The sequence below is a fragment of the Loxodonta africana genome, chromosome 4 (genome assembly GCF_030014295.1).
Source record: "Loxodonta africana isolate mLoxAfr1 chromosome 4, mLoxAfr1.hap2, whole genome shotgun sequence".
In the NCBI taxonomy this organism is placed as follows: Eukaryota; Metazoa; Chordata; class Mammalia; order Proboscidea; family Elephantidae; genus Loxodonta; species Loxodonta africana.
This window is the reverse complement of record NC_087345.1, coordinates 106,895,519-107,039,697: the sequence shown is the minus strand read 5'-3', so window position 1 is coordinate 107,039,697 and position 144,179 is coordinate 106,895,519. Positions and strand designations below refer to the sequence as shown.

Sequence of the window (144,179 nt, the reverse complement as noted above, 5' to 3'; positions counted from 1 at the left end):
CAGAATGCTCAATTCTGTACAAGCAGCACTGTCTCCTTGCAGTTAACCTGTTCAGGAAATCAGATCACAATCAGAGGTTCAGTTCTTAATTTACATAGAAATTTCACTATGACAGGAAGGAGAAATACTGTACTCAAAGACCTTATGACACAAATATCTCCACAGGCTGAGCTACCTGGGAAGCCAAAAAACAATCAGGATAAAGGGGGCCAGATAATCAAATATTTGTTGGTATCAGGCTGAAACAGAGAAGGTTTGTTAAGGGAACTGGATAGTTAAGGTCTGTGCTTTAAGCCTCCTCTTTACAGCAAGAACATCAAAGCAAAGTTGTAAGCCTTATCTTTTATCATGTTTACCAAACTGACCTCTCTGTAAGTGGGTTAATCTAGCCCAGGGCTCCACACACTTTTTCTGTAAAGGGCTAGATAGTAAATATTTTCAACTTTATGGGCCACCTGATCTCTCTCACAACTACTCAACTCTACTATTGAAGTAAAAAGCAGCCAGTGAGCATGGCTATGATAAAACTATTTATGGACAGTGACATTTAAATTTCACAGGTTATTAATTTTTTCTAATTTATTTTCAATCATTTAAAAATGTAAAGCCATTTTTAGCTTGTGTTTCATATAAAAACAGGCTGAAGGCCATATTTTGCTCTGAAGTTTGCCAGCTACTGATCTATTCAATAAAAAAGAAAGCATGCTAGAAGGGGTGGCCTAGTATGGATAAAGAGATGAGGGAGTTGCCAAAGGCATTTCCTAAATCATACCTAAGGGAAATGCTTGGGAATCCCTTTACTGTCTGAGTAATCCCATTATAAAAAAACAAACAAAAACTCAGTTGACCTCGTGTGTGTGTCAGAGTAGAACTATGCTCCATAGAATTTTCAATGGCTGCTTTTTTTTCCCTTGAGGTGCCTCTGGGTGGACTCAACCTCTAACCTTTCAGTTAGCAGCCAGTCTTTTTAAGCATTTGTACCACCCAAACCAGGAAAAAAAAAAAAAAAAACCCCATTGCCGTCGAGTCAATTCTGATTCATAGTGACCCTACAGGACAGAGTAGAACTGCCCCACAGGGTTCCCAAGTAGTGCCTAGTGGATTTGAACTAGCCAATCTTTTGGTTAGCAGCTGTAGCATTTAACCACTACACCACCAGGGACTCCTAACCCAATTCTAAAAACCAAAACCAAACCAGTTGCAGTTCAGTTGATTCCAACTCATGGCACATGTGTTTCAGTTTCAGTTTCAGAGAACTGTTCTCCTCAGGGTTTTCATTGCTCTGACCTTTTGGAAGCTGCTCACTAGGCCTTTTTTTCCAAGGCGACTCTGTGTGGGTTTGAACCACCAACTTTTTGGTTAGTACTCCAGGGTTTAACTATTTTCACCACCCCCAAAACCAAACCTGTTGCTGTTGAGTTGATTCCCACTCATAGCGACCCTGTGGGACAGAATAGAGCTGCCCCATAGAGTTTCCAAGGAGCAACTGATAGATTTGAACTTCTGACCTTTTGATTAGTAGCCATAACACTTAACCACTAGACCACTAGGGTTTCCTTTCGTCACCCAAGTTCAAATCCATCAGTTGCTCCTTGGAAACTCTATGGGGCAGTTCAGTTCAGTTCACCACCCAGAGACTCTAAATCCCGTTATCAAGCTAAAGCTTTCACTGTTATGGGCCTTCCTCTGATTAGTGTCTCTCATCAGGTTTGCCACAGCAGCCAGCTCATTCTCCAAACTTTTGGCTTCAGCATCCTTCAGTATACAACATTGGTCATCTTCCCTCTGACTTGACACAATGCTACTACACAACTACTCTGCAAATAAGAGCTAGGTCAAATCAACGTTTATTGAACACCTGCTGGACAAACAAGGAAGAGTAAGACCACAACCATCCCTGCCTTTAAAGAATTCCTTCCCAGTCTCAGCAGGAGAAGAATTTTCTCCATATATCAAGTAAGTGCTTGCTTATTAGCTTTATTAAGGATAAATACTGAACGACACAGGAAGCATCAAAAGATGATAGAAGGAGAGGAAGAAGATGGTACACAGAGTTACTGTACCAAAAAGAATTGGTCAACATCCAAACATTTCAGGAGGTAGCATATGACCAAGAACCGACAGTATTAAAGGAAGAAGTTCAAGCTACACTGAAGGCATTGGTGAAAAACAAGTCTCCAGAAATTGTCAGAATACCAAGTGAGATGTTTCAACAAACAGAAGCAAAAATGCTGGAAGCATTCACTTTTCCACACCAAGAAATTTGGAAGATAGCTACCTGGCCAACTGACTGGAAGAGACCCATATTTGTGCCCATTCCAAAAAAAGGCGATCCAACAGAATGTGGAAATTATCAAACGATATCATATGCAAGTAAAATTTTGCCGAAGGTAATTCAAAAACTGTTGCAGCAGTACATCAACAGGGAACTGCCAAAAATTCAAGCCAGATTCTGAAGAGGACGTGAAACGAGGGATATCGTTGCTGATACCAGATGAATCCTGGCTGAAAGCAAAGAATACCAGAAAGATATTTGCCTGTGTTTTACTGACTATGCAAAGATATTCCACTGTGTGGATCATAACAAATTATAGATAATATTGCAAAGAATGGGAATTCTGGAACACTTAATTGTGCTCATCAGAAATCTCTATATAGACCAAGAGGCAGTCATTCAAACAGAACAAAGCTACTGAGTAGCTTAAAGTCAGGAAAGGTGTGTGTCAGGCTTATATCTTTTCATCATGCTTATTCAATCTGTATACTGAGCAAATAATCTGAGAAATCGGACTATATAAAAAAGAACTCAACATCAAGATTGGAGGAAGCCTGGTTAACAACCTGCAATATGTAGATGACACACCTTGCTTGCTAAAATTGAAGAGGACTTGATGCACTTACTGATGAAGATCAAAGACCACAGACTTCAATTTGGATTACACTTCAACATAAAGAAAACAAAAATCCTCACAACTGGACCAAGAAACAACCAACGATAAACAGAGAAAAGATTGAAGTTGTCAAGGACTTCATTTTACTTGGATTTACAGCCAACACCCATGGAAGCAGCAGTCAAGAAATCAAATGACGTATTGTATTGGGCAAATCTGCTGCAAAAGACCTCTTTAAAGTGGTAAAAAGCAAGGATGTCACTTTGAGGACAAAGGTGCACCTGACCCAAGCCATGATATTTCCAATCGCCTTATATTCATGTGAAAAACTGGACAAGGAGTAAGGAAGACTGAAAAAAAAATTGATGCCTTTCAATTCCAGTATTGAATATTAAGTAAACCATGTACTGCCAGAGGAACAAATAAATCTATCTTGGAAGAAGAAGCCAGAATGCTCCATACAAGCGAGTATAACAAGACTTTGTTTCATGCACTTTAGACATATTATCAGTAGGGACCAGTCCCTGGAGAAGGATATCATGCTTGGTAAAGGAGAGGGTCAGCAAAAAAGAAGAAGACCCTCAATGAAATGGACTGACACAGTGGCTGCAACAATGGGCTGAAATATAGCAATGATTGTGAGGATGGTGCAAGACCAAACAGTATCTGTTTTCTGTTGTACATATGAAACCGACTCAACAGCACCGAACAATAACAAGTAATGAGCCTCTCCAAATGTTATAAAAACCAAAAACCTCGTACGGTTGCTATGAGTCGGGATCTACTTGGGTTTGTCACCTCAAACAAAATAGTCTTTGCTATAAAAAAAAAAAAAATTTTTTTATAGATAATGTTAAATTTCAATAAAAGTTTTTTAGAAGCTATCTTTATTTCGCATACACTGTCCTTTTTTTGGTTTATTTTTATTATTATTTGTGCTGTATAGGATTTTAATCTTAGAGATTAGGAGAGAGAAACTCGGGTTTGTTGTAGGGGAAAAAACATCTCCAAGTTTAGTAAAGCAAAAAGAAAATTCTATTCGGCATGTATCCAAAAGGACAAAAGTTGAGAAGTGGACAAAGCATGTTGCCAGAGCTAAGTCTGCCTGAGTTCAAGGAAATATTACAGAGTAAGCAAGAATGGGAAAATGGACAAGCATGCTGCCATAGCCATGTCTGCCCAAGTCCAAGGAAGGTTACAGAGTCATCAGTATATATTACCATTACAAACAGGCGAAACCATAGAAAGCTTCACCTTTTCACAGATTGGCTAGAAACTGCCATCCTACATTTTGAATTGTCTTTTTTAACAATCATTGGTACAGGTTTCAGTAACGACAGTCAGGAGAGTCTTCACGGGTCCAGCAAATTTCTATTCGCTAAATGTTAATAGGAAAAGATAAGAGTGGAAAGTCTTTTGTGTTCTGGTTTATGTGAAAGTTTCCCTAAAAGACATTTTCTGAGATTATTCTATCTATTGTCTTTATACCTCAGGGTCCGGTTGATGTGTCTTTGTGAATCCTTGTGAGTCCAGCTCCAGCTGGGTCACATTCTCTATGCTCAAGGACAGGGAATAATCCCAATATTATTTCCTAAATCAGGTTCAACATGCATAAACTCATTTAGTTTATTGCAAGGTAGTCATGGCAAGGTATGCAAGTAAGATCTCACAACATTCACTTAGAACTGGAGAATCAGAACTAATAATTACAATAACAATGTTGTTCAATGGTTAGAGTCCAAATCTTTAGACTTCAGGCTTTTACCTTACACAGATAATCTCGGGAGGAAGGTTCAACCACAGCTAGAGCTTGGTGGAGGTCCCTCACAGCTAAGGATAGAAGTTGGGAGCTGCGGGGCAATGCTTCAGCCTCTGCTTCTGGCAGGGTTTCCTCTTCCGAGAGTGTCAGAGGCAAGAGGATAACACTTTCTCTCTGCCTTCTCATGGCGAGTGAGCAGAAATTCAGGGTTTACAGTGTATGTGAAATTCTGACCTTGGCTTCGCACTACAGGGGCCATTTGATAGCAAAGACTAGTATATTACATCTTTTCTTCAAAGTTAGAGATTAGGGAGATTGTTTAGACTTCTATCTCAAGGCTAGTTTACAAAGATTACCTCTGTTATGTTTTCTTTTATCATAGCTTACCCGGGTCAAAGTGAATTTAAAGGTTGTTTAAATTCTTTACATGCTTCTATGTCTAAGTTCAGAAATTTTCTAAATAATTTTCTAGTGATTTATAGGGTTCTAATAACTTACAGTTAAGGTTTAGAGAGCCCCACTGGAACAGGCTGCCCAGCCATGTCCTAAACAAGACCTGCGCCATTTTCTTCTCTTCTTGCCTCTAAATATAATCTTACTGCTCTGTTCCTTTTTCCTTGTTAAATTTTTACTAATGACTAATGTCCTTTTCAGACTGTAGAAAACAAATGATATGATCTAAGTCTAAGAAAGTCTTATGATCAGTGACAGACATGGCACCAGTCACCCCCTGGGCAGGTGAGATAATACCTTGGGACCATGATCACCGAAACCACCCCAGGAGAGAACAACATTCCACAAGTTCCTAAAACCCATGATTTTGCCCTATAAAGCTTTCAGCCAGTCTCCAATCTGGGGAAGACAGGCTTTGGAGGCGATCATTCACCTCTGTCTCCTGTGTGCTGATATGCAATAAAGCTCTAGCTACTCACCCCACCCCTGTCTCAAGAATTGGCTGTTTGCGGCAGGCAGCTCTAACTCTCGAAATTATGGTAAAACCACAAAGGTAGACATATTTCTAAGTTTATATTAAGGACCCCTGGTAGTGTACTGGAAACCCTGGTGGCGTAGTGGTTAAGTGCTATGGCTGCTAACCAAAAGGTCGGCAGTTCAAATCTCCAGGCGCTCCTTGGAAACTATGGGGCAGTTCTACCCTGTCCTATCGGGTCGCTATGAGTCAGAATTGACTCTACTGCAGTGGGTTGGGTGGTGTACTGGAAATCCTGGTGGCGTAGTGGTTAAGAGCTCGGCTACTAATCAAAAGGTCAGCAGTTCTAATCCACCAGAAGCTCCTTGGAAACCCTATGGGGCAGTTCTACTGTGTCTTATAGGCTCATTAGATGGCAACGTTTTTTATTTAATGGGTGGTGTGCTGGTTAAGCACTTGACTGCTAATCGAAAGATTGGCTGTTTGAACCCACCAGCCACTCTGAGGGAGAAAGATGTGTCGGTTGGCTTCCAAGAAGAGTACGGCCTTGGAAACCCTATGGCGCAATTCTACTCTGTCCTACAGGGTTGCTATGAGTTGGAATTCACTTGCCAGGCAATGGGTTTTGTTTTTGGTTTAAGTTCGTATTATGAGTACTTATGTATATGTATTTTGAAAGCATAATAGTGACTTATGCCTTATGTGATTTGAGAACATTATAGAAACATACAGAACAATTTGCATTGCATTATATAATGCCCTCTGGATGTAACTCAGTTAGGTGGTTAACAGAATATTTTACATTAACCTATAAGTTTTATTAACCTGATGCTCATTCTAAATTTTCATACTCATACTCTTGGACCACCACTTGTATATGAACATTTATTTCATTGGTTGCTTTAATGTTCTTTGTGTTTGTTGGTGGGTTATTTTGCATAAGCTGTCTTAATTATGAGTTCCTAGGGTAGGACCCTCGTGGTACAGTGGTTAAGTGTTTTGGCTGCTAACCAAAAGGTCAGCAGTTTGATTCCACTAGCTGTTCCTTGGAAACCTTACAGGGTCACTGTGCATTGGAATTGACTCAACAGCAACAGGCTTTAGGTATAGTAGAGTAACTGGGGTCATTCTATTTTATTTTTAATCAACTTTTTTTTGTGTGTGTGTGCTTCAAGTGAAAGTTTACAAACGAAGTCAGTCTCTCATACAAAACCTTACATACACCTTGCTATATACTCCTAGTTGCTCTCCCCCTAATGAGACAGCACACTCCTTCTCTCCAACCTGTATTTTTGTGTCCATTCAGCCAGCTTCTGTCCCCCTCAGCCTTCACATCTTCTCTCCAGACAGGAGCTGCAACATAGTCTCATGTGTCCACTTCATCAAGGAGCTCACTTCTCACCAGTATCACTTTTGGTCTTATAGTCCAGTCCAATCCTATCTGTAGAGTTGGTTTTGGGAATGGTTCCTGTCTTGGGCTAACAGGAGGTCTGGGGACCATGACCTCTGGGGTACTTCTAGTCTCAGTCAGACCGTTAAGTCTGGTCTTATGAGAATTTGAGATCTGTATCCCACAGCTGTCCTGCTGCATCAGGGATTCTCTTTTGTGTTCCCTGTCATGGCAGTCATTGGTTGTAGCCGGGCACCGTCTAGTTCTTCTGGTCTCGGGCTGATGTAATCTCTGATTTATGTGGCCCTTTCTGACTCTTGGGCTCATACTTACCTGTGTCTTTGGTGTTCTGCATTCTCTTTTGCTCCGTGTGGGTTGAGGCCAATTGTTGCTTCTTAGATGGCCAGGTGCTAGCGTTTAAGACCCCAGATGCCACTGTCCAAACTGGGATGCAGAATGTTTTCTTAATAGATTTTGTTATGCCAATTGACCTAGATGTCCCCTGAAACCATGGTCTCCAAACCCCCGCCCCTGCTACGCTGGCCTTCAGTGCATTCGGTTTATTCAGGAAACTTCTTTGCTTTTGGTTTAGTCCAGTTGTGTTAAGCAACTATTGTTGAATAATAATCTTCTGATCACCACCACCACCACCCAATGCCATCGAGTCGATTCTGACTCATAGCGACCCTATAGGCCAGAGTAGAACTGCCCCCATAGAGTTTCCAAGGAGCGCCTGGCAGATTTTGAACTGCCAACCCTTTGGTTAGCACCTGTAGCACTTAACCACTACACCACCAGGGTTTCCTAATCTTGTGATAGTGAGTTTTAATAAATTGATTTGGGGGTCGTGGGTGATGGGAGATGGGTATTCTACTCAGCTTCTGTTTTGGGAATGGCAGGGCAGTACCTCTGAGCTGAATAGTGGTGAATGATTTAGCTGGAACAAAGGGTGAAGGTGAAGGACCATGGATGCCTGGTGACAAGTTTGATTTCATTTTATGTCCATAATTTGATTTTATTCTGCTTCAGAAATAGGATCAAATAAAAAGTGACATTTGAAAATCTTCCTGTTTCTCTAAGAGGCCCCAAATAAGTAAAGCATTACTGAAGAAGAAGAACAAAGTAAGAGGCCTCACACTACCTGATTTTAGAACCTACTATACCACCATGGTAGTCAAAACAGCCTGGTACTGGTACAACAACAGATACATAGACCAATGGAACAGAATTGAGACTCCAGACGTAAAATTATCCACCTATGAGCAGCTGATATTTGACAAAGGCCCAAAGTCTGTCAAACAGGGAAAAGATAGCCTCTTTAACAAATGGTGCTGGAATAACTGGATATCCATTTGCAAAAAAAATGAAACAAGACCCATGCCTCACACCATGCACAAAAACTAACTCAAAATGGATTAAAGACCTATATATAAATTCTAAAACAGTAAAGATCATGGAAGAAAAAATAGGGACAATGCTAGGAGCCCTGATACATGGCATAAATAGAATACAAAACATAACTAACAATGCACAAACACCAGAAGAGAAATTAGATAACTGGAGCTCCTACAAATAAAAACTTATGCTCATCAAAAGGCTTCTCTGAAAGAGTAGAAAGACAACCTACAGACTGGAAAAAAAATTTTGGCTATGACATATCTATTTAGAGTCTAATCTCTAAAACCTATAAGATACTACAAAACATCAACCACAAAAAGACAAATAATCCAATTTAAAAATGGACAAAGACTATGACCAGACACTTCACCAAAGAAGACATTGAGGTGGCTAACAGATACAAGAGGAAATGCTCACTATCATTAGCCATTACAGAAATGCAAATCAGAACTACAATAAGAGGCCATCTCACCCCAACAAGGCTAGCATTAATCCAAAAAGCACAAAATAATAAATGTTGGAGAGGTTATGGAGACACTGGAACACTTATACACTGCTGGTGGGAATGTTAAATAGTACAACCGCGTTGGAAGACGATTTGGCACTTCCTGAAAAAGCTAGAAATGAAGTACCATATATTCCACTCTTTGGAATATATCCTAGAGAAATAAGAGCCATCACACAAGTAGATATATGCACACCCATGTTCATTGCAGCACTGTTCACAATAGCAAAAAGATGGAAACAACCTAGGTGCCCATGAATGGATGAATGGATACTCAAATTATGATACAGTCACACAATGGAATACCATGCAACAGTAAAGAACAAGGTGAATCCTCAAAGCATCTGATAACATGGATAAATTTGGGAGGCATTATGCTGAGTGAAATTAGTCAGTCGCAAAAGGACAGATATTATATGAGACCACTATTATAAGAATTCGAGAAAAGGTTTAAACACAAGAAAACATTCTTTGATGGTTACGAGGGTGGGGAGGGAGGGAGAAGGGAATTCACTGACTAGGTAGCAGACAAGAATTGTCTTAGGTGAAGGGAAGGACAACACACAATACAGGGGAAGTCAGCACAACTGGACTAAACCCAAAACTAAGAAGTTTTCTGAACACATCCAAACACTTTGAGGGACAGATTAGCAGGGGCAGAGTACTGGGAACCACGGTTTTAGGGTATACGTAGGTCAATTGGCATAACAAAGTTTATTAAGAAAATGTTCTACATCCCACTTTGGGGAGTGGTGTCTGGGGTCTTAAAAGCCAGTGAACAGCCATCTAAGATGCATCAGTTTGTCCCAACCCACCTGGATCAAAGGAGAATGAAGAACACCAAAGACACAGGAAAATGTTAGCTCAAGAGACAAAAAGGACCACATAAACCAGAGATTTCATCAGCCTGAGACCAGAAGAACTAGATGGTGCCAGGCTACCACCAATGACCACCCTTACAGGGAACACAACAGAGAGTCCCTAATGGAGCAGGAGAAAAGTGGGGTGCAGAACTCAAATTCTGGTAAAAAGACCAGACTTAATAGTCTGACTGAGGCTGGAGGATCCCCAGAAGACATGGCCGATGGACTCTCTGCTAACCCAGAACTAAAACCATTCCTGAAGCCAACTCTTCAGACAAAGATTGGACTGGCCTATAACACATAAAACTACACCCGTGAAGAGTGTGCTTCGTAGTTCAGGTAGGTACATGAGACTAAATGGGCAGCTCTTGTCCAAAGGTGAGATGAGAAGGAAGAAAGGGATAGGAGCTGGTTGAATAGAAATGGGAAATTTGGAATGGAAAGGAGGAGCGTGTTGTCTCATTGTAGGGATAGCAACTAGGGTCGCATGACAATGCGTGTATAAATTTTTGTATGGGAAACTAACTTGAGCTGTATATAAACTTTCACCTAAAGCATAATAAAAAAGAAAGCCTTTCATTTTCCTACCAGATTCAAATTTAGCCCCTGACATCAAATTGATCCCATTTTGGAAACTTCACACTGTTCCTTCTTTTTGGGAAGTACACTATTTCTTCTAAGGAAAAGCACTGTCTATCCTTTACAAATGATATTCCAAAGTAAGTAAATTCCTTAGGCATCCCAAACTGTCCAAACAGACTGGAATTCAGCTAGGTCTCCCCTAAACAGAATTAGAGAGTCACCTCTGCCCTAGTCTACCTTGGAGGTTTGAGGAAGGCTTCTAAGAAGAATTAAATTTAAATGAGCCTTAAAGGATTGGTACAAAAAAAAAAAAAAAAAAAGGATTGGTACAAGAACATGAGAAAAGTGCTCTGGAAGGGTATCAGTTATCTGGGAGGTTGGCTAGTTTATGAAGAGCCTTGTATATGGTGCTATAGAGTTTCAACTCTTTTCTACCCATTAGCAATGGAGAGTACTTTAAAAGTTTAAAGCAGAGTTTGCACAATCAGATCTGTAGTTTAAAACATAGAGTAGGGAAATCACAAGAATGTAGCAAGGAGGATAGATTTAGGGGAGGTAGACAGAGTCAAGCAGGGCTGGGGCAAAGTATGGCAGAGACTCAGAAAGCTCTCAGTAACTCTCAGTGGTGATGAAATATTGTCAGTAGATGATAAATTTTAACACTTATTCATTCTTCTTAAAAAATAACTGCTAATTGAGTATGCATTTATTAAATTTGTCCTAGACTATACCTGTTGTCTTGTCTCCTACCTTTACTCTCAAAGGTGCCTTGGTTTAGATGATAATTTATAAAGTCGCCCTATTATTAAGGCAACCTCTGCATTGAACAACAATAATTAATGATTTTGCAGTTTAACACTTCATCCTAACTCTTCTTCTCATTGTCAGCAAGATTTTAAACAAAAACCAAACCATTGAGTTGATTCTGACTCATAACAACCCTATGGGTTTCCAAGGCTGTGACCTTTACAGAAGCCGACTATCACATCTTTTCTCTCTCGGAGCGGCTGGTGGGTTCCAACCAGCAACCTTTCGGTTAGCAGCCAAATGTTTAACCACTGTACCACCAGGGCTCCTTCCAAAATGACTTTTCCTCCCGTTATTATTTCATTTGCGAAACATACGTATATATCACATCTTCAGTAGGCTCTTGTTCTTTTGAGGATCTGTGTTGTCAAAACTCTTCCCTACATTAACACCTAAGCCAAGATTTTTTTAAACTTTGATTGAAACCCACAGTTAAGAGTTCAATTTTATATCACTACCTAATACATACATAGGGACACATATACAATTGAAACAAAAGTTTCACAAAACAATAACTACACTTACTACTTGCAATGGACTCCGGTATTTCATTTTCTACTCTTTTCTATTATGTTCTTGTTCACTCCATTCTACTTCATTTTTTTAAAGTTCTGGTCAAAATCCACTATATTGGTTTCATGATTTCCTCAGTGAGTTGCAATTCACAGATAACCACTCCAACAGGTTAATCTATCATTGGATACAAAATAAACACTTCTATCACCCCCAAAATATTCATTAGCTCCCTTTGCAGTCAGTTTCTTCTGCGGACCCTCTGACCTCTGGCAACCATGGATCTGCTTTTTATCACTATATAGTTTGACTTTTCTAGAATTTAATAATTATATGATATGTTCTTTTGTGTCTGGCTTCTTCTATTTAACATAATGCTTTTGAGATTCATGCATGTTGTTATGTGTATTCATAGTTCCTTTTTATTGGTGAGTAATATTCCATTGTGTGGATGAACCACAATTTATAGTGCACAAACTATACATTCTTCGGTTGATTGTTTCCAGTTTTTATATTATGAACAATACTACAATGAACAACTGAGTATAAGTCCTTGTGTGGTCATGTTTTCATTTCTTTTGTGTAAGTATGTAGGAATTGAATTGCTGGTTCATGTGGAAAGTTTATGTTTAACTTAAGAAATTACCAAGTTGTTTTTTAAACTGTTTTCAAATTATCTGTACCATTTTGCATTCTTGCCAGCAATGTATGAGAGTTCCAAATGCTTCACATTCTCACCAATACTTGTTATTGTTATCCTTTTAAATTCCATTCATTCTAGTCAGTGTGAAGTATCGCTTCATTGCAGTTTAAGTTTGATTCATTGCAATGGCTAAACAATGTTTAGTATCATTTCATGTACTTCTTTGCAATACATATAGCTTCTTTGGTAAAGCTGACAAAACAGATTTCTCTTGGGCAGCACAAATTTTTGTCTTATTTAATTGAACAATTCTATTTATTTGGCATTAATAATTCAGTGGACTGGAAATTGTATAGAGTCTTCTCATGGGATCTTAGTAAGGTGGGACAGTTGAAGTACACATAATGGACATGGAAAAAGAGTCCCTAACACCTGAACTCAATAAATCCCCTTGGGAAGATTAGATGACTGAGAACTCAGGTGGTAAAAAAAAAAAAAAAAATTTTTTTTTTTTTTTTTGTGGTAGCTTTATTTAAATGGCTACTTCTGAAATTGGCAGATGAAAGTAACCATAATTAGTGACCTTACTGCAGCTTGGTCCCTAACGGTGCATAAATCCCAAGCTATGCCTAGGATGTCCTAAGAGTAATGAAATTCACAAGATGTTTTCCTTTCCCGCAAAGATTTTGTGCATGCCATATTAAGTTAAAAGGCATCATAGCCTACATCTGCACTTCTCATTATGTGAGATAATAAATTTCCTCATTATGGTGAAAGAAAGGAAAGGAAGGAAGAAAAAGCAAGTAGTCTAGAAATGAAGTCATATTCAGTGACCTAAGGTGTGTCACAGGAGGAGGCAGAGAGTCTGAGTATCCTCGATGAAAGGCCTCTGCCATTTATGGGTTAATTGTATAATTCGGTGATTTTGGAATACAAAGATATTTGGAAGCCATTTGATTTAACCCTCTGACTTTTTTTTTTTTAATTTTATTGTGCTTTACGTGAAAGTTTACATTGCCAATTAGTTTCTTATTCAAAATTTATATACAGATTGTTTTGTGACATTGATTGCAATCCCCACACTGTGTCAGCACTCTCTCCCTTTCCGCGCTGGGTTCCCTGTGTCCATTCATCCTGTTTCCTGTCCGTTCCTGCCTTCTCGTCTTGCCTTTGGGCAGGGGTTGAGCATTTAGTCTCATATACTTGATTGAACTAAGAAGTGCATTCCTCACATGTATTAGACCATTTGTTTTACAAGCCTATCTAATCTTTGGCTGAAAAGTGGGCTTTGGGAGTAACTTGAATTGTAAGTTAGCAGGGTATTTGGGAGCCATAGTCTTGGGGGTCACTCTAGCCTCTGGCAGACCAGTAACTCTGGTCATTTTTTTGTGAATTTGAATTTTGCTCTACATTTATTTCCTACTCTGTCCGAGATCCTTTATTGTGATCCCTGTCAGAGCAGTGGTGGTAGCCAGACACCATGTAGTTCCTCTAGGCTCAGGCTAGTGGAGGTTCATGTGGTCCATTAATCCTTTGGACTAATATTTTCTTGTGTGTGTCTTTGGTTTTCTTCATTCTCCTTTGCTCTGAACATAATGGGACCAATAGATATATTTTAGATGTCTGCTTGAAAGCTTCTTAAGACCCCAAACTCTACTCACCAAAGTAGGACATAGAACATTTTCTTTATGAACTGTATTATGTCAATTGACCTACATGTCCCCCGCCCTCAGCCCCAGTTAGTTGGTCCCTCAAGGTATTTGAATGTATCTAGGAAGCTGCTATGACTTTGCCTTGGCCAAGTTGTGCTGTCTTCCCCTATGTTATGTGTTGGCTTTTTCTTCACCAAAGTTGACACTGTCTGCTATCTAGTTAATGAGTTTCCCTCCTCATCCATCTCCTCTCTCATACTCATCAAAGTTTGTGTTTTTCTGTGTGTGAATCTTTTCTTGGGTTTTTGTAGTAGTGGTCTCATACAATATTTGTCCTTTTGTAATTGACTTATTTCACTCAGCATAATGCCTCCAAGATTGTAAAATGTTTTGTGGATTCATCATTATTCTTTATTGTTGCATTGTGTGTATGTACCATAATTTGTTTATCCATTCTTCTATTGATGGGCACTTAAATTGTTTCCATCTTTTTGCTATTGTGAACAGTGCTGCAATGAACACGGAGATGCATATGTCTATTCATGTGACAGCTCTTTTTTCTCTCCTAGGATATACTTCGATATACTCCTACAGCCGCTTTTGAATGATCTTATCAAAATTTTCCTTGTGTGTGATATTAATGATATTGTTCTGTAATTTCCACATTCAGTTGGATCACCGTTCTTGGGAATAGGCATAAATATGGATCTCTTCCAGTCAGTTGGCCAGGAAGCTGTCTTCCATATTTCTTGGCATAGAAAAGTGAGCACCTCCAGTGCTGCATTTGTTTGTTGAAACATCTCAATTGATATTCCATCAATTCCTGGAGCCTTGTTTTTCGCCAATGCCTTCAGAGCAGCTTGGAATTCTTCGTTCAGTACCATCAGTTCCTGATCATATGCCACCTCTTGAAATGGTTGAATATCAACTAATTCTTTTTGGTATAATGACTCTGTGTATTCCTTCCATCTTCTTTTGATGCTTCCTGCGTCATTTAATATTTTCCCCATAGAATCCTTCACTATTGCAACTCTAGGCTTGAATTTTTTCTTCAGTTCTTTCAACTTGAGAAACGCCAAGCGTGTTCTTCCCTTTTGGTTTTCCATCTCCAGCTCTTTGCACATGTCATTATAATACTTTACTTTGTCTTCTCGAGAGGCCCTTTGAAATCTTCTGTTCAGTTCTTTTACTTCATGAATTCTTCCTTTTGCTTTAGCTGCTCGATGCTCAAGAGCAAGTTTCAGAGTCTCCTCTGACATCCGTCTTGGTCTTTTCTTTCTTTCCTGTCTTTTCAGTGACCTCTTGCTTTCTTCATGGATGATGTCCTTGATGTCATTCCACAACTCATCTGGTCTTCAGTCACTAGTGTTCAATGAGTCAAATCTGTTCTTCAGATGGTCTCTAAATTCAGGTGGCATATACTCAAGGTCATATTTTGGCCCTCATGGACTTACTCGGATTTTCTTCAGTTTCAGCTTGAACTTCCATATGAGCAGTTGATGGTCTGTTCCATAGTTGGCCCCTGGCGTTGTTGTGACTGATGATATTGAGCTTTTCCATCACCTCCTTCCACAAATGTGGTCAATTTGATTTCTGTATGTTCCATCTGGCGAGGTCCATGTGTATAGTTGCAGTTTATGTTGGTGAAAGAAGGTATTTGCAATGAAGAAGTTGTTGGTCTTGCAAAATTCTATCATTCGATCTCTGGCATTGTTTCTATCACCAAAGCCATATTTTCCAACTACTGATCTTTCATCTTTGTTTCCAACTCTTGCATTCCAATCACCGGTAATTACCAATGCAACTTGATTGCATGTGTGATCAATTTCAGACTGCAGAAGCTGATAAAAATCTTCTATTTCTTCATCTTTGGCCCTAGTGGTTGGTGCGTAAATTTGAATAATAGTCGTATTAACTGGTCTTCCTTGTAGGCGTATGGATATTACCCTATCACTGACAGCGTTGTACTTCAGGATAGATCTTGAAAGGTTCTTTTCGACAATGAATGCAACACCGTTCCCCTTCGAGTTGTCATTCCCAGCATAGTAGACTATGTGATTGTCAGATTCAAAATGGCCAATAACAGTCCATTTCAGCTCACTAATGCCTAGGATATCAATGTTTATGCGTTCCATTTCATTTTTAACAGTTTCCAATTTTTCTAGATTCATACTTCGTACATTCCAGGTTCTGATTATTAATGGATGTTTGCAGCTGTTTCTTCTCATTTTGAGTCGTGCCACATCAGCAAATGAAAGTCCCAAAAGCTTGACTCCATCCACATCATTAAGGTCAACTCTACTTTGAGCAGGCAGCTCTTGCCCAGTCATCTTTTGAGTGCCTTCCAACCTGGGGGGCTCATCTTCCAGCACTATATCAGACAATGTCCTGCTGCTATTCATAAGGTTTTCACTGGCTAATGCTTTTCAGAAGTAGACTGCCAGGTCCTTCCTCCTAGTCTGTCTTAGTCTGGAAGCTCAGCTGAAACCTGTCCTCCATGGGCGACGCTGCTGGTATCTGAATACCAGTGGCATAGCTTCCAGCAACACACAAGCCCCCACAGTACGACAAACTGACAGACAGTATATCGACAGGGAACTGCCAGGAATTCAGACTGGTTTCAGAAGAGGGCGTGGAACCAGAGATATTATTGCTGATGTCAGATGGATCCTGGCTGAAAGCAGAGAATACCAGAAGGATGTTCACCTGTGTTTTATTGACTATGCAAAAGCATTCGACTGTGTGGATCCTAACAAACTATGGATAACACTGCAAAGAATGGGAATTCCAGAACACGTAATTGTGCTCATGAGGAACCTTTACATGGATCAAGAGGCAGTTGTTCAGACAGAACAAGGGGATACTGATTCGTTTAAAGTCAGGAAGGGTGTGTGTCAGGGTTGTATTCTTTCACCATACCTATTTAATCTGTATGCTGAACAAATAATCCGAGAAGCTGGACTATATGAAGAAGAACGGGGCATCAGGATTGGAGGAAGACTCATTAACAACCTGCATTATGCAGATGACACAACCTTGCTTGCTGAAAGTGAAGAGGACCTGAAGCACTTACTAATGAAGATCAAAGACCACAGCCTTCAGTATGGATTACACCTCAACATAAAGAAGACAAAAACTCTCACAACTGGACTAATGAGCAACATCATGATAAACAGAGAAAAAATTGAAGTTGTCAAGGATTTCATTTTACTTGGATCCACAATCAATAGCCATGGAAGCAGCAGTCAAGAAATCAAAAGACACGTTGCATTGGGTAAATCTGCTGCAAAGGATCTCTTCAAAGTGTCGAGCAAAGATGTCACCCTGAAGACTAAGGTGCGCCTGAACCAAGCCATGATATTTTCAATCACATCATATGCATGTGAAAGTTGGACAATGAATAAGGAAGATCGAAGAAGAGTTGACGCTTTTGAATTGTGGTGTTGGTGAAGAATATTGAATATACCATGGACTGCCCAAAGAACGAACAAATCTGTCTTGCAAGACATGTGGCCAGAATGCTCCTTAGAGGCAAGGATGGCGAAACTGCGTCTTATATACTTTGGACATGTTATCAGGAGGGATCAGTCCCTGGAGAAGGACATCATGCTTGGCAGAGTACAGGGTCAGCGGAAAAGAGGAAGACCTTCAACCAGGTGGATTGACGTGGTGGCTGCAACAATGAGCTCAAACATAACAACGGTCGTGCGGATGGCGTGGGACTGGGCAGTGTTTCGTTCTGTTGTGCATAGGGTCGCTATGAGTCGGAACCGACTCGATGGCACCTAACAACAAAACAACAAAGGATATCCTTCTAGGCGGGGGTTGCAGGGTCATATTAAGGAGGTGTCATATCATTTTCCATAGTGGTTATATCATTTTACATTCCCACAAGCAGTGTGTAAGAGTTCCAATCTGGTGTTTGTGCTTTGTTAGTTATGGTTTGTACTATATACTGTATTTACGCCATGTGTTAGGTCCCCTAGCATTGTCCCTATTTTTTCTTCCATGATTTTTATCATTTTAGGTTTTATATTTAGGTCTTTGATACATGTCGAGTTAGTTTTTGTGTGTGGTATAAGGTATGGGTTATGTTTTATGTTTTTGCAGATGGATATCCAGTTATGCCAGCACCATTTGCTAAAGAGTCTGTCTTTTCCCCATTTAATGGACTTTGGGTCTTTGTCAACTATCAGCTGCTCATAGGTGGATGAATTTATGTCTGGATTCTCAATTCTGTTCCGGTGGTCTATGTGTCTGTTGTTGTACTAGTACCAGGCTGTATATCTGAGACCAAATGGTGTGAGGTTTCCTACTTTGTTCTTCTTCAATAATGCTTCCTTAATCCAGGGTCTCTTTCCTTTCCATATAAAGTTGGTGATTAGTTTCACCATATCGTTAAAGAATGCTGTTGGAATTTGAATTGGGATTGCGTTGTATCAGTAGATCACTGGGTAGTATTGACATTTTCACGTTGTTGAGCCTTCCTATCCACAAGCAAGTATGTTTTTCCAATTATGTAGGTCTCTTTTGGTTTCTTTCAGTAGCGTTTTGTAGTTTTTTTTTTTGGTATAGGTCTTTTGTGTCCCTGGTTAGTTTATTCTTAAGTATTTTATCTTTTGGGGGCTATTGTAAATGGCATTGTTTTCCTGATTTCTTTTTCAAGTTTCTCTTTGTTGGTGTATAGGAATCCAACTTATTTTTGTATGTTAATCTTATATCTTGCTACTTTGCTGAAAACTTCTAATAGTTCGAGTAGCTTTCTTGTGGATTCTTTGGTGTTTTCTATGTACAGGATCATATCATCTGCGAATAGGGATAGTTTTACCTCTTCCTTACCAATTTGGACGCACTTTATTTCTTTTTCTTGCCTTATTTCTCTAGCTAGGACTTCCAACACAATGTTGAGTAAGAGTGGTGATAAACGGCTTCCTTGTCTGGTTCCCATTTGTTAAAATAGTTTGGGGGCAGAGCCTCACCTCTTCTAACTTCACAAGGAGGAAGAAGAATCAAGATCAACAGCCCAAGGCTGATTCCTATGAGGTGGGGGGTTAGACATGCTTCCTCTCTCTGCCATCTTTATTATTCTGATACCAACAGTCCCTCCCATGGCACCCTCTACTGAGTTCGATAATTCACTGCAATGGCCACACATAACTCACAGACCATACTCACAGTTATAGGATTTATTTGGGAAGTAACAGTCAGAATTCAGGCTCAGGAACACTCAGGATACAGTTCTTCCATCAGGATAGCCTCGTCACACCTGTACTTGCAGGCATGCCATCCCCTGATCCTAGGCCTCTCCCCAAAAGCACTCGGCTTTCTCTTTCCATGGGCTGGGAATCCCACCATGCCATCTCTTGCTGCTGGGTCTCTGCTACTGGGTCTCACCTGCCACCACTTCTCATCATCTTGAAGGTTATAGTTTGTTCTCTGCCTTGGTCTCCTGCTTCTAGGAACTTCTCAACTGGATCCCGGGTACAAAGGATACTCTGTCTGCTCCTGGCTGTTCTTCCCTCGTCGTGGTAGGATCCTCCTCTTTGCTCTGTAATTGTCTCTCTTTTAAGCAAAACTGACCAATCCCCTTGGTATGCCACAGTTACCCTATCACACAGCCCCACTCAATCACCTGGGTGAGAGTTATAAGACCATGGCTAGAAAGGCTACACACAAAATCGCATCACACCATTCTCAAGGGGAGTGCTTTCAGTCTCTCTACATTGAGAATAATGTTGGTTGTTTGTTTTGTATAAATGCCCTTTATTGTGTTGAGGAATTTCCCTTCTGTTCCTATTTTGCTGAGAGGTTTTATCAGGAATGGGTGTCGGACTTTGTCAAATGCCTTTTCTGCATAGATAGAGATAATCATGTGATTTTTTTTTATTTATGTGGTGGATTATGTTGATAGATTTTCTAATGTTGAGCATTCTTTGCATACCTTGTATGAATCCCAGTTGGTCATGGTGTATTATTTTTTCGATATGCTGTTGAATTCTATCGCTTAGGATTTTGTTGAGAATTTTTACATCTAAATTCATGAGGGATACAACCCCCTGACTTTTTAAAGAAAAAAAAAAATACTTACAAAGATTAAATTACTTGCTTAAGTAAGTTAGAACCAGACCTAGAACCATAATTCAGGTCTTCTGATTCATAAACATATACATAATATGCCTAATTATATACACCAACTGCTGCCCCTCTAGTCACATAGTTCAATAGTCAAGGGGTAAGACAGCACATACTTCAACAGCTAAACAAAAGAGTTTAGCTGCATCTTAATGATTCTGAATAAGAGATCTCTCTGAATGAATTCCTGAGGATACAATTCATATTTCCCTGGAGTTCTAAAGTCAATTTTTCAATTCTTTAGGCACCTCACATGATTGGGGTTTGGTAGGCACTAGGAAAAAGGTAAATATATCCTTTACTTCCTACCTCTTGCAATATAATAAATGGATAAGGCAAACAAAATTTTTAAGAAAAGATGGATTTATCTTGGCTAAGCATAAAGACTTTTCTTGTTAGGACATACCATTCATTTATAGCTGTCAAAAAAAAAAAACAGACAAGAGATTGATTTTACTCAGGCTATTGCAATTTTTTTTTTTTTTTTTTTTTTGCAATAGGGGTCCCTGAGTGATACAAACGGTTAATGGCACTTGGCTGCTAACTGAGAGGTTGGAGGTTCAAGTCCATTCAGTGGCTCCTTGGAAAAAAAATAGACTGGCAATCTACTTCTGAAAAATCAGCCATTGAAAATCCTATGGAGCACAGTTCTATTCTGATACACACGGGGTCACCATGAGTCAGAATCAGTTTGGTACAATGGATGTCTGGTTTGTTACGATAGGAAGAACACCCCAGATCCAAAGGTCAAAGTGTCTCTGCAGGGTGGTTTTGCCTTAGACTTTTACAGGGAGGGGTAAACGAGTTGCAGTTGGGGCTCTTCTGCAAACAGAGGAAGTCTCAGCTGAACAGAAATGCTTTTCTCTGTGGCTAGCTAGTTTCAAACAATGGGAAGTTGGCTAGGGACAAAGCAGTTTCAGGCAAAGGGGAAGGGTCTGCATCTGCTTTGTAAGCAGGTTCAGGCAAAAGAGGAAGGTTCTGTGTTTGGCCTTATCACAGTCTTCTTCCAGCGAACAATTTTTGAATCATTCATTATTTCCTGATGGATCCCACAAGCAACCAAATCCTCCATTGCCTTGTCCCAGGTTTGATAAAAAGCCCTCAGTTACAAAAAATAATTGACAGAAAATAGAACAATTTGTTGTTAATGCTTTAAAACCTTTATTTATGAATGTGTTTGCAGATGATAAGGTTGTGTACCAAGAACTCTCAGAATGGACAGACTTCAGTAAGGTATCCAGGTATAAGATAAACACAGAAATTAGTAGAATGATACAGTATCCAGCAAGAATAACTCAGAAAACATAACGGAAAAATCTTTTTTACAACAGTAAGGAAAGCCATAGACTATCCAGGAAGAAAATTATAAGACCGCATAAAAGACATAAAAGAACACCTGGATAAGTGGACATACCATGTTCCTGGATGTGAGAACTTAACATTTAAAACATGGAAATTCTCCTCCAATTGCTCTAAGCATTCTGTGCAATACAAAGCAAGTCTCAATAGAATTTATACACACACACGTACTATAGCTGGAGAGATAGATGGAGAGATAGATACCACAAACTGATTTTATAATTATCAAACAAAAAAACCCAAACCTGTTGCCATTGAGTCAATTCCGACTCATAGCGACCCTATAGGACAGAGTAGAACTGCCCCATAGAGTTACCAAGGAGCACCTGGTGTATTCAAACTGACAACATTTTGGTTAGCAGCTGTAGCACTTAACCACTATGCCACCAGGGTTTCTAGGAATGGATTATTCTACAAGTAGAGTTGTGACAACTGGGTACCCGCTGGAAAGTGATAGTTGACTTGCTATTGCTTACCTTGCACCAAAATTAATTCCAGGTGGATCAAAAAAGGAAACTTAAAATCATAATGAAAACAAGGGAAAATATAGACACATACCTCTGCCCCCTTCCTAAATGTGCTAAAGCCTTCAACAGGCATTACATAAAACAGGAATTCCAATGGCAAATAAACGTGTAAAACAGCTAACCCTAATATTAAACAGTAAAACCACATTAAGTTTTCTCTGTATACCCACCAGAATGGCTGAGATTACAAAGGCTGATAAAACAGAGTATCGGTTAGAAAGCGCACAACAGGAACCTTCACGTCCTGCTATTGGGAGTAAAAATTGATACAACTTCTTTGAAAAGGAGTTTGACATTGAACATACCAAAACCCATTGCTGTCGAGTTGATTATGATTCACTGAGACCCTATAGGACAGAGTAGAACTGCCCCACAGGGTTGCCAAAGCTGTAATCTTTACAGAAGCAGGCTACCACATCTTTCTCCTTGGTAGTGGCTGGTAGATTCAAACTGCCAATATTTTGATTAGCAGCCAAGTGCTTAACAACTGCAACATCAGGGCTACTATTGAACATTCCAAATGACTCCAAGATTCCACTCATAGGAATATGCCATAGAGGAATTCATCACATGTGCACCACAATACATTTGAGAATGTTCATATCAGCTTCATAAAAGCCAAAAGGTGTGAACAACCCAAATATCCATCCATAGCATGTCTATGGAGCCCTGGTCTATGGAATGATACCCAAGAAACTAGAAATAATAGTTGCTTCTGGAGAAGGGAACTGGAAAGCTGAGGGACAGAATTGGGGGAGTGATCTGTTAATCTTTTATCTTTTTGACTCTGTCTGCATTCTATCAATTCAAAATAATACAATTTATTAATAAGAAAGAACATCTGGAAGATTAGACTCACATAAATAACTTATTTTGAATAGAGGAATAGACTTTGGGGACTTGTCCCACGTGTCAAAACATAAAACCATTAAAACATTGCCATATTAAAATAGTTATACACAACTTGGCCACTGAAAGAGATTAAGGTCCAGAAATAGAATCAAGTATACTTAAATGAACCTAAAGGTTCATTTCAAATCAGTGGAGAAAGGTGTATTTACTGTTGTTGCTAGGTGCCATTGAGTCATTTCTGACTCATAGCTACCCTACGTACAACAGAATGAAACACTGCCTGGTTCCGCACCATCCTCACAACCATTGCTACGTTTGAGCCCATTGTTGCAGCCACTGTGTCAATCCATCTTGTTGAGTGTCTTCTTTTTCGCTGACCCTTACTAACTGGTGTTTTATCTGTTTCAAAAGCAAACAAACAAAAAAGATCATTACATCATATCGAATAAAAATTATTTTTGAGGGGTTGTTGTAGTTAGCTACTGTTGAGTCAGTTCCGATTCATAGTGAACCCTGGCTGAGACAGACTAGGAAGAAGGACCTGGCATTCTAGTTCTGAAAAAATTGGTCATTGAAAACCTTATGAATAGCAACCTTCCTGATACGGTGCAAGAAGATGAGCCTCTGAGGTTGGAAGGAACTCAAAATATAACTGGGGAAGAGCTGCCTCCTCAAAGCAAAGTCGATCTCAATGACGTGAATGGAGTAAAGATTTCAGGACCTTCATTTGCTGATGTGGCACGACTCCAAATGAGAAGGAACAGCTGCAAACACCCATTAATAATAGGAACGTGGGATGTACAAAGTATGAATCTAGGAAAATTGGAAGTTGTCAAAAATTAAATGGAACACGTAGACATTGATATTCTAGGAATTAGTGAGCTGAAATGGACTGGTATTGGCCATTTTGAATTGGACAATCATATGGTCTACTATGCCAGGGATGACAAATAGAAGAAGAATGGCGTCACATTCATTGTCAAAAGCACATTTCAAGATCTATCCTGAAATACCACACTGTCAGTGATAGGATAATAGCCATTCAACTATAAGGAAGACCGGTTAATATAACTATTATTCAAATTTATGCACCAAGCGCTAAGGTCAAAGATGAAGAAATTGAACACTTTTACCAATTTCTGCAGTCTGAAATTGATCAAACATGCAATCAAGATGCATTCATAATTATTGTTGATTGGAACGGGAAAGTTGGAAACAAAGAAGAAGGATTGGTAGTTGGAAAATATGGCCTTGGTGATAGAAATGACACCAGAGACAGCATGATAGAATTTTGAAAGACAAATGACTTATTCATTGCAAATACTTTTTTTCAACAATGTGAGTGGCGACTATCCACATGGACCTCACTGGATGGACTACATAGGAATCAAATTGAATACATCTGTGGAAAGAGGGGAAACCCTGGTGGCATAGTGGTTAAGTGCTTCGGCTGCTAACCAAGTGGTCGGCAGTTCAAATCCGCCAGGCACTCCTTAGAAACTCTATCGGGCACTTCTACTCTGTCCTATGAGGTTGCTATGAGTCAGAATCCACTCAACAGCAGCGGGTTTGGTTTGGTGGAAAGAGGTGATAGAGAAGCTCAAAAAAGCCAGGGGCTGACTGCAGAACAGACCATCAATTGCACATATACAGGTTGAAGTTGAAGCTGAAGAAAATTAAAACAAGTCCACGAGAGTCAAAGTATGACCATGAGTATATTCTACCTGATTTAGAGACCATCTCAAGATTAGATTTGATGCACTGAACACTAATGACTGAAGGCCAGATGAGTTGTGGGATGACAAGGACATCATACATGAAGAAAGTCAAAATTCATTAAAAAGACAGGAAAGAAAGAAAAGACCAAAATGGATGCCAGAAGAGACTCTGAAACTTACTCTCGAACATGGAGTAGCTAAAGTAAATGGAAAAAATGATGAAGTAAAAGAGCTGAACAGAAGATTTCAAAGGGTGGCTTGAGAATACTATTATAATGAAATATGCAAAGACCTGGAGTTAGAGAACCAAAAGGGGAGAACAGGCTCAGTATTTCTCAAGCTGAAAGAACTGAAGAAAAAAATTGAAGACTCAAGTTGAAATACTGAAATATATTTTTGAGGAGGGGAGACTTAAAAATCTAAACAAAGGAATAAACTTATTAGAAAAGAATTTACGAAAGTACCTTTATAATTTTGAGGTGAGAAGACATATGTGTGTATATGTATAAATATATACAATATATATATATTTCATATGTATACACATGAAAACTTATTCCAAACTCGGAAAGAGGCAAACTGATGATTGCTTGATTTTTTTATATCATGCCAGAGTACTTACTAATAAGCCCCAGTTCCTCTACTGTCAGGCTCTTGGGGAATGTCACTATATACTTGACAACAATCCGTATCTGATAAAGGTACAGAATGACTACAGGTCTATAAGGTTAGAAGCTAACCTATAAACTTAAACTTATAACCATAGAGAAGTTAACCCTAAATGTAATAGGGCTTTACTGTCCTGATGAAAGATAACCAGTTTTATAGATAATTTAATAATTTCATTTGGCATTTTTTTCCCAACTGACTGTATAAGTAAATCTCTGTTCCTTAAATGCTTCTAAAACCAGTTATTTTCTTGTCTGCTTGTTCCCTCATAAGTCGATAAAACCTTTATATGTACAAATTCACACAAGAATTTTCCCTTTTAATATAATTGCATATTCACAGACAAGGCTCTGGAAGGAATATGCACAGAAGAAAAAGGGACACTGGTTACTTCTGGAAATGGAAGTGGGAATCTGAATTTTTACATTTATGCCTTACTTTTAAAAAAGCTGTCATTGAAAAATGTTAATATGCCTAAGTAAAAATGAAGAAAACAGAATTTGTCTCCATGAACTCTGTATTCACCACTAGAGAAATGGTTTAGCAAACTATGGTGCCACTTCTGCTTGGAAAAATATTCTTTCTTTAAAATTATGGTTATAAAGATTATATTATAATATGTAAAACTTTTTTTTTTAAAGAAAACATACTATTCATAGAAAAGAAGTCATGAGAGGATAAATGCCAATGTAGTAATGACTGCTATCTCTGTGTATAATGCTATTAATAATATTGCATTTTTTTCAGTATTCTCTTTGTCTAATGAGCGTGTACGGTTTTTATAATGAGGAAAATATTAGTTAAAAACAAGACACCAGCATGTTGTGGCATGCCCTGGCTCTTTTTTTTGTGATGCAATAGGTTGGCCTCTTGTGACTTTTACTAAATGTTGTCATTTTTGTTCCCTCCCACACTTAAGAATTTTACCTCACACATCATGAATATTTGACTGTTGCCTTTTTTAAGGAGGGCAAGCTAACGTTTTAAACTGTAATTGAATTACAGTGTAGATCTCTTGCAAGTTTTGATTAAGAAGACATAACATTTCTATATTGTGCTGTTAATCAAAGGAACTTTTTCACATGGTTTATTAATTTGGGAAACACTCCTTTATAGCCTAAACAAAAATCAATAAAATCAAAACACAGATGGGGTAAAAATTCATCTTTATAAAAATACTGTGCAGACATAAAAAGACCAGACTTAGTGGTCTGAGACTTGGCCCCTGGACTTTCTGCTAACCTAGAACTCAAACCATTCCTGAAGCCAATTCTTCAGACAAAAATTAGAGTAGACTATACGACATAAAATGATACTCCTGAAGGGTGTGCTTCTTAGTACAAGAAGATACATGAGACTAAACGTGCAGCTCCTGTCCAAAGCAAGATGAGAAGGCAGAAAGGGATAGGAGCTGGCTGAATGGACATGGGAAATCTGGGGTGGAAAGGGGGAGTGTGTGGTCACATTATAGGGATAGCAACTAGGGTCACATAACAATGTGTGTATAAATTTTTGTATGAGCTGTAAGCTTTCATCTAAAGCACAATTAAAAAAAAAAGAAAAATACCGTGCAGAGTTTTTGGTCCTTGGGGAGTTAAAAGACATTATGAAGGCACATTGTCCTGCAAGACATGCGTGTTTAGGAACGAGCGACAGAGGAAAGGGAAGAGGACCTGGGGAAGGTAGTAGAGGAAGAGGAGGAACAGAACAACAGTGCCCTGGGGGATTTTATTATAAGAATAAATAAAGAAATGCTTAGGTTTATCATGTATAAACTCATTTAATTTTTTGCAAGTTAGTCATGGCAAGAAGGCACACAAGTAATTCATTTAGCACTTGAGAGTCAGAATTAATAATTATAATATTAGTTCAATGGTTAGAGTCCAACTCTTTAGACTTTGGGCTTTACCTTTAACAAATGGTCTTAAGAAGACTTGACCACCCCTAGAACTCAGAAGAGGTCCCTCATAGCTGGGGATCCAAGGTCAGTTGTGGTGGACAATATCTTAGCAAGTTCCCAGTCTTTAGAGTAAGAGTTAGAGAGATGTTTTGCCACTCTAAATTTATAGTTTTAATTATTGAAAATTATGGGAATTATTTTAGGACATAGTTATGTCTCAGGGACAAGTTGATCAATTAGAAATTATAGGCATTGTTTAGTGACATTTATATTCCAAGGCCAATTTACAGAGATTTGATTAATGTTACGTTTCATTATCACAGAGTACAGATGCATAGCCCAATTTAGGGAAGTTGTTTATGACATGCTTCACATAGTTTCATTTTCTAAAGACTTGTAAGTTTTTAATGACTTAGAGTTAATGGCTAGAGAGCATCATATATATATATGTATACACATACATATATATATATATGTTTTATTTGAACTCTTTGATTCTAAAGTGTCAGGTAAATGGTTTATCTTATTTGAATCTCAAGCTCCCTAGAGTGGCCACTGAAGTTCTAAAGTGTCTAAAGTTAAATTCTAAATCTATAGTTCTAAAGATTCTGCTAGAGCTTCAAATGTTTAATGCTATTTGTCCCATAATTTTGAGCCCACATTCATGTGATCATTAAGGTTGCGTGTCAACTTGGTTGGTCCATGATTCTAAGTGGTTTGGCAGTATGATGTAGTTTGGCAGTCATATGGTGATGTGGAAGCCCTGGTAGCATAGTAGTTAAGAGCTTGGCTGATGTCCAAAAGGTCGGTAGTTTGAATCCCCCAGCCACCCCATGGAAGCCCTATGAGGCAATTCTACTCTGTCCTATAAGGTCGCTATGAGTCAAAATCAACTCAGTGGAAATGGCTTATATATATATATAAAATGATGTCATCACCTCCACAATGGGATCTGCTATGAGTAGCCAATCACTTAAAAGGGAGCTTCCTTGGGGGCGTGGCCTACATCAACATAAGTGAACTTTCTGGCAAGGAATGTGGGCTTTTGCTTTCTCTAGATTCTGCAGCTAGCTCCTGTTCTTCTGATCTCCAGTTCTTGGGAGTTGAGCTAGCAGCTCACCTGCCATCTTACCTGCCAATCTTGGGATTCATTGGTCTTTGCAGCCTGTGAGCAAGTACTGCTGTCTGAACTGCCGATCTTGGGTTTGCCAGCTCCTGCGGCTATGTGAATCAGGCAAAGCCTCTAGCCTAATCCATGGACTTGGGATGGTCCAGTCTCTACAACCACATGAGCCACGTCCTTGATATAAATCTATCTCTATATATATATTTATACGCTTTATTGGTTTTACTTCTTTAGAGAACCCAGCTTAAGACAATTCAAATGGAAAGAATAACGAGAAACAAGGAGACCTGAGAATTTCTTAAGACAACAAGCCCATCTCATCTATGAAAATCCTGAATAGTGAAAACAAATCAAGAGGCTTATATCAAAGATGTACTCCAAGAAGCTTATAACAAAGACAATAAAGAGAAGAATAAAGGTTTAGGTGACACATCAACTCATGAAGTGGGTTAGGAACAGGGTTTGCTCAGCAGGCCAGTCTGTGCAAATCTAGGGAACATGTCAAGGGGCCTCAAGCACATTCTGTTCTCTTTGATGTGGTCCAGGCTGAGCAGCCAAGTCTGGTCCTGATTCAAGTCAAAGCACCACAATTTTAGACAAAAATGAACCACAACACTGTTAGCATAAATCTTTACTGGACAATGCCAGGTATGAGAAGCCTCGAAGTGAAAAAATGGCATCTTAGCAGGAGGAGTCAGCTGAAGTTTGGCTAATATTGGGAATAGGTTGTCCAAGATGGGTCATTAGGAAAGGGAGGAATTGTTCTTATGGATTGGCAGCCATTGTTTGGTTAAGAAGTGTGGGGACCCAGTAGGTAGGTTACCCATAGGGGTCACATGCAAGAAAGGGTGAGGAGCAACAGCTGAGGGGGATAAGGACATGAAAAGGCTACTGTGGAAAATTCTTGGTCCTTCAGTGTCTCTCAGAGCCCTAATGGCACAGTGGGTAAGTGTTCAGCAGCTAACTAAAAGGTCAAGAGTTCAAACCCACCAGCTACTCCCTGGAAACCCTACGGGTACTTCTACTGTGTCCTATAGGGTCTATTAGGCTAGAGGTTCAAATTCAGGGCATCAGCTCCAGGGGAAGGCTTTCTCTGTTGGCTCTGGAGAAAGGTCCTTCTCATCAGTCTTCCCTTTGATTACAAGCTTCTCTGCACAGAACCCCAGGTCCAAAGGACATGCTCTGCTCCTGGCACTGCTTCCTTAGAGGTATAACATCCCCAACTTTCCGCTCACTTCTCGTTCCTTTTACATCTTGTAAGATAAAAGGTGGTGTAGGCCATAACTCAAGGAAACTCCCTTTACATTGGATTAGGGATGTGACTTGAGCAAGAGTGTTACATTCTACCCTAATCCTCTTTAACATAATCTAATCTTGCCTCATTAACCACAGGCAGAGATTAGGATTTATAACACATAGGAAAATTTTTTTTTTTTTAGGAAAATTATATCAATCACAAAATGGAGGACAACCATACAGTACTGGGAATCATGGCCCAACCAAGTTGACACATATTTTGAGGGGACACAATTCAATCCATGACTGTCATTAATGTGCAAAATAGTCAGATAGTATGTTTTTTACTTGTGGTAAATGCAGAATGTCAGATAACGAGATACAGACCTATCTCGTTTTATAGAGCTTCACAGATATTGTGTTTTTTACAAATTGAAGGTTTGTGGTAACTCTGTGTCAAGCAAGTCTATCAGTGCCATTTTTCCAACAGCATGTGGACACTTCGTGTCCTTGTGTCACATTTTCGTAATTCTCGAATATTTCGTACTTTTTCATTATTATTATATCTGTAATGGTGATCTGTGATCAGTGATCTTTAATGTTATTATTGTAATTGTTTTGAGCCACAATGAACCTTGCCCATATAAAACAGCAAACTTAATCAATAAATGTTGTATGTGTTCTGACTTCTCCACTGACCTGCCATTCACCCATCTCTCTCCCTCTCCTCAGGCTTCCCTATTCCCTGATGATGAAAATATTGAAATTAAGCCAATTAATAACCCTACAATGGCTTCTGAGTGTTCCAGTGAAGGGAAGAGCCTCACCTCTCTCACTTTAAATCAGAAAAAAACATTTCTTTCAAAATATTACTGCTTATTGAAAATGCACCTGGACACCCAAGAGCTCTGATGGATATGTACAAAGAGATTTATATTGTTTTCATGCCAGCTAACACAACATCCCTTCTGCAGCCCATAGATCAAGGACTAATTTCAACTTTCAAGTCTTATTATTTAAGAAATACATTTTGTAAGGTTATAGCTGCCATAGATAGTGATGGATCTGGAAAAAATAAATTTAAAAACTTCTAGAGAGGATTCACCATTATAAATGCCATTAAGAACATTCGTGAATAATTGGAAGAGGTCAAAATATCAACATTAACAGCAGTTTGGCAGAAGTTGACACCAACCCTCATGGATGACTTTGAGGGGTTCAAGACTTCAGTGGAGGAAGTAACTGCAGATGTGGTGGAAATAGCAAGAGAACTAAAATTAGAAGTAGAGCCTGAAGATGTGACTGAATTGCTTCAATCTCATGGTAAACTTTCATGGATGAGGAATTGATTCTTATGAATGAGCAAAAAAGGTGTTTTCTTGAGATGGAATCTACTCCTGGTGAAGATGCTGAGAACATTGTTGAAATGACAACAAAGGACTTAGAATATAACATAAACTTAGCTGATAAAACAGCGGTAGGATTTGAGAGGATTGACTCCAATTCTGGAAGAAGTTCTACTGTGGGTAAAATGCTATCAAACAGCATCGCATGCTACAGAAAAATCTTCGTAAAAGGAAGAGTCAATCCATGTGGCAAATTTCGTTGTTGTCTTATTTTAAGAAATTGCCACAACTACCCCAACCTTCAGCAACCATTGCCCTGATTAGTCAGCAGACATCAATATCAAGGCAAGACCCTCCACCAGAAAAAGATTACTACTTGCTGAAGTCTCAGATGATGGTTAGCATTTTTTAGCAATAAGATATTCTTTAATTAAGATACGTACATTGATTTTTTTAGATGTAATGCTATTGCACACTTAATAGACTACATAATAGTGTAAACATAACTTTTATATGCACTGGGAAGCCAAAAAATTCGTGTGACTTGCTTTATTGCCATATTTGCTTTTTCAGTGGTCTGGAACCAAACCAGCAATGTCTCCAAGTTATGCCAGTAGTTGATATGTGAGAAGTAGGTGTATAGTGAGTCTTGAAACCAGACAATGAAAGTCTTTCAACTTTGTTATTCTTTAAGAATTATTTTGCTATTTTTGGCCCTTTGCATTTCCATATAAATTTTAGAATTAGCTTGTGAAGTTCCACAAAAAATGCTTGCTGGATATTGAGATGGAATTGAGTTGAATCTAGATCAATTTGGGAAGAAGTGCCATCTATCTCAGGAAAAGACAACTTTCAGTGCAGTCAATTAGAGGCAAAATATGCTGATCATTCTATCTAATTTGCAACTGGATTTCTAGATAAACAGCTATTTTTTTGAGAAAAGCATTTTTCCTTGGTGGTCAAAACCAGGATGTGAAACCATATGTCCCCAGTGGTCTTAATCAAGTGAGCATATGCACCCGTCAAAATACACATACTCAGAGTGCTATTGCCAACAAAATATTTTTGCAAGATAGAAAAGAAAATACATGTGTGTCTTGTGACCATGATCTAAGTATCCTGTGAAACTATCTGTAATCACTAATTATACTATTAACAATCAGTAGCAAATCAGTGTGATTATTACAGTATTCATTGATTTTCATGTAATTGCCCTCCCTATGGTTTGGTTCCTCTTTTTACCATATAAGAATGTTTGTATAATGAAACTGCTCCAGGACTACCTGGTTCCATTTTCAATAGGCTACATAGTTCCCCACTGCAACTGTTTTAAACCCTTAATAAAACTCTGTTTTAACTTGAAACAGCATTGAAGTTTTTCTTTACAAGACCTTAACAATATTGAATTTTCCAACGCCTGAACAAGGTATATGTCTCCATTTATAAAGAGCTTATTTTATTTCTCTCAGAAGAACTTTGTAGTTTTCACTATAGAGATCTTGCACGTATTTTGATAGAATTATTCCTAGGTATTATACTACTACTATTTTATGTTTGACCTATTGTAAATGGTATTATTTTTAAATTTTTATTTTCCAATTGTTTGTTGCTAACATTTAGAAATACAACTGATTTTTGTATATTGACCTTGTCCATATAGTCTTTAAATTATTCTGTCTTGGGTATCTAATTACTCCCCTCTAGTCAAATCCAAAGGGTATTTTCCAGTTTACTTTTACTTGACTTTTAGCAAAACTGCACACTTTTTAGCCTTAAGAATTGTTCTCTTTCCTTGCCTTCTCTGATACCAGCCTTTCCTTATTCTTTTCCCTCTCTGAATGTTCTTTCTGTCTCCATAAGGCTTATTATCCTCTGTCAAACAAACAGGTGAACTGAACAATGTTAAAATAGGCAAGGATGGTCTTTAAAGGATTATAGTAAGTTAGGGGAAAGGAGGAAATAGACACCACAATGGTGATGGGGGAAATGGGTCAGAGCTCCATCTCCACTGAGACAAGGAACTGAGAGCTTTTTAAAAGGAAGTTAGGTGGACTGACCACTGGGATGGTTGAGTGATTTACTAAGGCTGTGGTTAAGACTATTTTGATTAGAATGTTTTCTTTTCTTATGATAAAGTGACATGGATCCTGGAGGTGGGGGTGGAGATGAAGGTTAGGCTGAATGAAAAGCCTATTCTAAAATTATTTAAACAGCATATCATTAAGTCCATCTTGGTCAGTTGTTTACAGTAAGCCTTCTCCAGAACACACCAAAGAATGAGAGATTTCTTTAACAAAGGGCTTGGGTAAAATTCAACTTTGTTATCTCCTACTTTGCCATTAAACATTGGAGGTTTTCAAGATTTGATCCTGGATCTCTTCTCTCATTCTATACTTTGCATAAGCTATTCCTTTCACATCTAGAGATTTAACCAACTTTAAAAAGATAGAAATTCCCTTCTCTTTCAGTAATAGTCTAGCTGGTCCAAGGCTGATGGAATGCTTTTCTTCATAAATCGTCCATTATCTAGTTTCCTTCAGTTTTGTTCCTTAAACATTCCCTTAGGCAAAGGCTATAACTTGGAGTCCACTGTATTAGTTTTCTTATTGTCATAACAAATTACCACTAATTTAGCTGCTTAAACAACACTTACTTATTATCTTACAGTTATGTGGGTCAGAAGTCTGGGCACAGTGTAGCCTAGCAGGTCTCTCTGCTTAGGATCTCACAAAGATTGAAATCAAGGGGTTGGCAGGATTGTGTTCCTTTCTGGAGACTATAGGAAAGAGTTCACTGTCAAACTCACTTGTGTTGTTGGCAGAATGTACTTCCTTCTTATGCTTTCCACGTGGTCCCCTCTGTCTTCAAGTCAGCAAAGGCATGTAGAGCCTTTCTCATGTTTGAATCTCTCTGACTTCCCCTCTCTCCTGAATGTCTCTGACACTTCTCCTGTCTTCCTCCTCTGCTTTTAAAGGGTCATGTGATTATACCCACTCCTCACTCATCAACCTGGTTAGGTTCCAAAGACCAGGTCATTATGTCAAAATCAGTGTTACGTGAAAATAGTGAATAATTATATCAGATCACAAAATAGGATGACTACATGATTACATAACTTCTAGATTACATCATTACATACCTGCCAAACCACTGAGAATCATGGCCCAGCCAAGTTGACACATAAGCCTAACCATCATAGGCAGCATTACTGTCTCGCCTCACAACTCAACATTCATTACTACCAGGTGTATGTCATTAATGTGCAAGATATTAAGATAGTAGATTTTTTACTATTGTGGTGAATACAAAATGTTGGATAACAAGATAGTTGATAAGTGAGGAGTAAGTGTACGTTGGGCCCATCTGCTGTATAACCTAGGATTATCTCTCTATTTTAAGGTCATCTGATTAGTAACCTTAATTACATATTCAGAGTTCCTCTTGCATATAATAACATAATCAGAGGGGTAACAGCAGGGGGCAGAATTCATGGGGGCCAAAATTATGCCCATCACATCCATAGATAGTTAGGAGTGCCATGAATTTGGAGGGCAAAACAATGATCTCTATAACTAAAATGTACCAAACCAAAAAAACCTGATGCTGTCGAATCGATTCCAACTCATAACAACTCTATATAACAGAGTAGAATTGCCCCATAGGGTTTCCAAGGAAAGGTTAGTGGGTTTGAACTGCTGACCTTTTGGTTAACAGCCAAGCTCTTAACCGAGCAAATTTCCTTTGATTATGAAAGTTGGCAACAAAACTACAGTAGTAATAGCAATATTAGCATTAATTTTGTGACCATCAAAATCACAAGTATTTTCATATTACATTATGGTTAATGAAGATAGTCTTGAAATATCATTTATGTTTATCACTTTCAAAATCATGTCATAGAGTCAAATATTGTATGAGACCATTACTTTAAAAACTCATGAAAAGGTTTACGCCCAAAAAGAAACAATCTTTGATGGTTACAAGGGAGGAAAGGGGAGGGGGTGGGAAAACAGTAAATAAGACAATAGATAAGTGGTAACTTTGATAAAGGGTAAGACAATACACAATTCTGGGGAAGTCAGCACAACTTGTACAAGGCAAGGTCATGGAAGCTCCATAGACACAATCAAACTCCCTGAGGGACCAAATTGCTGGGCTGAGGTCTGTGGGAATCATGGTCTCGGGGAACATCTAGCTCAATTGGCATAGCACAGTTTATAAAGAAAGTATTCTACATTCTGCTTTGGTGAGTAGCATCTGGGGTCTTCAAAGCCTGTGTGTGACCATTTAAGATATCTAGATACTTAATGAAGTAAGTGCTTCAAGTCCTCTTCACTTTCAGCAAGCAAGGATGTGTAAGCTATTTAAAATAAAATCAAGAGATTTATTGAGAGAAAAGGCAACTCGAGCTAGTAAGACACTGCCTCCCATGAAGTGAAAAGTCAGAGCTCCACAATCCTGGAGTCACATAGCCATATTTATGCAGTAAAACCAGAAACTTTAAGGAGCGATATTTTGATTGGTGCTTGATGAGGTGAAGTCGTCAAGGGCGGGCTATCTGAAAGGAGGCCTTTTGCTACGATTGGTTTGCAGAATATGTGTGGGCCACAGGGATTGGATGCACTACATAATTGCAGAAGTACTACTTGTAAAGGGGTCACAAGGTGGTCACAAGCTGCTTACATGATGAATTTTCTGAGAACAAATAGCAGAACATTTTATACAATGGGTTTTATTTTAAGAGTGAATAGTAAAGATTAGCTTGCTTAAGGGAAACTTCTCTTGAGAACGTGTTACGTGATGGTTTTGCTAACTCCGTCCCCTCCCTTGGTGCCACAAGACATACTGTGATATTCAGTAGCCACCTCAGGCTGGGTTTTCTAGAGAAACAAAACCAGTAAAGTGTATAAATATATATAGAGAGAGAGATTTATATCTGGGAAATGGCTCACGAGGTTGCAGAGACTGGAAAGTCCCAAGTCTGTGGACCAGACTGTAGGCTTCTCCTGTCTCATAGGCTGTGGAGGCTGATGAATCCCAAGACAGGTGGGCAAGATGGCAGGTAAGGTGCTAGCTTAAGTCCCAAGAACCAGAGGTCAGATGAACAGGAGCCAGCTACAGGATTCAGAGTGAGCAAAAGCCTACAAGCCTTGCCAGAAAGTCTACTTATATTGGATGCAGACTACACCCCTCCAAGGAAACTCCCTTTAAACTGATTGGGTACTGACAGCAGATCCCATCATGGAGGTAATCACATTATATCAGATTTTATTACGGAAATGATTACATCATTATACGACTGCCAAGCTACATCATAGCTGCCAAGCCACTGAGAATCATGGCCCACTCAAGTTGACACATAACCTTAATGATAGCTGTAGCCTAGCTATGAAGAAATACATTTCCTTGGCTACACGATTAAGTTTATAAAAAGGTTAACTGTTGCTAACGAAAAAAGCAGAACAAGCAAAATAGAGTCTTAAAGATACCACATGGAGTTGGGCTTAAACCTGAGCCAGACCACTTCAGAAGTACCAGGCACCGTAATTTTAAAATCCCTTATACAATTGTTATTAGATCTGCTGCTAGAATGTATTTATTGTGTTTACAAAGAAATGCATATTACCATATCACACATTTTAAAAAATATATTTTGATTACTTTCAAATTGAATTAACTTCCTTTGTAATTTATGTATTTTATTTTATGCATTCAGTAACTTTATTCTAAGGCATGGTATCTGGGATTTACTAAACTACCAAAGAGATCCTTAGCACAAAACAGACAAGAATTCCTGAGCTTGGGAGTTATTTTCCTTTTCATAGTTGAAATTAAGTTATCGTCATTTTTACATTTCAATTCAAGAGAATGGAGAAAGATGGAAAAATTTCAGAGAAAGCCGTTTCCTTAGGCAAAATTGCATATGACTTTTCTGGTCATATTTCATTGGTGAGAACTGACACACGGCAATGCCTAGCTACAAGGGAGGCTGGTGAATGTAGTCTCCAGTTGACTGAGCTTGTACCCAGCTAAATCTTGCAAAGAAGGGGAACCAGGTTTTAAGGGATAACCAAGAAAAGAAAAAGAAAGCCAAGGACTTCATTTACAACTTAAATAAATCTTAAATAATAGGCATCTTTTGTAAACCAATATGAATTGTATAGACATGCTGATGATGTCATGCAATTTTTCTAAAACATATTTTATAAGCTTTGGAGTTAACAGAAGCTTTGAGATGAAGTATTCTCTTTAAAGATTGAGATAGAAAGAGTAGTCAAAGTAATTGAACCCATCTCAGAGATTCTTTGCTTTTGAATGTTGAGAAACAGAGAGAGGACCTGCAATTTATGATAGGCGACATAGCGTAGACCAATCTACTCTTTTTCTTGGGGGGGAGGGGGTCCGACCTAATAAACTGGATAATGTAAGGAAAAATCCAAGTTGAAAATAAGAGAAGAGGCTCCCTACCTCACCTGTTCTTTCAGAATTCACTTTAACTTGTGATTGTAAATTCTTTGTCTCTTCGAAAAAGAAAACCTGTAAAAACCAGAACCCGTATAAGGCAGAAACCTGTGAGAGAAGTGATTTAGAAAATAATATTGGAATCATTATTCCCTGTCCTTGAGCATAGAGAACGTGAGCCAGCTGAAGCTGGGCCCACAAGGTCTTAAAAGGACACATCAACTGGGCCCTGAGATAAAGACAATAGGTGGGACAATCTTAGAAATTATCTTTTAGGGAACTTTTTTTTTTATAATTTTTATTGTGCTTTAAGTGAAAGTTTACAAATCAAGTCAGTCTGTCACATATAAGCTTATATACACCTTACTACATATTCCCATTTACTCTCCCCCCCTTTTTTTTTAATGAGTAGGCCAGCTCCCTCCTTCCAGTCTCTCCTTTCGTGACCATTTTACCAGTTTCTAACCCTCTCTATCCTCCCATCTCCCCTCCAGACAGGAGATGCCAACACAGTCTCAAGTGTCCACCTGATACAAGTAGCTCACTCTTCATCAGTATCTCTCTCCAACCCATTGTCCAGTCCCTTCCATGTCTGATGAGTTGTCTTCGGGAATGGTTCCTGTCCTGGGCCAGCAGAAGATTTGGCGACCATGACTGCCGGGATTCTTCTGGTCTCAGTCAGACCATTAAGTTAGGGAACTTTTCAAATAAAGCCAGTCAAACAGAAGACTTTCCACTCTTATTTCTTTCCATTAACATATAGTGAATAGAAATTTGTTAGACCAGTCAAGACCCTCCTGAATGTCCGTTACTGAAGCCTGGACCAATGATCGTTAAGAAAGACAATTCAAAATGCAGGATCACAGTTTCTGGCCAGTCTGTGAAAAGGTGAAGCTTTCGATGGTTTTGCCTATTTGTAATATCAATACATACTGATGACTCTGTAACCTTCCTTGGACTCCGGCAGACATGGCTATGGCAGCATGCTTGTCCATTTTCCCATTCTTGCTTACTCTGTAATATTTTCTTGGACTTGGACAGACATGGCTCTAGCAACATGCTTGTCCACTTCCCACTTTTGTCTTTTTGAATACAGGCTGAATAAAACTTTCTTTTTGCTTTACTAAACTTTGTGATTTTTTTCCTTTACAACAGAAGGAAAACTCAAATATTTTCCACTAATAGAGAGCTATAGAAAAATGGTGAGGCACAAAACTTGCCAGAGCTGGAAAAACAAGGCGGTCCCATCAAGTTCTGCCTCTCAAAGGTTTCACTGAACATCTACAATGTCTCCTTTAGGGTCTGGCTGCCATCTCTTTGAAGTGTTTGTTGTTGACTATCTCAAGTCAGTTCCGACTCATAGTGACCTTTTGTACAACAGAAAATGTAACCTCAGGTAACAAAACCAAAACCTGTTGCTGCTGAGTCGCTTCTTACTCATAACAACCGTATAGGACAGAGTAGAACTGTCCCACAGTTTCCAAAGAGTGGCTGGTGGATTTGAACTGCCGACCTTCTGGTTAGTAGCTGTAGCTCACCATAGCTCTTAACTACTGTGCAATCAGGGCTCCCAATTTCTACCTTCTCCCTGGAAGGAGATTAGCATAAACTCAGGTGGCTCAGCCCTATTTCCTGCCAAGAAGATTAGAAAATTAACAATTATCTTAAAGCATGAATGTGTTGGGTTGTATCCCCTTATCTATATAAAGGTTAAGATTTCTTTCTGTTTTTGCAATCTCTTTAGCAGATTGCCTGTGATGCATCACATTTTGGTTGAATGCTTATTCAACAATAAAACCTTGCTTTCTCTTCTATTTCTGTGGAGAGGTGTTTTGGGTTAGAAGTAGATTTCAATTTTAGTAATTTTCCCCCAACAAGTTTCTTTGCTTGGCACACTGGGTTGTAAGTATCTTAAAGAGAAAGGCAACATAAAGCCCAGTCCCTGAGTAATCATACCTTCAGGTTTATGAGATTGTTCTCCCTTTACAAGCCTCCTTGCTGGTCACCTTTAAGGCTACTGTCTTAGTCATCTAGTGCTGCTATAACAGAAATACCGCAAGTGGATGGCTTTAACAAAGAGAAATTTATTTCGTCACAGTAAAGTAGGCTAAAAGTCCAAAATCAGGGCAATGGCTCCAGGGGAAGGCTTTCTCTCACTGTCCGCTCTGGAGGAAGGTCTTCGTCCTTAATCTTCCCCTGGTCAAGGAGCTTCTCAGGCGCAGTGACCTCGGGTCCAGTGGATGCACTCTGCTTCTGGTGCTTCTTTCTTGGTGGTATGAGGTCTCCAAGTCTATGCTTGCTTCCCTTTCCTTTTATCTCTTGAGAGATAAAAGGTGGTGCAGGCCACACCCCAGGGAAAAATCCCTTTATATTGGATCAGGGATGTGGCCTGAGCAAAGGTGTTACATCCCACCCTAATCCTCTTTAACCATAGGCAGAGATTATGACTTATAATACATAGGAAAAATCACAAAATGGGGGACAACCATACATGATCTAATCAAGTTGACACATATTTTGGGAGGACACAATTCAATCCATTACAGCTATTATATTAAAAAATGTTGGTTGTAGATTAGGATTGGTGGAAATACCAGATACTTCTGAAAAAAATCAAACAAGCTTTAACTATCTAAAGGATAAGGAAGAAGTCAGCACAATTGCAGAGAAGAGAAATGGGCAATATCATCCCAAATAGAGATGTAGTTTCCTGGTCATTAAACTTTCCTGGGCATTGAGCCCTCCTTAGGCTGTATAAGAATGGGGTCTTTATCAGACATTCTAGAACAAAACTCCCTCTCCCTTGGGTTCATTTCTGCTGATCTGCATGACTACATGCTGAAAAACCCTTTTCTGAGGCAAGAAAACAAAAAACCCAAATCCATTACCATCAAGTCGATTCTGATTCATAGAGACTCTTTAGGACAGAGTAGAGCTATCCCATAGGGTTTCCAAGTCTGAAATCTTTACAGAAGCAGGCTGCCACATCTTTCTCCTATGGAGCAGTTGGTGGGTTCAAACTCCTGAGCTTTCTTTGTTAGCAGCCGAGCACTTAACAAACTGCACCACCAGGGCTCCTCTGAGGCAAGTACATCACATCAATCTGGAAATTTTACAATACACAACATGACTATAGGGGCAGTTGCCAATCTGGCACAAAGGGTCCTTGTCTTTTTCTAAGTAAGAATACACACAAAAGACAAACTTTAACTTCAGCAAGCTTTATTTTGCTTAAGTCAAGCAAAAGAAGTCAGCGGGGATGTGGAGAGCAGGCTCCCTGGAAACAAATGTAGAAGTAAACAACATGTGAAGAAAGGAGATAAAAAGATGATGCAACCTAGAGGAGAAAAACAACCTTATCAACAGAAGACACCGGGACCAACTAAGTCGTAAACAAGGACTTATCAACACCAACCAAACGGGCTCAAAGAGCTCCAACATGTGTAAAAGAAGGGACACTAAGACTCAACTTTGCTCAGAGCCAATTCAGAGCCACTCTCGGTCATACGCTGAGGACTAGGGTCCAGCAGGTTGAGAAGCAGTGGGCTGCAGCAGCTTGCCCGGGCTTACTCTCAGCCTGCTTCTAGCCCAAGACATGTTGCTCTTGTAGTCATAACCAGAGCCAACTCAGTCATACATTGTAGACTGGGAAGCAGTGGGCTGTGGCAGCTTGCCTGGACTTACTCCCAAGTCCTAGAGACATTTTTTATCTTGGTCATATGTTGAGGACTAGGGCCCAGGAGTTCAGGAAGCAGTGGTCTGCGGCAGGTTGCCTGGGCTTACTCTCGACCTTCCTCCTAGTCTAAAACATGTTTCTTGTTGCTCTGCTATCTCAGTCATATGTTGAGGGTCGAGACTCAGTGAGCTAGGAAGCAGTGGGCTGCAGCAACTTGTCCAGGCTTACTCTTAGTTCACTCCCGACCCAATACACATTGCCTTGGCCATACGTTGAGAGCTAAGGGATAGTAAGTCCTTGTGCTCCAGAGACGTGATAGAGATCCACGAGAGATTCTTGAGGACTGAGGCCTATTTGACATCTGAGCCACCGATGACAACGTGGTCAAGAGTTGGCCTGGACCAGAAAACAACAATGCTCAAACACCGCCCTCATTTGCTATAAGCTTGCTTGCTTGCTTTCCCTCTCCTTTCCCCCGGTGAATTGAGATCTCTGGCATGCAGGTTAGCCAAGAACCTGTATGCCTATAATATTAATAACTAATAAAGACATTGCAGGAAGACACAAATCATTTGGAGTAGTCATTGCGACCCCCTCCTCATGACAGGGGATCTAAGCCTCTTCAAAGGACTGACTCAAAAAGGGAAGAAAGGCTAGGGCTTATATGGGTTCGGTGGATACAATAGAGTAATGAATACTTAGTGGGCTTTTTTCAAGGGCTGGGCGCTTCTCAGAATGGCGGTGCATGTTAATTAGGTTGCTTGTACATCTGGAATCCAAGATGGAACCTGCTGATATTCAAGGTGGAGTCCTCTCGGCAGCCCTTGGCATCACTTATTATGGGATATAGCACAAGCACACTGATTTTTGTCACTACATCACCACCTTCAGAGGGCTAAGGAAGGTTAAACAGCTGTCACACTTTGTTCTTCGGCACATGCAGGAGCCTGTAAAGGGGGAAGGGGCTAGAAAAACACTAAGAAGGAGATAGTAATTCACCAGTTGTTTCAGCCTTATCTCATGTTGACAGGGTGTGGTTCCTGTTTACCCAATTTCTAGATGGTAATCTTTTAACGGCTCTTTTGTTCCACCAGCACAGTTAGCTGTATCTATCTCAACCTGACAAATCTGGCATAGTTCAGTTGGAACACATCCCTGAATTCAGTGCTGTGAAATCAGAAAAGGGTTAATTTCCTGACTTCTCCAGGAGATGGGCAACAAACTCTGAGGCAATAGGGTTCACCTTGCAGATTTCTTTAATGCCCTTTTAAAGAAGACAAGAAGAGATGCAGAGGTGGGGCCAAGTTGGCTGACTAGGTAGAAGCTATAGCGGATCCCTCTTGCCACAAAGACTCGGAAAAACAAGGGAATTGATGGCATACATGACAATCTACGAACCCTGACCATCAAACACAGAACTAAAGAGTTGACCTGAGTGACGGGGGAGCGAAAAGTGTGCCCTGAAGCAGCAACCATTTCTGGAACCGGTGTACCGCGCCACAGCCTTCAGCCCTCGCGGTTCCCTGGTGCCAGAGAGGTGGGGCTGATTGCAGCTTACTGAGACGGGGCAAGCATAGGACACAGCCCTAAACCCTAACACCCTGGAGTAACCTTGGTAGAGACTCAGCCAGTGCAAACAGGCTGCACACTGACGTGGCTGGCAAGAGAATGAGCAACCATGGGGAAGCAGCGACCATTTTCGGAGTCTGGAGCCAGCATCCCAGTCAGAAAACCTTGGCGCCAGGCTTCGGACTAAGTGCAGAGGAGCTAAGCATAGCTTCCTGAGATGGCGCAAGCACGGGACACAGCTCTAGCCCCCTGAAGTAACCTCGGTGGAAACCCAGCCAGCGCACGCAGACTATACAATGACATGGCTGACGGGAGGAGAAATCACCAGGAAGCAGCAACTGGTTTTGGAACCTGGAGTGCAGCATCCCAGATGGAAAACCCTGGCGCTGGGCTTTGGACTAGGAGCAGAGGAGCTGATCAGGGCTTCCTGAGACTGCGCCAGCATGGGACCAGGCCAGACCCTTGGGGGCAATCTTGACTTAGCCAGCACACAGGCTACACACCTCTCTGTAATCTCAGATAAAACAGACATCGGCAAGTAAGATAAGTAACTTTGTCCATATTGCCCTGCGCTACTCTCTCCTATCTATCTGATCCCTCCCCTCCCTGCCCCAGGCAGCTTCATAAACTTTGGAATTTCCTGGGCCAGGGAGTGAAGTGCTCTGCTGGGTTTTTTTTGTTTTTGTTTTTTTTCCTAACCCATTCTCCTGGCCTGAAAAAAGCAGCAACTAACAACCCAGGGGGAAAAAATCCTTCCCTGACTTCCCTAAACTGGAATAAAAATACAGAACCAGCTCCAGCCAAGGATATGAGATCTACAGTCTTTGGCTTTCATTCCTACAGGGGACAAGGTGGCTATTATAATGTAAAGGCAATTCTGATAGAGATCTGACTGTAAATGTTTTAGCAGAGCAGTGGAAAGATAAGTTTTCAAGGTCTTATACCTCTCTACCTATTAAACAGAACCCTCACTGATCCACAGCAGGGAACTAAGGGCTGAAGCTCCACCCAAACCACCTAGCCACCTGCTAAAATGGTCTGAGGATAGTGATGCCTACCAATCTTTAGAGGTACAAGCATTGGGTGCCTAAGGTACAGCTGCAGAGCCCACCCACCAAAGGTCTCTAGGACTAGAGACACTGGCACGTGGGGGAACGCTGTCAGCATCCTGCCCTCCTTAGAGTGTGACCCCCTGCTGCTACTAGAATCTGGTGCGCACAACTATCACCACTACTCCTCTAAGTTAATAGGTGACAGTCTATGCCACACACTTGGTGACCCAAAATCAGAACACCTAAGCTGATTCTATTCAAGAATAGTGAATGGACTCTTAGGCTTATATATCTGGTAACAGCTCAAACCAGCTGGTAATAGTACATAAGTGATTCAAAGGCTACAACAATCAAGACAGCACAATCTAGCAGCCCATTTGGATATACTGAAACAAAACAAAACAAGAAGATAAGACTTAGTGAGAAAATATAAAATAAATCATCACAATATTTTATAGATGGCTCAGAGACAGCAGTCAATATCAAATCACATAAAGAAGCAGACCATTATTGCCTCTACAAATCCACAAATTAAAGAATCAAAATCTTTCCCAAATGAAGATACAATCCTGGAATTGCCAGACGCAGAATATAAAAAACTAGTATACAGAATGCTTCAAGACATCAGGGATGACCTCAGAAGTGAAATAAGGCAATCTACAGAAAAAGCCAAGCAACACACTGATAAAGCAGTTGAAGAACTCAAAAAGATTATTCAAGAACATAGTGGAAAAATTAATAAGCTGCAAGAATCCATAGAGAGACAGCATTCAGAGATCCAAAAATTAACAGTAAAATTACAGAATTAGACAACTCGACAGGAAGCCAGAGGAGCAGAATCAAGGAATTGGAATGCAGAGCGGGGGAATTCTAGAAGGCAATTGACACCAATATAGTTGAAGGAAAATCAGATAAAATAATTTAAAAAAATGAAGAAACCCTAAGAATCATGTGGGACTCTATCAAGAAGAATAACTTGCGTGTGATTGGAGTTCCAGACCAAGGAGGGATAACAGAAAATACAGAGAGAATAGTTGAAGATCTGTTGGCAGAAAACTTCCCTGACATCATGAAAGACGAAAGGATATCTATCCAAGATGCTCATTGAACCCCATACAAAACTGATCCAAAAATAAAATCACCAAGGCATATTATCATCAAACTTGCCAAAACCAAAGATAAAGAGAAAATTTTAAAAGCAGCCAGGGATAAAAGAAAAGTCACCTACAAAGGATAATCAATAAGAATAAGTTCAGACTACTCAGCAGAAACCACGCAGGCAAGAAGGCAATGGGATGACATATACGGAGCACTGAAGCAGAAAAACTGCCAGCCAAGGATCATATATCCAGCAAAACTCTCTCTCAAATATGAAGGCGAAATTAAAACATTTGCAGATAAACACAAGCTTAGAGAATTTGCAAAAACCAAACCAAAGCTACAAGAATTACTAAAGGAAATTCTTTGGTCAGAATATCAATAATATCAGATACCAACACAACACAAGGTCGCAGAACAGAACATCCTGATATCAACTCAAATAGGGAAATCACAAAAACAAAATAAGATTAATTTAAAAAAGAAAAAAATGCTCAAACAGGAATTATTGAAGTCATTATGCAAAAGATTACGATAATCAAAAAAGAGGGACTAAATACAGGAGGCATAGATCTTCCATATGGAGAGGAAAACAAGGCAATATAGAATGATACAAATTAGGTTTTTACTTAGAAAAATAGGGGTAAATATTGAGGCAACCACAAAGAGGTCTAACAATTCCATATTTCAAAATAAAAACCAAGAAAAACATAATGACTCAGGAAAAACAAATTCAACTACTATGAAAATGAGGAACACACAATTTAGAAAGAAAAACTCGGCACAAAAAAGTAAGTGGAAAAATGAAATTGTCAACAACACACACAAAGGCATCAAAATGACAGCACTAAACTCATATTTATCTATAATTATGCTGAATGTAAATGGACTAAATGCACCAATGAAGAGACAGAGAGTCTCAGACTGGATAAAGAAACACGATCCGTCTATATGCTGCCTACAAGAGACACACCTTAGACTTAAAGACACAAACTAAAACTCAAAGGATGGAAAAAATATATCAAGCAAACAACAATCAAAAAAGAGCAGGAGTGGCAATAGTAATTTCTGACAAAATAGACTTTAAACTTAAATCCACCACAAGGGATAAAGAAGGACACTACATAACAATTAAAGAGACAATTTACCACGAAGATATAACCATAATAAATATTTATGCACCCAATGACAGAGCCACAAGATACATAAAACAAACTTTAACAGAATTGAAAAGTGAGATAGACAGCTCCACAATTGTAGTAGGAGACTTCAACACACCACTTTCGGAGAAGGATAGGACTTCCAGTAAGAAGCTAAATAGAGACACGGAAGATCTAATTGCTACAATCAACCAACTTGACCTCAAAGACTTATACAGAACACTCAGCCCACCAGCTGCAAAGTATACTTTTTTTCTAGTGCACACAGAACATTCTCTAGAATAGATCACATATTAGGTCATAAAACAAACCTTTGCAGAAACCAAAACATCGAAATACTACAAAGCATCTTCTCAGACCATAAGGCCATAAAAGTGGAAATCAATAACAGAAAAATCAGGGAAAAGAAATCAAACACTTGGAAACCGAACAATACCCTGCTCAAAAAAGACTGGGTTATAGAAGACATTAAGGAGGGAATAAAGAAATTCATAGAATGCAATGAGAATGAAAACACTTCCTACCAAAACCTCCAGGACACAGCAAAAGCAGTGCTCAGAGGTCAATTTATATCGATAAATGCACACATACATAAAGAATAAAGAGCCAAAATCAGAGAACTGTCCCTACAACTTGAACAAATAGAAAGCGAGCAACAAAAGAATCCATCAGGCACCAGAAGAAAACAAATAATAAAAATTAGAGCAGAATTAAATGAATTAGAGAACAGAAAAACAATTGAAAGAATTAACAAAGCCAAAAGCTGGTTCTTTGAAAAAATTATCAAAATTGATACCATTGGCCAGACTGACCAAAGAAATACAGGAAAGGAAACAAATAACCCAAATAAGAAATGAGATGGGCCCTATCACAACAGACCCAACTGAAATTAAAAGAATCATATCAGATTACTATGAAAAATTATACTCTAACAAATTTGAAAACCTAGAAGAAATGGATGAATTCCTAGAAACACACTACCTACCTAGTTAAACTAACACAATCAGAAGTAGAACAACTAAATAGACCCATAACAAAAAAAGAGATTCAAAAACTCCCAACAAAAAAAAGCCCTGGCCCGGACAGCTTCACTGCAGAGTTCTACCAAACTTTCAGAGAAGAGTTAACACCACTACTACGAAAGGTATTTCAAAGCATAGAAAAGGAAGGAATACTACCTAACTCATTCTATGAAGCCAGCATATTCCTGATACCAAAACCAGATAAAGACACCACCAAAAAAAAAAAAAAAACAGAAAATTACAGACCTATATCCCTCATGAACATAGATGCAAAAATCCTCAACAAAATTCTAGCCAATAGAACTCAACAACATATCAAAAAAATAATCCAAGGTTGATTCAATATAAGAAAAACAATTAATGTAATCCACCATATAAATAAAACAAAAGACAAAAACCACATGATCTTATCAACTGATGCAGGAAAGGCATTTGACAAAGTCCAACACCCATTCATGATAAAAACTCTCAGCAAAATAGGAATAGAAGGAAAATTCCTCACTATAATAAAGGGCATTTATACAAAGCCAACGGCCAACATCATCCTAAATGGAGAGAGCCTGAAAGCATTTCCCTTGAGAAGGGAACCAGACAAGGATGCCCTTTATCACCGCTCTTATTCAACATTGTGTTGGAGGTGCTAGCCAGAGCAATTAGACTAGATAAAGAAATAAAGGGCATCCGGATTGGCAAGGAAGAAGTAAAATTATCTCTATTGGCAGATGACATGATCTTATATACAGAAAACCCTAAGGAATCCTCCAGAAAACTACTGAAACTAATAGAAGAGTTCGGCAGAGTTTCAGGTGACAAGATAAACATACAAAAATCAGTTCGATTCCTCTACATCAACAGAAGGAACGTCAAAGAGGAAATAGCCAAATCAATACCATTCACAGTAGCCCCCAAGAAGATAACATACTTAGGAATAAATCTTACCAAAGATGTAAAAGACCTATACAAAGAAAACTACAAGGTACTACTTACTGCAAGAAACTAAAAAGGACCTACATAAGTGGAAAAACATACCCTGCTCACAGATAGGAAGACTTAACATAGTAAAAATGTCTATTCTATCAAAAGCCATCTATATATACAATGCACTTTCAATCCAAATTCCAATGACATTTTTTAATGTGATGGAGAAACAAATCACCAACTTCATATGGAAGGGAAAGAAGCCCGGGATAAGTAAAGCATTACTGAAAAAGAAGAACAAAGTGGGAGGCCTCACTTCACCTGATTTTAGAACATATTATACAGCCACAGTAGTCAAAACAGCCTGGTACTAGTACGACAACAGGCACATAGACCAATGGAACAGAATTGAGAACACAGATATAAACCCATTCAGATATGAGCAGCTGATATTTTCAAAGGCCCAGTGTCAGTTAAATGGGGAAAAAACAGTCTTTTTAGCAAATGGTGCTGGCATAACTGGATATCCATTTGCAAAAAAATGAAACAGGACCCATACCTCACACCATGCGCAAAAACTAACTCCAAATGGATCAAAGACCTAAACATAAATACTAAAGCGATAAATATCATGGAAGAAAAAATAGGGACAACCTTAGGAGCCCTAATACAAGGCATAAAGAGAATACAAAACATTACTAAAAATGACAAAGAGAAACCAGGTAACTGGGAGCTCCTAAAAATCAAACACCTATGCTCATCTAAAGACTTCACCAAAAGAGTAAAAATACCACCTACAGGCTGGGAAAAAATTTTTAGCTATGACATCTCCGACCAGTGCCTGATCTCTAAAATCTATATGATTCTGTTAAAACTCAACCACAAAAAGACAAACAACCCAATTAAAAATTGGGCAAAGGATATGAACACACACTTCACTAAAGAAGATATTCAGACAGCTAACAGATACCTGAGGAAATGCTCTCAATCATTAGCCATTAGAGAAATGCAGATTAAAACTACGATGAGATTCCATCTAACTCCAACAAGGCTGGCATTAATCCAAAAAACACAAAAAATAAATGTTGGAGAGGCTGTGGAGATATTGGAACACTTATACACTGCTGGTGGGAATGTAAAATGGTACAATCACTTTGGAAATCAATCTGGTGTTTCCTTAAAAAGCTAGAAATAGAACTACTATATGACCCAGCAATCCCACTCCTTGGAATATATCCTAGAGAAATAAGAGCCTTTACAGGAACAGATACATGCACACCCATGTTTATTGCAGCACTATTTACAATTTTTCTTTATTTACAATAGCAAAAAGCTGGAAGCAACCAAGGTGTCCATCGATGGACGAGTGGATAAATAAATTATGGTATAGTCACAGAATGGAATACTACGCATCGATAAAGAACAGTGTTGAATCTGTGAAACATTTCATAACATGGAGGAACCTGGAAGGTATTATGCTGAGTGAAATTAGTCAGATGCAAAAGGACAAATATTGTATAACACCACTATTATAAGATCTTGAGAAATAGTTTAAACTGAGAAGAACACATTCTTTTGTGGTTACAAGAGGAGGGAGGGAGGGTGGGATAGGGTTATTTACTGATTACATAGTACATAAGAACTACTTTAGGTGAAGGGAAGGACAATACTCAATACAGGGGAGGTCGGCACAACTGGACTGGACCAAAAGCAAAGAAGTTTCCTGAATAAACTGAATACTTCGAAGGTCAGTGGAGCAAGGGCGGGGGTTTGGGGACTATGGCTTCAGGGGACTTCTAAGTCAATTGGCAAAATTAATTTTATTAAGAAAACATTCTGCATCCCAATTTGAAGTGTGGCGTCTGGGGTCTTAAATGCTAACAAGCAGCCATCTAAGATGCATCAATTGGTCTCGACCCACCTGGATCAAAGGAGAATGAAGAACACCAAGGCCACAAGGTAATTATGAGCCCAAGAGACAGAAAGGGCCACATGAACTAGAGACTACATCATCCTGAGACCAGAAGAGCTAGATGGTGCCCGGCCACAACTTATGACCGCCCTGATAGGGAGCACAACAGAGAACCCCTGAAGGAGCAGGAGATCAGTGGGATGCAGACCCAAATTCTCATAAGACCAGACTTAATGGTCTGACTGAGACTAGAAGGACCCTGGTGGTCATGGCCCCCAGGCCTTCTGTTGGCCCAGGACAGGAACCATTCCTGAAGGCAACTCTTCACACATGGATTGGACTGGACAATGCGTTGGAGAGGGATGCTGGTGAGGAGTGAGCTTCTTGGATCAGGTGGACACTTGAGACTATGTTGGCATCTACTGCCTGGAGGGGAGATGAGAGGGTGGAGGGGATTAGAAGCTGGCAAAATGGACATGGAAAGAGAGAGTGGGCTGTGTCATTAGGGGGAGAGTAATTGGGAGTGTGTAGCAAGGCGTATATGGGTTTTTGTGTGAGAGACTGACTTGATTTGTAAACTTTCACTTACAGCACAATAAAAACTATTAAAAAAAAAAAAAAGACCAGACTTAATAGTCTAAGACTAGAAGAATCCCGGCGGTCATGGTCCCCAAACCTTCCATTGGCCCAGGACAGGAACCACTCCCGATGCCAACTCAGCAGACATGGATTGGACTGGACAATGGGTTGGAGAGAGATGCTGATGAGGAGTGAGCTACTTGCATCAAGTGGACACTTGAGACTATGTTGGCATCTCCTCTCTGGAGAAGAGATGGGAGGGTAGAGGGGGTTAGAAACTGGCAAAATGGCCATGAAAGGAGAGATTGGAAGGAGGGAGCGGGCTGACTCATTAGGGGGAGGGTAAGTGGGAGTATGTAGTAAGGTGTGTGTAAGTTTATATGTGAGACTGACTTGATTTGTAAACTTTCACTTAAACCACAAAAATTATTTAAAAAAAAAAAAAAGAAGAGATGCATATTTTATTCTACATTTCTCCTCCAAGAGGAGACCAAAACTCTCTGATTTTACACTTTTGTCCTTAAAACCTGTTGTAGGGTAAAAAAAATCACAAAGTTTAGTAAAGCAAGAAGAAAGTTTTATTCATCATATATTTTAAAAGGCACAAGTGGGAAGCAGCAAGCATGCTGCCAGAGCCATGCCTGCCCAAGTCCAAGAAAATATTACAGAACAGACAAAAGTCAGAAAATGGACAAGCATGCTGCCACAGTCATGTCTGCCCAAGTCTAAGAAATATTACAGAATAAGCAAAAGTGGGAAAGTTGACAAGCACGCTGCCACAGCCATATCTGTCCAAGTCTAACAAATGTTACAGAATAGGCAAGAATGGGAAAACAGACATGCATGCTACGAAGTCATGTCTGCCCAAGTCCAAGGAAATATTACAGAATAGACAAAAGTGCGAAAAAGGACAAGCGTGCTGCCACAACCTGTCATGTTTGAGTCCAAGTAATACTACAGAATCGTTAGTATATATTAACGTTACACATGGGCAAAACCATTGAAGGCTTCACCTTTTCACAGAAACTGTGATCCTACATTTTGAATTGCCTTTCTTAACAATCATTGGTACAGGTTTCAGTAAGGACAGTTGGGAGAGTCTTTATTGGTCCAGAAAATTTTCTATTCACTAATGCTAATAGAAAGATAAGAGTAGAAAGTCTTTTGTGTACTGGTTGATTGGCTTATGTGAAAGGTTCCCTAAAAGATATTTTCCAAGATTATCCTAGCTATTATCTTTACACTTCAGGGCCCAGTTGATGTGTCTTTGTGAGTCCTTGTGAGTTCTTCTAGGTCTTGTGAGCCCCTGTTGAGCCGAGCTCCAGTTGGGTCACATTCTCTATGCTGAAGGACAGGGAATAATGATTCCAATATTATTTCCTAAATCAAATCCAAGATCTCTTCTGCCTAATGGATGGTATATTTTGCTTGTTATAAAGAGGTAGAAAAATGAGAAAACGCTTCTAATTTATTTCAGACTATCCAGTCTCTCAAAGATTGTTTAACTCAAAGTGTACTAGATAAGACTCCATGCAAACCCACAAAACCTTCCCTTTCTTTTCACCCCTTCCCTCTTTGGTAGTCCCTTATTCCAATCTACTACCTATCCCTCCCTACTTCAATCTCTGTGGGAAAAAGAACTTGGTTTGGCCATTTGACTCTGGTTTCTTGGGGGGGGGGTACAAACCTGCAGCCGTGGAGTATATTCTGACTCATAGCGACCCTAAAGGACAGAGTAGAACTGCCCTGTAGAGTGTCCAAGTCTGTAATCTTTACAGAAGCAGATTGCCACATCTTTCTTGAGCAGAACAGCTGGTGGGTTCGAATCGCAGAACTTTTTGGTTAGTAGCTGAGTGCTTAACCATTACACTACCAGGGTTCCTTTTCTGAAAATAGCCTGAGCAATTAAGGTACTTTTTGTTTTCAAAATAGCCAGGCAAGTGGGGCTACACAGGCCCACACTTGGCAACTAACTTCAGGAAGGGAGGCGGGCCTAATGCACATTCATCGATTGGATTGATTGTTACTATGCATTAAGGTCCAAATCATGCATATTCATTGAGGTCCCATTGACTAGGGGATCTGGGACTTTGGAGGCCTCCTGGATCAGTGAGAACATCTGGGCATGGGAGAGGAAGTGGTAAGTCCTTGGGGACAACAGAAGCCCCTTATTGGGAACTCTGCCAGACCTTGCTTGATGTGTCTCTATGCTTGTATCCTTCCTGGTTATAAAAAATGAGTAACTGAAAGTGTAAGTAATAATTTCTATGAATTCTGTGAGTCATTCTATCCAATTATCAAACCCACCAGGGGCAGTGAGAACCTGCAGAGAGAGGGCGTTTGCCTATTTGGCAGGGGCTGGAAGGACAGGAGGAGCTCTGGTGGTGCGGTGGGTGGTTAAAGCATTCCACTGCTAACAAAAAGGTCGACAGTTTGAGCCCACCAAGTGCTCTGTAGGAGAAAGATGTTGCAGTTTGCTTCCGTAAAGATTTACAGTCTTGTAAACCTTACGGGGCAGTTCTACTCTGTCCTGTAGGGTCACTACAAGTTGGAATTGATGGCACTGGGTAGGTGGGTGAAAGGACAGAGTCCTAACTTCAGAGGCCCAACTCTGGGTGGCTAGGGTCAGAGAAAGCGCCACATGGGTGGGTGATGTCAGAATGATGAAGTGGGAAAGTGGGGATATGAATTCTCTTCACGTTTTGGAAATTAGCCTTATGTCAGCTATTATTCATATAGTCTTCCATACCAACTCCCCCTTCATGCACCCTAAATTGCCACTTCGAACTGAATTATCACATTCACTCCTCTAGAAACCAAGAGATAATGTCCCAAATTGGCCCCTGAGCAAATTCTTTTTAAACCCTGGTCCTGAGAAGTCTTATATGCCATTGGTAAGGACTTCTCTGGCCTCCATAAAAACTGAGAAGAATTTAAAAACCAGTTTAGACTAATCTTGGGAGCATATACTCCAGGGTTGCCTAACTTTTACCAGTGTGTTCATTTGTTAGTGAGACCAGGCAATGCTGCTGTTTGGTTTAAAGAAGTTAAATCTGTCACCATCCAAGAAGATACAGGTAGTTCCCAACTTATAGTGGGGTTCCATTTCAACAACTCCATTGTAAGTTGGTTCTGATGTAAGTCAGATACCTCTCTCTCTTTTTTAACTTTTCATTATTATTGCTTAGTATCTTTATAAATCTAAGCTTTATTTGTCCTTGGGATTGGAAACATCACACGTAAGCTTACAGCTTCAACATTGGTGCTTCCTGCTTCTCCAGTTATATAAGCCAAAAAAAAAAAAAAAAAGGAAGTCATAAGTGTGGGTAGTTGTAACTTGAATACATCGTTAAGTTGTGGACTACCTGTCAAGGAACCAAACCACTCATGAAGCTTACTTACAAGCTATGGGTGTAGAAGAAAAACTCAAGGCCCCATTCCTCTTGTATACCCCTCTAAAATAGACTGGTCTAAAGTTTAATATTGCAGACAAGATGGAATGAATCAGTGATAAATATTAGACATAGGCAAGAAAATACTTGGAAAGACTATTCTGGTCTTGGTTTAGATAACTGACAAGCCTTGACCCTAGCCACTTGTTTTGTTAATGGATTAAAACTTGAAATAAAGGGTACTTTGAAATGTTAATTGGCAAAATGCTCCCTTAACTAAGCTTTATACCTTGGTCCAACATCTCAAAGATAGAATGGCAAAAACATCTGAATCTACTCAAGAAAAACTAATGACTCTCCAGATTAAGCAGCTGGAGCGGGGCGGCGGGCGGGGGGGGAACACAAGGGTACCCCATTCAGATAATTGATAGGTACACTTCCAACTGTTATTATAAAGAATAGGGGCTGTCTTAGTTATCTAGTGCTGCTGTAACGGAAATACCACAAGTGAGTGGCTTTAATAAACAAAAGTTTTTTCTCTCACAGTTCAGGAGGCTAGAAGTCTGAATTCAGGGCACCAGCTCCCAGGGAAGGCTTTCTCTCTTTGCTAGTTCTGGGGGAAGGCCCTTGTCATTGATCTTCGTCTTGTCTAGGAGCTTCTCAGCACAGTGACCCTGATTTCAAGGGACATGTTCCATTCCTGGCACTTAATTCTTGGAGATATGAGGTCCCTGGGTGTGGCCTGCATTACCTTTTATCTTACAAGAGATAAAAGGAGAATTGAGCAGAGAGTGACCTCATACTACCAAGAAAGACGAGCCAGGAGAAGAGTGTGTCGTTTGGATCTGGAGTCACTGTGCTGAGAAACTCCTAGACCCAAGGGAAGATTAATGACAAGGACCTTCCCCCCCAGAGCCAACACAGAAAGAAAGCCTTCCCCTGGAGCTGGCACTCTGAATTTGGACTTCTAGCCTTCTGGACTGTAAGACAATAAATTTCTGTTTGTTAAAGCTATCATCCACTTGTGTGGTGTTTCTGTTATAACAGCACTAGATAACTAAGACCAAATTTGGTGCTGAGAGTTTGGGGTACTGCTCACAATGTGGAAGTGGTTTTGGAATTTAGTAATGGATAGAAGCTGGAAGAGTTTCAAGTGCCTAAATTGCCTTGAAGAGACTGTTGGTGCAATTATACACATCAAAAACAATTCTGGTGAGGGCTCAAAAGGAAGTGAGGAGAGCTGTAACACTGGAGATGGTGCAGACGGCGGGAAGCAGCAGCAGAGGAACAGTGGCAGCAGAACCAGAAGACCAGCTTGAGATGGCACAGGAGCCAACCCACGGTGTGAGAGAGCTGAGTGTCTTTGGGTAGGAGGCTTCCTGGTGGAGTGGGGTGTCTCCAGGCACTTATCAGTAGAGTTAAAGAGCTTTGAAACACTTGTTCTGGCAAGGCAGATGCCAGGCTGGCCCAAGGGCCCAAAGGGCCAAGAGTCCAAGGAACAAGGAAGCAGAAGCTGAAGAGGCAAGAAGCACGGGAAGCAGAGCTGCCTCTGTCTCACAGGGTAGGGCCACACCTCTGGGGTCTCAAAAGGTGAAACCATGGCCTGTCAGGTCTCAAAGTGTGGAGCCACAGCCTCCTAGATTTTTAAAGAGTCAGATCTTCACCAACTTGGTTCAGGAGTGTGGGGCTGCCATCCACAAGTGCCAGATCTGCTGCCCAAAGCTGAGGGTGCAGGGCTGCCATGCCCAAAGGGCAGACTAATTGGGCCTGCCGGGGCCAAGGGGATGGGGTCACCACTCAGATAGACTAGGAAAAAGGGGCCATCCAAATCTAAGGGAACAGAGTTGTCCCAGTGGGCCTAAAAGGCAGAGCTAAAGCCCAGGATGGAGGGACCTCCACCCAGAATCCAGAGAGTGTGGCCAGCACCAGAGTCTGAAAGGCAGACCCATTGCCTAAATGGTAATAAAGAACAGAGGGTTATTTTTATGTCTTGAGAGCTAATGTAATGTATTCTGCTGACTTGCTTGATGCCTGTTATCCCTTCTTTCCCTCCAATTTCTCTCATTTATAAAGGAAATGTCTACCTTGTGCCTGTTCTACCATTGTACTTTGGAAACAGATAACCTCTAAATTTCACAGATGAAGAGGAATTTTGCCCCAGGATGGAATTTGGACTTGGAGTTGATTTAAGACTTTTGGGAAGACATGATGGGGTTAAAGTGTTTTACATGTGGCAAGGACATGACTTTTGGGGGGGCCAAAGGTTGGAATGTCATAGACTGAATTGTGCCAACCAAAAATATGTCAACTTGATGAGGCCGTGATTCCCAGTATTGTGTAGTTGTCCTCCATTTTGCGATCTGATGTAATTTTCTTATATATATTATAAACCCTAATCTCTGCCTGTGGTTAATGAGGCAAGATTTAATCGTCTTGTTAAAGCCATCCATTTGTGGTATTTCCTTTACAGCAGCACTAGGTAACTAAGACAGGGACACTGGACCGCTCGATAAAGGAAAAAGAGATCAGGAAAACCATCCTTTTAATCAGTGAGTTACCTCTGAGGGAATCTTCCCCTGTGCCCTCAATCATCTTTAAACATCAGGGAGATATTGTATTCCCTTCAATGGCAATCCCACCACTTTTCTCATAGACACAGGGGCCACTCACCAAGCTTCATAATTTCCCCCACCTTCTTTCAGAGTTCAGAAATTTTATCTGTGGTTTTAATAGTTTAGCCCTCAAAATTCCTCTTTCGAAAACTATTTGTCTAAGATCTATATTCACCCAACATAGGTTTTGCTCAGCCCTACCACCTTAGTAAACCCACTAGAAAGAGAAGTGTTCTCTAATTGGAACACCAATATTCTGTGCTCTCCAGAGGGCTCATCCTGGAAGTTTCTGATTCTTCTCCATCTTGCTAGGTCCCCTTAACACTTTGATAAATTTCCCTCACCTCTTAGTCCCTGTTACCCCCCCCCCCTCCATTTTACATCATTTCTCCTCCAAAATCAATTCTATGCTGTTTTCTATCTTATGGGCAAAATGTCTACAGGATTGTCCCCACATGAGAGCACAGCCCAGAGACTAATGAGAATTTCCTATCATTTTGGGCTTTAGATCATACTGACTTGTCCAGTTATCTAAGTCTGGCAGCCTTAAGTATTGCCAAGGATTCATCAACTACACTCATGCTTACCATCAGAACTCTTGCATTTTCACATTCCTTTTCTAAGCCTCTTCAAGATTTCCAGGTGGGGAATCTAGTCTTTTGGAAAGAACATCACTAGAAAACTAATCGTGAGCCCCGGTGAAAGTTTCTACCTTGTCTCTTGATTTTGAATATAGCTGCAAAATTACAGGAGGTTCACTCATTTACACCAAAAAGGTATAAATCTTATTTCCAGTGAAAATACGCCCCAGCAGATAATCTTAAACTAAGGCTCCTCTGGGGCCCTTTTATAAGAAATAGTATTTATTAATTTTGTTAGGCTATTGTCATGGATTGAATCCCCCCAAAATATGTGTCAGCTTGGTTAGCCCATGATTCCCAGTATTGTGTTGTTCTCCTTCATTTTGTGATTGTAATTTTATGGTAAAGAGGATTAGGGTGGGACTATAACACCCTTATTAAGGTGACAGCCCTGATCCAATGTAAAGGGAGATTCTCTGGAGTGTACTACCTTTTATCTTACAAGAGATAAAAGGAAAGGGAAGCAAGCAGAGAGTTGGGGACCTCATACTACCAAGAAAGCAGTGCTGGGAGCAGAGTGCATCCTTTGGACCATGGGTCCCTGTGTGGAGAAACTCCTAGTCGAGGGGAAGATTGATGAGAAGGATCTTCCTCCAGAGCCAAGAGAGAGAGAAAGCCTTCCCCAGAGCTGATGCCCTGAATTTGGACTTCAAGCTCACTAGACTGTGATAAAATAAATTTCTCTTTGCTAAAACCATCCGCTTGTGGTATTTCTGTTATAGCAGCACTAGATGACAAAGACAGGTATAAAATATATTTCCTCTAACAAACATGGTATTGGCTAAAATTTACTGAGAATTCACCATGTGCCAGGAGCTGTTATAAGTGCATTACATGTATTAACTCATGAAAGTATCACAACAATCCTATAGGTAGGAACTACTGTTACCCCCTATTATGTATGCTTTTATAACATATAAGTCACCTATGTGTAAGTCACTATTATTTGTACTTCTATAATGCTTTGTACACAGTTATGATGCTCCTTAAATACCTATATATGTCATTTATAATATAAAATTAGAAATAGAATTTCTGAACTTAGAAATGGAAACATGTATACACTGTATCTATGATGGTCTCTAACATTACCTGTAAGTCATTAGAAACATATGTCATTAGAAAGTCGTTCTAACCTTAGAAATAGAAAACAGAAGTTTGTGAAGTATGTAGTAAACAAGGACATAAATATGTCATATAGCAAACTCCATCATTTCTAATAAATCAAATCTCTGTAAATTGGCTTTGGGACATACATATATCATGTTGTTGTTAGGTGTCATCAAGTTGGTTCCAACTCATAGTGACCCTACGTACAACAGAACGAACCACTGCCCAGTCCTGAGCCATCCTTACAATTGCTGTTATGTTTAAGCCCATTGTTGCAACCTTTGTGTCAATACACCATGGACTGCTATACATATGTTATACACAAACCAAAAACACCAAACCCCTTGCTGTTGAGTCAATTCCAACTCACAGTCACTACCTTAGTCATCTAATGCTGCTGTAACAAAAATACCACGAGTGAATAGCTTTAACAGAAATTTATTCTCTCACAGTTTAGTACACTGGAAGTCCAAAATCAGAATGTCAGTTCCTGGGGAAAGCTTTCTTTCTCTGTTGGCTCTGGAGGAAGGTCCTCGTCATCAAAGTCCCACTGGTCAAGGAGCTTCTGAGGCACAGGGATCATGGGTCTAATGGATGATGCACTTTGCTCCCCGTGCTTTCTTCATAGTATGAGATCCCCCGTCTCTGCTTGCTTCTCTTTCCTTTTATCTCGTAAAAGGTGGTGCAGGCCACACCCAAGGGAAAGTCCCTTCACACTGGATCAGGCCTGTGACCTTAGTAAGGGTGCCACAATCCCACCCTAATCCTCATTAACGTAATCTAATCTTGCCTCATTAACCACAGGCAGAGATTAGGATTTACAACACACAGGAAAATTACAATCACAAAATGGAGGGCAACTAGGCAATACTGGGAATCATGGCCTAACCAACTTGACACATACTTTTGGGTGACATAATTCAATCCATGACACTGTCCTATAGGACAGAGTAGAATTGCTCCACAGGGTTTCCAAAGCTGTGATCTTTATGGAAGCTTACTGCCACATCTTTCTCCCACAGAGAGGCTGGTGGGTTCAAACTGCCGATCTTTGGGTTATCAGTGGAGTGCTTAACCACTGTGCCACTAGGGCTCCTCATGTCATACAACTATTTCCTTAATTGACAATAAAATATATTAACAATTCAAATCTCTGTATGGCCTTGAAACAAATATGTCACAATTCCTTTAATTGGCAATAAAACATACCAAGTATGGTTAAACATAACAGCACCTAACCCTTCTTATGAAATCAAGATAAAAAATACTGTGGATAAACCCTTTGATTTCTGCTCACCTCCTGGAGAAGAAAGCATGGACAAAAGGTCTCTCTGACTCTGGTTCTCTCTGAAGACCAAGAGCCTGCTGAGATCATACCCATCACAACCAACCTTGGACTCTGGCTATTGGGGACCTTCTCTGAGTTTGAGGAGTGGTCAAGTCTTTCTTCCTGAGACTACTCATGAAAGGCCTGAAGTCTAAAGATTTAGACTCTAACACTAATCGTTAATTCTGATTCTCCAGTGCTAAATGAATGTCTTGGGGTCTTAGGTGTGTGCCTTGTTATGACTACCTTGCAATAAACTAAAAGAGTTTATGCATGACAAACCGGAGCATTTATTTATTCTTAAATTAAAAATCCTCCAGGACACCCCAGTTTTACAGATTAGAAAACTGAGGCAGAGAGAGGCTAAATGATTTTCCCAAAGTTGTATAGCTAGTGAGTGATAGAGCCAATATCTGAACCTCAAGGACAAAGGAATATCCTGGCTCCTCCCATACCTGAAGAACCACCTCTGGTCCTTCCTCATTCCTATAATGATTAAGAGAAGATTACTTTGTTTACTTGTCCCGATAAAAACCCTAGGTAATATCCTTATTTATTGCATTAATGAATGCCATAGCCTGAATAAAACCATTTCCTTAATTGTTCAGGTGCATGTTGTCTTTCTACACCAGTTTTGTATTGAACTGTGTTTCCCATAAAGACAGATATGTTGAAGTTCTGTGAATGTGATCTTGTTGGGAAATAGGGTCTTTGGAGATGTTATCAGTTAACGGGAGCTCCTACTGGAGTAGGGTGGGTCCTAATCCAATATGACTGGTGTCTTTGTAAATAAAAGGGAAAGACACACACAAAGGGAAGGCGGCCATGTGATGACAGGCAGAGTGGAGTTAATGTTGCAACTGCAAGCCAGGAACGCCTGGGTCTACCAGAAGCTGAAAGAGAGACAAGAAGGAATTATCCCTAAAGCCTTCAGAACCATGCAATTAAAAAAAAAAAAAAAATACCAAACTCATTGCCATCTAGTGGGTTGGGAGTCATAGTGACCCTCTAGGACAGAATTGCCCCATAGGGTTTCCAGGGCTGTAAATCTTTAAGGAAACCGACTGCCACACCTTTCTCCCCAGGAGCTGCTGGTGGGTTCCAATCCCCAACCTTTTGTTTAGCAGCCCAGCGCATCAATTAAAGGCCGGATCAACCAGTAAGCAAGGTATCCACGGGTTTAACTGTGTTTACTTACTCATCTGTAGTGCACATTTTCACATGGGTTTCACAACGCCATGTGGTGGAAAACAGTGAAATCGTGCACTACAGATGAGTAAGTAAACACAAGTAAACACGTGTTTACCTTCCTTATTGGGTAATCCGTCCCTCTGGTCCTTCTTCATTCCTAATGATTCAGAGAAGATTCTTTTGTTTACTTGCCCCTATAAAAACCCTAGGTTGATATCCTTTTCTTTGAAAAGGTTGCTCTGCATAAAGCCCTGCAGACATTCTAAATTCGGATTCCTACCCTCTAGAATTGTGCGACAGTAAGTTTCCCTTCTCACGAGCCACCCACTTTGTGGCACTTTTAAGGCAGCCTTAGGAAGCTACCAACAACGACCACATCAGGAAACTAATACAGTACCTTGGTAGAAAACATTTGCCGACCCCAGCTCTAGATGCTCAGCCCTAGTTCTGAAACCAGAATTTTCAGTATTGCTTAGAAAAAACTTAGAAATGCAAGTCTTCAGCCCCACCCAGGACTGCCGCTTTGCCGTGGGGCTGGTCCGTCTCTTCAACATGCCCTCTAGGCAATTATGTTCACGTTATAAGTCGAGAACCACAGCTCGCGGCGCTGTACTTTATCAGACCGGTGAAGGTGCATTGCTAACCTCGGCAGACGCGCTGGAAGACCCGGCGGGCCGCCGACGCAGCCTACTCTGAGCGCACTAGGACCGCGGCGGCGTCAGCCTCGCAGCCGCCGTCATCGCCCGGGGCGGGGCTCCGCTGTGCGGGAGCAGGAGCTTCATTCCTCGGCCCGCCCCTGGAGGCGGGTCCAAATTGACTAACTCTGGGTCTAGGCAGCCCGGCGGCGTCCTCCTAGGTACGGCGTTTTCTTAGCTAATGTCACTCGGACTCCGGGCTCGTCGGTAAGTGGGGACGGGTATCCCGCGGCCCCTCACTCGCCATCTGGAGTCGCCAGCAGCGCTGTGGGCGCGGGGATCCCGAGGTGCCCGCGAGGCGGGTCTAGGGGTGTGGCGACCGAGCGCTTTTGTTCTGCGGGGAGGACGGAGCCCCAGGCCGCGGGCCTCGGTCTCCCACGCGCGTCCGACCCGGGCCGCCGCCCCGAACCCTGCCCGCCTGCCCGCAGCGCTCGCCGCCTGCCGTCGCCTGGGCGGATCCTGGCCCGCTGCCGACGCCGGAGCCCTCGACCCGAAGGGCGGTGCCTTGCTGCCTGTTTTCCTTGAACTGTCCGCCTTTTTACGGTCGAGGTCGCGGGTGGCGAGAGCGGGTACTCATTTTGTTAAACTATAGGCGGTTGGTTAGGTGGCTGCGTGTTTTTGAAGTTGCGTATGTTTTTAGCGAAAAGGAAAAAAAAAAAAAAAAAACCTTTGTTTTGCGTGTAGTAATCCTCGAGATCTTTCCTCTTCCCCCGCGCCCTTTATGCTGAAACCTCCCTAAACAGAATTGCTCCGCTTGCATCTCCGAGCGGCCCGCGAACGCTTCGGTGTTAGAGATGCTTTCTGTCCCTCTGCAGTAGTTCCGCGAGGCATTTTTAAATGCGTAAATGCATACCCTTTTTAGGTGTTCTTCAGGGACGCGAAAATGTCCTTAGGGTCCTGAGTTCAGCAGCACGCTTTCTGGGAATTGTGTTGGTGTAATTGTATGCTTTCAGTGCCTGCCTTCAAAATAAAGAGATAAGCAGGTGATGTCTTTGAGCTTGGGGGCGAATTTTAGTAGGCGGATCGCGCCGCTTGTTTGGGGCTTTTAAGTTTCTGCTAAATGTGTTAGCCGTAAATCATGTGTAAGTTTTACCCAGTAAATGTTAACACGCACTATGTTAAGGTTTTACTTACTGATTTGTTTCCTGTACAATCTGGCTCTCTTAGTAAATCTGTTAAATGTTCAAATTCAAGCCATAAATTTTGGCTAATCGCACAGTAACCCCGGACATTCTTCCAGGGCTGTTTTTCAGAGCTGCGCAAAATTTGTACCAGGTGTCCTGGGTAAGGTCAGGTTGTCTCTAGAGACAACCTACTCTCAGACGCAGACTCTGGAATGCACTAATTGGGACCTGAGAGCCTAGCCTGGTTTATATCAGTTTCCCAGTTGACTGTCCTTCTGATCCGGTGAAGCAAGCCAACCAATCATTAAACAACCCAAACCGGACAGTAATCAATGACTTATCTTTCCACACTATTGTAATCCCTCCCCCTAAATTAAAGACCTTTTCCTTAACCAATCACTTAGAACTTAGTTTCCTCACTGTCTTTAAAACCTTTCCTTGATTTCCAGAAAATGAGCTTCACATGTGTTAGGCACTGAGTTAAATTAATCACTCAGTAAACCTTGTTCAAAGATAAATAAAATTGCTAGTGTATGTGTGTTTATTTTGGAAAGATAGGACAATGGTGGACCTGGAGGAACACCCAAGAATTACAACCTAAAAAGTGAGTGGTATTTTGAGGTCAGACCTAATTTCTACTCTTGATACTTAGCGCACGTAATAAGAATTTCAATAAACTTGCTAGATGGTGTTAAACATTTTTATAAGGGCAAGAGTTAAAGTGGCTTCCCTGGGTCAACAGCCAAACAAATTAGTCATAAGGTCACTTATAAGAAACAATTTCACACAGAATCTGAAACATAGGCAAGTTTTCCTTATTATCAACATGAGTTAACAATCCTTATCAGTGTGAGTTAGCAACAATTTATCCAATCAAGATAAGCCAGTTTCACATTCAGTGACCAACTTTCTCAAAACAAAAGGAAAATTAAATGTGACTAACCAATTAAACGGTAAGATACCCAAGCTTTAAAAGGGCTTTGTAACTCACCCCCCTCACCATTTTCAGTTTGGGCTGCTCTTGTACAGTTTCTCAGTCAATAAAACCAAACCCATGGCCACAGAGTTGATTCCGACTCAAAGCAACCTTAAAGAACAGTAGGACCATCTCATGGGGTTTCCAAGGAGTGGCTGGTGGATTTGAACTGTCAGTCTTTGGTTACCAGCAAGCTCTTAACCACTACACCACCTGGGCTCCCCTCACTCGGTAAACCCTGCTAACTCTAATTGACTTGTTAACCAAATTTTTGAACAGGTGCAAACTTAAGTAACCCAGTTATCAAATTGCAATGTCATGTCATGTAACATTATTGTGTGGCTCTTATTAATTATAAAATGTCTGTTGTTTATTCTTAGGACCAAGTATATGCTTGGAGGGGAATTGACTTGTCTGGAGGGAAACAGGAATATACAATAATTGAATGATAAAATTGTTTTTAAAGGTAAGCATGTTACCTCTGAGAAGTCTACAGTGATTTAACCAAGTGATTATTCACACTCTACTTAGGTAACAGCCCCCTAAAATTTAAATCTTTGGGGCACTTGACTAAAGGATGGCTGCCTCTGGGCCTGAACTCAAACTTCATTTTGAAAAAGCCTGCTCTACTCTAAGAAGTTAACCTTTAAACAGAATTAATCTGGTATCTAAGGAAATGTTTTCTTTTGTAATCAAGCCATGCAGGCCACTCCCAGGAACCACATTGTATGAGAAAGCTATGTTAGCAGAAAAGAATGTCCTGTGATTGTGTTGTAACTACTCTGTAAACCCCCTATAGTCACCTAGTGGTAACTAATGAACAAAGACTTTTTAAGTCAGTCATGTAAACCCACATATGTTGTGTTCATCAATTACTGTAAACCACCTCCCCACCCTGCTTTCCTTGATCCACCTTTGACTTTTACAAATCACTAGTAAGCCAATCAGAATATTGTGTTGTTAGTTCCTGGTTTAATAATGTAAACATTGCCTAGATGCCTGTGACTTCTTAGAGAACATAGTTTTATATTGTGGCCTCTGCGTATACCCAATTTAAACTACCTTGCTGTCAATAAAACTCTGCTTTGATTGAACAGAGTACGTGGTGTTAGTCTTTGACGCTTCTTTGGAATAATTTATCTGCTGAGGAGTGAAATTAATGCAAAATATTAACGCAGCATTGATTAAAAATTAAAGCAACTATGGGACACAATTTGATGACAAGACATGAGAGGTGATAATATTGTTGACTTCTTATTGTTAGGTGCTGTCAAGTCCATTACAACTCATAGCAACCCCATATGACAGTAGAACTGCTTCGTGGGGTTTTCTTGAGTGTAATCTTGACAGAAACAGATCACTGGTTCTCCTGGGGAGCTACTGGGTGTGTTTGAACTGCCAGCCTTTTGGTTGCAGCCAGGTGCTTAACAGTTTTCAACACCAGGGCTCCTTTATTGTTGACAAAGTACCGTGAATTCATTTATCCATCTTAGGTAAGGAAGAAGAGATTGTTTATGGTAAGGTGATTAAAGTTGAAGATATCCAGGCAGAGGTCTATTTAAGGCTTTCTCCCTGTCTTAATTACATAGTGTTGCTGTAACACACACACACCCCAAGAGGGTGGCTTTAAGGGACAGAAATTTATTTTTGCAGTAGTTCTGTAGGTTAAAAGTCCAAATGTGGTCAATTCCTTGTTTGTTGGTAGTGCTTGTTGGTAGCACTGGGGGGTAATTGGGAGTCCCTGGTGTTCCTTGGCTTGTAGACACATGGAATCTGTCTTTCCCTACATCTGTATCTGTGTATTCTGATCCCTTTGTAACTCAAGTGATTAGGTTTAGAATCTACCCTACACTGGTATGACCTCAGCTGATTGATTATATTATGTTATATTACAGAAGGTGATTACATTGCATTGTTATAGATATGAAGTCATTATATTACATTTGATTACATCATAGAAGGAAATCCCCTCTACCCAAGGCCGGTTCATTTAATCTCATATAACTACTCCATGGCAACTAGACTAGTTTTGGCCAAACTAGTTATTTTTAATATCTAAGACCATGGCCCTTACAGTCAAGCCACTGAGGTTCAGACCTTGTCAGTACCACTCACTCTGCATAACCATGGGAAAATTACTTAACCTCATCTGCCTCATCTGTAAAATGGAGATAACAGTAATACCTTTTAATTTATGTGACTTAGAATAACTCTTGCATTACGTTGAGTGCTCAGTAAATTCTAGCTAATATCATGTTTGTTAGAGGAAATATATTTTATGGTCTAAGACAACACCATGTCTTATGAGAAATTCTGTTTGCTCATTTAAGCTCTAAATCAGTTTATAAGCTTTGTGCTGTTTAAACCTACCACGGTAGTTTCTGTTGTAGGCTCTCTTTAGCTCGGGAGTACCAGGCACTACTTTGGTTTTTACTTGTAAGCTTACTTTAAATCAAGAATGCTGCCATTAAATTCAATTTAGCCAGGGCAGACTTGCCCCAAAGTTTTGTTCTTCCACATTACTACTGTGGCTGTACTCACTAGATAGCACTGTTACTTGATTCCTTGATTTTCTTTTTAGATTATCAGTGTCTTCTATACAATAGGATCTCAAATGTTTCAGAAATTGATCTAACATAGTTGTTTTAAAATGTACTTATAAAAGTGAATTTCAGGAATCTGTATTTTGTCTAATTATGTTGAACAGACCCCCCACCCCCACCAAAAAATGGAGGCATACTCCTGTGTTAAACAGACAATGGAAAGCATTTAGTTTTCGATGAAGAGAGAACAGATTGTGAAATCAATTTTTCAACCCTGTTTATAGAAATGCAAGTTAAAATTTACTTTGGAAGAAGGCTTGTAAAAAAAGGAATTGTTTGGACCTTGAAGAATTCTAAATGCTTTGTTGGGATTCTCATCAGAATAAGGAAGAGGTAAGCTATGCAATGCTTACATTCCTGTGACCTAAGTGTACTGATTAATTAAGGGCAGCAGAGTTGGAGCTCTCACATGAGATTAAACCGAAAAAACCCAATCTCATTGCCATCTAGTTGATTCCAACCCATAGTGACCCTATGGGACAGAATAGAACTGCCCCCATAGGGTTTCTAAGGAGCACCTGGTGGATTCGAACTGCCCACGCTTTGGTTAGTGGCCAGGCTCTCAACCACTGCACCACCAGGGCCCCCAAGTGAGATTAGAATTATACATTTTTCTGGTCAGAGTTAGAATGGTTGCAAGGATTTAATGACAAGAGCTGAGAGATTCCCTTGAGATGTAACAAATTAGAGGCTTCATTTGTAGATGCTATAACAAAAGACCACAAGGTGTGGGTGGCTTTAAAAAACAGAAATTTATTTTGCAGTTCTACAGGCTAGTAGTCAGCAGGGCTATGCACTCTCTGCTCTAAGGGACGATCTTCCCTTGTTTCTTTCAGTTTCTGGTAGTCCTAGGCATTCCTTGGCTTGTGGACCAGGTCCTCACATGTTGTCTTACCCCTCTTTGTCACTGCGTCTGTTCTCACTTTGTAAGACACCACTCAGAAGCGTTTAGGACCCACCCTACTCTGTTAACTGATCACATCTATAAAGACAAACCTTGTATCTCCAAACAAGGTCACATTCACATGTACAGGGGATAGGATTTCAATTTTTTGTAGGATACAATTCAGTCCATAACGGAAACTCATTGTGGTTTCGATTTGTAGTTCCCTTATGGTTAATGATGTTGAACATTTTTCATGTGCTTATCGGCCAGTTGTATATGTTCTTTAGAGAGCTGTCTATTCAGATCCTTTGCCAGTTTTTAAATGGTTTGGTTTTGTATTGAGTTGTGAATTATAAATTCTGGATACTAGTCCCTTATCGGGAATACCATTTGCAAATGTGTGTATCATCCTGTGGATTTTCTTTTCACTTTCTGGATGGTATCTTTTGCAGCACCAAGGTTTCTGATTTTCAGTAAGTCCCAAGTTAATCTTTTTTTTTTTTTTTCTTTTGTCACTGTCTTTGATATCATCTAAGAAACCATTGCCTAATCTAGGGTCGTGAGGATTTGTACCTATGATTTCTTCTTAGAGCTTTATAGTTTTAGCTCTTAGGTTTAGGTCGTTGATCCATTTTTTTGTATGTGTTGTGAGGAAAGGGTCCAACTTCATTCTTTTGCATTTGGGTATCATGTTATCCCAGGACCATTTGTTGAAAAGACTGTTCTTTCTCCCACTTAATAGTATTGGTTCCCTTGTGGACTCTAAATTCTATTCCATTGATCTCTATGGTTAACGGTTGTACCACTGAGTCTTAATCTCTGTAGCTTTGAGGTAAGTTTTGAAATAGGGAAGTTTGAGTCCCTCGACTTTGGTCCCTTCCAATTCCATATGAATTTTAGAATCAGCCTTTACTCTTCTGCGAACAAGGCCTTTAGGATTTAGAAAGAGGGATTGCGTTGAATATGTAGATCACTTTGGGGGAATGTTTCCATTTAACAATGTTAAGTCTTCCAGTCCTTGAATATGGGCTGTCTTTCCATTTATTTAGGTCTTTTATGGAGGTCACCATGCCTCAGAATCAGCTTGATAACAGTGTTTTTTGTTGTTGTTGTTTTGTGAATAACTGGTTTTTAATGTTCTTTAAATGTTTGATAAAATTCATCAGTGAAACCATCTGGGCTTGGGATTTTCTTTGTGGGTAGTGTTTTGAATACTCAATCTGTTTTATAGGCCTGTTTAAGAGTTTTTATTCTTGAGTTTTAGTCTTTGTGTGTCTTTCTAGGAATTTGTCAATTTCATCCCATTTTTTAGCGTGTAGTTGTTCATAGTATTTCCATATAATTCTTTTTTATGTCTGTAAAGTTGGTAATGTCCTTCTTTCAATCCTGATTTTATACTTTGTCTTTTTCTTGATCAGCTTAGCTAAAAGTTTATTAATTTCATTGTCCTTTTGGAAGAACCACTTTGGCTTTCTTGCTTTTCTTTATTAATTTTCTCTCATCTTTATTATTTCCTTCCTTCTGCTTGCCTTGGATTTAGTTTGGTCTTCATTTTCCAGTGTCTTAAGGTGAAAGTTTAGGTTTTTTTTATTTGCTATCTTTTTTGGTACAGGTATTACCGCTATTACTTTCTCTCCAAGCGCTGCTTTTGATGCATCGTTTAAGTTCGGCATGTTGTGTCTTCCTTTTCATTCATTTCAGAGTGTTTTCTAATTTTCCTCATGATTTCTCTTTTGACTCATTGATTGTTTAGGAGCGTGCTTTTTAATCTTCATGTTAGTGACCTTTCAAATTTCTTTGTTACTGTTTTTATTCTTTCTGTTGTTGTCAGAGAACATACTTTGTATGATTTCAGTCTTTATTGAAATTTGCTTAGGTATCTAGCACGTAGTTTATTTTTTCCTGGACAGTGCTCCACATGCACTTGAGAAGAATGTGTACTCTGCTTTTGTTGGGTAGAGTGTTCTGTAGATGTCTGTTAGGTGTAATTGAATTACGGTATATCTCAGACCTGCTTCCTGCTGATCATCTGTCTCGTAATTAAGGAAAAGCAAAACTCTCCTGGTGTTTTCCCTAGACCGTAGCTGATTTTATAGTTGGGTGACATTGAGTTGGCCCCTGGGTCATGGAGACTCCATGCGCAGTGGGATTGTATCCTTGTGGTCTATAGGGTTTTCACTGGCAGATTTTTTTGGAAGTGAATTGCCAGGCCTTTCTTCCTAGTCTTAGTGTGGTAGCTTTGCTGAAACCTGTTTAGCATCACAGCAGCCTACAAGCCTATATTGCCAGACAGGTGGTGGTTGCACTTGAGGTGAATTGGCTAAGAATTGAACCTGGGTTTCCTTTATGGAAGGTGAGAATTTTACAACTGAACTACTGCTACCCCCGGACGGTAGCTACCACTCTGAATTTAACAGGTTGCTAGGCCTGTCATCCTTTACCTGACCCTGCTGACTTCAGGTTCCCTTGGATCATTAGTCCCCACTTTGATCTTAACGCCATGCCAACAAGATGCAGGATGCCTCTGTTGAGGTGTTTACAGCCCTTTTAAGAGAACCTGGACCAACCAGAATTGACACTGAGAAGTGGGCTGCAACTGGTATAATCAGCCAGGGAGTAACAATTTATCAAATTTTTCCTCTTAGGCTTTCAGCCTGCTTTATAGGAATGTGCAGTTCCACTCAAGGAGTTTGTCCACCTGAAAACCCATTGCTGTCAAGTCAATTTCAACTCATAGTGACCCTGTAGGACAAGGTAGAACTGCCTCATAGGGTTTCCAAGGAGCAGTTGGTGGGTTCAGACTGCGGACCTTTTGGTTAGCAGCCAAGCTTTTAACCACTGAGCCACCAGGGCTCCTTGTCCATCTGAAGGAGAACAAAATTGGCTAATACGTAATAAATGATATCTGTACTCATACTAGTTTGTATGCTAACAGAATAATTGCTTCTTATGTGGTTTTTACTTGTCTCTGCTACACACTAGTCAACTAATCTGTAATGTGTCAGGGATTTCCAAATATTTAAGAATACCATCCCTCTAATGGGCCATGTTTCCTTGAGGTGCATATCCACAGATGGCTCCAAGGAAGAGTTACTAGGGCGAACTCCAAGGAAGGATAACTTGACTCCTTCACGTGTACTCTGATCTTTAATTCCCAGGTTAGGGATAATACAACCAGAAAAGATAGTCTGATTTCGTCTCTGGCCTCTGCTCTAGAGGCAAAACAAGCTAGTGTAAATTTTCTTGCATGAGTGGTAATAATTAGTCATGTTGCTTTGAACTTACCGCTGGCTGGTCAACATGGGATATGAGCCATTGCTGACACCTCATGCTGCACCTCGATTAATCAGGAAATGGTTGAGCACCTCAGGAAGAAAGCTGTTTGGCTCCCACCGGTGAACCTTGATTGTGTTTGTGACTTGTTTTTCTGGCTTAGTTCTGGATAGGGAGCCTGGTTGTGGCCTACCCTCCGAAGAGACCTGACCATCCAGCTGCTATGTTATAGACGTAGTCACTCTTACCTAGTATTGCCTAAAACAAATAGAAAGGATTTGATCCAAGCCCCTCTTAGTACATTTAGTTAAGTTATCTGACTGTATGGCCTGTGTATCTGAAAAGAATTCAAAGCTAGATCCATGAAAAGCTGGAGAGTGGAATTGTGTACAGGAAGAGCTTCACCACAGCTTCGTGCCTTGAAGACTTTGCATGTTTCCACATAGGCCACTCAGGTAAGGCTTAATCTCAGTCTGACCCCTGCCTTGGAAGGATACACTGCAGATCCTCCTGGAACAAAGAGAGATAAAGCAGCCTTGTGAGAAATAGCCATTGTTGAGCATGGGACTTTACCACCTCCCCTCCCCTTGGGGTGTCGCTGGAGGCTATAAAATGGCCACAGTTCAGATTTGGCTCCTCCACAGCCTGTGTTGCTAGCCATCTGGCTCCTCGGGCCATCTGGCTCTCCTGTTTCAGTATCCTGTGGGACTGAGGACATTGATCTTACTTTTGCTGTTCAAGTAGTAAACTGTATGAATCCATTTGGTCTCATTGTTGCCTTACCAGAAAACCAAACCCACTGCCAATCGAGCCAATTCTGACTCATAGTGACCCTATAGGACAAAGTCCATCTGCCTCAATTCACAGCTTCTGACAGTTTCAGGTTTTTAGTGACTTGCGTTCTTCCCAGTTTTTCTTGTGGCTTTGCTGACCATATTTATGGAAGTGTGACAAGCCAGTCTAATAGCTATAACAGTGATAGTTATGACCCTGTTAATCATAGTGGTATTACTTAGGCAGGACTGCTTGATTTATCTGACTTCATTAATATTGTCGTTACAATTAAGTGAGATATGGATTTAAAGAACTCTGTATAGCGTTTGACATGTAGTAAATGCTCAAGAAATGTTAGCTATTATTTGTAGTAGTATTAGAGTTGCCTTTGAAATAATGTAAAATTGAGAATAGATTCTTGAAAGCCTATTTCAAGAACTGATAACCTAATTTTTTCTCTAAGGATGCAAAAAAGCCAGAGCCAGTATAGGTTGATTAACTCTTGATATTTTTGAAATTCCCGAAGAGTGGCTTTACAAGTAATTGTTGGTGTTTGTGGTTTTGTTGACTTTATAGAAATATCTGTAGCTTTTTCTGAAGAAAAATACTCTTTCACAAATGCCAACGTAAGGGGGAAGGGGAGAGCTTGCACTCTGGAAAGAGAGGAAATCGTCCCTACAGGGGTCCCTGACTTGGCAGTTAAACCAAGGAAATGATCCCTACAGGCATCCCATAGAAAATGAACAAAAGTGAAGGCGGTGCCAGGAGAAAGATAAAAGTGGGAGGTAAGAAAAGGATAGGGCACTCTCACTCTCTCTCGTCTCATCTCATCTTGTCTCGCCTCTCTCGTCTCGCCTCTCTCTCGTCTCGTCTGTCTCGTCTGTCTCGTTTCGTCTCTCTGTCTCTGTCTGTCTGTCTCTCTCTCTCTAGCCCTCTTGACACTCCCTGGTCAAGCCTAGTTTTCGCTACTAACCCTCTTCTAGCTAATAAACCTCTGCTTGCTTGGCACTATTTGTCTCAGTGTTCGAATTGTTTTCTACGCTGAAGACAAGAACCGAGGCCATTCTCCAGTAACACCGATATTGCAAATCAATGAAATACTTTCTTCAATTTAGCTATATCAGTGGAAACTATCCAAATAAATTCTTGTTGAGTAGTTGTTAGTTGCCATTGAATGGATTCCGACTCTTGGTGACTCCATGTGTGCAGAATAGAACTGTTTCTTACAGTTTCAAGCCTGTGACCTTTCAGAAGCAGATCGCCAGGCCTGTCTTCCAGGTGCCGCTAGGTGGGCTTGAACTGCCAGCCTTTTAGCTAGTAGTCAGGCGTTCAGCTGTTTGCACCACCCAGGGAGGGAGTCCATACTGTCCAGATAAATTCTGCATTGTGGAACATATTAGAGGTGAAACTTACAAAGCAATAAGGGAAAGTGTCAGTTTAAAACACCAGAACCAGTTTGTTAAGTGTGACAGTAGTATTATACTTAATTTTTTTTTTTTTGAAGGAGTCTTAAATTTTGAGATACATAAATTACAGATGAGATGTGATGTCTGAGGTTGGCATAGATGAGAACTAGTTAGGACTTCCCCTCAATTCAGAAGCTTTAGATAGAAACGTCTCTTTAACTTGGTGTCCAGAAATTTTGGGTATTGTTTTTTCTAGTAATTTAAAAAATATTTGTTAAAGATTGCTAGCCATTGTCTAGATGCAGAGCTTTTAGTTACCCTGGAACAAGTATTTTTCTGTGCCTATTGTTTTGGCTATTAATTGTGCCATCATTCACTCTTGGTAATGTTCACCCTATATATAAAGCAATTCTTGCTGTGGTAATTTGTGTGTTCGTATTGTTTTCTTGCCATTTCATCTCACCTGTAGCAGGGGTTGGGAGGGTCCTGAACACTACAAGATGGATCTTGCCAGCGAAGGACTCTGGGAAGGAACCAGAGTACCTTACTGAGCAGTGACCTGACTTCATGGTAATGTCAGTTGAAACCCATTAACCAGTACAAAAACAACCTCATTAATTATTGTTTAGATTCCTCTGTACGGAGACACATTGTTCTCCCTGCACTATATGGTATGTAAACACCCCGTCCTCACTATTGTGCACAGACCTTAGCCCGCATGACTCTTGGAGCTTCCTTGTCTAGCATGAGATTTCTGGCGCAGATCTCTATAAGCTCCCTGATAAAGCCTTGTCTTGATCACCCTGGCTTTTACCGCATCTTTTTTCAGAATCAGACCTGTGCCCTTGGAGTCACACCTGCCATTTGTCTGGTGCAGAGCGACAGGGGCCTGGTCATGGACCACCACAATATAATAGGCCCATTTTTGTAAAATTCTTTCTATTTATGTGCGTACATATGTGTGCTTTTGCGTGTGTGTTTAAGATAGTGATTTTTCCTTGAGGCTATAATTTTTAGGGGCTTTTTAAAATAATTTTCTGTAATACACGGCTGACATAAATAAAGGAAGATTACTGGGTAGACAATTCTTCAGTTAAGCTATGCTTTTTGCATAGCTTGTATGTGGAACATTTTAAAATGAAGAAAATGTTTTTCACAGATTATCTCTTAACTTTAGTGAGATCTTTATGAATTTTTATGTGACAGTCCACATCCATAGTTATATTTATACTTTCTTGCAGCCATTTGGTTTTCATTTCTTTTTCCTGTTTTACCAGTGAATCTTAATTTTATAATTCACAGCTTGGGGTTTTTAGTGACTCAACATCCTTCCCAGTTTTCTTACAGGAAGTAGTACCGATAATAATACCATATGAGATTTAAATCCCAAACCAGCTAAACCCAAAGATAGACTCTGTCTGTTTGCAAAATATAAGGTAATTTTAAGTAAAACTTTTACGACGTTAAAACTTAGCCTTAGATTTGGCTCTCTTCCCATCCCCCCTTTAGCAGAAACAATTGATCACCAGAGTGCCCAAGGAAAAAGAATGTTCAGTGATTTTTCACTGTGACAAAGAGGAATCCCTCGTGGATTCCCCCTGTAGAGTATGAGCATGTGAATTATGACTCTTCAGTTCCCAGTTTTGGCCATAGCACCTCAATATCAAAACACAAGGACTGTGTACCTCCCAATGAGGGCTACCACATTTTATTAGCAGCAACATATTAGAGCCTCCTATTTGTATATCTGTAAAACCTACAACCAGATGGATACAATTAATAGAGCCAAACTGCTGACTATATTTAGGATCAAAGTTTAGGCTTTGCTAATTTACCTATAGCCTGTCATAGCAAGGATGTTCCTAGGGGAATTCCCCACAACAGTGTATAAGAATCCAGTGCTTTGATGGCTTGATGCACCTACTCCCCTTATAAGACTACTTGGTGACCGTTTAATTGTCCACTTCTTGACAAGAGCCCTTGGACCGTTATATTCAATCCACAGTAACTACCAGAGTAGCTGTGGAGGGTGGGGAAAAGGCATACAAGGCAACCAGTGGACAGTTAGTCACCCACCTATAGGTTAAAGTGCTCTGGCTTCTTTTTGCCTTTGCTGGAAAGGAATGTGGATGTGTATAATGCTTAAGTCTTCTGTTTCCTTATTGATCTGCCTATTCTATCCATTATTAAAAGTGGGGTATTGAAACGTCCAACCGTTATTGTCCCTTTGTTTCTGTTAGTTTTTGCTTCATACATTTTGGGCCTGTGTTAGTTACATCTATAATTGTTACATTTTCTTTTTATCATTATGAAATGTCCCCCTTTTTCCCTAGTAGCGTTTGCTATTTTATAGTCTGTGTTGTCTCATTAGTGTAGCCAATTGCGTTCTTGCAGCTGCTGTTTGCACAGTATATCTTATTTCCATTCTTTTACTTTCAGTTTATGTGTATCTGGATTTAAAGTGTTTCTCTTGGATGCAGCATATACTTGGATCTTGGGTTTGTTTTCCGTCTGACATTCTCTGCCATTTGATTGGATCGTTTAGTCTATTCACACATAATGCTATTACTGATACAGTTGGATTTATGCCTGTCATTTAATTCTTGTTTTCTGTTTCTCATGTCTGGTTCCTCTCTCTGTTCCTTCTTACTACTTTCTCTTGCATTAAGAATATTTTGTAATATAGCATTTAAATTTTTTAAATGAGTTTTCACTATTTTTAGTAATTTCATGGAAGCAGAAATTTTTAAAGTCATCTTTATACTTCTTAAGATGTTAAGCATTTAAAGTAATATCATTTATTTATGTTTGTGATTTTAACTTAATTTTTGTGATTATAATTTAAGTAGGATAACTTTAAAGAATTATATTCAAGGTTTATATAAGGCATCTTGAAATGTTTAGAAGCATATTACATATTAGTTTTAAAATTAATATATTGATCATTAAACAAATTATAATTAAAATAGTATTAATGTCCATGCACAAATACTGTCGTCTTTCTCCTGGCTTAAAACTAGGTCTTTACAGATCAAAGTGAATAGACCTCAAAATGCTAAAATTGAATAGAAAGAGGAAGCCACAGAATTATTTTCACCAAATAAATACTGTGTACTTTGTGTCAGGCAGGTCCTGGGAATACACTGGTGAGCAAGACAAAGTCCAAGCCCTGATGGAGCAGACATTCTAGTATAGGTATATCATTTATTGTAAATAAAAAAATGCAAATGGTACTGTTTGGTTCTAGATATCTAGATCAAGATATGTGTGTGTGTGGAGGTGTATATGTCTAAAAACACACACCCATACACAGTAGTTTAAAGTATATTGGAAGGATACACATTAAATTTATTAATTTATAGTAATGTCTGGCATTGGAAGATAAGAATGAAGGTGAGGGTCAGGAAATTTTAATTTTATATAATGTTTTTTTTTATGTAATAAAAAATCAAAATGTAGTAATTGTTCTTTCTGGGCAGTGGGTACAATACTGTCCTGTTACATTTTATGTACCTTGCTATGGGGTTGAGAATTTAACCTTACCCAAAGAATTTGGTTTTTATTCTAAGAGATAATCTAAATCGTAGAATTTTCCAAAGTGTTTTTGATAAGGACTTTAGACCATACCTGAGCGACAGATTATGCTGGTGAGGTGACTCTTGGGTGAGGCTGGCCAGGCCGGAGGGACCAACCTTGTGATCCCATCTCATAATGACCACTCAGGATGGCATAGCAAAAATCCTAGGTAAAAACTCTCAACACTGAATCTCCATGGCTTCCTAGTTGGTGAAAAGACACCAATATACGTGGGAGGGTAGCACGTCCCTTTTTGGGGCATGGAAGCTCTGCGTAGGAAACCCTCCCAGACCTTGCCCAGCGTGTCTATTCTTTTCTATCCTTTCTGCTGTCAAGAAGCCATAATTGTACATGAGTTCTGTGAGTTCTAGCAAATTATCAAACTCAAGTAGTGAGAGCCAGCAGAAGTAAGGGGGCAAGTGACCCCTGAGCCTATGGCTGCATCCTGAAGGGGTAGAAGGAATGCAGATTTGTAGTCATCAGGTCAGAGTGAATGTCATGGGGGCTCACAAGCTTGTAGGTGGCATCTGAGGTCTTGGGCAGACATGGCAGTATGAAGGACTGTGCCGTTTACTTGTGAGTGCTGACCCAGTTCCACGTGGTAAGGGTCAGAGGAAGTGCTGCATGTGCAGCTGATGGCGGAACAGGTGGCAACAAAGTGAAAAAGTGAAATTTGATCTATTCCACACAATTGGTGTCAGCAAAATAGGAATGTGATCTATCCTTATACTTGCTGTTTTTTTTTTTTTTTTTTTTTGAATGTCTTTGTTTTAGTAAATAAAAGTAACCAGAATAAGGGGTAATTGAAGCAGCAAATATAGATTCCCTATTAAGAGATTTCTGTGAAGGGACGTAGAACAGTCAGACTATGACTGGTGTGGGAGCGGAGTGGCGAAAAATGTGGGGCCCATGGAGCTTATGTGTGGTGTTTTATTGTGTGAATACTGGACATCTCCGGTGTAGGATTTTTATCTTAGAAATTAATAGAGATACTCAGGTTTGACACGGATAAACAAGTACGACCTCAAGATGTTCTCTTTTAGAGGTGGAGAATCATAATTAAGAATTACAGTGTTAAGAGTCCAAATCTTTAGACATCAGGCATTTACCGTTAACCAGTGGTCTCGGGAGGAAGGCTTGACCATGGCTAGAAGAAGGTGGGAGGTCCCTTGTAGCTAGGGTCCGAGGGCAGTTGCAGTGGACAAAGTCTCAGTCCATAGTCTTAGTCTTAGGAGGGAGTCAGGCTCTACTGGGAGGTTCTATCTCTGCCCTTCTCTTGTTGAATGATCAGAAATTCAGGGTTGTATGTGACTGTCTCACCTTTGGAAACCCTGGTGGCGTGGTGGTTAAGAGCTATGGCTGCTAACCAAAAGGTCAGCAGTTCAAATCCACCAGGCACTCCTTGGAAACTATGAGGCAGTTCTCTTCTGTCCTTACAGTGTCCGTATGAGTTGGAATAAACTGGACAGCAGCAGGTTTTGGTTGGTCTAACCTTGGCCTCACACAATAAGAGCCAGTATGACCTCAAAGACTAGTATGTTACATCTTCTCTCCAGGGTTAGAGATTAGTCAAATAATACATTCTTTCTTCAAGGTTAGAGATTAAGGAGGTTGTGTACACTGTGTCTCAAGGTTAGGTTACAGAGGTTAACTATGTTATGCTTTCTTTTATACAGCATGCCCATATCAAGGTCAATTTAAAGGTTGTTTATCACATTCTTCACATATTTCTATGTTTCTATTTTTACAGTTAGCAATTTCTACACAACTTGCTAATGACTTGCTGTTAATGGTTAGAGAGCTTCACAAAAGTAGACGTATTTCTGTTTCTAAGTTCATATATTATGAGTACTTAAATTTGTGTGGAGCCCTGGTATCACAGTGGTTAAGAGCTCAGCTGCTAACCAAAAGGTTCGCAGTTCGAATCCACCAGCCACTCCTTGGAAACTCTGTGGGGCAGTTCTGCTCTGTCCTGTAGGGTCGCTATGAGTCGAAGTGAACTCGACAACTATATGTAACAGTGACTATAACTATATGATTTGAGAGCATTATGGAAATATACAGAATAACATCTCAGAGAGATCAAGGGTGAATGAGTGTGTGTGGGTAATCTAATCCTGTTGAGACAGTTTGATAATGAGAATAAAACTAAGGGCAATAGGGTTATAAATGTAGAAATTTGATAAGAGGAAGATGAGCTCTCTCATTGTAAATGAAGGTAAGCAAGGATGTGGGTCTTATTTTTGGTGCTGCAAGGATGACAGATAATGGCGTTTTTTCCCCTTCTGAAATACTACCAGCTGAGTAGATGGAGTATGTGTGTAGTTTGAGTGGCTGGGATCAGGGAGGAGAAAAAAGGTCTTAGAGGATTGGGGGTGGGATGAGGATTTTCTCAAAATAGAATTGCTGCACAGTACAGAGTTTGATGTTTTTATTTGCATTCATGAAATAAAATCAGTCCGTAACTTGTTTGACTTTTTTTTTTTTCCCCAGGAAACGTCAGCTGCTCCTGTGCTGGGAAGGAGCTTCTCAAGTTCAGCCACAGTTGGATTTTGTCAGGTGGGTACTATTGGGAGGAGCAGTGTTGGGGGTGTGGAGATTTCAGTGCTAAGAGTTGAAAGAATTTTGGGGAGGAGAAATTATGATGATAGTGTGATGGATCATGGAAACTCTGTAATTTTCATTATAAAGTAGTCTCAAACGTTCTGAGAATTCTTTAGGAATACATTGTGTTTAAGAGTGAAACTCTACAATCCTTACAGATTTATTATCCTTCTTACCTTTTACAGCCTACGTTTGTACTATCCCTCACTCACCGGAAAGCTTTTAACCCCCGTTGCATTTTCTCCTTCTCCCTACTTTAGGTAGTTCAGGATGCTTTCCCAGGCTTTAGTGTTCTTCCTTGACAGCGAAGGAGATGGGAGAGAGAGAAAAATAACTCCAAACTGCACATAAAGATCCTTTCTCTTTCTCTTTCTGCTTACAGGCCCCTACCCCCAAGTACACTCAAGAACTGTTGTTGTTAGGTGCTGTCGAGTCAGTTCCGACTCATAGCGACCCTGTGCACGAGAGAACAAAACTGCCTGGTCCTGTGCCATCCTCACAATGTTTGAGCTCATTGCTGCAGCCACTGTGTCAATCCATCTCCATCTCGTTGAGGGTTTTCCTCTTTTTCGCTGACCCTGTGTTTTACCAAGCATGGTGTCCTTCTCCAGGGACTGACGTGTCCTAATAACATGTCCAAAGTATGTGAGACGTAGTCTTCACCATCCTTGCTTCTAATGAGCATTCTGGTTGTTCTTCGAAAACGGATTTGTTCTTTTGGCAGTCCATGATATTCAATATTCTTTGCCAGCACCTCAATTTATAGGCGTTGCCTTCTTCGGTCTTCCTTATTCATTGTCCAGCTATTGTATGCATATGAGGCGATTGAAAACACCAATGGTTTGGGTCAGGCGTGCCTTAGTCTTCAAGGTGACATCTTTGCTTTTCAGTACTTTTAGAGATGTCTTTTGCAGCTGGTTTGCCCAATGTGCTGTGTCTTGATTTCTTGACTGCTGCTTGAATGGGTGCTGATTGTGGATCCTAGTAAAATTAACTCCTTGACAACTTCAGTCTTTTCTCCCTGTATCATAATGTTGCTCATTGGTCCAGTTGTGAGGAGTTTTTCTTTGTGTTGAGGTGTAATCCATACTGAAGGCTGTGGACTTTGATCTTCATCAGTAAGTGCTTCAAGCCCTGTTCACTTTTCAGCAAGCAAGGTTGTGTCATCTGCATAACGCAGGTTGTTAATGAGTCTTCCTCCAATCCTGATGACCTGTTCTTCATGTAGTCCAGCTTCTTGGATTATTTGCTCAGCATACACATTGAGTAGGAAGGGTGAAAGGATACAACCCTGAAACACATCTTTCCTGACTTTAAACCATGCAGTATTCCCTTGTTCTGTTCGAACGACTACTTCTTGATTCATGTACAGATTCCTCATGAGCACAATAAAGTGTTCTGGAATTCCCATTCTCCTCAGCGTTATCCTGAATTTGTTACGAAACACACAGTTGAATGCCTTAGCATAGTCAATAAAACACAAGTAAAGGTCTTTCTGGTATTCTCTGCATTAAGCCAGGATCCACCTGACATCAGCAGTGATATCCCTGGTTCCACATCCTCTTCTAAACCCAGTTTGAATTTCTGGCAGTTCCCTGTTGATACACTGCTGCAGCCACTTTTGAATGATCTTCAGCAAAATTTTGCTTGCATGCGATATTAATGATATTGTTCAATAATTGCCGCGTTCGGTTAGATCACCTTTCTGGGGAATAAGCATAAATATGGATCTCTTCTAGATGGGTGGCGAGGTAGCTATCTTCCAAATTTCTAGGCATAGATCAGTGACCACTTCAAGCACCGCATCGCGTTTGTTGAAACATCTAAATTGGTATTACTTCATTCCCGGAGCCTCGTTTTTCACCAGTGCCTTCATTGCAGCTTGGACTTCTTCCTTTAGTACCATCGCTTCCTGATCATATGTTACCTCCTGAAATGGTTTAACTTCGACCAATTCTTTTTGGTATAGTGAATGTGTATTCCTTTCATCTTCTTTTGATGCTTCTGTGTCGTTTAATATTTTCACCCTAGAATTCTTCAGTATTGCAACTCAAGGCTTGTAATTTTTCTTCAGTTCTTTTGGTTTGAGAAATGCTGAGCGTGTTCTTCCCTTTTGGTTTTCTATCACCAGGTCTTTGCACGTGTTACCACAATACTTTGTCTTCTCCAGCTGCCCTTTGAAATCGTCTGTTCAGCTTTTTTACTTCATCATTTTTTCCTTTTGCTTTAGCTACTCGATGTTCAAGAGCAAGTTTCAGAGTCTCTTCTGATATCCATTTAAGTCTTTTCTTTCTCTCCTGTCTTTTTAATGAACTCTTGCTTTATTCATGTATGATGTCCTCCCACAACTTGTTTGGTCTTCAGTCATTAGTGTTCAACGCATCAAATCTGTTCTTGAGGTAGTCTCTAAATTCAGGTGGAATATACTCAAGGTTGTACTTTGGCTCTTGTGGACTTGTAATTTTCTTCAGTTTCAGCTTGCATATGAGGAATTGATGGTCTGATCCGCAGTGCCCCCAGGCCTTGTTCTTACTGATGATATTGAACTTCTCCATCATCTCTTTACACAGATGTAGTCAGTTTGATTCCTGTGTATTCATTTGGCGAGGTCCATGTGTATGGTCGCCATTTATGTTGGTGAAACAAGGTATTTTCAGTGAAGAAGTCATTGGTCTTGCAAAGTTCAATCATGGAATCTCTGGCATCATTTCTGTCGCCAAGGCTATATTTTCCAACTTCTGATCCTTCTTTGTTTCCAACTTTGGCATCCAGTCACCAATAATTACCAGTGCATCCTGATTGCATGTCCTGTCAATGCAGAAGTTGGTAAAAATCTTAGTTTCTCCATCTTTGGTCTTAGTGGTTAGTACGTACATTTGAATAATAGTTGTTTTAAATGGTCTTCCTTGTAGGCGTATGAATATTATCCTATCACTGACAGCATTGTACTTCAGGATAGATCTTGAAATGTTTTTGACGATGAATGCGATGGCATTCGTCTTCAAGTTGTCATTCCCAAAGTAGTAGACCATATGATTATTCAGTTCAGAATGACCAGTACCAGCCCATTTCTGCTCACTAATACCTAGGATATCCATCTTTATGCGTTCTGATTCATTTGTGACTATTTCTAATTTTCCTAGATTCATACTTCGTACATTCCATGTTCTGATCATTAGTGGATGTTTGCAGCTGTTTCTTCTCATTTTGAGTCGTGTCACATCAGCAAACGAAGGTCCCAAAAGCTTGATTCCATACATGTCATTAAGATCAACTCTACTTCTAAGGAGGCAGCTTTTCCCTAGTCATCTTTTGAGTACCCTCCAACCTGAGGGGCTCATCTTCCAACACGATATCAGTGTTCTCCTGCTATTCATAAGGTTTTCATTGGCTAATCCTTTTCAAAAGTAGACTGCCAGATCCCTCTTCTAGTCTGTCTTAGTCTGGAAGCTCAACTGAAACCTGTCCTCAATGGGTGGCCCTGCTGGTATTTGAATATGGGTGGTATAGCTTCCAGCGTCACAGCAACACACAAGCCCCCATAGTATGACAAACTGACAAATGCGTGGGGAATTTAAGAACTAGGGTAGTTTATTAGGCATCATTAACCCTCTTTAGTGGTGCTGCTTGCTACTTTGTATTATACTTCTACCAGATCAATCACTTGCCTTATTAAGGAGCTTTCGTGGTAGAAGGGATGTATGGAATATACGTATCTTTGTTCTCGGGACCTTCTGTTTAAGCCAAAAAATGTATACCTTTGTTCTTTTTTTTTCCCCTCACAGTAAGTACACTATGATCCATTCTACCTCCAGCTTTGTGATTTAATCATTAACTGTTATGTGAAGGACATGATCCTCATATGGGTGAGAATGGTAATATGAGTGTTTCGGATGGGTTTTTAAAAAATTAAAATTATTAAAGCAAAAGATGCCTAGGAAAGTGCCCAAATGATATTTTCAAATAAATGTAATTGCCTTTTTTTGTGTGTGGTGGAAATATACACAACAAAATATTCACCAGATCAGTTTCTACATGCATAATTCAGTGACATGGATTACATTCTTCATGTTGTGCAACCATTGTGCTATCGTTTTCCAAATTATTCCACCACCGTTAATATAAGCTCAGTGTCCCCTTTCCTTTGCCCTCCCAACCTTGGTAACCACTAATAATTTTTGGTTTCTATATATTTGCTTGGGAGTCCTGGTTGCGCAGTGGTTAAGTGCATCCCTGCTAACCAAAAGGTCAGCAGTTGGAACCTACCAGCTGCTTTTTGGGAGAAAGATGGAGCAGTTGGGTTCTATAATTCCATAAGGATTACAAACTTGGAAATCCTATGGGACATTTCTACTCTGTTCTACAGGGTTGCTATGAGTTGGAATCTACTCCAGGGCAATGGGTTTTTTGTTTTTTTTTTAAATATATTTGCTTATTTTGTACAAGTGAGATCATACAGTATTTGTCCTTTTGTGACTGACTTATTTCATTCAGCATAGTGTTTCCTAGGTTCATCTGTGTTGTGGCATCCATGAAGACTTTATTGTTCTTTATGGCTGATTAATATTCTATTGAATGTGTTTACCCTATTTTGTTTATCTGTTCCTCTGTTGACGGGCGTTTCGGTTGTTTCCACATTTTGGCTATTGTGAAAAGTGCCGTGGTGGACATTGGTGTGTAAGTTTCTGTTTGTGTTCCTGCCTTCATTTCTGGATGTATACCTAGGTTTGGGGTTGCTCAGTCATGTGGCAGTTCTATGTTCAACTTTTCGAGGAACTGCCAAATTGTTTTCCACAGCCAGCTGTACCATTTTATATTCCCACCAGCAGTAGATGAGGGTTTCAATTTCTCCACAACCCAGCCAACACCTATTGTTTTTGATTATTGCCGTTTAAATAGGGATGAGATGATATCTCATTGTGATTTTGATTTGTGTCTCCCTAATGGCTAATGATGTTGAACATTTTTTTTTATGTGCTTGTTGGCCATTTGAATGGCCTCTTTGGTGAACTGTCTAAGCTTTGGCCATTTTTGAAACAGATTTCTTTATGTGTGTGTGTATAGAAGTTTTTAACATGTTTTGGATATTGGACCCATGTCTGATATATGCTTCCCGAAGTTTTCTCCCAATCTTTAGGTTGTATTTTTACTTTGTTGGTAAAGTCCTTTGACATGGAAAAGTACTTAATTTTTATGAGGTCTCATTTATTTTGTCATTTGATACTCGTGCTTTTGTTGTCATATCTGATAATCCGTTGTCAAAAGCTAGGCCCTGCAGCCACACACCAGTATTTTCTTCCAAGAATTTTATGGTTTTAGTTTTCACATTTAGGTTCTTGACCCATTTTGGATTCGTTTTTGTGTATGGTGTGAGGTATGGATCCTGATTCATTCATCTGTATGTAGAACTCCCATATTCACAGCAACATTTATTCAATAGACTCATCCTTCTCCATTGAATGGATTTAGCGCCTGTTATGGATTGAATTGTGTCCCCCCAAAATGTATGTCAACTTGGCTAGGTTACAATTCCCAGTATTGTGTGATTGTGCACCGTTTTGTCATCCAATGTGATTTTCCTATGTGTATAATGTTATAACGTTAATGAGGCAGGATTAGAGGAAGTTATGCTAATGAGGCAGGACTCAATTTACAAGATTAGATTGTATTTTCAGTTGATCTCTTTTGAAATATAAAAGAGAGAGGCTAGCAAAGAGACAGAGACACCTCATACCACCAAGAAAGTAGTGCCAGGAACAGAGCATGTCCTTTGGACCCAGGGTCCCTGTGCAGAGAAACTCCAAGACCAGGGGAAAATTGATGACAAGAACCTTCCCCTGAACTGTCTAGAGAGAGAAAGCCCTCCGCTAGAGCTGGCACCCTGAATTTGGCTTTTGAGCCTCCTGAACTGTGAGAGAATAAATTTTTCTTTTTTGAAGCCATCCACTTGTGGTATCTGTTTTACAGGAGCACTAGCTAACTAAGAATCACACTTGCCTAAAATCAGTTGACTGTAGATGTGTGGATTATTTCTGGACACTCAATTCTGTATTGGTCTATAAGTCTATTATTATGCTAGCACCAGGTTGTTTTAATCACTGCAGCTTTATATAGTATGTTTTGAGATCAGAGAGTGTGAGTCCTCCTAGTCTACTCATCTTCAAGATTGCTTTAGCTGTTCAGGGTCCTTTGTGCTTCCATGTAAACTTGAAGATTGGCTTTTGCATTTCTGCAAAGAAGGCTTTTGGAATTTTGGTGGGGATTCTCTTGATTTTTTAGATTGTTTTGGGTAGTATTGATGTCATAACTATGTTAAGCCTTCCTGTCCACAAACATGGAGTGTCTTTATATTTACTTAGGCATCTTGTAATTTTTTAGTAGCTATCTGGTGCTGCTATAACAGAAATACCACAAGTGGGTGGCTTTAACACAAATTTATTTTCTCACAGGAGGCTAGAAGTCCAAATTCATGGCACAGGTGATGGGGAAGGCTCGCTCTCTCTGCCTGTTCTGGAGGAGAGTCCTTGTGTCTTTTCAGCTTCTATTCCTTGGTACCTTGGCGATCCCTGCTTGCTTCTTCTCCAGTACAGTGATGAATAGAGAAGGGGTGATAGTAGCATCCTTGACTATTTTTGTAGAATACCCTTTATCAAAATTAAGAAAGTTCCTTTTTAGTAAAATTATTCAAAATATATACCTACCATCTTAATGACTAGGATCTATTAGTGATAGCCTCATTTCCTGATACTATTTCTTTTTTTCTGTTTTTTTTCCCTACGATCAGACTTCTCAGAATCTTGATTTTATCATTCTTTTTAAAGAACCAGCTTGTGACTTTGTTGAAACTCTGTTTTATGTTTATTATTTCATTTATTTTCATTTCCTTGCTTTCTTTGGGTTAATTTGCTATTTTTATTCTCACTTGTTGACAGTAAATATAGAGATTATCTTCTAGCCTTTTTAAAAAATTACTTTAATGCTATAAATTATCCTGAGGTCATTTAGAAGTGCACTGCTTATTTTCCAATTATTTAGCATTTTCTAGTTACCATTTTTTCTGTAATTTCTAGATTAATTCCACTGTGAACTAATCTGTGTTATTTTAATCCTTCCAAATTTGAGATTTGCTTTATGTCCCAGCCGTTTGGTCAGTTTTGCTAAAACATTCTATGTGCGCTTGGAAAGAATGTGTACCCTGCAGATGTTTATACTATTAATGTTTATTAAGTCAAGTTCATTTTAATTTTATTTAAAAAATCATCTGTTTTTCCTCCTATCATTTACTGAAAAGGCTTTTAAGAACTACTGCCACTATGGTTATGGATTCGTTTTGAGGTTTGTCAAACTTTTGGTGAATTATTTGGTATAATTTGGTGTAAGTTATTTTAAGCTTTTTGGAAGCCAAATTATCAGTATTTATCAAAATATAAAATTTGATTTAACATCTATGAATTTACAGAAAATTCTGGCTCACATATAAAAATGTATATACAAGGAATGTAGGTTAATCTGTAAGAGCAAAAACTTAAAAGAACCAAATGTCTGTCAGTGGAGGATTGGTTAGATGATGGTGTATGCCTGCAAAAGGGATTGCGAAGTAGGCAATGAGGTAGAGACATGTTTATGAAATATCTGAGGTATAGCAAATGTAAAGGAAATTGTAGACAGAGCGTATAGTAGGATTCTGTTTGCTTTAAAGGTGAGATTTTATTTTTGACCATGTGTTTATGTATAGAAATTTTCTTAATGATAGGTACCTATCAAAGGAGCCCTGGTGGCGCAGTGGTTAAAGCAATCAACTGTTAACAGAAAGGTTCGTGGTTCAAAACCATAGCAGCTCTGCAGTCTGCTTCTGTAGAGGCTTACAGCCTTGGAAATCCAATGGGGTCACTATGAGTAGGAATCGACTCCATGGCATTGGGTTAGGTTTGGAGTTAGGTAACACTGAATACCCCTGGGGAGTTAGGTATTGGGGTGGACAATAAAGACTTTTTACTATCTTCTCTTTCGTAGTACTTCAATTTTTTTTTCTTAATTTTTTTTACAGAGTTCACGGTTTACGTAGGATAAAGATCTAGTTGCAGTAAGTAAAAGCAGAAAGTAATTGTCACTTTAAAAAAATGCTAACTATTGTGTAGAATGAACTCCCGTTAAACACCCCAGGAATTTTATTGACACTTGCGTCATTTATGGTTGCCTTCTCCATTGCTGTGCTCTTTTCGTGTTCCAAGGAGTTAGGGTCAATATAGTCAGTATTAATGTTTGACTAGTTTTCTTAGAAGTTCTATTTAGGCAAAGCAGCTTTTTAACTAAAGATCTTTAATTCTTACAGGTTACTGATGTTCAGAACAACTGATGTTTAATATATTGCTACTACATCAAATCAACAATGAATTGGAATGCAAAACCGGAGAGTGCTACGATGCCATCTTCATATCCTAAAAGCCAGTCATCTTTTTTGCAGCAGGCTTTAATAAACCCACTTGCCTCAGCATCTCAAAATTATTTCAACTATCCTGGAAGTAACCAAGAAGCATGCATGTATTCCAGTAATTCAGTTCCGATTTCACAGCCGCTGCTCAACATCAAAAATTATACAGCTCCTCAACAAATCTCTGTTTCTGATATGCTTAATGGGACAAGTATGGCCTCACAAACTTCTGTAGAAAGAAAAACATACACAAATGCTCAAGGACCCAAACAACTAAATCACAATTTGCAAATGACTTCAGGAGTTACACAAAATGCACGGTTGAACTCACAAGTGAGGAATCCTATGCTTTCTCATACAGGAGCATCTGTTGTATCTAATCAAACTGGGGTAACTGTTGTATCTAATCAGACTGGTTTTGGAGCTAATAGGTCCAACATTAATACACTACAGAATCAATTTGTACCATCAGATACCTATTCTCTGCAGCTACAGACAATCCCTTCTAATTCTGTAAGAGTTCCTGTAACTTACCAAGGAAATCAAGGACTTAACCCATCTTTACCAGAGCAACAAGTTGACTGGGGACACCACCATACAGCTAATGGATTGGCATTTCCAGACAACAGATCACTTCCAAAGCAATACTGTTACTCACAGCAAAGCTTTTTGCAAGATACTACACTTCAGAAACGAAACCCCATGCTATCTGCGTTGTTAGAAGTTAAAAATAGTCAGTTTACAAATCCTGCACTGTGTTTGCAGTCACAGCAGAATGTACCTGTACAGTCACAGCAATATGCAGTTACTCAAATTGATAATAGACCCCCTCCTCCTAGTTATGACTGTATATATGCAAGGCACCCTTTGCAGAATACTCAGCAAGTTAGTAAACACTTACCTATGGAAGTTCCTCAAAATCAAGAAACACACTTATCTGAAATACTGAAAGACCTTTTTAGTGGCTTTCAGCAACAGTGGCAAAACCCTGATAAAGAAGTCAGGACGATTGGAAATTTTAGTAGTTTGAAAGTAAATGGCAATGTAAATCAGCCTGCTAATAAGCCAGTTAGATCTCTTGTGGATGGTGTTCAGACTTTTGCTCAAAATAATCAAGATAAAAGAATGGATTCTGGCACTTCAACCTCAAATCCAGTACTGGACACAAATGTCACAAAAGAAGGATTAGTGCGTGATTTTAAAAAATTGGTAAACACAAGAAAGAAACTGTTGGAGCTTGCAAGAAAAATCAAAATAAATCAAAATCTTTTGATGGCAGCAGGTTGTAGTAAAGCAACTAATACCTCTCATGGTGAATCAGCTCAGAATTCTGAATTATCTCTGAAACAGACTTCCAGAATTCAGTCAGGGCTGCAGGTAACCCCAGTAACTCCAGGGATTTCAGGATGTCAGCCATCAACTGTAATGAAATCTGCAGAAGAAACAAATAGAACGCGGTGTACGTTGAATTCCAGTATTCAGGAAATGAATTGCAAAAAGTTTAACCAAGACAATTCTATTTTACTAAATTCTGGCTGTTCGGAAAAGTTGCCAATGCCAGACCAGTCTCATAATTTGCAAGCTTTAACTTCTTTAAAGACATCAGCTGTTGAGATTACCCAGACAACGTTAAATAATACCCAGTTTTCATCAGAAAATGTCAGAGGTGACCAAAATCTGCCAACAAATCCTGAAACAGTTCCTGCCCCTCAGTCAGTGCTTTTTCAGGAATATGTTTCAAAATATCCAAATAAAAATACCCTACTCCGATTCCTTATGCCTGAAGATAAAACTGAGAATAAATCAATACAAAATGGTAATGAAACTATTCAAGACCCTAAACCAAAGAGTTTTGAAATTAATCAGAATACCCACATCACTGGTAACCTACCAAATTTGAAAACCATGGAAACTCAGTGTACTTCTAATGAAAATACCAAGGTTTCAGACAAGTCTTTTTTTCTTGATCTTAAATCCTCGACAAATGGAATATCTTCTAAAAGTGACAGTCACTGTTCCATGGAATTGCTAGCAACATGTCTTTCTCTGTGGAAAAAGCAGCCTTCAGAGCCTGCAGAAGAAAAACAGGATAACGAGTCCAGAACAAACAGAATAACAATTTGCATTTCAAAACCTGCAGAAGTCTGTGAGAAGAGTCCTTGCACAGTTGTAGGAGGTTCTCACAATAAAACGTTAAATAATGTAGAACAAGAAACAACTTTGCCAATGGGAGTGCAGAATTATGAGTCTTCAGGTGCAAGTATAACAAAGGGATCAGAACTTCAGATTGCTGTGGTGTCACCTTTAATTCTTTCAAATATCAAAACAATATCTTTCAAGGGACTAACACGTGAAGCGTTACTTAAAACAATGTATCCAGTTATTAAAGAAGGTAGTGTTTGTAGCTTACAAGATCAGCTGACAGAAAATACAAGCATAACTCCTTTGAAACCAAATGTTAATGAACTGGTAGCAAGTACTACATCATCAACTAAGGTTTCTCCACTAATTCAGAAGGCAAAGCAGGACAAGTCAACTAATTGTAATTCAGAAGGTGTACCTAATACCAATCAGGGAAAGCATATCGAATCAAAATTGGATGTCCACACTTTGGCAAATGTAGATATCTCAATCTATCCAGATGTGAGCGGCAGTCACCAAGTCTTGGATGAATCAAGGGGCAGCACTGTTGTGAGTGGTGATACATTACAGATTGTCAACATTTGTTCTCTTGTTGAAGGTGATGTATCTTATAATTCCCAAATAGCAAAGATATTCAACTCTCCCTCTTTGGATAAGGTTGAGCCACAGAAACCTTGTTTGCCTGATCATCAAGTGATTAGTTGTAGGCAACAGAAAGAACAATTAGATAAAACTACAGAAAATGAAAACTTTAATTTTCAAAAAGAGAAGATTGTACAGGTCACAGATGTTTCCCCTATGATAACTGATCAGCCAGAGTCATTGCTACCTTCAGAACCATCATTGAAGTATGTTAAAGCAAATGGAGAAGCCATAGAGGAAAACAAATTGGAATGTATCACTAACAAAGAAATCATGACTAGCGATGTGTATTCTTCAGCTGTTATTCAACAGGGTAGTCCAGAAATTGATACACCCTGCAATTATATTGCTCAAGATCCTACAAGCAATGAGATTCTCAATGATGATACATCCGTCTTATACCTACACGATCAGCTGTCAGAACTTTTAAAAGAGTTTCCATATGGGATTGAAGCTGTAAACTCACGTGAAGGTTCTGTGGGCCAACAAATAACAGAGCAAGTAACAAAAGATCAAAGTTGTGACAAAACTGTTTCTGATTCCCAAGACTCAACATCAACAGACCAGATAAAAATTACAATAATGAGCTCAGAGCAGATGAAAGAATTATTTCCTGAACAGGTTGATCAACTCAGTGATGATGACAAATTCAGAGAACCTCAGAAGGAAAAGCCTATCATGAAAGTAGAGAGCCAGTATGATCCAAAAGCACATCCAGAAGGAGAAAGTCATGACTCTGTAGTATCGAACTTACAGAAAGACGATATCCATTGCTGCGCATTGGGTTGGCTCTCTATGATTTATGATGGAGTACCGCAATGTCAGTGTAATTCCATTAAGAACTTGGCTACAAAGGAAGAAAAAACAAAAGATCAGTGTTCCCCTTTGGAGACCAACAAGTGTAGACAAGAAGAGAGAACCTCTGATAGAGACATCCCTGATGCTGAATGTAATAGTGCTCCAAGTAAGGATCTGAAGGCTCCTCTGACTCTTCCAGATGGGAAGAATTGTTTTCCTGAAATAAAACAAGAGAATGTAAGAGATAACACCAAAACAAAACATAATAACTCACTAAAGACAGGAAAAGAATTGCCTAGTCAGTTTTCATCTGTGTGTGATAAAAAACTAGATCCCTTGCAAAGTCACAAAAGAAAAAGAAAACTTCAGTTCCATGAGGTAACTTTTCACTCCAGTAACAAATTGATGAAATTTTGTGAGCAAGATACTCGAGAAAGCCTGCAGAAGAAACACATAGCACAAAACTCACGCCCACTAAAAGCAAAGACAGTTATTTTGACAAATAAAAATAGAGATCTGTACAAGAAGAATGGTTCTTTGATACAGACAATATCACCAGAAAAGATAAAATTGAAATTCAGAGCGGGTGGCTCCAGATACAAACTTTTGGAAAACAGGAAGATAGACCAAGGAAACATATTTGATATAGAGAGAAAGAAGAAGAAACATGATAAACGAGAGCAGAGTAAAAATGCAGGAAGTTCGTTCAAATTATGTAATTCTTTGTCAAACTCAAATGAAAGAACCAGTATTAAAGAAAAGACAGTATCAATAGAGGTAAAATCTACGAACCTGGAAATCAATATCCACAGAAGTTTAATGAAATCTTCAAATTCAAATATTAAGTCCTCAGACTCAAAGGATATGTCATGTAAAATTTTAACACCAAAGGAATATTTACAAAGGCAAAAGCATAAAGAAGCAATGGGTAACAAGGTGTCAAAGAAAAACTGTGTAATTGAGAAAATTAAAAATGTGCCATGTACTTCTGAATACATAACTCTTACTAGACATTCCACAGGAATAGAAAGTTGTAGGAAATCAAATGAGAAACATGGTAGCATTGCACAGACTTCAAAAGAATCATTAAATTTTTTAACAAGCCATGGTAAAACCGTCAAAATCCACCATTCTGAGGAGTCTAAAATACACACAAGTTCAAAGAATATGAAAGGAACAGTTGGTGGAAAGCAACCTGATAAAATTTGGATGGATAAAACCAAAACAGACAAGCACTTAGCCGATATAAATAATGAAGGTGAATTCAGTCAAATGACTCAACAAGCAATGGATCAAAGGAAACAATACCTGAACAGAGTCGCATTTAAATGCACTGAACGGGAAAGCATTTGTCTCTCAAAATTAGACAATTCCCTCAGGAAGCCTAAAAATGGCACCGAGAGGAGCCAGGAAAATAAACCTAAAAGCTTTATACCCGTGAAAGATGCCACAGAGAAGCCGACAATGCTGGAGTTTAAGTTGTGCCCAGATGCACTGCTTGAGAATAGAAACTTTGGCGAAGAAGGGAAGAAGCTGAAGCCTCCTCCTAGGAAAGAACAAGCACCTGTACAAGGTCCAGTATGATTTTCTTGATGGTGTCTGCAAAATTGTAAAGAGTTACCTGTAGTTCAATAAGTGGGTTAGTACCTCTCATGGGGTAGCTGGAAAAGACTTTAATATGTTTTGCCATTACTTTTTGTTTGTTTTTCTCAGTGTATCGATGCTTTATTGGGCAAAATTTGTTTAAACTGTAGTAAATTATTAATGACATATATAAAATTGTACGATTTGCCAAATACAAATAGTTCATCTTATACCAAGAAGCTTAATGTTGTATAAAACATTTCTTTGGTAAATGAGAAACATGTCAATATACATTATTCTAAGAGCCTGGCTTTTGTTGATTCTCCTTTGGACTTTGTAATTTCAAAGCCCTATGAATTTGTAACTTTGCTCTAAAATATTGAGAAATATTTAATGGTTATTAGTAAAGTATTTTTGTTCTTATGGAAATGGTTCACCTTATTTTCATTTTGAAACAGTTATGTTACCACTAAAGTTAAAATGGTAGCATCTTAGTTTAAATGGTGTATCTAGTGTACTCATAAAACGGAGGACCGAGACAAATAGCGTATTAGGTGGCCTGATAATAAAATTCTCAAAATGTGCAGGAAGGAGGGGGAAAAAATCTAGTTATTTATAGTAGTATGGGAACATTTAAGAGTTTGGATATTAGATACAAAAAGCATTGTGCTGAGAAATTGAGATGGGAAAACTAAAGATTTGTGTGGAAATTTTAGTCTGTGCATAAAGTTACAACATATATTGGATATGTTTTCTTGGAAGGTGATAGGGATATGTGATGAAATTGAGTACAAAGTTTGTTTTAAAAACGATGGTTTCAGTAGGTTTTTTCCAACTGGATTCTTAAAATTGGGTGTAAGGAAAGTGTTGAAGTGAGTGGAGCAATGGAATTGATTTTTCTGCCTCACGTGCCCTTAAGTATCTTGAGGTGTGTTTATTCAGCCTGGGTGCAGGAAATAATTACGTAGTGAAGATAAACTTTTAAAGCAACTAATTTTTAAATCTAGTGATTTTAAAACACTTCAAGGAAGAGATCATTTTTCTAGGTCCTTTTTTAGGGTTGTATTACAAATGGATATAACTAGTCTCTTTCAAAATCTATTTTAGACTTACATGATTTTCCTTCATTGTACTAAAAGAGATAAGTAACAATATCTTGAGATCTGAAAATGAATGTTTAAATAGTTTCAGGAATAAAAAGTACAAAAGAAGCTTGGCTAAAATGTGTTAACACGGAGAAAAGGATGCGGGAAGCCAGCCAAAAAATAGGTAAAATCACTTATTTAAATACTTCTTTTGGTCATACTGCGACTCTGCTGTATGTAAGAGGGATTGTAATTATGGAAGTATTATGAAATATGGTTTTATCCATGCCATTTTTTCAATTGTTCAATATTAGCATGTATGAGTGGTAGAATGACATTGTATCATGCTGTGTTGTGCAAAAGTGTGATCTATTAGTTTTTAATAAGAAAATAATCTAAACAATGGTTAAGATAAGAGGTTGGTGCTTGCAAACTTTTTCTTTAAAGGAGCAGACAGTTAATATTTTCAGTTTCAGGTTTATAAGGTCTCTGAACTACTGAACTGACATTGTAGTTGGAAAGTGGCCATAGAAATGGATGAGCTTGGCTGTGTTCCAATAAAACAGCAGACTGTATTTGGCCTGCAGAGTATGGTTTATCAACCACTGGCTTTGGTGATTTACATGGTATTTCATTTAAACCTCAGAGTCCATTGTATTAGATGAGAGGTTAGATCATCTGACTAAAGTTATATTGTTAGTAAAGATTTGAACCCACTTTACTCTCTTTAAAGTCCATTAAGTGTAATATTTGAGGGTTTTTTTTTTATTGTGCTTTCAGTGAAAGAATCAAGTCAGTTTCTCATACAAAAACTTAAATACACATTGTCATGTGACCCTGTTTGCTCTCCCCCTAGTGAGACAGCACACTCCTTCTCTCTACCTTGTATTTCCCATGTCCATTCAACCAGCTCCTCTCCCCCTCTGCTTTCTCATCTTGCCTCCAGACAGGAGCTGCCCACATTGTCTCATGTGTCTGCTTGAGCTAAGAAGCACACTCCTCACCAGCATCATTTTATGTCTTACAGTCCAGTCTAATCTTTGTCTGAAGAGTTGGGTTTGAGAATGGTTTTAGTTTTGGGCTAACAGAGTCTGGGGGCCATGACCTCTGGGGTCCTTCCAGTCTCAGTCAGACCATTAAGTCTGGCCTTTTTACTAGAATTTGAGGTCTGCATCCTAGTTTTCTCCTGCTCCATCAGGGATTCACTGTTGTGTTCCGTGTGAATGCAGTCATTGGTGGTAGCTGGGCACCATCTATTCTTCCATTCTCAGGCTGAGGGAGCTTCTGGTTTATGTGGCCCTTTCTTTCTCTTGGGCTCATATTTTCCTTGTGTCTTTGGTTTTCTTCATTCTCCTTTGTTCCAGGTGGGTTGACACCAATTGATGCATCTTAGATGGCTGCTTGCTAGCTTTTAAGACCCCAAATGCTATTCACCAAAGTGGGATGCAGGACGTGTTCTTAATACACTTTGTTATGCCAGTTGACATAGATGTCCCCTGAATGAGAGGTATTTTGATGATTAGGAAAAAAGAGACTAAAACTCTTGGCTGAGTTTTTTTGTGTGTGTGCAGGGAAGGGTTTGGGGATGGAGATCCACCAGAAAAAGAAGTTTTCAGTGTCCAATTTAACTAGCGAATGAATGTTCTTTGTGTTTTTGTTTATTTGTTTGCATTAAGAAGTATAAGCTGGGGCTTGGGAGTTTTGTCTTCCTTTTGGTTACTCTAATAGACAAAAGACACAGGCCTTCAGACTCAAATGAAAATGAAGACAAGCAGAATTTCTCCGAAAGCAGCAATAAATGGAGGCATATTTTTGAAAAGTGGAGAGAGAAGGGAAGGAAGCTTTAAAACATAAGCAGACATGTAGAAATTGAGTCATACATGTAGGAAGAAGCCAAGGTATATCAAAGAAAGACACTCTTAATCAGAACAGGTAAACAACTAAAAGGGGAGAAAAATCACCTCTAAGGTTGGAACACAGGAAAGTGGAAATGAGGGATTGGATATGGGGATTGGGGAAACAGCAGAGGTATACTTATACCTCAAAGAGAAAGAGAGGCTCAGAGGTAAGCATACCAACAGCTAAAAAAAGGAAGAGCAATAAACGGTTAAGGTGGGATAGCTTTTGAGAGTTACGATGTAAAGAGACAAAAGCCAGGGCACATACATAATAAAATCTGAAGCAGGGTAAGGAAAAAGCAAACCAAAGAAACAGTCACAGAGCTGTGTAGAGTTTGATGAGATCTAGAAACTGATTTGTTTAAGGGAGAGGAGAAAAAATGGAGGTAGTACCAGATGGACATTAAGGGGCATATTGGAAGCGAATGGAACTGGCCCTGGAGAATGTGTCACACTAGGAAAGGGTGAAAGACGAGACATACGCTTAAGATGAACAGCGAACCAGTCAAAAATGAGACCAGAGAAAATCCACATGCTTCCCAAGAGTTATACGGAAATCTTTTAAATAAGTGTACATCTAAATTTGATAGGAAAGGTTGGAATTTGGATGGTGCAAGCTGAGAAATAATTAAGATAAAGCTCTGCACAGTGTGGCAGATGTAATAGAAATCAACTGGGGAACCCATCTTTAGGCATCTGCGTTACAAAAATCACGAAAAACGAAGAGAGGCTTGAATTTGGAGTAGGGAAATATCAAAGTAACAGGACAGAATACTTTTCTGAATTGTGGCATCTTAAAGATCCACCCAGGCAGAAAGCGGAAAAACAGGCTGCATTATCCAGAAAGGAAGGGCTTAGAGCAGGCATGAAAAGTGTGAAGGTTATTGACAGGGGAAAATGGCTAATGAGAAGACTGAGTCAGATCTAGAAATGTACAGAAGTAGGAAAAGTAAAACCCATCAAAACAAGTATATTGTAGCTAACAGCTTACTGAAGTGGTCTGAAGAAATGGGTGGAAAAGTAACGATATGTCTTAGAATATTAGACCAGACTAGAATATCTGAATTATCCTTCCCACTCACTGTAAAGCTGTTTAAACTGATTGGCACCAGGCTCTACATTAGCCGTTAAAAAGATCCTGGTCATGATAAAGTGTGCGCGTGATACTTTATTGAGCCAGGATAACACTCGATCAGAACACCCCTGGGCAGCAATGATGGGAATGAGAGTAGAGAAGGACCCCCAAAGGAGATGTAAGATACATCCTGTGTGTGTGATACACGGTTCCATGTGTAAAGAAGTAAAATTTATCATCCCAAACACAGGCCATAGGTGGTGAATGCGTATTTTGCATCTTAATTTTGATTGTATGTTATCACACCTAACATGGAGTTACAGAAATTTTTTTATGTGTGTCTTTAGATAAAAATGTTTTGCCTAAATCAAAACTACCGAAGAGAAGTGTCAGCGCAGATGGACTTGAGACACTACAAAACACAGTAAAAGATTCAAAAGCAATGTTTCAAACCTACAAAAAGATGTACATGGAGAAAAGGAGCAGAAGCCTTGGTAACAGCCCATAAAGTAATTATGAGATGTGATTATGTAATTGCCACAAAGAATGTTTCTTTGTCAGAGAGTATGGGTATCACTATATGCATCACTGAAATTTCTTAATTAAAATGGCTTCCGAACCTTGTTTGTGGGTGAGCAGGCATTATCACGTAGACGGCATTTGCCAGGGAGACCATAAGGTATTTGAATGTCTACGTTGTTGAACCAAGTTTACCATTGTTTTAAAAGGAGTTCTTACAGAGTCTTACTTTGAAATGCCAACTATCCATCCTGAGGAAGGACAGTTCCTCAGTAAGGACTTGTTTATTTTAACGGGCACTGTAAATATATTTTGTTAAAGCTGCATTAGCAAAACTTATTTTTTAAAAATACTCACTGACTGTCAAAATATATTCTCAAGTATTTTGTACCTAATCGTAAACTTTTTTTCAGAAGTCTTGTTTTTTACTTGTTAAGCTGAACCCAAGCTTTGGATAATGTTTAATCGCTAGATTTCGTACTTAAATAAAATAAACATTTATTTTTTAAAAAAAATACTGCATGTGAAGCCTTAATGATTTGGTCTGGTTTTTTTTTTACTCCCTACTCAAAAAGGGATACATTTTGGAAAAGTGTTTCGTGAAGCTGAAATACTGAGTAAGCTGTCACAAGTAGGTATATTCAAATTGCACTCAGAAAAGAGGACAAAAATTACTAAGTTCTAGAAAGAGAATGAAAACACTGGGGACGAGATATAAGCATTTACATGTTTCTGGATTGTACTTTCAGACTAATAGTAAATGTTGGTCAATTTTATAAAATCTTAATGGCAATAAAAAAAAATTAAATCTCATTTATTTTTAAATTGTGAAAATACACACACCAAAACATTTAGCCACACAACTTCCAAATTACAATCGGTGACATTGTTTACATTTTTAATGTGCCACCACATTATCACTAACCTTGTCCAAAACAGGAGCCCTGGTGGTGCAGTGGTTACAGCATTCGTCTGCTAACCAAGGTGTGGCAGTCTGCTTCTATAAAGATTTACAGCCTTGGAAACCCTATGGGGCAGTTCTACTCTGTCCTATAGGGTTGCTATGAGTTGGAATTGACTTGACAGCATTGGGTTGTTTTTTTTCCCCAACAAATATTCTGCCATATTAACATAAACCTTGAACCAAAACTTTCCCTCTCCCCCTGGCAACCATATGTAATCTTTGGTTTCTGTCTATTTGCCTGTTTTATGTGAGATCATACAGTATTTGCCATTTTGCGACTTCTCCTTATAGCAGATTAATACTCCATTGTATATATGTACACCACGTTTTGTTATCCGTTCCTCTGCTGGTGGGCATTATGATTGTTTCTACCTGTTGGGTATTGTGAAAGTGCTGCAGTGAACATTGGTATACAGGTTTCTGTGTTCTGCCTTCACTTCTGAGTATATGCCTAGCATTGGGATTGCTGGGTTATAAGGGTAGTTCTATGTTTGACTTTTTGAGTGTCAAAGAGAACAACTTGAATTTCTGGAAACTTAAAAGTGTTTTATTGAGGGAATTAGGCAGTTCAGAACTGGGAAGCAAAAGGAAAGTAATAACCTTCATTGTGCTCCGAAAGGCACACAGGAAGGGAAGCCTTTATGGGACAGAACCGCAAGGGTTGTCTGATGGAGAGTACAAACATATCTTTTGAAACATTAAAGCGTTTTCTGAGAAGGTCCTGAGTAAACATTTTTCTGAGAACTGGCTGACCACAGGTTTCAGCAAGCATAACCACATTCTTATCTGTAAGATTTACAGGGTACAGTGGAAGGTTGCAGAGAATTATAAGGCTGCATTTTTAAAGCAGAAGCAAAATTTAACAATCGGTGTGGAGTCTGGCCTACATCTTAGCCTGAAGTCCAACCGATGCCAGATGCCTCAGCTGGAAAATTCTTCACGTGAAGAACCGCCAAACTTTTACACAGTGGCTGCACCATTTTATATTCCCGCCAGCAACGGATGAGGGTTTCAGTCTCTCCACAACTTTGCCAACACCTGTTGTTTTTCCTTTTTTTTTTAATTGTTGCCAGTGTACTGGGGTGAGGTGATCTCTCATTGTGGTTTTGATTTACATTTCCCTGATGACTAATCATGTTGGCCATTGGATAAATCTCATTTTGAAACTGCATTTCTAAGGGTAGTAAGACTTCAGAAAATAACTTTTTGTTATCTAGTGCTGCTATAACAGGAATACCACAAGTGGATGGCTTTAACAAACATTTTATTGTCTACAGTCTTGGAGGCTAGAATTCTGAATTGCCAGCTCCTGGGGAAAGCTTTCTCTGTCAGTTCTGGGAGAAGGTCCTTGTCATCAGTTGTCCCCTGGTCTGGAAGCTATTCAACACAGGGACCCTGAGTCCAAAGGACATGCCCCACTCCTGGCACTTATTTCTTGGTGGTATGAGGTCCTTCTCCTCTCTGCTTGCTTTTCTCTTATATCTGAAAAGAGATTGACTCAAGATACAACCTAATATAGTAGATAGAGTCCTGCCTTATTAACATATAAGTTAAGGATTTACAATACATAAGGCAATCTCATCAGATGACAGAATAGTGCACAACCACTCAATACTGGGAATTAGGACCTAGCCAAATTGACACACATTTTTGGGGAGAGGGGGCACAATTTAACCCATAACAATAACATTTTATGCTATCACAAAAAATTTTTTAGTAACACTTCAAGACAATTTTTTAGAGCAGTTTTAAGTTTACAGAAAATACAGAGTTCCCACTTAGGCCCTTCCCCCCAGAACACTGTTTCTTTTAAAACACTTTGCATTCCTGTGGTGCATTGTTAAAATTGATGAACCCATATTGAGGCCTTACTGTCAGAGCTTCTAATCGGGCTCTAATCCCTGTTGAGAATTTGCAATTCTACACCTGATACATTTTAATAAGATCCCCAGATGATTCATATATATAATAAATTTTGAGAACCACTGCTCTGCTAGCTGCTTTAACCAGCAGCGTTAGCATCGCCTGAGAACATGTTAGAAGTGCAAATTCTCAGCAGGGGTTCTAACAAGAACAAACTCTTTTGAAGCTCTGCTTACTATTAACTAAAGTCCATAGTTCATGTTAGGGTTCACTCTGTGTTGTAAAATCCTGTGGATTTTGACAAATGCTTGATGTCATATGTCCACCATTATGGCATCATACAGAAAATTTTACTGCCCTAAAAATACCCTGTGTAACACCGATTCAGTCCTTGTCCCCACTCGCCCACCTCCATCCTGAACTCATGGAAACCACTGATTTTTTTTCATTGTTTGTAGTTTTGCCTTTTCCAGAATGTCATATAGTTGGAATAGTACAGTACGTACCTTTTCGGATTGCCTGCTTTCACTTGGCAATATGCAGTTAAAGTTCTTCATGTCGTTTTGTGACCTGATAGCTCCTTTTTATCACTGAATGATACTCCAGTGTATGGATGTACCACAATTTGTTTATCCATTTACTTACTGAGTACCTCATGGTTGCTTCAAATTTTTGGCAATTACAAATAAAGCTGCTGTATATGCTTCCATGTGCAGTTTTTTATATGGACATTTAATTTCATCTCACCTGGGTAAACACCTAGGAGTGTGATTGCATGGAATAGTTTGCCTGTGTTTAGCTTTGCAAGAAAATGCCAGATGGTTTTCCAAAATGGCTTTACCACTGTACATTTCCACCAGTAAAGGAGGAGAGTCTTTGTTACTCCACAACCTCACCCAGGATTTGCCATCAGTATTGTAGATTTTAGCCATTCTAATAGGTATGTAGGTCATCATTTTGTTGTTGTTAGGTGCCGTTCAGTTGGTTCTGACTGATAGCAACCCTATGTACAACAGAACAAAACACTGCCCAGTTCTGTGCCATCCTCATAATCATCCTTATTCTTGAGCCTGTAGTTGAAGCTGTGTCAGTCCATCTCCTTGAGAATCTTCCTCTTTTTCGCTGACCCTCTACAGAGCATGATGTCTTTCTCCAGGTGCTGGTCCCTCATGATAACATGTCCAAAGTATATGAGAAGTTTTGCTATCCCTGCTTCTAAGGAGCATTTTGGCTGTACTTCTAAGACAGATTTGTTCCTTCTGGCAATCTATGATATATTCAGTATTCTTAGCCAACACCATAATTCAAATATGTAAATTCTTCTTGCCAGGGGCAAAGACGATAAGGCAGCAGGTGACAGGAAAGCCAGTAATGGGAAACCCGAGGTAGAGAAGGGAAGAGTGTTAACATGTCGTGGGGTTGGCAACCGATGTCACAAAACAACGTGTGTATTGTTTAATGACAAACTGATTTGCTCTGTACACTTATAATACTTTATGTTGTCTTCCCGAGCACCCTTTGAAATCTTCAGCTCTTTATTTCATCATTTCTTTCGCTTTAGCTACACTACATTCAAGAGGAAGTTTCAGAGTCTTCTGACATGCATTTTGGTCTTTCTTTCTTGTCTTTATAATTACCTCTTGCTTTTTTCATGTATCATAGCAACTTGCAAGCCACCACAGTACGATACACTGACAGACATATGTCTATATGATCCTGGAAGCTTTGCCATTGGTGTTCCAAATACAATCAGGGTCAACCTTGGTGAACAGGTTTCAGCTCAATTTCCAAAGTAAGTCTAGGAAGAAGGATCTGGTAGTCTAATTCTGAAAAAACTGGCCAGTGAAAACCTTATAAACAGCAGGAGAACATTGTTATAGTGCCAGAAGATGAGCCCCACATGTCGGAAGAGCTTCCACCTCAAAGTAGAGTTGGCCTTAATGACATGATTGGAGTCAAGCTTTCAGGATCTTCAGTTGCTGAGGTGGCATGACTCAACATGAGAAGAAACAGCTGCAAACATCCATAAATAATTGAAAGGTTTAATGTACGAAGTATGAATCTAGGAAAATTGTAAGTCATCAAAAATGAAATGGACCTTATAAATATTGGTATCCTAGGCATTAGTGAGTTGAAATGGACTGGTATTGCCCATTTTGAATTGGACATTCATATGGTCTACTATACATGAGAATGAAACTGAAGAGGAATGGTGTTGCATTCATCGTGAAAAAGAATATTTCAAGATTTATCCTGAAGTACACTGCTGTCAGTGATAGGATAATATCCTATGTCTAAAAGGCAAGGGAGACCACTTAATCCAACTGTTACTCAAATTTACACACCAGCCACTAAGGCCAAAGATGAAGAAATTGAAGATTTTTACCAACTTCTGCAGTCTGATATTGATTGAATATGCAATTAGGATACCTTGATAATTACTGGTGGTCGGAATGCGAAATTTGGAAACAAGGATTGGTAATTGGAAAAAATGGACTTGGTGATAGAAACATCACCAGAGATAACATGATGGAATTTTGCAACACCAACGACTACTTCATTGCAAACACATTTTTCACAAACATAAACGGCAACTGTATACGTGGACCATGCCAGATGGAATACACAGAAATCAAATCAACTACATCTGTGGATAGAGACAATGGACAAGCTCAATATCCTCAGTCAAAAAAAAGCCAGGGGTCAAATGTGAAACAGACCATCAACTGCTCATATGCAAGTTCAAGTTGAAGAAAATTAGAACAAGTCCACATGAGCCGAAGTACGACCTTGAGTATATCCCACCTGAATTTAGGGGCCATCTCAAGAATAGATTTGATGCATTGAACACTAATGACCAAAGACCCAGACAAGTTGTGGGGTGACATCAAAGACATTGTACACGAAGAAAACAAGAGGTCATTAAAAAAAAAAGGAAAGAAAGAAAATACCAAAGTGGATGTCAGAAGACTCTGAAACTTGCTCTTGAATGTAGAGTTGCTAAAGTGAAAGGAAGAACTGATGAAGTAGAGACGCTGAACAAAAGATTTCAAAGGATGGCTTGAGAAGACAATATTTTATAATGATGAGTAGAAATAGGAAAGACCTGGAGATAGAAAACCAGAAGGGAAAAACACTTGGCATTTCTCAAGTTGAAAGAACTGAAGAAAAAAAATTCAAGCTTTGAGTTCCAATATTTAAGGATTCAACAAGGAAAATATTAAACAATGCAAGAGGCATCAAAACCAGATGAAGGGAATGCACAGTCACTGTATCAAAAAGAATTGGTTGACATTGAACCATTTCAGGAGGTAACATATGATCAAGAACCGATGATACTAAAGGAAGAGGTCCAAGCTGTACTGAAAGCCTTGCAAAAAACAAGGCTTCAAGAATTGATGAACTACAATTGAGATGTCTCAACCAACAGATGCAGTGCTGGAAGAGCTCACTTGTCTATGCCAAGAAATTTGGAAGACAGCCATCTGGCCAACCAGCTGGAAGAGATCCATATATTTGTGCCCGTTCCAAATAAAGGTGATCCAACAAAATGCGGAAATTATCAAATAATGCCATTAACATCACACACAAGTTAAATTTTGCTGAAGATTATTCAAAAGTGGTTGCAGCAGTACACAGACAGGGAACTGTTAAAAATTCAAGTGGGATTCAGAAGAGGAATAAGAGATACCATTGCTGATGTCGGATGGATCCTGGCTGAAAGCAGAGAATATCAGACATGTTTAATTGTGTTTTATTAACTATGCAAAAGCATTCAACCGTGTGAATCATAACAAATTTTGGATAACATTGCAAAGAATGGGAATTCCAGAATGCTTAATTGTGCTCATCAGCAACCTGCACTTAGATCAAGAGGCAGTCATTCAGACAGAACAAGAGGATACTGCATGGTTTAAAGGCAAGAAAGGTGTGCATCAGGATTGTATCCTTTCACAAAATTATTCAGTCTGTGCTGAGTAAATAATCTGAGAAGGTGGACTATATGAAGAAGAACGGGGCATCAGGATTGGAAGAAGACTAATTAACAGCGTGCAATATGCAGATGACACAACCTTAACCTTGCTTAAAGTGAAGACGACTTGAAGCACTTTCTGATGAAGATCGAAGACCACAGCCTTCAGTTTGGATTATACCCCAACATCAAAAAAAAAAAAAAAAATCCTCACAACTGGACCAATAATCAACATCATTATGATAAAGAAAAGATTGAAGTTGTCAAGGATTTCATTTCACCTGAATCCACAGTCAAAGCCCATGGAAGCAGCATTCAAGAAATCAAACAATGCATTGCTTTTGGCTAATCTGCTGCAAAAAAAAATCTCTTTTAAAGTGTTAAAAATCGAAGGTGTCAGTTTAAGGGCTAAGGTGTGCCTGACCCAGACCATGGTGTTTTCATATGCATCCAAAAGCTGGACAATGAATAAGGGAGACCGAAGAAGAATTGATGCCTTTGAGTTCTGGTGTTGGCTAAGAATAAAGACTATATCACAGACTGCCAGAAGAATGAACAAATCTCTTTTGGAAGAAGTACAAGCAGAATGCTCCTTAGAAGCAAGGATGGTGAGACATTGTCTCACGAACTTTGGACATGTTATCAGGGGGAACCAGCCCCTGGAAAAGGACACCGTGCTCAGTAGAGGGCCAGCAAAAAAGAGATCTTCAACAAGATGGATTGACACAGTGGCTGCAACTATGGGCTCAAGAATAACAATGATTACTAGGATGGCAGAACACCAGGCAATGTTTTATGCCATTGTATATAGGGTCACTGTGAGTCCAAATCAACTGGACGGCACCTAACAACAACTGTGTCGTAGAGGTTGGCAAGTCCCAAGTCTGTGGGTCGGGTGTAAGACTGAAGCCTTCTCCTGATTCAAGTAGCTGCAGTGGCTGATGAACTCAAGATCAAGCAGGCTGCTGACTCACGGGCTGAGGAGGTTGACAAATACAAGATTGGTAGGTAAAACAGCAGGCTGCTGGCTTAAGTCCCAAGAACCAGAGGTCAGACGATGATGAGCCAAGTGCAGGATCCAGAGCAGAGCAAAAGGCAGTGACTTCTTCCGGAAAGTCCATATACAGTGGGTGTAGGCCACATCCCAAGGAAACTCTTTTGACTGATTGGTTGTTCATAGCAGATCTCATCATGGACATGATTACATTATAATAGATGCCATCATGGAGGCGATTACATCATTACATGATGACCAAAATACATTGTAACTGCCTAACCGCTGAAAATCATGGCCCACCCAAGCTGACAGTCATCACAGAAACCACCCAGCAGCATCATGGAAGAAAGGCCTGGTGATCTGCTTCCATAAATATTACAGCCCAGAAAACCCAATCAAGTGGTTACTCTGCAAAACGTGGGGTCACTATCAGTCTGAAGTTACTCAACAGTACTGGGTTTGGTTTGGTTTATGCTTTTATGGAATACAATGCCAAATACAGGAGTGATTAAATGAGCAATACATACTGAAAGACCTCCCCAACACTCTTCATAGATGCAGCAACTAAAATATTATTAACAAAGCCTTCATCTCAAAGGCTGGAGATTGAAAGAGTTTGGGGAATCTGACTAGCCTTTAAGAGACTGTTGTGGGGTCCTGTTTTATGCTGGGTCCTGCAGAGGAGCAAAACCTGTGAAGCTATATAGACAGATGTTTTCTTCAAGGGAATGGCTCATTCAGTTGTGAGCAAATGGCTCACAAAATTGTGGGGCCTGGCAAGTCTCAAATCATGGATCAGATGACAGGCTATTGACTTCTTCTGGCTCATCTGGTTGCAGGAGCAGATGAACCCAAAACCTGCAGGTCAGGCGACAGGCTGGAGGCCTCTGCTGGCTCATGTCCCAAGAATCAGAGGCCAGACACCGAGAAGATTGCTGGTTCCAGAGAAAGCGAGCTTTGCCAGACCGTCCATGTATATAATCGATACAAGTCACATCCTGAAGGAAACTCCTCTTCCAACTAATTGGCTGCTCACATCAGATCACAAATGGGAGGTGATTATGTTGTCTGCCAAACTACTTAGAATTGGCCCAGGTGAAACATGACATTAACCATCACAGGTCCTCAACAAAAGATCACCTATCAGTGAAGCTTAAGAATGGACAAGTCCTATTCAAAGGTTCAGAGATTCCAATAAATTCCAGTAGATTTTTTTCAAAATTTATTGTGAAATATGTATAACAAAAAATGTGACAAAACTATTTTGTGTGTACAGCTCAGTGATGTAATGTTTACCATGTTGTGCAAACGTAACCACTATTTCCAAAAGTTTTTCATCACTCCAAAAAGGAGCTCAGTATTTCTTGATAACTCCCCATTTTCCCCTTCCACCAAACCCAGGTAACCACTACTAACTTTTTGTCTATACATTTGCCTCTTCTAAATATTTCATCCCCCACATGTCTTTCAGTTTGTCATGCTCTGGGAGCTTTCATGTTGCTGTGATGCTGGAAGCTCAATATTCAAATACCAGCACGGTCACCCATGGAGGACAGGTTTCAGCTGGGCTTCCAGGCTAAGACAGACCAGGAAGAAGGACCCAAAGGTTTACTTCTGAAAAGAATTAGCCAGTGAAAACCTTATGAATAGTAGCAGAACATTATTGTCTGATACAGTGCTGGATGGTGAGCCCCTTAGGTTGGAAGGCGCTCAAAAGACAACTGGGGAAGAGCTGCCGCAGAGTAGAGTTGACCTTAAGGACATGGAGGGAGTCAAGCTTTTGGGACCTTCATTTGCTGGTGTGACATGACTCAAAATGAGAAGAAACAGCTGCAAACATCTATTAATAGCTGGAACAGGGAATGTATGAAGTGTGAATCTAGGAAAATTGGAAATCATCAAAAATGAGATGGAATGCATAAACATTGATATCCTAGGCATTAGTGAGCTGAAATGAACTGGTATTGGCCATTTTGAATCAGACAACATACAGTCTACTATGCCAGGAATGAGAACTTGAAGAGGAATGGCGTTGTATTCATTGTCAAAAAGAACATTTCAAGATCTATCCTGAAGTACAATGCTGTCAGTGATAGGATAATATCCATACATCTACAAGGAAGACCAGTTAATATGACAGTTCAATTTTACTTACCAACCACTAAGGCCAAAGATGAAGAAAACGAAAATTTTTACCAACTTCTGCAGTCTGAAATTGATTGAACATGCAATCGGGATGCATTCATAATTCTGGAGATTCGGAGTGCAAAAGTTGGAAACAAGACGGGTCAGTAGTTGGAAAATATGGCCTTGGTGATAAAAACGATGCTGGCATGATACAATTTTGCAACACCAATGACTTCTTCATTGCAAATATCTTTCTTCACCAGCATAAACAGTAACTGTACACATGGACCTGGACAGATGGAATACACAAGGATGAAGTCGATTACATCAATATCATCAGTCAGATCAAGGCCAGGGGCTGACTCCCAAACAGACCATCAATTGCTCATATGCAAGTTCAAGTGGAAAGTAAAGAAAATTGGAACAAGTCCACGAGAGCCAAAGTATGACCTTGAGTGTATCCCATCTGAATTTAAAGACCATTTCAAGAATGGATTTGATGCATTGAACACTAATGACTGAAGTCCAGATGAATTGTGGAATGATATCAAGGACATCGTACATGAAAAGCAAGAGGACATTAAAAATACAGGAAGGAGAGAAAAGACCAAAACGGATGTCAGAAGAGACTCTGAAACTTGCTCTTGAACATAGAGTAGCTAAAGTGAAAACAAGGAATCATGAAGTAAAAGAGCTGAACAGAAGATTTCAAGGGGTAACTCGAAAAGACAAGGTAAAGTATTAAAATTCATGTGCAAAGACCTAGAGATAGAAAACCAAAAGGGAAAAACACACTTGGCATTTTTCAAGCTGAAGGAACTGAAGAAAAAGTTCAACCCTTTTGAGTTGCTATACTGAAGGATTCTATGGGGAAAATATTAAACGACGCAGGAAGCATCAAAAGAAGATGGAAGGAGTACACAGAGGCATCATACCACAAAGAATTAGTTGACATTCAACCATTTAAGGCAGTAGCATATGATCAGGAGCTGATGTTACTGAAGAAGTCCAAGCTGCACTGATGACATTGTCAAAAAACAAGACTCCAAGAATTGACGGAATACCAATTGAGATGTTTAAACAAATGGATGCAGTGCTAGAAGTGCTCACTCATCTATGGCAAGAAATTTGGAAGACAGCTATCAGGCAACCAACTGGAAGAGATCCATATTTATGCCTACTCTCAAAAAAGGTGATCCAACTGAATGTGGAAATTATCAAACAATATCATTAATATCACATGCAAGTAAAATTTTGCTGAAGATCATTCAAAAGTAGCTGCAGCAATATATCAACAGGGAACTGCCAGAAATTCAAGCTGGATTCAGAAGAGTATGTGAAACGAGGGATATCATTGCTGATGTCAGATGGATCCTGGCTGGAAGCAGAGAATACCAGAAAGATGTTTAACTGTGTTTCATTGACTGTGCAAATCCATTGGACTGTGTGGATCATAACAAATTACGGATGACATGCAAACAATGGGAATTCCACAAAACTTAATTGTGCTCATGAGGAACCTGTACAGAGATTGAGGCAATTGTTCAAACAGAACAAGGGGATACAGCATGGTTTAAAGTCAGGAAAGGTGTGTGTCAGGGTAGTATCCTTTCATCATACTTATTCAATCTGTATGCTAGGCAAATAATCTGAGAAGCTGGACTATATGAAGAAGAATGGGGCATCAGAATTGGAGGAAGACTCATTCACAACCTGTGATATGCAGATGATACAACTTTGCTTGCTGAAAGTGAAGAGGACTTGAAGTACTTATTGATCAAGATCAAAGACCACGGCCTTCAGTATGAATTATACCTCAACATAAAACAAAACTCACCACTGGAGTAATAAACAGCATCATGATAAACAAAAAAGATTGATGTTTTCAAGGATTTCATTTTACTTGGATCCATGATCAACATCCATGGAAGCAGCAGTCAAGAAATCAAAAGACACATTACACTGAGCAAATCTGCTGCAGAAGACCTCTTTTAAAGTGTCGAAAAGCAAAGATGTCACCTTGAAGACTAAGGTGCACCTGACCCAAGCCATGGTGTTTTCAATTGCCTCATATGCATGGGTAAGCTGGACGATGAATAAGGAAAAAGAACCGATGCCTTTAAATTGTGGTGTTGGAGAAAAATATTGAATATGCCAAGGACTGCCAAAAGGACAAACAAATATGTCTTGGAAGAAATACAACCAGAGTCTCCTTAGAAGCCAGGATGGCAACAATTCGCCTCCCATACTTTGGAGATTTTGTCAGGAGAGGGTTCATTCTCTGGAGAAGGACATCATGCTTGGTCAAGGATCATCGAAAAAGAGGAAGACCCTCAACAAGATGGATTAACACAGTGGCTGCAGTGATGGGCTTAAGCCTAACAATGATTGTGAGGATGGTGCAGGACCGGGCACTGTTTCATTCTGTTGTACATAGGAGTTGTACATGTGAGTTGGAACTGATTTGACAGCACCTAACAACAAGATATTTTATTTAAGGGCAATCATAAGATATGTCTCCTTTTGTGACTGACTTATTTCACTCAGCCTAATGTTTTCAAGTTTTATCCATTTTGTAGGATATGTTCGAACTTCTCTTTATGGCTAAAAAATATTTCATGTAGGGGTATATCACATTTCATTTATCCATTCATCAGTTGATGGGTATTGTTTCTATCTTTTGGCTATTGTGAATAATGCCCCAGTGAACATTGGCGTACAAGTATCTATTTTAGTTCCTGCCTTCAGTTCTTTTGGGTACATGCCTAGGAGTGGGATTGCTAGGTTATATGGTAATTTTGTGTTTAACTTTTTAAGGCACCGGGAAGCTTTGTTCCACAGTGACTGCACCGTTTTACTGATGATAGCCATCTAGTGCGGGCGAAATGATAAACCTCTTTGTGGTTTTGATTTGCATTTCCCTAATGACTGACTTTGAGTATCTTTTCATATGTTTATTGTCCGAATTGACTAGATGGCATATAACAAACTACATTGGCCATTTTTGTGTCCTCTTTGGTGGAATGTCTGTTCACGTTCTTTTGCCCACTTTTTGATTGGGTTGTTCGACTTTTTGGTGTTGAGTTGTAGGACTTCTTTATATATTCTGAATACTAAACCCTTATCCAATAAAAGTACCCAGTATTTTCTCCCATTCTGTATGTTGTTTCTTCCTTTTTTTTATTATTGTAAACTTTTTCACTTTCTTGATAAAGTCCTTTGATGCACAAAATTTTAAAATTTTGATGTAGCCCAGTATTTTTTTTCTTTTGTTGCTCTACTTTTGATGTCACATCCTGTAATTTTTAAAATTACCTATGATCAGCAACCAAGGAACACTAAGCATTCTAGAAAAGTCTCTAATACAAAAAGACAGCAATGAAAAGTTTCTTGAACAGAGACAATGCATGGAGGGAATATTTAAAAATCTTTAATTGTCTCAGAGTGATGAGAAGACACTGCAAATATTAAATAAGAATCAGATGATTGGGAGCATTGAAAAGGGAGCATTCAGAGAACGCAAAAGACTGTTGTTAGTAGGTGCTGTCGAGTCGGTTCCGACTCATAGCGACCCTATGCACAACAGAACGAAACACTGCCCGGTCCTGAGCCGTCCTTACAATCGTTGTTATGCTTGAGCTCAATGTTGTAGCCACTGTGTCAGTCCACCTCACTGAGGGTCTTCCTCTTTTCTGCTGACCCTGTAACTGCCAAGCATGATGTCCTTCTCCAGGGACTGATCCCTCCTGACAACATGTCCAAAGTAAGACGCAGTCTCGCCATCCTTGCCTCTAAGGAGCATTCTGGCTGTACTTCTTCTAAGACAGATTTGTTCGTTCTTTTGGCAGTCCATGGTATATTCAATGTTCTTCGCCAACACCACAATTCAAAGGACTGTAGGGTATTAAAATGTGGCAGGAGAAATGAAAAATTTTAAGATAAAATTGAGGAGAACTCTGAGAAAGCAGAGTAAGATGGAAAAAAAAATCAAAAAAGAAGTGAAAAGAAAAATTTTAGCAGTGCTTCTCAAGCTTTTTTGGTCTGCAGACCACTTTACAACCTCAAATATTGAGGAACTATAAGAAATATTGTTTACGTGAGGAGTATATAAATTGGCAAGACTTTGGCTCCCTTATTTTGGACATGTCTTCAGGAAAGACCAATTGCTAGAAAGGGACATCCAGTTTGGTTGTGGATCAGTGAATACAAGATACACCCTCAGTGAGACAGACTGAAACAATAGCTGCAACAATGGATTCCAGTATAGCAATAATCATGAAGGTGGTACAGGATCAGGCAGTGTTTCATTCTGTTATACTAAGGCCATGAGTCGGAGCCAACTCGATGGCAACTAACTACAACACAAGGATTGACATTTAATAAAACTAGTAACTTCACTGCTTCATCAAGGACATCCTTAAATGACTTTTTTCCTTTTGAATCCCTGGTGGTGAAGAATACAATGACAACTAATACAAGTTGCAGCCATTGTCTTCATTTTTCTAAGGCAGCAGTTTTAGACACCATTGCTTTTCTGACTGAATCTTTTATTCACATTAAACTACCAAGTATTGAGAATTAGCATAAATACTTTTCCTTTGGAAACATGCTACTTAAAATTTTATGAGCACACAAATATAGTCAACTGATCTTTGACAAGAGCATAAAGGCAATTCAGTGGACAAAGGATAGTCTTTTTAAAAAATGGTGCTGAAACAACTGGACATCCACATGTAAAAAACGAAATCTAGATAGAGGGCTTACGTCTTTCACAAAAGCTAACTCAACATAGACCATAGACAAATGTATGATGCAAAATTATACAACTTCTAGAAGATAACATACAAGACAATCTAAGTGACCTTGAGTTTAAAGATGTAACATCAGAAGCATGGTAGCAGAGAAATTTCCAGTAAACCTTTTGGTGAGAGTAAGATGTCTAAAAGCTAAAATCTTTTGTCTCTATTACTTTTAGCAGTAAAATCAGTTTAAAGTTTTTCTGTGCAAATTGCCTGTCTTTAAGCATGAAACAGGCTTCTCAGCCATATCTTGAATAGTAAAAAAAAAGAAAAATTTTTCCTGTGCCATTTTCTTCTTTTCTCTTCTTTTTCTTATTTCCATTCCCTAGCCCATCTCTGTCTCTAAGTAGTATTTTACTGTTAGCTCCTCCAAAAGGTTAAGTGTTAACCAGTGTTTTCCCTGGGACCGTGGAAAACAAGTGATACCGATTTAAGCGTGTCAAACCAGACCAAGGATGCCACCCCCTGAGTTGATGGGATAAACGCAGGAAAAGATCAACATGTTTGAGATACCACAACCAAAACCAAACAGAAGAAAGAATGCACATTCCGCAAGTACTTAAAACTTGTGGCCCCTTTTCCCTTTAAAACTCTAGCTAGCCTGTAGTTCTGGGAGACAGATGGCTTTAGAAGGAGATCATTCCCCTCTGTCTCTATATACTGGTATATATAATAAAGTTCTTGCCACCTACCTCACCCCTGTCTCAAGAATTGGCTTTTTAGGGCAGGTGGCTCTAACTAGCAAAATTGAGGTAACAAGCACACTTCTCAGTAGTGTCAATGGTATTAACTCAGAATTTTCACAAGTGTGTCATTGAGCTTTCTGAGTTGGGTACCATGGGAATCAAGGAAAAATATATTTTACCATTTCTCTGCAATTATGTCAGGAAAAGGAAAAAATAATGTAATACTCTCAAAAGAGAAGCCTGTGAAGTTTTGAAATTCTGTTTTTTTCTAGATTATACTAGTACTTTACATTCCTGCCTAGATCACTTTAATTGTCTAGCTGTTTCTCAATACAGACAGCTCAGACTTCTTGACAAATGCCTGCCATTTGTCCTCCTAATTGCTAGTAACTGAGGAAGTGTTTCTGTCTCACCATAGAGTCAAAACAGAAAAGAAATATCTAAGTAGTGGAATCTTTACACAGGTGTCTTTTGTGTAAAGTAGGCTGAGAGATGTTTTCTTTATGACAAGGATGTAATAAAAGTTGTTTTGAAAGGGCCATGGAAGTAGTTCTGTCTAAGGTTTCTCATCACCACGCATCTCTCAGTTTGTCCTACTGTGGTGGCTTGCATGCTGTGATGCTTTATTACTGGCATTTCAAATACCACCAGGGTCACCTTTGGTGGACAGGTTTCAAAGCAGCTTCCAGACTAAGACTAGGAAGAAGAACCTGGCAGTCTACTTCTGAAAAAATTGGCCAGGGAAAACCTTATGAATAGAGGTGGAACAGTGTCTGATATAGTGCTGGAAAATGAGCCCCTCGGGTTGGAAGGCACTCAAATATGACTGGGGAATAGCTACCTCCTCAAAGTAAAAACCTTAATGACATGAATGGAGTAATGTTTTCGGGACTTCTATTTGCTGATGTGGCATGACTCAAAATGAGAAGAAACAGCTGCAAATATCCATTATCAGAATGTGAAATGTATGAAGTATGAATCTAGGAAAATTGGATGTCACCAAAAATGAAATGAAATAAAAATTGATATTCTAGGCATTAGTGAACTGAAATGGACTGGTAAAAGACAAAGTAAAATATATAATGAAATATGCAAAGACTGTGAGTTAGAAAACCATAAGAGAAGAACACGCTTGGCATTTCTCAAGCTGAAAGAAATGAAGAAAAAATTCAAGCCTCAAGTTGCAATTTTGAAGGATTCTATTTTTTTTTTTTATAGGCAAAATATTGAATGACACAGGAAGCATCAGAAGCAGTTGGAAGGAATACACAGAATCATTGTGCCAAAAAGAATTGGTCAATATTCAGTCATTTCAGGGGGTAGCATATGATCTAGAACTGATGGTATTGACAGACAAAGTCCAACGTATACTGGAGGCATTGGCAAAAAACAAGACTTCAGGAATTTGATGGAACACCAACTGAGATGTTTCAACAAACAGATGCAGCTCTGCAGGCACTCACACATCTATGCCAAGAAATTTGGAAGAGAGGTACCTGACCAACCAACTGGAAGTTATTCATATTTGTTCCCATTCCAAAGAAAGGTGATCCAATGGAATGCAGAAACTATTGAACAATATCATTAATATCACACACAAGTAAAATTTTGCTGAAAATCATTCAAAAGCAATTAGAGGAGTACATCAAAAGGGAACTGCCAGAAATTAAAGCTTCTTCAAAAGAGGACATGGACGACGGATATCATTGCTAATGTCAGATGGATTCTGGCTGAAAGCAGAGAATATCAGAAAGATGTTTACCTCTGTTTCATTGATTGTGCAAAGACATTCTACTATGTGGATCATGACAAATTATGGATAACATTGCAAAGAATGGGAATTCCAGAATACTTAATTGTGGAACCTGTACATAGACCAAGAGGCAGTTGTTCAGTCAGAACAAGGGATACTTTGCACTTGAAAATCAGGAAAAATGTCTGTCAGGGTTGTATCCTTTTACCATACTTAATCATTATGTGTACTGAGAAAATAATCTGAAATCTGGGCTATATGAAGTATATCCTGGTGTCAGGATTGGTGGAAAACTCATTTAAACCTACACAACCTTGCTTGCTGAAAGCAAAGAGGACTTGAAGCACTTACTGATGAAGATCAAAGACCACAGCCTTCAGTATGGATTGCACTTCAACATAAAGAAAACAAAAATTGTTACAACTGGACCAATAAGTAACATTATGATAAATAGAGAAAAGATTAATGCTGTCAAGGATTTCATTTTACTTGGATTCACAATCAATGCCTATGGAAGCAGCAGTCAGGAGAAGAAAAAAAAATTGCATTGGACAAATCTGCAAAAGACCTCTTTAAAGTCTTAAAAAAGGAAAAATGTCACTCCGAGGACTAAGGTGCACAGGAACCAAGCCATGATATTTTCACTTGCCTCATATGCATGCAAAACCTGGAAAATGAATAAGGGAGACTGAGGAATAATTGATGCCTTCGATTTGTGGTGATGGCGAAGAATATTGAACACACCATGTATTGTCAGAAAAACCAAGTCTGCCTTGGAAAAAATACAGCCAGAGTGCTTCTTAGAAGCGAGGATTGTGAGATTTCTTCTCACATAATTTGGATGTGTTGTCAAGGGGGACCAGCCCCTGGAGAAGGACATCATGCTTGTAAAGTGGAAGATTAGCAAAAAAGAGGAAGACACCTCACAAGATGCTTCACAGGTTTTGCTTCTCTGGAGAACTCAGCCTAAGACGTTTGGTAAAGAGAGTGGTTCTAGAGAACCAAATTGTAAGGATGAGTTTTCTCAACTGGTTCTGAATTCTGTTTAGTCATAAAGATGTTGGTGACTCTGCTTCTAGTAGTAAAAAGGGTGCTGCTAATCCATGGCCGGAGGTGGCAATAGAAATACACAAAATATCACCAATAGATCAAGTAGTGGTGAGAGGTGTGGCTCTCCTGGTACCTGTTATACAGCTATTGATCTACCCATTGCCTTTGTCACAATTCCTGTTTTGAAGGAACACCAGAAGCAGTTTGCCTTCAGCTGGCAAGGCCAGTGATACCCTTTCACTGTCCTACCTCAGAGGTATATGAACTCTCCAGCCCTATGTCGTAATTTAGTTCACGGAGACCTTGATCACCTCTCCCTTTCACAAGACATCACACTGGTCCATTACATTGATGACATTATGTTGATTGGCCCTGGTAATGAAGAAGTGTCAATGGCTATGGACTTATTGGTAAAACATTTGCATGCTAGAGGGTGGGAAATTAATCCAACAAAAATTCAGGCATCTTCCACCTCAGTGAAATTTCTAGAGGTCCAGCGGTATGTTGAGATATTCCTTCTAAAGTGAAGGACAAGTTATTGCATCTGGCCCCTCCCACAGCTAAAAAAAGAGGCATGATGCCTGGCAGGCCTCTTTGGATTTTGGAGGCAACATATCCTTCATTTGTGATTGCTATGAGGAGCCCTGGTGGTGCAGTGGTTAAAGTAGTCAGCTGCTAACCAAAAGGTTGGCAGTTGAAACCCACCAGGCGCTCTGTGGGAGAAAAATGTGACAGTCTATTTTCATAAAGATTTACAGCCATAGAAACCTTATAGGGTCACTATGAGTCAAAACAGACTCAATGGCAGTGGGCTTGGGGTGTTCTACTCTGGCATATTTATCAAGTGGCTCAAAAAGCTACTAGTTTTTTGTGGGGCCCAGAACAACAGAAGGTTCTGCAGTGGGTTCAGGCTGCCATTCATTCTGCTCTGCCACTTGGGCCATATGATACAGTCGATCCAATGGTGCTTGAAGTGTCAGTAGCTGATACAAATCCTGTTTGGGGTCCTTGGCAGGCCCCTATTTGTGAATCACAGTGCAGACCTCTAGGATTTTGGAGCAAAGGCCTGTCATCCTCTGCAGATAACTACTCGCCTTTTGAGAAAAAGCCTTTGGCTTGTCAGGGGCCTTGGTAGAGACCGAAGACTTAATCATGGGCAACCAAGTCAGCATGTGGCCTGAGCTGCCCGTCATGAACTGGGTGTTGCTCACCCACAGAGCCATAAAGCTGAGCACGTACAGCAGCACTCCATCACTAAATGTAAGTGATATATATGAGATCTGGCCTGAGGAGGACCTGAAGGCACAAGTAAGTTGCATGAGGAATGACCCAAATGCCCATGGTCTTCACTTCTTTCACATTATTTCCATCGCCCAGTCTGCACCTATGGCCTCATGGGGAATTCCTTATGATCAGCTGACTGAGAAAGAGAAAACTCATGCATGATTTACAGATCGTACTGTGCAATATGCATGAACCACTCAAAAGTTGAGAGCGGCAGCACTACAACCCCATTCTGGGACCTTCTTGAAGGACAGTGGTGAAGTAAAATCCTCCCAATGGGCATAACACCTGGTTGTTCACTCTGCTTGGAAGGAGAAATGACCAGATGTGGAACTGTGTGCTGATTCACGGGCTGTGGCCAATGGTTTGGCCGGATGGTCAGAGACTTGGAAGGAATATGATTTGAAAGAAAGTGAGGTATGCGGAAAAGGTATGTAGATAGACCTCTCTGAACGGGCCAAAGATGAGAATATAGTTTTGTCTCATATAAATGCTCACTAAAAGGTGACCTCATCAGAGGAGGATTTTAACAATCAAGTTGATAGGATGACACGTTTTGTGAAAACCAATCATCCCCTTTCACTAGTCACTGCCATTGTTGCCCATTGGGCCCTTGAACAAAGTGACCATGGTGGCAGGGATAGGGGTTATGCATAGGCTAAACAACATGGACTTCTACTCACCAAGGCCAACTTGGCTACAGCTACTGCTGAGTGCCCAATCTGCCAGCACCAGAGACCAACATTGAGTCCTGGATATGGCACCATCCCTCAAGGTGATCAGCCAACAACCTGGTAGCAAGTTGATTACATTGAACCACTTTTATCATGGAAGGGGCAGCGTTTTATTCTTACTGGGTAGACATTTACTCTGGATATGGATTTGCCTTCCCTGCAAGAAATGCTTCTGCCAACAGTACTATCCGTGGACTTGCAGAATACCTTATCAACACCATGTTATCCCACACAGCATTGCCTTGGATCAAAGGACTCACTTCACAGAAAATGAAGTGTGGCAGTAGGCCCATGCTCATGGAATTCACTGATCTTTCCATTTTTCCCATCATCCTGAAGCAGCTAGCTTGATAAAAAAAAAAAAATAGAACAATCAAATGACCTTCTAAAGACACAATTACAGTGCCAGCTAGGTGGCAATATCTTGCAAGATTGGGTCAGCATTCTTCAGGAGGCTGTATATGCTCTAAACCTGCATCCAATATATGGTGCTGTTTCTGCCATAACTAGGATTCATGGGTCCAGGAATCGAGGGGTAGAAACAGGAGTGGTATCACTCACTATTATCCCTAGTGACCCACTGGCAAAATTTTTGATTCCTGTCTCCACATATGCTCTGCAGGTCTAGAGGTCTTAGTTCCAAAGGGTAGAATGCTCCCACCTGGAGACACATCATGATTCCATTGAACTGGAAGTTAAGAATGTCACCAGGTCACTTTGGGCTCCTATGCCTCTGGATCAACAGGCAAAGAGATTGATCCTGATTACCAAGAGAAAATCCGATTGATATTACATATTGGAGGTAAAGACGAGTATGTCTGGAATGCAGGAGATCCCTTAGGGCATCTCTTGGTACTAACCATGCCCTGTGATTAAAGTCAATGGAAAACTACAGCAACTCAATTCCGACGTGACTACTAATGGCCCAGACCCTTCATGAATGAAGATTTGGGTCACCCCATGAAGCAAAGAACCACAACCATTTGAAGTGCTTTCTGAAAGTAAAGGGAAAATGGAATAGGTGGTAGAAAAAGGTAATTTTAAATACCAGCTATGACTATGTGACTGGTTGCAGAAATGAGGATCATAATAGTTACAGGTATTTCTTGTATGTGTGCATCAAATATTTTTGTTTTCTTTACTTATAAAATATAAGCTGTAAACAGGGCTAGTGTATTTTCGGTTGTATGCATGTTAGTTGTATCAAATTAGGTGCAAGTATGACTTTGTAATTGTATTCAGAGATTATGTATGGTTTAGGAAGATATGTACAGGTGCTGAATAGCTGTTGCAGAGGAAAAATCCACTCAGTCCTTGAAATAAACTTGTTTTTGTTTTCATTAAGTGCTGTCAATTTGGTTTCAACTTATAGCAACCGTATGTACAACAGAAGGAAACACTGCCTGGGCCTGCACCATCCTCACAATCATTGCTATGCTTGAGCCAATTGTTGCCGCCACTGTGTCAATCCATCCTATTGAGGGTGTTCCTCTTCTTTGCTGACCCTCCTTCTCCAGGGATGGATCCCTCCTGATAACATGTCTAAAGTATGTGAGATGTAGTCTTGCCATCCTTGCTTCTAAGGAGCATTCTGGTTGTACTTCTTCCAAGACAGATTTGTTCATTCTTCTGGCAGTCTATGGTGTATTCAATATTCTTTGCCAACACCACAAATCAAAGGCATTAATTCTTTGATCTTCCTTATTCATTACCCAGCTTTCACATGCATATGAGGCAATTGAAAACACTATGGCTTGGGTCAGGCACACCTCAGTCTTCAAAGCGATATCTTTGCTTTTTAACACTTTAAAGAGGCCTTTTGCAAAAGATTTGCCCAATGCAATGCATCTTTTGATTTCTTGACTGGTGCTTCCATGGGTGTTGACTGTGGAATAAGCTTAAGAATATTTATTCAGTAAAATAAAAAATATACATCCAAATGTATAGAGGCATCAGTTCACAGAAGTGTAAACTGGTGACTCCAGTGAGAGAGCTTCTATCAAGAACAGATATAGTCCAAGGAGCAAAGGAATTATAATACATTCATTTGATTGGTTAGTCTTTGGTTGAGGTCAGAAGAAGGATGGATTAGTAGGTGGGGAATGGGCTTCTACTGGATAATTGGGTACAAGGGGAAGACTTACAGTGTTGAGCTTCAGGAATTAATTACAGAGGTCTTCAATCATAGTCACGGATGCTTACCTTGCATATCCTTCAGAAGGGATCATAAAAACATCAGTTTGAAATAAAACAATCCTAACCAGATGTCTCAGAAATTAATGAAAACCACTTGGTACCAAGGTCTTATTTCCCAGAAACAGCTTCTTAAAACAAAATCCTTTTAAGTTTCTAGGGAAACTTTTAGATATGACTAACTCCATGGCCCTTTCAAAACAACCTGTATTACATCCCTGTCATAAAGAAACATTTCTTGGCCAACTTTAAACAAAAGACACTTGTGTAAAGATTCCTTTCCTTAGAGTATATTTCCTTTACATTTTGACTTTTCAGCAGAGATTGAAAGCTTTCTCAGTTGCTAATGATTAGGGGGAGAAATGACAGGCATTTGTCAAGATGTCTGAACCGTTTCTACTGAAAAACAGCTAGGCAATTAAAGTTTCCAGGCAGGGTTATTGAAGACAAGCTTAATCTAGCAAAAACTGAATTTCAAAACTTTGTGAGCTTCCCTTTTGTGTGTATTATATTGTTTTTTTTTTTTTCTGGTTTATCACAGAGAAAAGGTAAAATATATTTTTCCTTGATTCCCATGGTAACTAACCCAAGGAGCTCAGTGACACATAGTTGTGAGATTCTGAGCTAACGCTGTTGATAAGCTGAGCATAAAATGGGCCTAAAGACAGGACTTTGCAAAGAAAAGTTTTAAACCGATTCTACTGTTAAAAGCAATGGAGACAAAGGATTTTAACTTTTAGACATTTTACTCTGGTCGAAAGATTTCCTGGGAATTTCTCAGCTATGTGGAAATTTTTACTGGAAATTTCTGGTTAGTGGCTAGTAGATTGGACAACACAGGCTACCAGTTATAAGATGTTCAAGTATCTCTAGCACATAAAAGGCACTCACTTTTTGAGCTTTCGTCAAGTGTTATGCCAACTTACTGCTTGATACTTGGTATGTATTATCTCACTTAATACACATATAACTTTGAGATATTGGTGTTATTATCCCCAGTGTTAAACATCAAGCCATTTGTTTTCTTCATTGTTGCCTACTCAATTGCACATGTTATTTTCTGCATAGATGTTTCTTTTATGAATAAATGAATGACTATTTGGGAAGTGAACATTTGAGCTTAAAAAGGCTAAGTAATTTGTCCGTGGTGACAGAGCCAGTTTCAAACCCAGTGTCTCTAACTCAACTCCTGGGATCTTCATTTTCATGCTACACTGCCTTCTCTATGATTAGATGAAAAAAACTGATATAGTAGTTAATAAATAGTACTTAATAAGGATATTAAACCTACCAGAAATATAAGAAGGTATTACTTATCATTACTTCAAACAGCCATTCAGTACAAAATACCTGACAGAAAATGTTTAAATATAATTGGGCTGATTACTAACAGGGAAAGGTTATTAGAAAAATAAACATCAAGAGGCACTCAAAAAAAAAAAAAAAACTAACGAAACCCACTGCCATCAAGTCGATTCCAACTCAGGAACCCTAGTGATATTGTGTGAACAATAAAAAATAAATTCTTATTGCGTCCAGCCTGAGTCTATTCTTCCATCAGGAGCAGATGACAATAACTGTTTTAAATAGCTTTGAGTTACTTATTGTAAAAATGGCTTGGAGGTGGTGTCTGACCTTTTCTAACTTCACAAGGGGGAAGGAGAATTAAGATCAACAGCCCAAGGCTGATTCCTATGAGGCGGAGGTCAGACAAGCCTCCTCTCTCTGCCATCTTTACCAATTCTGATACCAACTGTCCCTCCTATGGCACTCTCTACTTCTCTGCCGGATTCAATAATTCATTGCAATGGCCACACAAAACTCACGGACAATATTCATGATTATGGGGTTTATTAGGGAAGTAACAGGTTACAATTCAGACTCAGGAACACTCAAGGATACAGTTCTTCCATCAGGACAGCCTCTTCCTAGCTGTGTTCTCAGGCATACCTCTCCCTGGCCCTCTGTCTCTGCCCAAGGATACTTAGCATTCTCTATTGGTGGGCCAAGAAGCCCACCACACTGTCTCCTGCTTCTGGGTCTCTGTTGCTGGGTCTCTGCTGCCTTTAGTGTTACAGTTCTCTGTCTCCTGGTTCCGGGGGCTTCTCAGCACAGGGTCCTAGGTCCAAAGGACACGCTGGCTCTTCTTCTTTGGTGGTGGTGGGTTCATCTCTTACCTGCCTCTGGGGTGGCTCATTTCAAGCCCAGTGGGATGGCAAAACTGACCAATACTTTGGTGGGCTGAAAGTCCCCTATCACATAGTCCCACCCAATCACTTGGGTGGGAGTTAAAAGACCAGGGCTAGAAAGGCCACACACAAAAGTGATCTATCACAGAGCACTTATACTGCAGTAACTGATAGCCCTTATGAACAAATTCTTGTGTGTAATTACGAAACAGTACTGGTTCATTTATCTTTATGGCAGTTACAAACTGGCATAGTCCAGACAGGCAAAAACCAGCATTAATGACTAGCAGAACAAGTGTAAGGAATGTCCCACCTAGTTTGTACTATCTTGGTCTTCAGGAACCTTGTCCACTACTGGTTATTTTTAGAGGAATATCACTGGGTTATTCCCATTCTAAGTTTTTTTAGCATCTCTGTCCAATAGTTCTGTATCTGTGCTATACAACACTAGCCACATGTGACTATTGAGGATTAAAATTTTTTATTTTATTGAATCTTAATTAATTTAACTTTAAATAGCCTCATGTGGCTCCTCAGCTACATGTAAGTTACTGGACACCACAGCCTTATGGGATGGGTAGAAAATTTCCACCAATGTCCTTCTCAGTCACTGGGATCCCCACAGGGCTTGTGTCCAAATAGGCGAGTTATCATTAGAACCCTGGTAAAGCCCATCTGAAGCCTTCCTTATCCGGGTTCCCTAATGGGTTGACTTAACACCTGGCTTCCTTTTACCTTTCTAATCATAATTCTTTCAAACTTTACAACCAGGACATGAACCAAAAAAAAAAAATTAGTATACCTGGCTGTGGTTACTTTGAGCTGATAGCATCTGTCTTCCAGCATTCTGCTTTCCATTTAATATAGTAGAGTGTGAAATTTGTCATCTTCATATCCCATAGAACACTGGTCCATTTATTTGAGGATATTATGCTAATTGGACCTGATGAGCAGAAAATAAGCATCCTAGATGACTTTCATATGCATGCCAGAGGATGAGAAATAAACCATGTAGAAATTCAAGGACCTGCAAGTTTAGTGAAGGTTTTAGGGCTCTCATTGTAGTCTAACACATATTGCACAACCCCCTCACACCCCACAAAGAAAAAGGCACAATGTCTGATAGGCTTATGTGGAGTTAGGGGGTAACAAAATACCATATGTGGATTTGCTGCCCTAACGAATTGATCAAGTAACTCACATTACTCCAATTTTATGTACAACCCCAAGCAAAAGAAGGCTTAACAATAGGCCCAGGCTGTGGTGCAAGCTGCTCTGTCTCTCAGGCTTAATGGCCCACAGGGTGACAGGAAGACTCTGTGCTTGCAAGCCCCCTTTGAAAGAATCGTTACAAAAACCCCTAGGACTATTCCCTCCCTTCCTGATAAGGATTTTCCATTTCCTACTAAGGAGCCCGGAAACCCTAGTGGTGTAGTGGTTAAGTGCTAGGGCTGCTAACCAAGAGGTCGGCAGTTCGAATGCACCAGGTGCTCCTTGGAAGCTCTATGGGGCAGTTCTACTCTGTCCTATAGGGTCACTATGAGTCAGAATTGACTTGATGGTACTGGGTACTAAGGAGCCCTGGTGGTGCAGTAGTTAAGTGTTCATGCTCACCTGCTAACCCAAAGATCAGTGGTTTGAACCCAACAGCAAGGGGGAAAGATGTGGCAGTTTGCTTCTGTAAAGACTACAGCTTTGGCAATCCTATGGGGCAGTTCTGCTGTGTCCTATAGTGTCGTTTGAGTTGGAATCAACTCAATGGCAATGGGTTTCGTTTTGGTTTTGGATTGCTTTTGGGGCCTAAATTTAGGATACAAAATGGCTATGTAACCTGAACTTCCCATCATGAGTGGAGTGTTATCTGATTTACAGAAGTATAAAACTGAGCTAGTACAGCAGCAGTTCTTTGTTAAATGAAAATAGTATATACAAGACTGGCCCAAGCAGGTCTCAAAGGCATAATTGAAACATACAGGCAGATAGCTCAGTGTTTCGTGGTACGCATTCCTTCTTCTTCACTGGCTTTACCTCAGTCCACACATATGGCCTCATGGGGAGTTAATAAAAGAAAAGAAATAAGGCCCTGGCTTATGAACTGGTTTTCACACTGTGCTGATGCCAGCCTGAAGTATTATATAACCCTACTTAGGGTGATCCTAAAATATAGTGATAAGGGGAAAATCTTCCAGTGATTAGAATTTCAGGTAGAACATCTGGTTACTAAGTTGAACATGGATGGATAGATACCCTGACATATTTATCTACATTGATTTATGAGCAGTGGTTAGTTAATGGATTGATCAGCTAGTCAGAAGCATATAAATAACAAGATTGAAAGATTGGTGACCAGGAAATCTGGAAGGAAGGTTATGTGAAGGACATCTCCAAATGGCCAGAATATGATGATATCTCTGACCCATATGAATGAATATTCATCGGGGCATCCACTGTAGAGTAGGCTGTCTATAATCAGATGGTCAGGACATCCAGTCCTGTGACTGTTAGTCAAACTCTTTCCCCAGCCTCCCTAGTGCTTACTTAATAAACCCATTTTTAAGGTGGCATGGCAACAAGGAAGGAATCTATGCATGGACTTTCCTCACTAAGACTTATCTGGGTTCAGCTTCTGCTGGTTACCCATGTGGCAAGATTCAAGGTCATGCTGAGCCTCTGATATAGCACACCATTTTCCAAGGAAACAATGAGCCACTTGGTGGCAGATTGATTCATTGGACCTATTCCATCACAGAAGGAGCAGTAATTTGTCCTGTTGGAATATATACATATTCTAGATATGGGTTCTTCTTTCTTGCCCAAAATATTCCTGCCAGAACTGTCACTGTATATTTATAGAAGGCTTTACTCATCATCATGATATTCCATAAACATCACCTCTCAAACCAAGGAGCTTTTTTTTACTTGAAGACGTGATGGAATGGAATCATACTCGCAGAAGTCATGAACTTCACCACAAGCCCCCCAAACTCAAAAGCATTTGGCTTGATAGAATGACCTACTAAAGCCTCAGTTACTAATCAGCTAAGAGCAAATTGTCCAACAGGATTGGGATGCCATCTTACATGATGAATATATAACTCAAACCAGAGGCTAATATATGGTGACATCTCCCTCAAAGCTAAATACATGAGACTAGGAAAAAAGGGTAGAGGTTTAGAATGGCCTCTTTCACTTTTTTCCCCTTGCTTTTCAGAATTTGTGATATAATTCCAATTATAAAATTCAACTTTTTTTAAAGTACACAATTCAGTGATTTTAGTATATTTACAAAATGTTGCAACTATCGCCACACTAATTCTAGAACATTTTTATTATCCCAAATTGCAATTTCATACCCGTTAGTACTCACTCCCCATTTCCCTGACAACCACTAATCTAACTTTTCTGTCCCTAAGGATTTTCCTATTCTGGACAGTCACATAAATGAAATTATACATATAATTATATAATATGTGCCTTTTGCACACAACTTCTTTCACTTCAGCATAATCTGTTCAAGGTTCATCCATGTTGTAGCATGTATCAGTACTTTATTTCTATTTTTTTAAATAGTATTTTACTGTGTTTTTGGTGAAAGTTTACACAACAAATTAGGTTCCCATTTAACAACTACTACACAAATTGTTCAGAGACATTGGTTACATATTCTACAATGTGTTAAAATTCTCACTACTTCTCTTATGGATGTTTCACTTCCAGTAATCTTGTTTCCCTCTCCCCTTACCCTTTCATTTTTGCTTTAGCATAATTGCTGACTATTTGGTCACATAGAGATAACTTTTTAAAAATGCACAGTACTTATGGTAATCTTCTTTATTTAATCAGCCAGTCTGTTATTTAGCTAAAAAGTGCCCTCGGGAGGTAGTCTAAGTTCAAGGTTTTTGGAGTATCTCAGGTTGATAGTCTCAGGGAGTCTTCTAGTCTCAACCAGTTCAGTAAATCTGGACTTCTTAAGAATATGAGTTCTGTTCCACATTTTTTCCCCTTATGCCAGGATTCATCATTGTGGCCCTGATCAAAACTGTTGGTAGTGGTAGCTGGGCATCATCTAGTTCCTTTGATCTCACAGTAGGTGAAGCTGTGTAACTGCTAGAACTGTGGAATAGTTGCTTCACAGAGTCTTTGATTTCCTTCTGTCTTCTTTCTTCCAGACAAGGAGAGACTGCTGTATCTTAGATGCTTGTTCACAAGCTTTTAAGACCCCAGTCAATACTCACCAATCTAGGAGGTAAAACATAAACTTTGTGAACTATATTATGCCAGTTGACCAAGTTATCCCACAAGACATACATAAATTGACTACATCTGTGGAATGAGATGATGGAAAAGCTCAATATCATCAGTCAGAGCAGGGCCAGGGGCTGACTACAGAACAGACCGTAAGTTGTTCATATGAAAGTTCAAGTTGAAGATAAAGAAAATTAAAACAAGTCCATCATAGCCAAAGTACAACCTTGAATATATCACACCTGAATGTAGAGATCTTCTCAATAATAGCTTTGATGCATTGAACACTGATGACCTGAAGACCAGACAAGTTGTAGAAGGATGTCAAGGACATTATATATGAAGAAAGTAAGGGGTCATTAAAGAGGCAGGAAAGATAGAAAAGACCAAAATGGATGTCAAAAGAGACTCTGAAACTTGCTCTTGAACACTGAGTAGCTAAAGCAAATGGAAGAATGATGACTTAAAAGAGCTGAACAGAAGATTTCAAAGGGCTGGTCGAGAATACAAAATAAAGTATTATAATTAAATGTGCAAAGACCTGGAGTTTGAAAACCAAAGAGGGGAACACACTCCACATTTCTCAAGATGAAAGAACTGAAGAAAAAATTCAAGCCTCGATTTGCAATGCTGAAGGATTGATTCTATGGGCAAAGTATTGAATGATGCAGGAAGCATCAAAAGAAGGTGGAAGAAATACACAGAATTGTATCAAAAAGAATTGGTCAAAATCCAACGATTTCAGAGGTAGCATATAATTAAGAACCAATTGTACTGAAGGAAGAAGTCCAAACTGCATGAAGGCATTGGTGAAAAAAAAGTCTCCGGGAATTTACAGAATACCAACTGAGATGTTTCTACAAACAGATGCAGCACTGAAAGTGCTCACTTCTCTATCCCCCAAAATTTGGAAGACAGCTGCCTGGTTGCTCATGCGGAACCTGTACACAGACCAAGAAGCAGTCATTCAAATGGAAAAAGGGGATATGCATGGCTTAAAATTAGGAAAGGTGTGTGTCAGGGTTGTTTCTTATTCAATCTGTATGTTGAGCAAATAGTCCAAGAAGCTGAATTATATGAAGAAGAACTTGAAATCAGGATTGGAGAAAGACTTATTCACAGCCTGCAATATGAAGATGACACAACCTTGCTTGCTGAAAATGAAGAGGACTTGAAGCACTTACTGATGAAGATCAAAGACTACAGTGTTCAGTGTGGATTACATCTCAATATAAAAACAAATAAAAATCCTCACGATTGGACCAATAAACAATATGATGATAAACAGAGAAAATTTTGAAAGTTGTCAAGGATTTCATTTTACTTGGTTCCACAATCAATGCCCATTGAAGCAGCAGTCAAGAACTCAAAAGATGTATTTCATTGGGCAAATCTGCTGCAAAAGACCTCTTTAAAGTGGTAAAAAGCAAAGATGTCACTTTGAGGACTAAGGTGCACCTGACCCAAGCCATGGTAGTTTCAATTACCTCATATGCATGTGAAGGCTGGATAATGAATAAGGAAGACCAAAGAATTTATGCCTTTGAATTATGGCATTGGCAAAGAATATTGACTATACCATGGACTGCCACAAGAACAAATAAATGTGTCTTGGAAGAAGTATAGCCAGAATATTCCTTAGAAGTGAGGATGGTGAGACTTCATATCATGTACCGTGGACATGTTATCAGGAGGTACCAGTTCCTGGAGAAGGGCATCATGCTTAGAAAAGTAGAGGGTCAGCGAAAAAGCGGAAGACTCTCAAGGAGATGGATTGACACAGTGGCTGCAATAATGGGCTTAAACATAGCAACGATTGTGAGGATGGGGTAGGACAAGGTAGTGTTTTGTTCTATTGCACATAGGGTTGCTATGAGTTGGAGCTGACTCAATGGCACCTAACAACAACAACAACTATCTAAAGAATGATTTCCCCTCTCCACACTCACCCATCAATGAACATTTATTTTTGTGTGTATGTGTATTTTTGTGTTTTTATAAAAGTAGAATCATACAGTATATGTCCTTTTGTGATCGACTTATTTCACTCACATAATATCCTACAGATTCATCCACGTTATAAGATATTTCAACGATTCATTATTCTTTATGGTCACATAGTATTCCATTCTGTGTATATACCACATTTTGCTTATCCATTCATCCATTGATGGGCACTTGGGTTGTTTCCATCTTTTTATTATTGTGAATAGTGCCTCAGTGAACATAAGTGTGCATATGTCTGTACACGTCACTTCTATTAGGTCTCTAGGGTATATACCTAGGAGTGGGATTGCTGGATCAAAAAGTAGTCATATCTCTAGTTTTCTGAAGAAGTGCCATATGGTTTTCCATAGTGGTTGTACAATTTTACAGTCCCACCAGCAGTGGGTAAGGGTTCCAATCTCCCCACATCCTCACCAGTATTTGCTGTTTATGTTTTTTGATCTGTGGCATTTTAGCAGGCATGAGATGATATCTCATTGTTGCTTTCATTTGCACTTCTCTAATGGCTGAAGAACTCAAACATTTTTTCCTGTTTTTGTTGGCCACTTGAATGTTCTTTTTGGTGAAGTGTCTTTCATGTCTCTTGCCCATTTTTTAATTGGGCTTATTTGTCTTTTTGTTGTTGAGTTGTTGAAGTTTTTTATATATTTTAGAGATTAGACCCTCGTCAGATATGTAATTCCTGAAGATTTTTCTCAGTCTGTAGGTTGTCATTTTACTTTTTTGATAAAGCGTTTTGATGAACATGTGTTTAATTTTTGAGTCCCTAGTCATCAGAGTCGACTCGACAGCAGTGGGTTTTTTGAGTCCCTGTTTTGTCTTCTGCTGCTCTTGAATTTTTAGTTACATTTGTTAATCTATCATTTTAAAAAAACAAGGTCCCATAGGTTTGCCCCTGTGTTTTCTTCAAGAACATTTTACTTTTATGCTTAATATTTACTTTTTTGCTTAATATTTAGGTTTTTGATCCATTTTCACTTAGTTTTTGTGTATGGTGTGAGGTATGGGTCCTGTTTCATTTTTCTGCATGTAGTTATCTATTTGTTGAAGAGACTTTTCCTATTTCATTACATAGAAATTGGCTCTTTTAATAATTGGTTGTCCATAGATGAATGGATTTATTCCTGTGTTCTCAATTTTATTCCACTAGTCTGTGTGTCTGTCATTGAACTAGTACCAGGCTATTTTGATTATTGTAGCTGCATTGAGTTGGAATCGATTTGACGGCACTGGGTTAGTATGTTTTAAAGTTGGAAAGTGTGATACTTTATTCCTTTTATGACAATAATATTCTACAGTTATGACCTTTCACTTTTAAACGTAATAATTCACATAAGGAAAATTTCCTTCCTACTCTGTAATCCTTGAGCTCAGTGGGTTTGGAGAGTCTAGTGCTTGAGGAAAGAAATGTTTCCACTGGTAAACTTTAAAATAGTTCTGTTAACTTGGCGGCTGATACCCGCCCCCTACAATTTGGGGTTCCTCATGCCAAATTTTTTTTTTTTTTTCATGCCACTGAAACAACAAAGAGGGAAAGGGGTCAATGTACTGACTGGATAATTGGTCCTAAACAACCAAGGGGCAATTGGGTTGCTGCTAGCTAATGAGGACAAGAAGGTTTATGTCTGCAACAAAGGACACTCACTAGCTTACTTTTTAGTACTCCCATACCCAAAAATACTGGTCAATAAGATACTATGGCAACCAAATAAAGACAGGAATACAAAGGACTTGGATTCTATAGGAATAAAAGTCTAGATTACCCATGAAGTAAAGAATCCTGTCCAGAAGAGGCTAAAGAAAGGCAGAGGTTAAGAAGAACTATAATGGGTGGTGGAAGAAGGAAGCTACAATTAATGGATTTCCTCCTCATGGTTAGCTACACAAGCCACAGCTACAACAATTATGTTTCATGTTAACTAATTACATCCCTTTTTTCCTCTTCTACCATTTAGGTAGTTCTTGTGATGGTTAAGGAGACCTGGTGGTACAGTGGTTAAAGTGCTCAGTTGCTAACTGAAAGGTTGGTGGTTCGAATGCCCCAGCCGATCTGTGGGAAAAAGGTGTGACAGTCTATTTCCATAAGGATTTACAGCCTTGGAAACCCTATGAGGCAGTTCTACTGTGTCCTATATGGTCACTATGAGTGAGAATCAACTCGATGGCAGTGGGTTTGGTTTTTGATTATTGGTAGTTAATGTTTCAATGTTTCAGTTTAAGTTTTGAGCTGGGCTTCGAACCAGTTCATTCTGTTTTGACCCCCTGAGACCAGCTAGGAACAGAAAAAGGCCTTAAACAAAAAGCTGTGTCAGTTAAAGTTTTCCAGAAAAAGAATAGCATTGACCACAAAGCATTGCTTACCCCACTTAAAGGGCAGTTAAAGTTTAAACACAATGGCTTGACCACAAAGCATTGTTTACCCCCCTAAAAGGGCAGTTAAAGTTTAAGCGAAGTGGCTTTCGGTTCTTCCTAATCCTCCCGCTTACAGTTGTTTTCCAGGTCAACCAGCCAAAGCAAACCCCTGCACACGTGCTGTGAGACAATCAGTGACCTGAAGTTGAGCCCGAGCTCTGAAACTCATGTCAAGGAACGAAAGACTCATGTCGGAAGGGGCCAAGATGGCTGACTAGGTAGACGGTACCTCGGATCCCTCTTGCAACAAAACTCGGAAAAACAAGTGAATCGATCACATACATATCAATCTACGAACCCTGAACAACAAACACAGATTTAAAGAGATGACCTGAGTGACAGAGACGGAGAACGAACAACTAAGGGGAAGCAGAGACTGTTTTTGGAGCCTGGAGCCAGCATCCCAGTCAGGTAACCTTGGCGCAGGACTTAGGACTGGGTGCAGGGGAGCTGAACACAACATCCTGTGATGGTGCAAACACGGGGCGCAGCCCTAACCCCCTGAACTGACCTCAGGAGGGGGCCCAGCCGGTCAGTGCCGGCGGCACGGCGATGCGGCTGCCAGGAGGAGAAGTCGCCAGGAGGCAGCGACTGTTTTTGGAGCCGGGAGTGCAGCGTCCCAGTGGGGAACCTTGACACTGGTCTTTGGACTGGCAGCAGAGGAACTGACCGTGGCTTCTGCGGGCCTGATCCTCGGGGGCGATCTCTACCCAGGCAGCACACATAGGCGACACTCCCCTCGGGAATCTCAGATAAAATAGTCATCCCAAGCAAGATAAGTAACTTTAGCTATATTCCGGGGTGCTATTCTCTCCTGTTTTTCTGAACCCTCCCCTCCCCTTCCCAGGTGGCTTCATTAACATTGGAATTTCCTGAGCCAGAGGGAGAACTGCTCCGTGGGCTTTTCATTTCCCTTTTTTTTTGTCTTTTCCTAACCCATTCTTCCAGCCTGAGAGAAGCAATGACAAAAAACCCAGGGACCAAAAATCCTTCCCTAATTGGACTAAAAACACAGAACCAGCTCCAGCCAAGCATATATGATCCATATCTCGGGGCTTTCATCCCTACAGGGAACAAGGTGGCTATTATACTGCAAAGGCATTTCTGATAGGGATCTGACTGCATTTTTTTTTTTTAGCGGATTTACTGGAAAAACAAGTTTCCCAGGTCTGATATCTCTGCTTATTCAAAAGAGCCCTAACTGACCCACAACAGGGAACTGAGGGCTGAAGCTCCCCCTGGACCACCTAGCCTCTTGCCTTAGGGGTCTAAGGAGGGTGACACCTACCAATCTGTAGAGGTACTTGCATTGGGGGCCTAAGGTACAGCTGCAGAGCCCTCCCACCTAGGTGCTTTAGGAATAGAGACACACCTACCCCACTGACACTTGGGGGAACCCTGTTAGCATCCTGCCCTCCCCTGGAGTGTGAACCCCAGCTGCTAATAGAATCTGGTGCACACAACTATCACCACTACTTCTCAAGGTGGATAGGTGTTAGGGTGCATCACACACTTGATGACCCCAAATCAGATTCTACTCAAGAATAGTGGATGGACTCAGGCATATATATCTGGCAACAGCCCAAACCAGCTGGTAATAGGTCATAAGTAAGTCAAGGGCTACAACAGTCAAGACAGCACAATCTAGTAGCCCATCCACATATATTGTAAGAAAACAAAACAAGATAAGACTCAGTGAGCAAATATAGAATAAATCAGTACAGTATCTTAGTGATGGCTCGGAGACAGCAGTCGATATCAAACCACATAAAGAAACAGACTATGACAGCTTCTACAACCCCCCAAACAAAAGAATCAAAATCTTTCCCAAATGAAGATACAATCCTGGAATTATCAGATACAGAATATAAAAAACTAATTTACAGAATCCTTCAAGACATCAGGGATGACCTCAGAAATGAAATAAGGCAAACTGCAGAAAAAGCCAAGGAACACACTGATAAAACAGTTGAAGAACTCAAAAAGATTATTCAAGACCATAGTGGAAAAATTAATAAGATGCAAGAATCCATAGAGAGACAGCATTCAGAAATCCAAAAGATTAACAATAAAATTACAGAATTAGACAACGCAATAGGAAGTCAGAGGAGCAGACTCGAGCAATTAGAATGCAGAGTGGGAAATCTGGAGGACCAGGGAATTAACACCAACATAGCTGGAAAAAAATTAGATAAAAGAATTTTAAAAAATGAAGAAACCCTAAGAATCATGTGGGACTCTATCAAGAAGGATAACTTGCATATGATTGGAGTCCCAGAACAGGGAGGGAGGACAGAAAACAGAGAGAGAATAGTTGAAGATCTGCTGACAGAAAACTTCCCTGACATCAAGAAAGACGAAAGGATATCTATCCAAGATGCTCATCGAAGCCCATTTAAGATTGATCCAAAAAGAAAAACACCAAGACATGTTATCATCAAACTTGCCAAAACCAAAGATAAAGAGAAAATTTTAAAAGCAGCCAGGGATAAAAGAAAGGTCTCCTTCAAGGGAGACTCGATAAGAATAAGTTCAGACTACTCAGCAGAAACCATGCAGGCAAGAAGGCAATGGGATGACATATACAGAGCACTGAAGGAGAAAAACTGCCAGCCAAGAATCATATATCCAGCAAAACTCTCTGAAATATGAAGGCGAAATTAAGATATTTACAGATAAACACAAGCTTAGAGAATTTGCAAAAACCAAACCAAAGCTACAAGAAATACTAAAGGAAATTGGTCAGAAAACCAATAATATCAGATACCAGCACAACACAAGGTCACAGAACAGAACATCCTGATATCAACTCAAATAGGGAAATCACAAAAACAAATTAAGATTAATTTAAAAAAATGCTCAAAACAGGGAATCATTGAAGTCAATATGTAAACGATCACAATAATCAAAAACAGGGACTAAGTACAGGTGGCATAGAACTGCCATATGGAGAGGGATACAAGGCGATATAGGACAATACAAGTTAGGTTTTTACTCAGAAAAATAGGGATAAATATTAAGGTAACCACAAAGAGGTATAACAATTCCATAACTCAAAATAAAAACCAAGAAAAACGTAACAACTCAGCAAACATAAAGTCAAATACTATGAAAATGAGGATCACACACTTTACAAAGAAAAACGTTCAGCACAAAAAAGTATGTGGAAAAATGAAAATGTCAACAACACACATAAAAAGGCATCAAAATGACAACACTAAACACTTATCTATAATTACACTGAATGCAAATGGACTAAATGCACCAATAAAGAGACAGAGAGTCTCAGACTGGATAAAGAAACACGATCCGTCTATATGCTGCCTACAAGAGACACACCTTAGACTTAGAGACACAAACAAAATAAAACTCAAAGGATGGAAAAAAATATATCAAGCAAACAATAAGCAAAAAAGAAGAGGAGTAGCAATATTAAGTTCTGACCAAACAGACTTTAAAGTTAAATCCACCACAAAGGATAAAGAAGGACACTACATAATGATAAAAGGGACAATTGATCAGGAAGATATAACCATATTAAATATTTATGCATCCAATGACAGGGCTGCAAGATACATAAATCAAATTTGAACAGAACTGAAAAGTGAGATAGACATCTCCACAATTATAGTAGGAGACTTCAACACACCACTTTCGGAGGAGGACAGGACATCCAGTAAGAAGCTCAACAGAGACACGGAAGACCTAATTACAACAATCAACCAACTTGACCTCATTGATTTATACAGAACTCTCCACCCAACTGCTGCAAAGTATACTTTTTTTTCTAGCGCACATGGAATATTCTCTAGAATAGACCATATATTAGGTCATAAAACAAACCTTTGCAGAATCCAAAACATTGAAATATTACAAAGCATCTTCTCAGACCACAAGGCCATAAAAGTGGAAATGAATAACAGAAAAATCAGGGAAAAGAAATCAAATGCTTGGAAACTGAACAACACCCTGCTCAAAAAAGACTGGGTTATAGAAGACATTAAGGAGGGAATAAGGAAATTCATAGAATGCAACGAGAATGAAAATACTTCCTATCAAAACCTCTGGGACACAGAAAAAGCAGTGCTCAGAGGCCAATTTATATTGATAAATGCACACATACAAAAAGAAGAAAAAGCCAAAATCAGAGAACTGTCCCGACAACTTGAACAAATAGAAAGTGAGAAACAAAAGAATCCATCAAGCACCAGAAGAAAACAAATAATAAAAATTAGAGCTGAACTAAATGAATTAGAGAACAGAAAAACAATTGAAAGAATTAACAAAGCCAAAAGCTGGTTCTTTGAAAAAATTAACAAAATTGATAAACCATTGGCTAGACTAACTAAAGAAATACAGGAAAGGAAACAAATAACCCGAATAAGAAACGAGATGAGCCACATCACAACAGACCCAACTGAAATTAAAAGAATCATATCAGATTATTACGAAAAATTGTACTCTAACAAATTTGCAAACCTAGAAGAAATGGATGAATTCCTGGAAAAACACTACCTACCTAAACTAACACAATCAGAAGTAGAACAACTAAATAGACCCATAACAAAAAAAGAGATTGAAACGGTAATCAAAAAACTCCCACCAAAAAAAAGCCCTGGCCTGGATGGCTTCACTGCAGAGTTCTACCAAACTTTCAGAGAAGAGGTAACACCACTACTACTAAAGGGATTTCAAAGCATAGAAAATGACAGAATACTACCTAACTCATTCTATGAAGCCACCATCTCCCTGATACCAAAACCAGGTAAAGACATCACAAAAAAAGAAAATTACAGACTTATATCCCTCATGAACATAGATGCAAAAATCCTCAACAAAATTCTAGCCAATAGAATTCAACAACATATCAAAAAATTAATCCCTCATGACCAAGTGGGATTTATACCAGGTATGCACGGCTGGTTTAATATTAGAAAAACCATTAATGTAATCCACCATATAAATAAAACAAAAGACAAAAACCACATGACCTTATCGATTGATGCAGAAAAGGCATTTGACAAAGTCCAACACCCATTTATGATAAAAACTCTCAGCAAAATAGGAATTGAAGGAAAATTCCTCAACATAATAAAGGGCATCTATACAAAGCCAACAGCCAACATCACTCTAAACGGAGAGAGCATGAAAGCATTTCCCTTGAGAACGGGAACCAGACAAGGATGCCCTTTATCACCACTCTTATTCAACATTGTGCTAGAGGTCCTAGCCAGAGCAATTAGGCTAGACAAAGAAATAAAGGGCATCCAGATTGGCAAGGAGGAAGTGAAATTATCTCTGTTTGCAGATGACATGATCTTATACACAGAAAACCCTAAGGAATCCTCCAGAAAACTACTGGAACTAATAGAAGAGTTTGGCAGAGTCTCAGGTTCTGAGATAAACATACCAAAATAACTTGGATTCCTCTACATCAACAAAAAGAACATTGAAGAGGAAATAACCAAATCAATACCATTCACAGTAGCCCCCAAGAAGATAAAATACTTAGGAATAAATCTTACCAAAGATGTAAAAGACCTATACAAAGAAAACTACAAAGCACTACTATAAGAAATTAAAAAGGACATACTTAAGTGGAAAAACATACCTTGCTCATGGATAGGAAGACTTAACATAGTAAAAATGTCTCTCCTACCAAAAGCCATCTATACATACAATGCACTTCCGATCCAAATTCCAATGTCATTTTTTAATGTGATAGAGAAACAAATCACCAACTTCATGTGGAAGGGAAAGAAGCCTTGGATAAGCAAAGCATTACTGAAAAAGAAGAAGAAAGTGGGAGGCCTCACTCTACCTGATTTCAGAAGCTATTATACAGCCATAGTAGTCAAAACAGCCTGGTACTGGTACAACAATAGACACATAGACCAATGGAACAGATCTGAGAACCCAGATATAAATCCATCCACATATGAGCAGCTGATATTTGACAAAGGCCCAGTGTCAGTTAATTGGGGAAAAGATAGTCTTTTTAACAAATGGTGCTGGCATAACTGGATATCCATCTGCAAAAAAATGAAACAGGACCCATACCTCACACCATGCACAAAAACTAACTCCAAGTGGATCAAAGACCTAAACATAAAGACTAAAACGATAAAGATCATGGAAGAAAAAATAGGGACAACATTAGGAGCCCTAATACAAGGCATAAACAGAATACAAAACATTACCAAAAATGACAAAGAGAAACCAGATAACTGGGAGCTCCTAAAAATCAAACACCTATGCTCATCTAAAGACTTCACCAAAAGAGTAAAAAGACCACCTACAGACTGGGAAAAAATTTTCAGCTATGACATCTCCAGCCAGCGCCTGAGCTCTAAAATCTATATGGTTCTGTTAAAACTCAACCACAAAAAGACAAAGAAACCAATCAAGAAGTAGGCAAAGGATATGAACACGCACTTCACTAAAGAAGATATTCAGGCAGCTAACAGATACATGAGAAAAAGCTCTCGATCATTAGCCATTAGAGAAATGCAAATTAAAACTACAATGAGATTCCATCTCACTCCAACAAGGCTGGCATTAATCCAAAAAACACAAAATAATAAATGTTGGAGAGGCTGCGGAGAGATTGGAACTCTTATACACTGCTGGTGGGAATGTAAAATGGTACAACCACTTTGGAAATCTATCTGGCGTTATCTTAAACAGTTAGAAATAGAACTACCATACAATCCAGAAATCCCACTCCTCGGAATATACCCTAGAGAAATAAGAGCCTTCACACAAACAGATATATGCACACCCATGTTTATTGCAACTCTGTTTACAATAGCAAAAAGCTGGAAGCAACCAAGGTGTCCATCAACGGATGAAAGGATAAATAAATTGTGGTATATTCACACAGTGGAATACTGTGCATCGATAAAGAACAGTGACCAATCTGTGAAACATTTCATAACATGGAGGAACCTGGAAGGCATTATGCTGAGCGAAATTAGTCAGAGGCAAAAGGACAAATATTGTATAAGACCACTATTATAAGATCTTGAGAAATAGTATAAACTGAGAAGAACACATACTTTTGTGGTTATGGGGAGGGGAGGGAGGGAGGGAGGGAGAGGGTTTTTTACTGATTAGTTAGTAGATAAGAACTGCTTTAGGTGAAGGGAAGGACAATACTCAATACATGGAAGGTCAGCTCAACTGGACTGGACCAAAAGCAAAGAAGTTTCCGGGATAAACTGAATGCTTCAAAGGTCAGCGGAGCAAGGGTGGGGGTTGGGGACCATGGTTTAAGGGGACTTCTAAGTCAATTGGCAAAATAATTCTATTATGAAAACATTCTGCATCCCACTTTGAAATGTGGCATCTGGGGTCTTAAAAGCTAACAAGCGGCCATCTAAGATGCATCAATTGGTCTCAACCCACCTCGAGCAAAGGAGAATGAAGAACACCAAGGTCACACAATAACTAAGAGCCCAAGAGACAGAAAGGGCCACATGAACCAGAGACCTACATCATCCTGACACCAGAAGAACTAGTTGGTGCCCAGCCACAATCGATGACTGCCCTGACAGGGAGCACAACAGAGAACCCCTGAGGGAGCAGGAGATCAGTGGGATGCAGACCCCAATTTCACACAAAAAGACCAGACTTAATGGTCTGACTGAGACTAGAGGAATCCTGGCGGTCATGGTCCCCAAACCTTCTGTTGGCCCAGGACAGGAACCATTCCCTAAGACAACGCATCAGACATGAAAGGGACTGGACAGTGAGTAGGAGAGAGTTGCTAATGAAGAGTGAGCTACTTGTATCAGGTGGACACTTGAGACTGTGTTGGCATCTCCTGTCTGGAGGGGGGATGGGAGGATAGAGAGAGTGGGAAGCTGGCAAAATTGTCATGAAAGGAGAGACTGGAAGGGCTAACTCATTAGGGGGAGAGCAAGTGGGAGTATGGAGTAAGGTGTATATAAAGTTATATGTGACAGTTTGACTTGATTTGTAAACGTTCACTTGAAGCTCAATAAAAGTTAATAAAAAAATTAAAAAAGACTCATGTCAAGGAACTAAAAGCCACTGGACTTATGTCATCAGTGGCAGCCAAGCCCATTTCGGAAACGTGGGGTCCATCGGCTTTTTCGTGCCAAATCCTAGCCCAGCCCCACAATAAATATGCATGCTATTTCCCAGAAATTTAATGAATATGTATGACTTCCCCTTTCCTGTGTAGCATAAAGCTTTCTCCAGTCCTTTGTTCAAGGAGACAGTGCTTTGAGAATGATCTCCCTGTCTCCTTACTCACTGCAAGTAATAAACTATGCCTTGCTCTAAACCACTTGGCTCTTAGTTATTTTTAATGACAGTACAGCAGTGAGCCCATTGCGCTTGGTAACACCCCTGCTGAGAATTTGCATTTCTACCCAGATATACTGAATCAGACTCTACATTTCAACACATTCCCCAGGTGATTCTTTTGTATCCCTGAGTGATTTTTATGTATACATAAGAGTAACCTCGGGATCTTGTTAAACTATAGGTTCTGATTCAGTGTATCTGGGGTAGAAATGCAAGTTTTCAGGAGGAGGTCGAACCAGTTCAAAGCCCGGGTTCCAAGTAAGGGTATGACTGAATCGTTATCACTATGATGATTCTCTGGCTGATGAGACTCTGCATTTCCCCTGGAACAGATTGTTCATCCAAACAAAGGACAACAGTGTGTGCTGCTGGTGGTGCAGTTAAGCATTTGACTGCTAACCTAAAGGTCAGTGGTTTGTGCTGTGATAAAGCAATCTAAAACTGAGGCACTTGGCATTACTAAAATGGCTAACCCAGGCCTGAATCTGACTCCATTTTGTTTCTGCTTCTGCTTTCTGTTGGCTGCATGACCTTTTATCATTGTAATGGAAAATTTTTAAAAAGGTGATTGTGTACAAACCCTGGTTAAAAGTTTAAGGAAAGAGTATTCCAGGAAGCTTGTGAAGTAAATGATCTGGGAAAATATGTTAGTAATGGAACTAGCCAATGTTAAGAGAGATATGTTAAAGATAAAGGTATCATGATTGTTTTTTGGCTATGAGGTAAATATCAACCAATCAGAAAATTTTCTTAAAAGTTCTTGATATTTCTATATAAGAACCTTTCCTCCCTCCTCGATTTTGGAGCACATTCTATTTTTACTTAGTGCTGCCTGGCTGTATCTGTTCTATGCCTGAATAAAACTAATTTATTTTCTGCTCCTAACAGAGTATTTTGTTCTTTACCAGAACCTACCAGCCACTCCATGAAAGGAAGATGTGACAGTCCGCTTCTGTAAAGATTATAGCCTTGGAAGCCCTGTGGGGCAGTTCTACTCTGTCCTGTGGGATTGCTATGAGTTGGAATTGACTTCAGGGCAACAATTTTCCTGAATATTTTCTATTTGACCATCCAGATTCATTCTCCATACTTCTTATTGTGCTCTATGCCCAGGGAGGCTGATTCTCATGGATTGCATACTTGAACCACCTTGCCCTCTGGCTTCTGGTTGGCTTAGGCCCAGGGCTTCAAACTCACTCATTCTGGTTTGAACCGCTGCTGAGAAATTTTCATTTCTAACAAGTTTCCAGCCAGTGCTAATGATTCCACCCCAGATGTACGGAATCAGAATCTATAGTTTAACAAGATCTCCAGGTGATTCTTATAATAGTCTTCTAAGAATATTGACTTAGTCCTTTTTTAAGTCATTTATATCCTTTCTGTTTTTTTCAATCTATCTATCTATCTATATCTTGTATTCTAATGAGATTATAAGAATCACCTGGAGATCTTGTTAAACTGTGAATTCTGAGGTGGAATCTTGCAGTTGGCTGGCCAACCCGCAGAGCAAGAGAGCTGAGCAATTTCAGGTAGGAGGCTTCCTGGTGGAGTGGGATGCCTCTGGGCACTTATCAGCAAGCCAAAGAGCTATAACCCTTGCCCGAGTAGGCCAGAGACCAGGCCAGCAGAGGCCAGGATGACAGAGACCTGGCTGCAGGCATGGCTGATCAGAAGCTGTTCTGATCAAAGAACTGTGTCCTGATTGTTCCTGTTACTTCCAAGTTGATCCTGATCCTGAAATTTAACCTGTTATTTCCCTAATAAACCCCATGATCATGAGTATGGTCTGTGAGTTCTGTGTGGCCATTGCAATGAATTATCTGGAGTCAGAATTGGTAAAATTATTGGAGAATGGAGGTATGTCCAACCTCCATCTCATAGGAATCAGCTTTGGGCTGATGCTAGTGTTGATTCTCCTTTCTCCCCCTGAAGTTAAGAGGAAATCTGACACCACCCTTTTACACCCCATTTTATAGACAAAGAAATTGAAGCTCAGGAAATTTGTGAGAAATGCAAATTTCTCAGCAGAGGTTCAGACCGGAATGAACCAGGTTTGAAGCCACAGTTACACCAGTTGAGACAGATAGGGTTAACTATGCCAGTGGCTGAACAAAAGAGCTTTTAAAAGATTATCATCTAGAAGTTGGGTAAACAGGAACCACACCCTATTGTGAGACAGATAAAGTTAACTGTGCTGGTGGAACAAAAGAGTTTTTAAAAAGATTACCATCTAGAAGTTGGGTAAACAGGAACCCACTCTGTCAACACGAGATAGGATTGGGGCAGCCCGTGAATTACTATCTCCTTCTCAGTGTCTTTCTAGTCCCCTCCTCCTTTGCAGCCTCCGTATGAACAGAGGAACAGAGTGTGACTGCTGTCTGACCTTCATTAGCCCTCTGAAGATGGCGATGTAGTGCCGAAGATCAAGGGCGCTTGCACTATATCCCATAATAAGTGATGCCAAGGGCTGCCGAGAGGACCCCATCTTGAATATCAGTGGGTTCCATCTTAGATTCCAGATGCACACGCAACCCAATTAACATGCACTGCCATTCTGAGAAGCCCACTAAATATTCATTACCCTATTGTCCCCATGGAACCCATATAAGCCCTAGCCTTGCTTCCCTTTTTGAGTCAGTCTTTTGGAGAGGCTTAGATGCCCCCGACTCCTTTTGCTTGACTCAAGCAAAATAAAGCTTGCTGAAGAAAAAGTTTGTCTTTTGCATGTATTTTTACTCAGGAAATGACAAGGACCCTTTGTGTCAGATTGGCAATTGGTAACACAATGTCAGGAAATTGGAAGGCAAGAGAAGAGACAGTGAGCAGATTTTTTCCTCTAGTTCCCTCCCTGTCAAGCTGTGGTTGGGCAATGCTTTGTCCTTTTGTAGCTCCTCTCAGGCTGCTCTCCCAAGGATACAACCTTCCCAGGTTCCAGTAACACTCTACACTCTTGACTTTTCAGACCAAGGGGTGGTAATAACAATTTCTTCCCACTATTTCCAGTCCCATTGTACTTCACAGGCCCTTGTTGGGTTCTTAATTTTGTTCACTTTCATTTATTGTCCCTTTATTAAACTCTTTTTAATGACCCATTTCCGTTGAATATGGTGTGAAATATTCAGTCATACGTTATGGCTACAGCAGAGGACCAAAGCATAAGTCTGAAATCAAGATGATCAAAATCCTTGTCATCAGTACATCATATCATATACTGAGTGCTTACTATGTTCCAGAAACTGAGCCAAGCATTTCTTTTAGTTTTGTAATAACTCTATCAAAGTGGGTATTATATTTAATGAGCATTTTAAGCTCCAAGCTTATGATTAAAAAAAAAAAACCCACTGCTTTCGAGTTAATTCTGACTCATACTGACCCTTATGATTAGGGCAGTTAAATAACTTGTCCATGGTTATACAACTACTAAAAGACAGCGTACAGCCTAAAAAGTAGTGCTATATGATTGCAAAACACAAGCTCTTAACCACCAAATTTTTAGGGATAGGAAAGAAAACGATATAGGGAAGCCTGAACAAGAAATTATGAGAGTCTGCACTAAAACAGAGCCCTGGTAGTCCAGTGGTTAAGAGCTCAGCTCCTAACCAAAAGGTTGCCAGTTTGAATCCATCAGCTGTTCCTTAGAAACCCTATAAGGCAGTTCTATTCTGTCCTATAAGGCCACTATGAGCTGGAATCGACTCGACAGGAATGGGTTTGATATTTGGTTTGGACACTAAAACAGTGGCCGTGGAAATGGGAATAAGGGAACAGATTTAAGAACTGAGTAGGAGATTGTATTGCCCAGATTTGATGACTGATGAGGATGTAGGGACTGAAAACAAGGAAGAAATACTTAGTAGTTCTTTCTTTGTTTATATCCTTTCTATTTTTTTCAATGTATCTATCTTTATCTGATGTTCTATACACAGAAGTGAAGAAATAGCCAATGGTAATTAAGAAATAGTCTAATTCTTTTCAAAGCTTGCCAGTTTTCTTTCCTCCATATAATAGTACATTTCAAAACTCTATTATTAGGTATATACATATTTAGAATCATTATGTTTTTTTTTGAAGAACTGACTCTTATTATGAAATATCTATCTATAATAATATTCCTTGTCCTGGTCTACTTGTCTGATATAAATATGTATATGTGTATATATAGAGACACTACTGCTTTCCTATGACTATTGTTTCCATGTATGGCTTTTCTCATGCTTTTACTTTTAACCTGAGTCTTTATATTTAAAGACTTACAGCATATACACAACATTGTTGTTGTTAGGTGCTGCTGAGTTTGTTCTGACTCATAGTGACCCTATGTACAACAGAACGAAACACTGCCCTGCCCGGCCCTGTGCCATCCTTACAATTGTTGTTATACTTGAGCTCGTTGTTGCAGCCACTGTGTCAATCCACCTTGTTGTGGGTCTTCCTCTTTTCCACTGACGCTGTACTCTGCCAGGCATGATGTTCTTCTCCAGGGACTGATCCCTCCTGACAACATGTCCAAAGTATGTAAGACGCAGTCTCACCATCCTTGCCTCTAAGGAGCATTCTGGCCACACGTCTTCCAAGACAGATTTGTTCGTTCTTTTGGCAGTCCATGGTATATTCAATATTCTTCGCCAACACCACAATTCAAAGGCGTCAACTCTTCTTCGGTCTTCCTTATTCATTGTCCAGCTTTCACACGCATATGATGTAATTAAAAATACCATGGCTTGGGTCAGGCGCACTGTAGTCTTCAGGGTGACATCTTTGCTCTTCAATACTTTGAAGAGGTCCTTTGCAGCAGATTTACCCCATGCAAAGCATCTTTTGATTTCTTGACTGCTGCTTCCATGGCTGTTGATTATGGTTCCAAGTAAAATGAAACCCTTGACAACTTCAATCTTTTCTCTGTTTATCATGATGTTGCTCATTGGTTCAGTTGTGAGGATTTTTGTTTTCTTTATGTTGAGGTGCAGTCCATACTGAAGGCTGTGATCTTTGATCTTCATCAGTGTTTCAAGTCCTTTTCACTTTCAACAAGCAAGGCTGTGTCATCTGCATAACGCAGGTTGTCAATGAGCCTTTCTCCAATCCTGATGCCCCATTCTTCTTCATATAGTCCAGCTTCTCGGATTATTGGTTCAGCATACAGATTAAATAGGTATGGTGAAAGAATACAACCCTGAAGCACAACTTTCCTGACTTTAAACCAATCAGTATCCCCTTGTTCTGTCCGAACGGCCTCTTGATCTATGTAAAGTTTCCTCATGAGCACAATTAAGTGTTCCAGAATTCCCATTCTTTGCAATGCTAATACACAACACGGAACAGCATATATAAGCACTGTGACTCAACCATAGCTTGTAACAGGTATACAATGAAACTTTTGCTGGGAATTCTGGGATTGAATCAAGCACTCTTGCCCACTTGAACCAGAGAGAATAGAACAACTACTGCAGTCATTTTGCAAACTTCAGCAAAGAGCGTGTCAGAGAATAAAAATACAATCGAGAAGAGGAGCTGAAGGGGAAAGCCAGATCCTGATTATACTGTTAGAGCCCATGATCAAGATACACTTAAAGTTAGTCCTAATCCCAAATTTCATAGTTATATAAACCAATAAATATCTTTTTTTCTTAAGATAGTATTATGGATTGAATTGTGTCCTCCAAAATTGTGTGAGAGCATGGCTAGTTATTTCGTGGTTGTCCACTGTTTGCAACCTGATGTGATTATCCTATGGGTTGTAAATCCTAACGTTTTTGAGTTAATGAGGCAGGATTAGAGGCTGGTATGTTAATGAGGCAGGACTGAATCTACAGGACTAGGTTGTGTCTTTAGTCAATCTCTTTTTAGATACATATGAGAGAAATGAGCAGAGAGGAGGAGGAATGCATGCCATCAAGAAAGAGGAGGGCATCCTGTGGATCTGGGAAGAAGTTCCTAGATGAGGGGAAGACTGATGACAAG

At 39.6% G+C, this 144,179-nt stretch overlaps 1 protein-coding gene and 1 long non-coding RNA gene across 13 annotated transcripts; one reads left to right on the top strand and one right to left on the bottom strand.

Annotated features, from left to right (window-relative positions):
* Positions 1-60,002: 60,002 nt before the first annotated feature.
* On the bottom strand, positions 60,003-61,345 carry LOC135231220 (uncharacterized). Its single transcript, XR_010321874.1, has 2 exons — positions 60,915-61,345; positions 60,003-60,219 (listed from the first exon to the last, which is right to left on the bottom strand). It is a non-coding gene; the product is annotated as an uncharacterized LOC135231220 (long non-coding RNA).
* On the top strand, positions 61,293-118,180 carry RESF1 (retroelement silencing factor 1). Of its 12 annotated transcripts, none has more exons than XM_064284418.1 (9): positions 61,293-61,419; positions 63,693-63,778; positions 66,140-66,248; positions 78,324-78,389; positions 85,726-85,769; positions 86,482-86,517; positions 86,767-92,020; positions 93,217-93,300; positions 96,437-118,180. In XM_064284418.1, exons 7-9 carry the CDS (start codon positions 86,824-86,826, stop codon positions 96,595-96,597), a joined length of 5,442 nt encoding a protein of 1,813 aa, XP_064140488.1. In that variant the 5' UTR covers positions 61,293-61,419; positions 63,693-63,778; positions 66,140-66,248; positions 78,324-78,389; positions 85,726-85,769; positions 86,482-86,517; positions 86,767-86,823; the 3' UTR covers positions 96,598-118,180. The 12 variants fall into 12 exon arrangements, with proteins under 12 accessions (XP_064140488.1, XP_064140485.1, XP_064140489.1 ...); XM_064284415.1 differs by lacking the exon at positions 85,726-85,769 and adding an exon at positions 75,380-75,449; XM_064284419.1 differs by lacking the exon at positions 66,140-66,248.
* Positions 118,181-144,179: the final 25,999 nt, after the last annotated feature.

Bases quoted from the DNA above. Each gene is read 5' to 3' on its own strand.
- RESF1 (XM_064284422.1), top strand. From the start codon at position 86,824: ATGAATTGGAATGCAAAACCGGAGAGTGCTACGATGCCATCTTCATAT. The intron at 92,021-93,216 runs GTCCAGTATGAT...ATGTTTAAATAG, and splicing joins AGAACAAGCACCTGTACAAG to TTTCAGGAATAAAAAGTACA. The intron at 93,301-96,436 runs GTAAAATCACTT...GTGTGTCTTTAG, and splicing joins GGAAGCCAGCCAAAAAATAG to ATAAAAATGTTTTGCCTAAA.